Source organism: Panicum hallii, chromosome 3, assembly GCF_002211085.1.
Source record: "Panicum hallii strain FIL2 chromosome 3, PHallii_v3.1, whole genome shotgun sequence".
NCBI classification, from domain to species: Eukaryota; Viridiplantae; Streptophyta; class Magnoliopsida; order Poales; family Poaceae; genus Panicum; species Panicum hallii.
This window is the reverse complement of record NC_038044.1, coordinates 5,941,142-6,057,109: the sequence shown is the minus strand read 5'-3', so window position 1 is coordinate 6,057,109 and position 115,968 is coordinate 5,941,142. Positions and strand designations below refer to the sequence as shown.

Here is a 115,968-nt window from a genome sequence, read left to right as displayed (position 1 = left end):
TTTTTAGGCAGGACTACAGCGACCCAGCTGCGCAAGCAGCTGACTCATGAGTGGTGACTTCGTTTCAAAAAAGAAAAAAAAATGAGTGGTGACTTCTCCAAGTTTCTGGAGGCTAAGGGCATAGAGCCAACACTGATGACTTCCAGAATTGGTCCGGCAAGTGAAATTTGTATAGATATTGTTCTGCAAAAAATAGCTCCATGTAGTAATATGTGAACCAGACGTTGGAATCTTGTAATATCATCATCTGTGATGGGCCGGAATGTCTGTGAGCCCAAAAACCTTGCCGGTAAGATCCGGTAAGCTTGTCCAGCCCAGTCATCAACAGGCACAGTGATCATCGACGGGCGAGCGCATTGACTGGGTCAACGTACAATAGCCTACTACACGGGTCTGGCTAGACGATGGGCTGTCGATGTGGCTGCACGTCAGCTTTCTGGGCTTCTGGCCCATGCTACTAAATTGATGCTTTTGACATTCTGGAGGCTGAACAGCCATGAACGATTCAGCTGTTTAACCATTTCTGAGATCATAGTTTGTATATATGAACTAACCTAATGTAGTTCTTCATTAATCAACACACATATCCCCTTCATCACATTTGTCAAGTGCATAAGGCTGTTTCCAGCAGTTGTCACATTCCGATAGGGAAAGAGCGCAGCAACAGGCCTGGGGCCCGCGTGGTCCGCACTGCTATCGGAGAGGTGCTCCCAGCAGCTTGCGGAGGGTCTCCCGCATGCAGCTTCCCATTGTACCAGATGATATGTCCACCTCCACGTGTCGTTTGATTACAGGTCAGAACAGATGGGATATAGGAAAGAGAAGGTGTGGAAAAGGGAGCAGGAGAGAGAGGATTCCGTGTTTCGGATGCGGGATGCGGTCGCTGCTGGGGGAAGCTACAATGGCCATCCAGCCTCAAATACCGCATGGGGGCCAATTTAGGGGAGCGGCTGGGAACAACCTAAGCAATGTTCAATAACTAGCTATCGCTAACCTTTTTATATTTTATGTCACCTTCTAGTAACATATACAGAAAGTGGCGAGAACAGATTCGAAGATAAAAGGATTCTCATAAGGGGAAGAAATAACCTATAAATTCAGCTTTTGTGCGGATTGCGTTTGACGAAAAATTACATTTAACATCGTACGTGTGCGTGGGCCGTGTTATTCTCGATTTACTTTCATCTGACCTACATGTCTTTCCTAGACATATGATAGATTAATAATTAATTAACACTAAGCAAGCTAGCCTTTGATTTTTATTATATTTTTTTGGAAAACAGCACTACGGATGTACTAGATGCTAGTTCTTGAATACACCAAGATACCTGTGAATGCTTATATGAGACCAGACTGGTAGATTTCAGTCAATTAGTTAATTGGTTATTCGCCGGATCCCTTCCTCTCGATATGATTCGCCCATCTGAGAAAGAAAAGAAAAATGCCAACCGGTTTCCTCCGAGAAAAAAAGAGAGAGGGGATCGGAAAAGGTGATCGAGAATTCGAGAATGGTTGGTCACAACGGGGAACAAGTTTTAACGGATGTGAGGTCATCACGCATCAGGGTTGTGCAGGCTAGCTACTAGCACAACTACTACCTACAAGAGGGCTGGCATGCATGCACTCACGCGCACTGGTAAGGAAAGAGGCAGGTTGTGTGGTGAACAGGCCACTAGAGCGCGCTGGCTGCTAGTGGATGCGAAGATTAATTTTACGATGATAATGCTAGGCTAATCAGGATCAGGGCCAAAAGAAAGAAAAAGGCAAGGCCTGTGTGCGCGCAACCTGCATATCACTAGCTTTATCTGCATTCCACCACAAGTTTAATCTACTGTGTTCATCCAACCTCCTTATCACAAAAGCCACTTGGCCTTTTTAGTTACCTTGGCTTTCATCCAGCTTGCAAGGCCGATAGATCGAGGCCCTACAAATTAAGAGAAGCATGTCGGGCCCCAGAGTTAAATCTTTTCGTTAAGTGAGTCACTGACATATGAATAACTAACCATGCAAGCGTGGAGATTCCAGCTAGCTATTCTGCAACACGAGAGATGATCAAGTGGGTTTGTTTTTGTTGGTTACGTGTAGCATTTTCTCCCGGTACGGTGTCCAAGATACGGCCCCACAGCTGATGTGGCTTATCTCGATCATTCTCAGTTGCTAGTTGCTATATGTGTAATTTTTTTTAAAAAAAACAAAATCCTTGGTGTTAGCTTGCGATGGGGTTGGAATCGGACGCGATTGGAGGAGATGGAAAGGTGGCGGTACACGCAGCTGATGGAAAAACTAAAGTTGGACAGGGACCTGCACCAGCAATGGACTCCTGGCTGCCCCTACTACTCTGCCTCTCTGAATTGCGTGCTGCTGGTATATGTCTTCGAATATACTACAATATGGTAGTAGTATGTATGCATTCTTTTTTGGCAAAGATTTTGTGCTATTTGCATTCAGGATTTTCTTTCTTTGCACAGAGACACTGATAAGAATCGATGTATGCACAACTCACTTATAAACAAGAGAGACCAAAGAGTTAATCACTTGCACGGTTTTTTATTTCTTGTTAGAATCGAAAGGCTAAAAACCTTGCAGTGGAGCTGTATATGGTTGGGTTGTTTGTGAAGCATTTAAAAGTCCTTTCGTTAACTCTGCATTTAAATGAAGGGAAAAACTTTTGTGAAGTTTTAGTGGAACAACATTTGGACCAAGTAATCCTTTTCCTTGCATTGCATCTATTTCTTCAGTGTTATCGGTGTGGCATAGAAGCACTGAACTCGCTTTGGTAACATTGCAGCTTCTTTTAATTTTCTGCTTGTTCTCAGACTGTTCTATCACCAACTCATTCGATCACACGCATCTAAGCAAGAAGAGTAATACACAAGTGAAAAGTCAGCGGCAGATTTCATATCATCCATTATTTAAGCTACACGATTGAGAAATTACAGGCTATAAAAGCACCATGTGAGATGTGATTCTGACAACGCATGCACCATCAATTAATAGTACGTACAGTTCCCTCACCATGATGGCATGATCTACTACCTTGCTCATCACCGCTCTTAATTTTTCTCTTACACAACTCATTACTGATGTGAAAACTCTCGTCGCAGAGCATTCAGACAATCTGTCGTCTCTACCAGCATATACATGAAGGTGTACAAGAAGATGGATGGATATGTGCATGGCCGGATCAGGAGGCGTCGAGCATCTCCCTGTAGTATTCTTCGTCATCGATCCTCCAGAGCGAATAGTCCGAGCTGTACTCCCACACCGGCGACGACGGCATCGCCAGTGCCTCAGCGGCAGCGACATAATAACAATGGCCAGCTCCCCAGCCGTCGAGCGCGTAGCTCGCCGCTGCATCGGCTGCCGCGATCTCGTTCCACAGCTGGTCCATGGCGCAGCAGTACTCCTGCGGCTCCTCGTGCTGGGTCGCCGCGGCGGTGGCCGTTGACGCCTCCTCGAGCTCGGCGTCGTCGCCGCCGCTGCCTTCGCGCAGCGATGAATCGTCGGACGGCGGGGCCGACGAGGACGACGTCGCCGCGCCGCTGTTCGGAGAGCCGGGGCAGCAGGAGGCCGTCGTCACAGAGGACAGAGGCGACGCCGCCGCCGCCTTCTTGTTGCTGCTGCTGCCGCTGTTGTGCCGCCTCTCCTCGAGCGCCTTCTTCCTGGTGCGCGTCCTCCAGAAGTTCTTGATCTCGTTGTCGGTGCGGCCGGGGACGCTCCTGGCGATGCGCGACCACCTGCTGCCCCACTGCGCGTGAAGCTGGACGATGAGGCGCTCCTCGTCGGCGGTGATGCGGCCGCGGCGGAGGTCCGGGTGGAGGTAGTTGACCCACCGGAGGCGGCAGCTCTTGCCGGTGCGCCTCAGACCTGCAGCACGGTGACGGAGGGGAGCCGCATGCAGAGAGACACAGAGGAGGAGAAGAAAGCAAACGGTTAACACCGCACGCCACTGCCCGTGGACCTCGGTCGATCGGCCCCTCACGCATGCGCGGAGCCGCCGGAGCGGCGCATGCGTGGGGACGGATCGATGCACCCGCCACCGCGCAAACCTGACACCTTTGCTAAGAAATCCCATCGGCGTTCGCCGAACAGGCGGACGAACCGTACCAGCTGCGCGTCCTCCTCCTCCGTCCAGGGGCCCTTCCTCATCGCCGGCACCGGCGCCGCCATCGTGCCGCCGCCTCTGCTGATCTGCTCGCCATCCGGCTTCTTGTTCCTGCTGAACATGGACATGGTCGTCGCTTCCGGCTGCCGAGGAGACAGAAAGCAAGGGATCGAGCCTGAATGCTTGATCGATCGAGAGGAAGAAGAACTGAAGAATAGGCAGCTAGCTCCTCGTTTGATTCCTTCCCCTCAGCTGGCCTCCCCTTTATATCAGGTCCACTAGGGGTTAGAGGGAGGAGATTAGAGAGAGAGAGGGAGAGAGCATGAGCATAGTATAATGCATGGTGGATATGGCCAAGAGATGGATCGAGCAGGCAGGTGAGTGCCGAATGGTGCGTGGTGAGGTCAGCGGCTGGATCAATGCCGCCCGCATGATAGAGCTTAGCTCTATATCTTGCCTAATACCTACATTCGCAAACAAGTGTCATTTTGTTCAGTGATATGGTTAACAAGACAACCGCCTGATAGAGCTTATCTCTATATCTTGCCTAATACCTACATTTGCAAACAAGTGTCGTTTATTTTGATCATTGATATGGTTAACAAGACACTACTTTGACCAATTAGTTACAGTATAAAGTGTACACAAAATATGATAAGATTATAATCTTTTTAAATCTAGAGTAAATTTTGAAAATAAGTTTAGCCATATCATTTTTAAAAGTTGAGCCAAAATATTCCAAGAGATATTAATGCTCGTCAAATTTGAAACGTGTCTTGAATCTTGAATGCATTACAGGAAATCTGTTAATTTATGACGAATTTTTCGTGATGCTTTCAGAGAACGACATTGCCGGTGCACCATCTGTATTTTTTTGTCAACCCATTTGCAAATATCAGCAGCCATGTCATCGATCATATCAGCGGACACATCATGGGCCATATCAGCAGACACGTCAACATCGTTATCCACATCATCAACCACGTCATCCTCCGTATCATCTATGTGTGGCGTGGCAATTGGATTCGTGACAATTATTTTCATCATAGATAATAGGCTTGGGCTGGGCTGCGTGGGGCTGATGCTATTTTATAACGATTTTAAAGCATTATAAATTAAGTTAATCTATGACGATTTCGTTAAAAACATCACGCGGTGTAATCTGTGACGCTCAATTCATGACGAAATTTGAGATCATCACAGATACCATCATAAAACGGGTTTTTAGTGATTTATGATGAAATTTGATCGCCATGGATTAACAGATTTCTTGTAGCAGTGATGTACTAATCTTGCTAGAGCTTCATCACTTAACTTTTTACTGGAGTCATCGAGAGAGTATAAACAGCTAGCTGGTGACAATGCGAGATCTATGGCACCTGTTTCCTTTGGAGGGCACAAGAAATTCCTGCACGGAACAATAATAAACAATTCTAGATATGACGCCTCCACAGTCGTAAGCTACCACTGGATTTATTTCAAGCTGATAAGCACTGTTTGGGTTTTCGATCATACAAGTAAAAGACCTAATAAAGCCCACTAAGTTTCTTCGTGCCAATACCTTGACAAGACGTGAAACGAAAAGATCAGACGGTCGCCAATCTTAATCGCTTAACTACTAATGAGTAGGCTCATAATGGCTAGCTCCAGCTTGTCTTTAGGCGTCGATGTGATCCTTAGCTTGTAGACGATTATTTTGCACTGAGTGACGATTGCTACCTTATCATTAAGCATATTCACTGATATGAGTGATGGCAATAGAAACAGGCTATGCTTGTTAATCAGCATGTTGCAATTCGTAAGCATATCCTTGCACCCTTTTTTTTGGGATAAAAGAACGAGGGAATCTGTTCTCCGGCTAATTATTGGGCGATCAACGCGAATTAAAGCTGCAAATCATGCAAGCTGACGCCATGCTTAGCATGCCCAGATATATGATGCCTTTCTCTGGCTCTGTTTCTACTCCCATTTGATGCCTTGAACTATGCATACTTGCAATGGAAAACCAAAAGAGAAGTTGCGCTGCTTGGCACCTCACTAGATTCGACACCAGAAACATTCACAGTGAAAACAGTCTTGTAAGATGCACCACGGGCTATATATAGATGGAGAGCCTTATCAAGAGAAATACTCTGCCACAAGAAAAACTTGGGTGTCACAACGATCCATGAGATTTTCTTTTGACACGGTCAAAAACATACACACAGCATCTCGCGTCTAGCAACGTGATGCACGCTGTCCAGGAGAAATATGTGCGGATATCAAAAGGCCACCACGGTGACACTGAATACATTGCAATGGCACTCTACTCGGGTATGTTCATCGGAGGTTCCAGGCTCTCCACAAGAGTCCGCAGGTCTAAATCCATGCCCTCAAACTTCTTGATGAAAGGGTGATTCTGCAACAACAGGAATGCTAACTCAGCACAACTTACCCAAATGAATGGTGCAAACAGTAATTCCAAATTATCAATCAGAAAACTGTTAAATCGAAGAAAGGCAATGCTGACCAAGAGTTCTGAAGCAGACATCCTCTCTGCTGGGTCCTTCTGTATGCTGCAAAGTAATATAGCAAAATATAAAACTAATGAAGCACCAAATCATAATTCCTTAACACAACTCTTTCACAAAATTTATGATGGCAATAGAGCAGAATTTGAACACGATTAGTGCACATTAAAGAAATTATTGTTCTTTTCAGATAGGTGCAGCCACAAATCACAATCTCAGGATGTTTTATTAATCTAGATGTCCATATTTGGATAGCTCATTCTCTTATCAATTATTATCTTTTGTCATAAAAAATATGGTCAGTGCCATTAAAAGGCATGTATTTCAGATGAAATGGCAATAAGTCAAACTTCACAGTTTAGCTAAAGTAGCACAGTTTGATGTTTCAAGGGCCGAAGGGGTACTTTGAACACAGTTAAGCAAACCTTTTCTTAAAGGTTAAGATAGTGTGCTTATGTAATATATACTATGACATATAAAATGTCAAGACAAAACCAACATGTAACGAATTACGTCCCATAGCACTGAATCCTATGTGTCCTTGACTACAGCTTCAGATTGAAGCCAAGTCTTAAAAAAAATTTATCAACAGCAAGCGAACAAATCTATTGTAAGAGTTTTACCCACTGAGCTATTGGTCAGAAGGTGAACCTTGCAGCGTCTTTGATCAGAATGCAATAGTGAGATAGTTGCAGTGTGTTTCCAGTAGTTACATTTCAAGGTCAACTTTAAGATAAATGAGATTTTGCTTCGAATTAACTGAGTACAATAGCAAGCAGGAAAACATTAACTGGGATTTTTAAATGTGAAATTACAGAAAGGAATGTTTGACATACCAAGAGGAGATAAATGAGCAGAATTCTGGAGAGAACTGATCTGCAGGTGCAGAAGGTGGTGGCTGATCAACAATTGCTTCAAGAAGTTCATAGAAGCTTAACCAACCTTCTCCTTCTGAAGGTATATAAGGGAACCGACCAATGGCACACTCAAGTATCACTAGTCCCAAACTCCATATGTCACTCTTGTAGTCGTAAGAGCTCCCACTAATCCTCTCAGGCTGAATAAGGAAGAAAAGTAAAGAACTGTCACTAGACGTTTTAAGCATTCCAGTCACTAATGAACATAAACTAGCAATCACATAAAACAACTAAGTCAACATACCGCCATATAGTTGTAGGTTCCAACAAATGTATCCCGCTGACCCATTGAACTTGCTAGCACTGCACTGACCCCAAAATCAGTAATCTTTACTTCACCTTTACGGTTGACTAACAAGTTAGACGGCTTTATGTCCCTGTGAATCACATGCCTTTCATGATGAAGATATAATAAACCCTCCAAGACCTGAATTAACCAGAATACTATTCGATATTAGCTGTGTGAAAATGTGGTTTCAAGTTCCAACAAATCTTAATAACACAACTTTCAGCTTATTCGAAGTATATAATTTAAGCAGATTTTGTTTGTACCTGCTTGCAAAGTACTGCAAGGTATGGCTCCAGAATGGTCTTCACTTGTTTAATGATGTCCGCAAGAGATCCACGATCCATGTACTCAAGAACAAGATATATGACACCATTGTGGTAAAAAGATTGATGGCACAGAACTATATGTGGACTCTGTGTTGCTTGATTAATTTTGAGCTCTTGCACTATTTGTTTGCGCACTGACTCCTGAATGTTCATTTGAATACCCTGCAGAAGTAATTGCAATACTGGTTAATGTAACATGTGGCCCATAAATGCCATATGGAGTTCATCTGAAATGTCATATGGGTTCATTACCATTAGTATTCATAAAATAATTAGTGTTCCAGATATTTCATATGTACACATAAGCTAGTACTAGATGTAACTGCTTTACCATTCATTTAGCATTTCCCATCTTAATTACAAGAGTGCATCTTTGTACACTGAAATTAATGCTGCCATGTCAATATGGCGTTACCAAGTTCACTAAACAAAACAAACAAATCATTACATTCATATAATTCTAACTGCCATAACAAAATATAACATGCAGGAAATCTGTTCGAAATTTTTTGATCATACAGATTTCCATATCCCACCTAAAAAATTGATTTCCATGCCAAGAAAGAAGAAACATAAAGCATATAAATATAGTAAATGAGAATATGAAACTAACAATGCAAGTAAAAGAATGCACGCCAACAATGTCAATTTTATATTTAATAATAGAAGGAGATTGGATAGTTTATATTGTGAAGAAATGTGCCTATTTTGCTCTGATTTGAGCAAAGCACATGTCCCATATCAACAGTGAGTCACCACTCAAAATTGACAGTCTATATGGGAGGATGAAACTAATAGTAGACTAGTCAACTAGGCGTGCACAAGAAGAAATTAGTGTGCTAAAAATTACCTTCAAGGCATACAATGTCCCCACCCATTTGTGCCGCACTAGCTGGACAACACCACCACTCCCTTTACCAATGACTTGGATCATCTCAAGATCATCCATTGATAACTGTACATCTTCCACCTTCAGGTTTGTTGATTGCTGAGGAAAGATGCAATCGAAGTTCAGAAACTGAATAATCACTAAACAAATGCTAACACAAATACAAACTAGAGAAATAAGATATCCTTATAGGAGTTCAAGCTAAGTATGATAATCATTCAGGGAAACTGAAAATAAATGATGTTCCCACTGACCGCACAATCTTCTGATATTGGCATTTAATAACCAGGAACAAGTAATAGTGTACATACAAAATATAAACTCTATGCATGCCACATCAATATTTGTTCATCGAGGTAAACCTGAAATGAAAAATCAGCATTGTAAAACACAAAAGGTTCCTCTGCAGTGTGCACCATTGTGCTCCATAAAGCAGCACGAGCATCTGAGTTGCACCAGTACCATGCATTTTATTGAAACGGGCAATTCAGAACATATGCACACGTGCTTCTATGGAAACCAACAATGTTACGACTTACGATAAGAGGTCCATTCTACATGAGTTTTCAGGACTCACATTTTCATCTCCATTTTCCTCGGAGATAAGCCGCAAGCCTCTTTGATTAAGCCGCAGTTCACCATCCTTGAATGTACCACTCGCCGTCCTAAAATAGCACCAGCGACAGCGATCAAAGACATCAATTCAGCTGTTGTGCAATAACTACCGAAAACCAAACATCGAACTCGCAATCAAATCAAAGGGAGCACAAAATGATTCATGATCCAGAACCACATGTGATTTACAAATGTCATCCCCAGCAAATCAAATCATAAAGGCAGTAATTAAAAATGGGAAAAATGAGGGGGAACAGAAAGAGGCTATTTTTAGGCTAAGAAAACAAGGAGACTGACAGGAACTTGTCGACGGGGGTCTCCTGCGCCGGCACGGCGAGCTTTAGCTCCTTCACCGGCTTCTTCCCCCTCATGGCCTCCTCGCCCCTTAGCAGGGAGTCTTAGGGTTTCTTGGTGGGAGATGGGGATGGGACTCGCTGCTCAGGGAGGATCAAGGAGGGAAAAACTAGTTCTTGTTGCTTCCGGGAGTACCGGGAGCGGGTCTGACGCCTGCGGAGAGATGCGGCTGCAGGTGGGGCGGCGGGATCGGGTTGGAGCGGCGGCGGCGGCGACGGGCTCGAGACTCGGAGTCAGAGAGAGGTTTGGTGTTGAGATATTTTTTTTAATGTCTAGGGCATCATCCGTCATCTAATTTCCATCCAACGGCCACTGTTACTGATGTGTACACTGAGTCTCCGACTGTGTGTGTTCTCTCTCACACAAAATTCACTTTACAATCTCACTTTAGGTAATTACCACCTAACTTTATCTAAACCAAAAGCTCATACTACCTCCGGTTTTGGACACCAATTTTGATTAGTTACTTTTTGCGAGCATCATGTCATTGGCTTTATCTTTGTTATGATAGACATTTATCTTTCCATTTAGTTCGTAATTCATTTGAGAAGTTCATTCATGAACTAGATATTCAGTATAGCACTATATCATAGCAAATGCAAAATTATTACTACTGCTCAAAGAGAATTGCATGTCATTGTGCATCCTTGCTGTTTGTTATGGCGGTTACCTTTCTTTTTATTTCCACACCTATATGCTTACTTGGTTCAATTGGCTTGGTCACCAAATATCCTTGTCATTTGGGGCCACGAGATAGCAATGTTAAGGTGTTGGCTGTATGAAATTGCCATCTTACCTTCTCTTGCATATCAAACTCCGGTCATCAAACATCTCCTTATCACCAACTTCAAATAAATGCCATATCTTCTTATAACAATGAATACCTTCTGCGGTTATAAAATTAGAGAGAGAATTTTAAAATTAAAATAGCATTCTTTACTTTCCTCGACAATGAAATTGCTTTCTTTATAAAGAAAGAAATATGTTGATTTGATTAATACTAGAAAAATCAAATGGTTGAGCTATGCTTCACTAATTAGATGATAATCGACTAAAGCAAATTGAGGAGATAGACAGTTTAAACAAATGGAAGACTCAAATTGCATTAGCCCTCGAATCCAATTAACAATGCAGAGAAGCGGACCAGTGCATGCATGATCATTGCAGGGTCCTCCATCGGAAATTACCAAGCTACAGTTCAACCACAAACCACCACCATCTGTTTCACCATCCTCTCTCTCTCTTTCTTCTTTCCATTCTCTTCCCCTTCTACCCATCACCATCGCCCCTGCACCACCGGCCTTCCCCTAGCCCAAATTATGTCGCTCTTGGATACCTCCCCTTCTACAATATTCTAGGGTGCCTCTGTTTTGAAGAAAGTATATGCTTTAGCTTACGAAGAGTCGTATGTCCTAAGCCACTCACTAGAGGGCCGTGGTATCCTAATTGTCAGCAACGATACCAATATCATATCCGAATGACCGAATCACTTAGGTTACAATGGATGAGGGCTACCTGTGGTTTAGTTCCAAGTTATTATTGCCAGGGACAAAGATGATAGATAAATATAGTATAATTCTGAATTGAAAACAATGGTTTCTTTTAAGTGGTAAATATCCGTTGCGATGACTTTTATGGTATAAAACACAACTTGCCTTGTTTGTTTTATATAATTTGTACCAAGGATGATGCTAGATGTCCTAATCATAGATCTTAGTTTTGTGATTCTTATATTTACAAGTGATAGAATCCTAAAAGATAATTATGATGAACAGCAAACTAGTAGTGGGCGTAAAAGAAAGCACAACGATAATGCTAGGTTAATGAGGATTAGGAGTTAGGACCAGAGCAATTTGGAAAGGAAGAAAGAAGAAGTACATGTGGGCAGCGACCTGCCTTCCTATATATCACTAGCTTCCCACCATTGTTTTTTTTCTATATTTAATCACCGCGTCGCAATGCCATGACAAAAGTGTAGGTGAATGCATGGCAAAGCACGAAATCATCTCTCTTTGGAGGGAAGAGCTTTGCCTGTGCGTGTAGCATTTTGCAATAATGCCTTTGTGATCCCATAGGGTATCTAGATCACTCACAAAGGCTAATCACAATGGGGTTTCATGGCGAGTTTCATGACATTAATTACCATGACACATCAGCATTTTTGATGACGTGGCACTGATTTAATGAGGGAAGAGAAGGAACTAGTTTCATCCCCACGACACTCTGCTAACTCGTTTCCAAGACGTTGGAAATAGCGTGAAACGACCACTGTAACCGCCGTTGTTTCATAGGGGATCCCATGCACCACTAGGTCAACTAGCATTTAATTATACTGGTTAGCTTTGGGAACAGTGAAATGAAACTCTCCATTAAGGCATAGTGTTTCATTCATCCCCCAAACTGATGTGGTATTTTTGGAAATAGGGATATGAAACCCCCATTATGATGATTAGCCTAATCGCTCTCGCTTGATGTCAAATGCCACTGTTTGGGATGAGGCTAGGCTACTTCTACTATTGGAGGGATGGAAAGGTGGATATGATGCACAGAAAAGTCGGACAGGGACTTGCACGTATACAAATGACACGCATGGCATTGCCTGATTGGATGCCATGCCGATGTCCCTTGTCCCTTCCGTCATTCCATTTCCATGGCATGGGGTGGTTTAGCGAGCCAGATTCCCATTCCCATGCATGCACTCCGTCAACTTAGTTGAACTGGTATCTTGGAATATAATGTGTAAAATTTTTGGAGATGCAGATTCTACACATTACTTTGGTACCCTCCTCTAGTGCCCTATTATTACATTCATGGTGTCCCAGGATCTAATGGTACTGAAGAATTGCAGAACAGCGCCCTTCAACTACCTCCTCTCATTTAGGCCGATTCGTAGCATAATTAAGATTTCAGGAATCAATTTAATTTATTTTTTTCCTAGGGATGCTTATACTTTTCCAAGTAGTAGACTAGTCTCTGCTTGTTGTGTGATGTTCATGTGTTAAATCTTGTTATTCATCCTTCATTTTAATGAAAAACATGACACGGTTGCTAAAAAAAATCTTGTTATTCGCCGTCTTTGGCTATTCCGAGTATTTTCATTCGTATTGTGCTGTCCGGGCGTTGTGTTGATAGATGTGTTTCTGTGTAAATTCTCTCCTTCAAGAAATATATGTACATGGCATGTTCTCGGAAGACTTGATTCCTTCATGGCTCGGTATAGAAATCACAGGTTTCTTAAATTTGGAAGGTTTTATTTGTGAAATTGCAGTGTATCGATACTGAAGCAGCTGCAGTATTTTCCTTTCATCTTTTATCCTGCTGGCCCCACTACAGTCAGTTGTATGAATCAGGGAAAAGAAGTGGGGATTTGTCTGTCTATACTAGCTGTTGTTGAAAACTAACAACATCATGCTTTCTACTTATCACTTAAATTTGATAATTGCAACATCATGCTTGCTACTTGTTTTCGTAATGATTTCTCATTCAGATCGACAATACACAAGGAAGAATCAGTAGCAGGTCACCATCAAACATCTGTTAAGCTATGCAGAGAGTACAGAGGTTGCAACACACAAGCATCAAGATCGAGATTCAGGACAACACAGTTGTTCAGACAGTACTTATTACTAAATAATGTAACTGCTCTCATATACTCAGTATAATCCCATCATAAATCTTACATGCATGAACACAGAAAGATCCCTACAGATGTTTTCTGATCTGATCTGAATACCTGGTTCAGCATAAGATGGCGAACTCTATGTCTTCTGGATGACGTACATGGCATGCACGCGTCAAGCAAGGTACATGTAATTATACAGTATACATACGCAAATATATATATGTACTAGTATGTAAAAGGACGTACGAACAGATGCGACGAAAGACGAACCTAGCTTTGAAATCGTAGCAAGACAGAAAGTAAAGCTAACTAATCAATATATAAGGCTAAGCTACATGCATGGTGGATTATGATCTGATATATATGCATGGCTCGATCAAGAAGCGTCGAGCATCTTCTTGTAGTACTCCTCGTCGTCGATCCTCCAGAGCGAATAATCCGAGCAGTACTCCCACACCGGCGACGACGGCACCGGCGGCTCGGCGGCGGCGGGGTGGCCCGCGCCTCCCCAGCCGTCGACCATCATGTAGCTCGCCGCCGCGTCGGCCGCCGCGATCTCGTTCCAGAACTGGTCCATGGTGTAGGAAGACTCCTGCTGCTGCTGCTGCTGGTGACGATGCTGGCTTGCCGCGGTGGTGGACGCCTCATCGAGCTCGGCGTCATCCTCGTCGTCGCCGCCGCCGCTTTCTCGTAGCGCCGACTCGTTCACCGCCGACGACGACGCGGCCGTGAGGCGGCCGCTGCCGCTGCTTGGAGAGCCATAGCACGACGCGGTAGTGGTCACGGTCGACGACGAGGACGCCGACGCCGACGCCGACGCCGCCGCCTTCGCCTGGCTCGCCGCCTTCTGCTTCCTGGTGCGCGTCCTCCAGTAGTTCTTGATCTCGTTGTCGGTGCGGCCCGGGAGGCTCCTGGCGATGCGCGACCACTTGCTGCCGTACTGCGTGTGGAGCTCGAGGATGAGGCGCTCCTCGTCGGGGGTGATGCGGCCGCGCCGGAGACCCGGGTGGAGGTAGTTGACCCACCGGAGACGGCAGCTCTTGCCGGTGCGCCTCAGACCTGCAGTACGCCGACACGCATGCATAGAGAAGAAGCAGGAGGGAGGAGAGGAAGCAAATGGTTAACACCGCTCGCCACTGCCCATCTAGATCAATCCCCAAGCACGCATATATATTTTTATATATGCATGCTTGGGGATGCACCCGCCACCGCGCAAACCTGAAACCTTTGCTAAGAAATCCCACCGGCGTTCACCAAACAAGCGCACGAACCATACCAGCTGAGCGTCTTCCTCCTCTGTCCACGGCCCCTTCCTCATCCCCGGCGGCACAGCCGCCGCCGTCTCCTGATTGCCACTACTACTGCTACGCTCACCATCCTTCTTCTGCTTGTTCCTGCTAAACATGGACATGGCTGCTGCCGCCATCGATCGATGATGGTCCATCAGATCACCTCCTCTTCTTTCTCCTCCGGTCCTCCCTGCTGCTGCAGCCGCGGCCAGGCTTGTGGTTTCCTCCTCCTCTCCTTCGAGTTGTCCCCGTCGATGACTTGACCTTAATAGTCTGGTGACCGCCGGACAGGGACAAAGGCCGTCCCAGAGCTTCGATCAATCGAGAGGAAGAAGAAAGAGACTGCAGCTAGATGCCTCCACTTGTGTACGCTCTAGATTCTAGCTAGCTGTATGATGAGTACACTACAAGATCCCCCTGTACTGGCCACACGGATTATATATAGGGAAAAGAGAGTTGGTTGCCATGGCACGGAAGAGGAGCCTAGCTAGTATAATGGCAGATCTGGTGAGCGAGCTGCTCGATCCATGAGTGCAGCGAAGCTAGTGCGCCATGAGATCAGTGATGGGCACCCGCACTCAGGAATGCTCCTATCATGTGTGAGCACTTGGGGGCTTTCTAGAGTCACCTCACCCCTCTTGGTCTTACACTCTTGTCGCTGCGCATTTGCGCCACCAAACTAAGTTTTGCAAGCCAGTCAATCGCAAAGCAGAGTTTTAGTTTACTGGTTTCATTTGTTGCAGACAATGCTTTGACATATATTCACTGCAAATGGTAACAAAAAACGCTGCAACATACCGCAAGTGGCTGTAACGAACACGGCTCACCGCAGCGGTTTTGAAGTCTCCAAAACCCTGGGTTTGGAGGGCACATGAAGTTCTTGCATCGAACAATTAACTCATCATTGATCACCAGTGATCAAGATTTTTGAATAGTGCACCGAAGTTATCTTCATATGTATCATGGTGTTGGGTTGTCCCTAGACTACATACACAGGATGCTCAATGGTATGATCACACAGCAGAGAACAGACTACCAGAATCACTTAGCTTTTGAAGGGATTTTATCTCACCTGCAAAATAATCTTCTGCTGTTAGAGAGGAGCTTCTTCACTAAATTAAAAAGGGTGTCATGATTGTAGATCTGATTCTCTTCAAGCCTTCTAGACGATCGGTGTAGTTTTTCTAGACTTGTATTAAACACCATGTTGCAGTTCTTAAGCATATCCTTTGCTTTGTTTTTCTAAATAAAATAATGAGAGAATTTGTTCTCAAATGACAAGCATAAGTGATCAAAGCACGCTGCATTGCATATGCATGCTTGCATCATATTCAAGATGTCCGGAATGACAAGATTAACTAACTGAAGAAACAAAATATTCAATCTACCACAGTACTATACTCGTCGTGTCCTCTTTCTTTTTTTCGGTCATCGTCTACGTCGTACACTGTTATGACTTTGTTGGATGTGCAATTCTTGCTATCTCATAAAATTTCACCTATATGCATGGTTCATATAGTGATCAATTACCGGAGAGATCGAGTCCTCCAAGATGTAGTGATAGCACTAATCCATGTATTAAGGATGATACTTACATGACTCTTCTGATGAAAATCTAGTAAAATCAAATAAAATGGATAATTCAGGTTGAGCAGGAGTCCGATTTTTTTAAAGAGAGATGTGCAGTGTGAGGTCATACATGCTATTTGCGGAAGTGGCCCACTATTAAACATTGCTACTAGTGGTATCCACCCAATTATCACACAAAAGGTATACTCCACTATCAAGTCTACAAATTCAGTACTCCAGGCCTTTCTCACATTCAAGAAATCTTTTTTTTTTGTCTTTTGTTGCTAGAACAAGTAATTTTTATAGAAATTGCTCGATTTCTGTAATGGATTCTGATTCCCGTTGATGTTTGTCTGTTCCAGAGAGTGTGGTGATCGATATTACTGACAAGAAAAAGAGCAGAATTTTACGAGAACATTGATGTGGTGATCTCATGCTGTGTCCATCTATGTCCTCTGGGCACTGCAGTAGTTCTGAAAACTGCACCAACTCTTTATTTAAGATGATAAGGTTGATGTGCTAAACAACTGCTAACAATACCACGTCAATTTCTTCTTTGTTAGAAAAAAGCCTCAGCTCCTGGGGGTCACTGTTAGTGTTGTGGCTTTCCCATCATTCCCAGGAAAGAAAGGTAAGCTGATAAGTGATAAGATAGGTGATGTGGCAGTGCACCAAACGTCGTGCAACCTACGGCTCAGATTGCAGAACAGTGCACATCACGATGACATAGATATATTTTTAAAAAAGAAATAATTAGCAGGAATTCAACATGTCCATCTTACCCAGCAGTTAGTGACCATCGACTTTTACAATTCCATCAGTAAGCTTGCTGTTACTGAACATTGCTGCACTATATCTCTTTGCATCAGATTGATCTTCAAAGGATGAAAACAACAAATCTGATGAAAAAGGACCAGTTAAGCCAGCTGAGAGTCTGAGATCAGCTCAACAATCGTGTTGATCTGAAGAATGATCAGAAGAAACCGAGGATTTTACTTAGAGAGGAAGCTAAACCAACAAGCATCTGAAGATAGAATTTCTGCTGACATGAAAAAGGAGGGAAAGGTGACACGGACAGCACCATGTTGGATTGGAGGATAACCCCACTTGGAGTATAGTCATCTACCTCCGGCCCCTTTATCCTCCTGCCTGCTCATCACCATACTCTCTTTTTATCAAAATCCATATCTTCTTCTCCTCCTTATCCCGTACAATGCCATTCAATCCGCGTTATTCGCCGTTCCTGGTGCCGAGCCTCGGATTGGTTTTCGCACGAGTGCGAATCCCTTGTCACTTTTCTTGCTAAGATTTGCAAAGCTTGGTAAATGGTCGGCAGGCACGCGTAATCCCAGATAGAAAAGGAGTGGTAAATGGTGGACAAGCATGCGTCGCCCAAAAAGTTGTCTTCAACGACACACTTATCATAGGGGACGGTACGAATTTCACATGAAATGAAACAGAACAACTGGTCAAGAATTTCAACGTGAATTTCAAGCTACAGCAGCACGATTCACCATGAATTCGGCAGGAAACAGAAGCTTTTGTAAAATGGAAGTTCTAGAGAGGTCACGAGCTCAAGGCGTGAGCTTTTGGAGAGTGGACGAGCTGCTGAGATAGTGAGATGGCCGTCCTTCTGGTCCCTGGAAAGCCAGGTCGACCCTGTTTGGTAGCAGAGAGCGGCCTCAGGCACATCCTGCCAAAAACGTGTTGTGCTTTCAAGTAGCACAAGCATTAGCATAGCATATCAACTGGAAAGATAGAGCAAGTTGGCAATAAGCAGTGAACTCAGTGGGCAAAATTCTTTTGCAGGAAAGAACACGGCCACAACTGGGGGCGGTACTAACCATTCTCTACATGCTTCCCCTTATATCTTGCGAAAAGGACCTTATCACACTCTTCTGTCGGTATCGCTAAGTAAACAAAAGAACAACTATGAGCAATGATCTTGCATGACGAACAAACTTCTGAGACAACCAGTCTTCTGTCGGCAACAGTAAAGCAAGCACAAACACAACTAGCAGCAATGATCTTACATTATGAACAAAAATTCTTCCATCGGTAACTGTAACTTGGTAAGTAAATAAAACAAGACTAGCAGCAATGTAACATGATGCACAAAATTATTTGACAAAGGTAATACTTATAACTGATTTGCCTCAACAAAATACTAGTTCTCCAGAAGTGCCACAAGTGTTGGAAAGTATTACAATCAGGATTGTGCATCCAAAGTTGCATCAGAATACAGGAGCGCAGGAACCCACCATGCAAAAAGAAACTGATGCATCCGAATCTAGCCATCCTATAAACCTCCTGAACATTTTTAACCTTATTTAGGAAGAGCAGCACCATGCAGGAGCAGCTTGATATCAGCTCTTTCCGCTGTCCTCCTCTTTCATCTTTTTCTCCCACCTACGTTTCTGGATGGGAAAAAAAGAGGATTGCAGCACAAACAGACAAAGATGAGCCAGTTAGATCTTTTTCAGAGGATGCCTCCGTTCAATCTCTATCACAGCCATCATTACATCTGGCTAAAGCACAAACAAGGCATCTTTGCACACCAAGGTCAATGCAAGCTAAAAAGGTTGGATCACCGACAGCTGATATTTGAGTGTCAGCCAGACCAAACTAGTAGCACAGTTTTAGAAAGTAATTCCCATTAAAGTTATTAGCCTAACAAGATGTAAGCAACCATCTAGAAATTTAGTTGACAGAACTGTAGATCATTATAACACTACCCCATCAACGTTCATAGATCTGCTTGGTATGGTTTATGTTTATTTTATCAGTTGGATTATTGACCTTACGGAAGTCTTCGACCATGTTTCATGTAAACGTCATTTCCTGTAGTCAAATTATGAGATCGCTGAACCAGCCCACAAACTTCTTTTTAAAACAAAGGTTAGGCTTATATCTAGGCTCCAAAAATATACTTGGTGTACAATGCTGGGATTACTGGCTTATGCTTATGCTGATGATAAGCCAAAGACTAAGGGCTTCTGCTGCACAGTTACACCTTACCTGCAGCTTATCACTGGATAGGCTGCATTTCAGCCTATAGGTAGCATCTGAGTGAATTTTTCCGGACACATGCATAGACAAGCTTCTACCTTGGTACTAGGAAGTTAAAACAAACAATACCCAGGTCTTGTGTCTTCTCTATTTTAGTGGGCTTGATTCCAAACATGGTTACATTTTACCGTTGATAAAGCACAAGAACAACTAGTTTACATTTCAACTGAAGATCAACCACCTAGGTTCAACCAAATCTTAACATAAGTTGGTTATTGAACAAGAATATGGCAATATGCCCAAACATGCTCTGATAGATTGTGATATAAGACAAAGAGGGTCTAACAAGCTCTCAAATATAGTGTTATACATTGTGAAACTCTACAGGCTTTTTTTGTCAACTGATATATACCGTGATAGAAGGAAACCAAAGGGAATGGGTTACATCATTTGAAGTTTGAACAAATGTTACTGAGAGCCTAATTTGCTAAGCTAAGTAGTCTTCAGCACATAAAACTCCATGCTAAATAGACGAATTTTACTAGATGCTGAGCAATCGAAAACTACCAGTTAAACAATACATCTGAACTGCCGGTATGGGCTTGAAATTGGCATACACAAAGGATTGCTAACATGAGTGCAGTATGTACGTGCACACTGGATTGCAATTCAAACGTACAAACCTAGTTAGCTGAAGGTAGCTAAGATAAGATAGACGCAAACCTTGTAGTCGAGCAGCATCTGGGGCATCTTCTTCATCAGCTCAACGGTATTCGCGCGCCTGAGAAACGGAATGAAACATCAATCACGCAACCCACTGACCGAATAAGCAAATCGAACACATAAGTGAAGGGAATAGAGGCAGGAAATGCGCGCTTACTTCTCGGCGGAGATGCGGTCGCACTTGTGACCCTTGCGCTTGGTGCGCATCTCGCCGCGAGGCGGGTCGTAGGTCCAGTCCTCGCCGGCGAGGAGAACCTCCTTGCGGAGGCGGGCGCGTTTGCGGGCGCTGATGCCGAGCGGCTTCCACGCGCCAAGCTCCCAGTACCCCCACACCCCCTTCCCGAGCTCCCCCTTATACTTGGCCAGCTTCTCCCTCCACGGGTACCCCTCCGCCCACCTCGCCGCCGTCGCGGCCGCCGACGCCGCAGCCGCCTTCCCGGCCATCGTCTCCGCTTGCGATCGCTCTGGCTTAGTTAGGGTTCCTTCTGTTTCTTCTCGCCGGCGGCGGCTTGGGAGGTGAGTGAGTGGCCGCCTCTGGGCCTGGATTACCGTGTACTCATGTTGTGGGCTTTGCTAGCCAAAGTTGGTGGGTGGGATCAGGCCCAGTTGGACCATATAAGAAACTGGCCCATTAGAGAAAAACCCTTCAGGCTCACTTCGTCCGCCGCCGCGTTCCTCTTCTCCCACGGAAACCTCGCAGCCGCAGCCGCCGAACTCGAAGCAGCAGCCATGGTGCTCGCGCGCAAGAAGCTGAAGCAGAAGCTGCACACGCTTCTCCCGGCTGGTGAAGCCGAGGTGGAGGAGGCTCATGGCGAGGAGGTGCAGGTCGTGAAGGAGCGGCTCGCCTCCTCCAAGCGGCCGCGCCCCAAGCGGCCGCCCAGGAAGAAATCGCTCCCCGAAGTGGTGTTGCAGACGGAGGAGGAGCGGAGGGAGGAAGTGGAGAGGAGGAGAGAGGAGAGGAGGAAGGAGAAGAAGGAGAAAAGGAGGATCAGGAGGTTGATGGAGGCCGAGGCCGCGGCGGAGACGCAGCAGTTGGGAGGGGAGATGGGGGCGGAAGGGGAGGGCAAGGAAGAGGCGTCGGAAGAAGACGATCCTGCTGTTGAGTCTGACCAGCCAGTCGTGGCAGAGAATAGGTGAGTCAGGGCTTGAAAATTGGATTCTTTTTTTGCCAAAAAAAAAAGAATTAGTGAAATCTGAATAGCAATAACATGCTGGTGTAGTGAGCTCAGAACAATATAGCAGTAGCAGTATGATATAATGAGAAAACATGGGCTAATAACTTGCTTTTGTGTATTTTTGATTTGCCATCGATTGAAGCAGTATTACTTTGTAATGCAGGAAAAACTGTGTGCCCGTCCATCTTACTGTACTGTAATCTAATTGTATGTGATTATTATATGATTGTGAAAAAGAAAAGTGGTAACCTTTTTCTGTCAAGCATACTCCATTGAACTTTTGAGTGCGCTGAAGCTATTTTCAGTGGTTGTATAATGTTTATGGTCTTTTGCCATCTTGTTCCTTCCGGAGAGCAAAATATAAACAAGGTAGAAGTGTCCTAACATGCAATTGTGGCCAACAATCCCGTTGTTGCATTGGTAACTTAGGATACAATATATCAGTGCTGTTGTACTTGTAAATACTGTTGGCTGTGGAGGAACCGTAAAAAAGAAAAAGGAGTCTTGGAAGTGGAACTACTTTGCAGTTGTAGCTTGTAGGATGTTGTGGTCTTTTAGGCATTAGTTGTGTAATTTTGTGCATTATTTCACGGAGCAAAATATAAACAAGATGGAGGTGACCAAACCTGAAGTTGGGTCCCACAGTCCCGTCTTTGCTGAGAACAAGTGAGTTAGTGCATGATAGATTGGTTCTTCTTTTGCATTTGTAAAACGTGTAGGTGATAGATTGATTTTTCAGTTGCAGCTTGTAGGGCGTGGTCTGTTGGCTCTGGTTGTATAATGTTTTACATTTGTTTCAGGCTGCAAAATCAAAAGGTGAAATTGGCCGAATCTGGTGTTGGGTCCGACAATCCTGTTGCCGCAGAGCATAGGTGAGTTAAAGCTTGGTGCATTGATGCTTTTGTACTCACCCAGGACCTGGTTGGATGTCGTAGACTACAGCATTTGTTGTATTTTTTAAAAAAAGCATTTGTTACATCCAAACACCTCTTAGTTTCTTAAAACTGAAGTATTTTGTAAAACTGTAGTGTTTTCCAAAATTCCAAAAGAACTTTGTATCCAAACAGATCCCTAGCCCCATTCTTGTTTGATTGGCACTGCGGGACATGGAAATAGGACAAAAATTGTTAAGATGATGTCTTTGTGAAAAGATCAGACACAGTTGTTGAACATGTTGGTACCATGAGTTTGTTGAGATAACATAGGTCATGGACCATCCATGAGTTAAACTTGTATTTGGCTTGTGTTGTCTTTCTTTCATATTAATTGAGATAGTACAATAATATGATAAAAAGTGCAGACCCGATACTAAATGATAAATGCAAAAAATAAATTAATTCACCAACTTATTTGGCTGTAAACTCGTGATCAAGTTGGAAACAACCTGTTATGTCTGACTTGGTGGAATATAACTAAGATTTGGTGATGTTTTCGGAATTGATAAGCAGTCTGGCTTGGTTATTTCCCTTATAGCAGGATGCTGTTCTTTCTTGCATGTTACCTAATGCTTTGTGTCTTTATTTCAGAGAGCAAAGTGTAAAGAAGGTGTATGTTGGTGGCATCCCGTACTATTCATCTGAGGATGACATAAGAAGTTTCTTTGAAGGATGTGGCAGTATCACTGCAATTGACTGCATGACCTTTCCCGAGAGCGGGAAATTCAGGGGTATTGCAATTCTCACATTTAAGGTCAGATTCTAAGCCAGTTTTGCTTCTTTTGGTTTAGTATTCCTGTTCTCTTGGGGAAGTCAAACTCTTACTCCATATACAAAGTTTGTTACTGTATTACATATTTACGTGTGCAAAGTTCTTATTTCATTAATTATGTCCACTCAGACTTGTTAACAGAGCTGAGTAGAAGCTATAGGTTCAACAGACTCTGAATCCTCGTTCAGTCTATCTGTATGACTTTAGATTCAGCAGCCTGGCATCTATATGGTCTTGGCTTCCATTTTAAGTCCACATAATCAAGAAGTCAACTGAAATATCTGCATTGGCTGCTGCTCGAATTTTCACAATTATTTTGTTTGGAAATGTGAATCTGAGTATCTGACTGACTGTTCTTGTTCAGACTGATGCTGCTGCACAGAGGGCATTAGCTATGGATGGTGCAGATATGTAAGTGTGCATAACTCTGTTTGTTATCCCTCTCATTGGTTGTTCATGAGTAATGACATGCTTGATAATAATTTCAGGGGAGGATTCTATCTGAAAATCCAGCCTTACAAACATAACCGTGAGAAGGAAGATTTTGCACCAAAGTTGATAGAGGGATATAATAGGATATATGTTGGGAATCTACCATGGGATATAACAGAAGATGATCTAAAGAAGTTCTTTTCAGACTGCAAAATCTCGTCCATCCGATTTGGAACAGACAAGGAGACAGGTGATTTCAAAGGCTATGCACACGTTGATTTTTCTGATGGTACATCTGTTACTGTTGCACTGAAGCTCGACCAGAGGGTGATTAAGGGACGGCCAGTCAGAATCAGATGCGCGGTTCCCAAAAAGGATAATCAGAAAATCAGTGATAATGGGAACTCAGATCCTTCGAAGAGTAAGATTCGGGCATGCTATGAATGTGGGACCCCTGGGCACCTTTCTTCTTCTTGCCCAAATAAGAAGGATTCTGAAGTACGGAAATGCTATGAATGTGGCACCCCTGGGCACCTATCTTCTGCTTGCCCAAATAAGAAGATTTCTGATGAAAACAAGGCTACTGTTGATTCAGCTATAGCATCGTCAAAGAAGAGGCGAACATGTTATGAATGTGGCATCCCTGGGCATCTCTCTTCTTCTTGCCCAAATAAGGATGCTAAATTTGTTTCTGATGAAAATAAGGCTAACGTTGACTCAGCCACAGCATCATCAAAGAAGAGGCGAACATGTTACGAGTGTGGGACTCCTGGCCATCTCTCATCAGCTTGCCCAAACAAAAGGCCTGCAGACTCTGTTCAGAACAACAGGGAGCCTGTTGATGATGCAAAGGCAGAACCACCTACCATCATATCTGAGGAAATGAAAGTCGGTGATGAATCGAATTCAGTACCTTCAAAGAAGAGGCGGAAGTGCTATGAGTGTGGAATTTCTGGCCATCTCTCGTCAGCTTGCCCAAACAAAAAGGTTGCTGAGGTTGTTGATGATGAAGTGAAATGTGATACTGGCTCAAACACTATGCCTTCAACCATTGTCGAGGAGAAGAAGGCCAGCGATGACGCAAAATCTGCACCTGCAAAGAAAAAGAAGCGGCGGACATGTTATGAGTGTGGCATCGCCGGCCATCTCTCATCGGAGTGCCCAAACAAGGCAGCTGCGTAAGGCAAATGATTGTTGGCATCTTGGGCCATCTCTGCTCAGAGTGCCTGAACACAACTGAGCAAGGCAGTTGCTGAGGCCAAATGATTGTAGCATTTGTTTTTGTTTTAATTCTTCAGGATTTAGTCCCAGTGTAGACCTTGTTTTGAGCAGCAAAGTTGTTATCTCTGAAGGAAGAGGGAAGTTTTGTAGCTGGTAGGCCTTAAAATAAACAACATTATTATCTTTCCATATCAAATTTTCATTGCATGAAAAAGTATGCATGGGATTATCACCCAATTATTGGAAAAGAGTTTGGTGGAATCACAGTAACGTGTGTCAGCAGTCAACTCTTTTGTTCGAAACTGATCATGAACTCGTGAATTGGAAATGTGGGGCCTTCTTGGGTGCGGGGCAGCATTCTGCAGGTAAAAGTAAACTGTAAGAGACTAAGAGCCCCATGGTTAAAGGCAAGGCCTGAATCATTCCATTCAGGCTGAATGGAATGAGTTTGGATCCAAAATCTCCCTCCACCAAATATAGGCCCATAGTGATCCATATCATAATTTATGAAGTATGATTATTGGTGTCAGCAGCTACCTACCAAATGCCTTCTCTCTCAAGCCCTGCCCTGTCCCGTCCCTATCTGATTCAGTCAGCAGTTGGTTTGTGTGTGATGATGTCACTGCACTTGGACGGACCAGATCATCAGTGCCTGCTGAACATTCATGCAGGCGGATACTCCGATCCACAAAAAGATTCAATCAGAAAAATAAAAGGAGTCCGCATCATCACAGTGGAGACCTACGTGGAGACACCGACCAAAACCATTGAAAAACTGGGACGTGCACGGAGACGCAAGCAAAACCAAAGCTGTAGCGTAGCATCCCAACTGGAGCAAGGTTGTGAATGATCTCCAGCGTCAAACGCAGAAACTTGTTGGTGTTCTTCACTCAGCTGACAGCGACTCAACTCCTTCGGAAAAGCAAAACCAGGCTTTTCTTTGGTCACCTGCCTTGTGATTTTGCACGGCTGCTTATGACAGGGAAACAAAATTGGCAGTTCATCATACCACAGTTCATGCACCCTTACCATTTATTCATCGCTTTTGCATGCCGACGGTATTGTTATTGTTAGACTGCACAAAACCATAGGGTAAATTATCCTCATCACATCATTTGGTACTTGCCTAGTCTCTGCTGAAAATGTTTCGTCAGTTCATAGCTTCATCTCCAATACACTTCTCTTGGAGCATTACTGAACAGACAGTTCTGAATGGATAAAGATCTGCAGTTGATGGGGAGCAGCATCACAGCACTATCACCTCCTAGTAGCATAAATTTACACAAGTCGCAGCTGAATTTAAAACCCGCGCTTCTTTACAATCTGTATCCTCCTGGGACCGCACCAGCGCAAGAAGAAGAGAGAAGTGGATAGAACATGGCGACCAAACTGAATTGAAACCGGCATCTTCGGGGCCTAAAGAGAACACTGCAACCGCGTGGTCATTGTTTTGTCATCCTTTTTTACACAACTAATAACTGCTGAGGATCAAACGTCAGTACTGAAGAGTGGCTGCCCTGATTCTTCCTCATTTTCTCAGAAAAATTCAGCATGCTGGCTCTTAAGCAGCATGTATGGGACGCTTAAGTAGTGACGCTTACTAATCTGGCCCCTGAATCCCCAAGGAATATTCTGGCCCTTCGCGACGCGAAACCGCACTTTCAACACCATGACGAAACGCGCATAATATCATATACATTATGCAACCAACCTTTTGAAATCAGCAGTGGCTAACTGAAGTAGTGCTGCTTATTGAAAGATTCTTCTGAACTCGGTGGTCGGCACACTGCATCTGATAAAAATATTCAGAGAAGGAAGATGCAGAAAACAGGAGCAGCAGCTCCTCCGGTTCCGTCAGAAATGGTACTGGTTGACCTAATGGATGCAGTAAGCGTTGCTATTTCTAGTGACCATTAAATTATAGGTGACTAGGCGTTATGTTCAGCAAGTTCCACGAAGTGATAAAAAGAATTGCACAAGAAAAAGCAAGGAACCATATTTGTTCTTTGATACTGCATCACCAAGAGCTCGGGCATAATCAACTCTAGCAAGTAAGTCAACACAAGCAAAATTTGATCATTGGCCCCGAAGGCCGAGCCGGTGCAAATAATTTCTGCATGGGTTTGACAAACATATGGATATTGGGTTTCTGATGCAGCGGTTGCGGAATCATGAAGCAAATCAGGAAGCAAACTTCTAATTTTGATCTCTTATGCGGAGAACGGCAGACGCAGTTCAAGATGCAAGCTCAGACAGATGGGGACAGAAAAGTTACTTATGAGCAGTGTCCATAGCTGGCCTGTCTCCTGTTGCACATTCACCTTATTGGCTGGACCAATAAGGTGGAGTTGCAGGGGCAACTAGAACTCCAAGCGCCAATCATCGGCAACTGCTAAAAGAATACGTCTGCAGCAAACTGCAAATTGACCATTTCTGTCTCTGCCCTGATGAACATCATGCTGCGCTCAATGTGTGCGCATCAAAGTTTTCCAAATCAACTACAGCAACTTGTGGGAAGAGAACAATTATTCCTTTTTATATTGACTTGGGCCAAAAATCGTCGTGAACCAGTGAGGGATTATGTTGCTTCAGCTGCAGAAGGGACCATCTTGCCAGCTGTCCTTTGCAACTTTTTGATCCTTGGATGTGCTGCTACCATGATGAGAACTGTGAGATGCGGCAAATAGGTGTGCATCAGCATGACTTATCTGATAGAGTTTTGATCCAATGATAACTCTCTTCTGCATTGAACTATTGATACAACATTTAGTAGTTTCTGTATTGGTTTGACCTAGAGTTTGATTCAACTGATAAAAAAGTTGATCCAATATCTTCTTTCCGAAATGTGAATAGGAGCAAGATTCCATTTGATCCCCATCAAACACTGCCACTGTGTGGTGCAGTCGGAGACGCCATAAACTCTTAGATCCTAATCCACTGAAAATCAACAGATGCCTCTGCTTAAGCACCATATGGCACCTTTTTACGTTTTCGCGTTTGCAAGTTGCAACAAGCAGAAGTGAACTATATATAAACTAGGCCAAGTTCCTTTCTGCTGACATCAACCAGCAATTATTGATCAGCTCAGTCCAATCAAGCAATGCAACGTCGGCACACAAGCGATCCAAGAACCAATCATCGTCCGGAACCGGTTTGGTTTGGTTCTAGACTCGGATGCCACTACTCAGATGGTTGTTTACGACGGCTGTTCGGCTTGATGAAGTATCAAGGAGGCGCAAATCGGAAGAGGCATTTCTTTCTGATACTTCTGCCGCAGTAGTAGTAGCATTATGAGTCAGTGCAGAAAGGGATAAAGGGGTAGATGCAAGTCACTATTTATTAATGCGCCATTTGGAGCAGCGATGAGACGTTTATGATCTCATCACATATCAAGCTGGATATATGTATGTGTCTTCGTAAGCACGACGATCTATTTGTTGTTTCCTACGGTCCTATTGGTCCAGTTGTCTTAATAAAACCGAACTGACAGAAGGATGTCTGCAGGATTATTGCAAGAAATAATTCGGTGGGACACAGTATATTCACAGAAGAATAATGCTTCCTAGTTGGCATAAAGATTCATGCCATTTTTCAATGATTTGAACTGAGATCAAGCAAGGGCTTTAAGTTCTGCACTCTAGGCATCTAGAAGCCTAGAATGTCTCAACAGGGGCGTAAGCAAACCACCTTCAGAAATAAGAAGAAAACAACCATCTCTGAAATCTGAACTGAAGTTTCCTTGTTGATAGTTTACCCCATTTCAGTGAAGCTTTGTTGTCGACTATCTTATGCACCTTAACAAAGATCGTAACGCTGCTAAAAAAAAGGATTTAAGTTTCTAGAGAACAAGACAGGTTTCCAGAGAAGGAACCGTTGACCAGAATCTACAAGCCCTCATGAACTGCAAAAGTCAACACGCAGGCGAGTGGGTGAATCAATCCTGTTCTGAACGCTGATTCCACAGCCGAAGTTTCCGTCCCTTCAACTCAGCCCAACGCACACATGCATTATCTTTACACTACGCATCAATCGTGCCGCTGCATCCAAACTGCCAAGGAACGGCGTCGACTCGGCGAAACTCGACGCCGTTTGCAGCTGCCCCTGTGCCCAATCATCGCCACTACTGCAGCTGATCTGCTGTCAGCACTGCAAATCAGCAATTCAGCGTAAAAGAACTCTGTGTCAGTAGTAGGCAAAAGCCAACTGTTTCTTCGTCTACTCTGAAGGCCACTTGTGATTTATTATAATCCTTGAGCCTAATAGAACCGATTAACTGCTACCATTGATCAATTTGTTTAAGTCTCGCATTTCTAACCCTGCCTATAAATACACCTGCTCCTTGATGCGCTTCTTCCTCATTCAGATATCTTAGCTTCCGATCGAGATCAAGCAGCTAATTCATCGGCAAGAACTAGCTGACAAGCGTAAGCATTGATGAAGAGGTTTGCGGTCCAGGAGGGCGAGATGGCACGCGTGCTGATGCTCATGTCGCACGGCCAGGAGCCGGCGCTGCCGCTGCTGCCGGTCGCCGGGCGCGGTGACCGCGCACCGGAACGGGTGTTCGTCTGCAAGACGTGCAACCGCACGTTCCCGTCGTTCCAGGCGCTTGGCGGCCACCGCGCCAGCCACAAGAAGCCGCGGCTGGACGGCGACGGCGACCCCTCGCTCGCCAAGCCCAAGCTGCACGGCTGCTCCATCTGCGGCCTCGAGTTCGCCATCGGCCAGGCCCTCGGCGGGCACATGAGGCGCCACCGCGCCATGACGGGCGGCATGCCGCCGGCGACGACGATCGTCGTGGACAAGAAGCCCGACGTCAGCATCATCCACGACGACAGCGTCAAGCGCGGGCTCTGGCTCGACCTCAACCACCCGCCCTGTGACGACGGCTGCGACGCGGAGGCGGAGTGCGGCCACAATGCCACCGCAGGGATCACGTTCCATCAGTTCCTGGACACCGGGACCATGGCCGTGGACTGCCTTGGCTACTAGATACCACCAAGCTCCACGATTCTTCTACTACTTCCCAACTTCTTTTTTTCTTTTTTGGGACCTTCATTTTCTCACTTTCTTTTATGTGGAGAAATCCACATTTTGTAGCACTAGTAGAGGTGCCTAATGCATGCATGGATCATGCATGGAAGGTTTTGGGGGTGTCTTTGAGACGCTGTGCTGCTTTGGTGGTTAATTTGGAGGCCTAATTGCTACCAAAGATAGCTGAGTTACCTTGGGTTTCATGTTATTATGGATAAAAAACCCTTTGGTCAAATGGCTTTGATGTAATTATTTAATCTTAGAAAGATATATATAGAGCTTGTGGCTTTCTTCAGTTGGTAATCCTGACTCAATGTCAAGTTGCCCCTTTTAGTATCTTGGGTGACATAACACATGAGTTGAATCTGCGATACTTACGTCGGAATTAAAGGTCTTCCATTTGCTCTTGCCAGACTAGTATTATTCTCTCTGTATATTCTGTGATTATGACTGTTAAGAAAGTTGACCTATGTTTCCTCTAGAAAATAGGTAGTATGAATATGACGGATATACTAATAACCTGCCCCAGTAACTCAAACTTCTGTATATCATGATCTGGTTCCCCTTATCTTAAGCTAACGTATTTGAGTACATTTATTTCCACTAATAGTTGCATCCTGAATGCTTGTCTTTTACCATAGCAAACTTCAGGATGAACTCCTGAAATTGAAATGCTCTCCATTCACTACATTTGAGCAACCAGGCTAAGAATATACTTAAGACACACATCCAAACTTCTTATAACTATTCTCTTTCACCAATGCAATCAAATAAAAATCAGATACGAATGCCTAACAAGAACCATCACCAACAATGCATACACACATTTTTGTCCAAAAGCATTGCAGACAATAGAAGACTGAATGAAGGTTGTGTGCTTGTGGTGACAACGTACCCGACTGCAATGTAGACAATTTTTTTATAACTATTTGGGTTCCTCAGGTGATCTCACCTGCACTTAGGTCACTTAGCAGCAGCTGTGTGACAAATCTGTAGCTTCTCTAGATTTACCTTATTATTCGTGGTGTCAATACTAGAGCACCTGATGTGGTGACTAGGACCGTAACAGAAGAAACTGCATGGGCCCAACTTGTATTTGGCCCTTGATGCGTTGAGATTCATGGTTCACCCAGCTCGCTGACGCTATTCAGCAATACAATGTCGACATTGTGAATTATGTCTAGTGCTTTTCTTTTCAGATTTTAAATATGTTGTTTTTTCTACTGGGATGGCAATTTTAAAAGTGTTATATCAACTAATAATGCAATCGTAGTGCAATTATATATGATGAAATAATAATCCTATTTTCCACTTAGATACTCATGTACATGATGCATGAAGTATTGATGAGCAGTGAAAGTTGACAGTGCTATTGCTTGTACTCAAAAAAAACTACAGTAGTATTATTAGTTGAACCTTGTTCTGATACTTGTTTTGTTTCATCATCTTCATTTTTATATTAGCTGTGAAATGGTTGAAATATCTATATATGTTATGCCTGGTGGGGTAAGATGAGCACATATGTTAACAAAATGCAAAGTGCCCCTAATAATTTTCTAATGCAAGAACAGTACTGTGAGCTCAGAGCTCAGCTTTTGTCAAACAGATTTACACTAGTTGGAAAAAGGATTCCTCGTGTAGCTCTCTGTGTCATCTCCTATTAGGAGAGTCGAGAGAGCTACTGCGTGCAGCGAATCTTGAGGCCTGGAATATAGTTTAGATGGTGGTTATCATGTGTGCAATCACCTCCTGCTAATTAAAAACAACTGGTTACAGGAAGCAAAATTCCAGTGCAACTCCTGCAAGTGTGTAGAATATGCATGTACAGTAGTGTATGTATGTGGAGAACTGCAGCTGTTTTCTTTGCTTTCCAAGTCAGCAAGCAGTGACACCAGGTGTATTTAATCCGTGCGTGATGTGTTCTTGGCTGCCGAAGCAATCATACCACAAGCACAGAAACAGCAAGTTGCAGTTATGAAAACTTGTTTGCTCGCCTCATCAGGGATCAATTATGCGCGTACAGAAACTGTCTAAAACCACATAGCAGCACACTTCAGAGTTGAGAACTTGGGATGCAATCATCGGCGTAAACCGGTGTTCTTCGCACGTAGAGACAGGTTTGCATCGAGATGAACTATGTTTTGTCTAGGAATTAAGTAGCTTTCCAACTGGTCGTGTATGTGAGCTTTGTCTTCTTGGTTGCTTGAAACAACTGAACAGCTAGCGTGTATAATAAAATGCTCGGACTTCGTGATGAGAAGTTCAGTATTGCACGAGAAGTTTCAAGTGTGCGAAAGTCCCTCCAATCATACGGCGAGCAGCAGAAGGAAACGAATACAGACAGGAATATATGCTGATTTCCGTCGCCGTTCTTTGCTGACGAGATCGAATAGATCATGATGTGGAGCATATATAATCTCTGTTGGCTCACTCCGGAGAAGAAAAGCCACAGCATACATCGTGCGTGTGCGGGATGACCCAACCTTCCATTAAACTGAGCCCTAACCCTAATGGCAACAAAGTTGCCATTAATATCTGCTTGAAGTTGAAGGCAGTGGTGTTTTAGCAGTTAATCACGATGAACGAAGTTCTCTGCTCTGGTGCTGTCAGTTCATGATCCATCAGTACCTGCTCTGGCCATCTGCAGCACCTTCCAGGATTATTCCACTCGTTCACAGATCCAAGAATCTTTTAAATATTCATGAGCTAGCTCACATGTATGTGCAGCGAGTGTTATCTTAATAGACAGAGATTTATTGGGCAGAGTAATTGCTTTGCTTGGCTGGGTCCGATTCAGAGTTTCAGACTGCGAGGAAGACGGCGTTTCTTTTGCTGGATGGCCACTGGCGAGCACCAGCTATCCACTGGCGCCTTCAGCGCTGCCGCTGTCCGTGCAGCGGCGGGTAGGTCTCCGACGCCGGCGTGGAGCCTGTGGGAGCACGGAGGTTCTCGCGCGTCCTTCTTGGCGCGCCGCGCGGAGCTGGGGCAAGAGAAGCCGAGGCATATGGACGCGCGGCGGCTGCTGCGCGTAGGCCGAACAGGCGGTACGAGAGCGCCGGCGGGCTCGCAGTCTGCTGGCTCGAGTCCGGCGCCGGCCGGGGCAGCGCGCCATGGATGGTAGGAATCAGCGAGAGGGGGGGGGGGGGGTGCAGCAAACAAGGAGACAGGCTGCAAAGTGGCCCAGAGCCCACGCCACCACAGAACGCAACGCAAACGGAGGAGGATAGCGGGCCCATAATAGATAAGAGGCCCGAGAAAGAACTGAAGCCCGATCGACCCGACCCATCCTCCACCCCACCCGCGCGGGCGCCCTGCGGGCTGCGGCGCGCGGCCTGGGATGTGGTTCGGGGCCCGCCCGAATCCTAAGCTGTGGAATTTTCTCGGGCTCGGTCTCGGTCGGGGCGGGCGTTACTCCCTAAGGCCCATCTGCCGGCCTCTGTATTTTTTTTTTCTGCCAACAGCATTTCTAGCATTTTGTTGCGATAAAAAGTACAGAAAGCGCCGTGCTTGTTTCTGATTATACCATTCTCATCCGACAATGTTATGTTATGTACAGGTATATAGCATGGAGATGCCAAATCCGGCTTGTTTGGTAGAGAGCGAGCATCTGCAGACTGCAGGGCAAAAGCTGGGCAACGGCAGCTTTACTCATGCTCGCTTCCGCCGACACACCTGTACCGACAAGTGGCAAGTGTCCGAGACCACGCACACGTCGTTGTTCTGCGATGGCACTCGCATCGACGCGACGGCACGAACCGCGAGCCTCCGAGACACATGCACGCACGAGCTGAGGATGGCCAGTGCGCAGGTGGATGCTCCAGATGGGCACGGCAAAGGGATCGAGCTCCCCCAACCAACCCCGATTTCATCCCCGTTGTTTTCCTCCCGGAAAGCCTGCTGCTCCTTCGGATACGTCCTGCTGGGAGCATTCTGTTTCTGAACAGCCTCTGGCTCTGAAACCTGCTGAATTGAAAAGGAGCAAGCTGAAACCAGCAAGAAACAGGAGCAGAGACACGAGGCTCGACGGCGACGGCGAATTCTTTAGCACCGCCCGCGTGCGCCATGCCAAAATCCATCGAGCCAGTTAATCATCCAGCAGCGTCATTGCCCCAGGACCTGCGTGCAGGAACAAGTCGCCATCGCAAAGTTGATTAGCATGTGATGAGGGCGAGACTACCAGTGATTAGCGTATCACGGTCACCGGCTGCCTGCCTATAGCTTAGCTTATGTTAGCTTTGTTGTTACTAGTAGTTAATTCGATCGGCGAATGTAACCACTCTGTTTATTGCTTGGTTTATTTTGTTTAGTTTCCGCTGCTGCTGGTTTCTTGGAAGCCAACCTCCCATCCTGATCCATACACGCACTCGTGCGTCATGGAGGAGTACTCGTCAAAGAGCTCTCTAGCTATGAGTAGCGTGTACTCTCTCCGTTTCTCTGCATTTGAAACTTGCCTACCAGTTATTTGGTGTATTAATTAATTATTCTAATGGCAGATAAAATACTGAAGAGTGTCTGAGTCTATATATTACATCTAAGTAAAGTAGGGATAGAAATACAACATGAATCGAAAAATAAAGCACTCTACGCCAATGATTGCTATATACATTCATCATCTGATGCTCTATCTTACCACCAAAAAGAATCCATGCGCCAAATGTAAGTAATAGAATAGCTACTTCCAAAATTATGAATTGTGAAAAAAAAAAGTAATAACCCCCGCAATTTTGACAGTTCACCTTGCTAGCTACTACTAAGAATTTAAGGAACATTTTTTTTTTGCACCAGATCTCTCGTTAGTGGAGCCTTTAGTTCGTTTTGAGTGGTGGCAGCTAAATGTTTTCCACTTAATTTGCACCAAGCATGTATATGGGTGCTTTGATCAGGCAATGAACAGAGCAGTTCTAATTATGCTCCACAGATTCATGTTTCACTTAACTACTCTGGGACCTTTCTGCGAGCTTTTGTCCGAAAAGTTGCCGCCACTTAATCTACCTGTCATTTCAGTGATGATTAGAGGGGAGCCATCAACACCACTCGGAAAGGCCGCTTGATGTATGCACAGCATGGTGGACTTTGATCATCGATGGTGCCTTTAGTTGCCTCGTTGTGCCATCAGCTGACAACTAATCGCCCATCTGAAAGCAGTTGTTGTACCCTAGCACTAGCAGGTTAAGGCTGTCCTGGCCTCACAAAACATCCCTTTCTCTTATCTTTTTTGCATTCTTGTGGGCCGGGGCTAATGGAACTTGCTGCATGCATGCTGCATTTCAGACAGGTGGTGCCTGCCTCCCCACCACATTAATCCCCTTGCTTGGTGCTACATGTCATTAGCAAGCTAGGGCACATGAATCAGTGATACCAGACAAGTCAAAACAGGAGACTAATTATAAAGCAGGAAATTAACTAAACTAACAAGAAGCTACACTTGTAGTACTGATTTGAAACGCACGCAGTATGGCCGCCGTGCATATGGAGGCTTACACTCCAGTGACCCTTCACCAGCAAACTGCAAGCGATTTGGTGGATGATAGCTAGGGTTCATTAGGGCGATATGCTTGTTAATTGCCCACCTAATCTGCCTGATAAGCACGGCGCTGGCGCGTGTCCCGGCCGAATCGTTTTACTAATCCCTAGCGGATCCCGGCGGCATGGTGGGATCATGAGATCAGGGCAAAAGGGGATTAAAATTATCGCGCTGCTGGTGCTACCGCCAGCTGCAGTTAACATCATGCTGCAGACGCTTTTCATTTGCTCGTCTGTGTTGTTGTTTCATGTGCGATTTGATCGCTTGATTTTACTAGCTACTTTATTATGTTGGCGAAGATGTGAGTTACGTACGTCTGATGATCAACAAAGCGAAGTAGAGACGGTGGACCGATGATGCGTGGTCGGCCCATTGACAGGAACACGCCAAGGAGAGGGAGCAACAACCACGGCGCGCACGGACCGGAGGTTACTGTAGTGTTGATGTGCACATTGCTCACATTTTTCTTGGGCTGAATCGTGGCGAGCTTGAAGCTTCTGTGTGGTTGTGCTTGCATCTACTGACTTCCACTCAAAGATAGCCCGACAGGTAGTGCTCATTTCAGTCGCGCGCTGATTCTTGTAACCTTTTTTATAGTTTAATTTGCAAAGCCTTTACTCGCTGATAAATGACATTTCAAATGTCAGTAGAGTACAACCGTCTATAAATAACTTTGAATAGGCCACTCTCTCTCTTTATATATATATATATATGGTCAAAGTTTGATATCTGTTTTTTTTTCCGTCTTTTATTCCTTGATGAAGTATGAATAAATTGCTCATCTCCTTTTTATTTGTTCCCTCCTAGCTGAAGCTTTTCTGGTGAAACAATATTAATTGGTTCTTGCAACTCACTACTAGATGATCTATTTGTGCAGAGCAGCACGTACATGTGCGCCGCGCGTGCCTTACATGTGAAGAAGCAATGCAGGAAGGCCGGCAGACGACGACGAGGCTGAGAAGAAATTAATAATTAATAAGCAGGCGCACTTCTCTTCACGAACGAAGCGCGCACTAGCTAGAACACATAATACACAGAGATCGACCATGGAATATTCCACGATGATTATATTCTGACGACAGAACGGCCTTAACCACTGGTAGCAGCTAGCTGCTCTTGATGACAACATTATCATCTTTGACACTTCTGCATGCCTGTATTATACTCCCAAGTAACCGTCGAGCATGCTATCTTGAGCGTTAACTAGTGTAAAAATGGCCCGAAAGCCGCAGCAAAACGGCTGCGAAAAGATCTGCGGACTTTTGAGTGCGTGTGGGTGGGCATCGGTGTGCTCGCTCGAAGCTGGCTGCTGCGCCTTTGATTTTACCGAAAGGGAAGAGGCAGCCAATAGCTCCCGATCGGTGGATCGCGCCACGTCGACGTCGCCCGTGTACTATACGGCGGGGCGGTCGTCTAAGCTACGAGGATCAGTTTCATTATTGCTGTTACTCCTAATTGGAGCCGATCGCCCGATGGATATGATCTTCGGTTATCCGCCTAGCTACGTATACTTATATATATAAGTACGTTGTGATCTCACCAGTGATGCTTATGGAGTGATTAGCTGCCAGCGAGTGATTAGTGTCTGTGATTTCCTTATACGGCTGTCAGCTGGGTCCATGACAACAGTAGAGTATGAATAGCTCCCTGAAGTAGTTAGCCGCATTTGATTAAATTGGTAGTTAATTTAGAATCATATATTGGTTTACATTGAGATTTGTAACGGCATATATATGTAAGTAACCTGGAGTCAGCTTTAGGGGCTATTTAGGTTATCTGTCATAATGGCAGTCACAATTTAAATACAAATTTTGTGAGTTATTTTAAGTTAGTCTTTACTTTTGCAGATTTATATCTATAATAACGTATGAAGGCAATTTAGATGAACATTAGCCTATTAGGGGTTACTTTACCTTTTTTCCCCACAAATCAGAGGTGGAAGCAAGGTGGGTAATTCAGATATAGATTTAGGGGTGTTACTTTAGTTATTTTTATAACAGCAGAGGTGGGTAATTGTTTTAGAAGACATAATAGATCCAATAAGCATGATAATAAGAGTCTGCCGGATTGAAGTCCACATGTTTCTAATTTCTGTGAAAATTTCTATGATTTGTTTTTTATTTTTTTAGAAGACATAATATATCCAATGAGCATGATAGTAAGAGTCCGCAGGGCTGAAGCCCACGTGTTTCTAATTTCCGTGAGAATTTCTATGCTTTATTTTTATTTTTACTAGCACGTCTTATGAAGATTAACGTGAAAACTTAAAAAATATCCTATTAGTAATATTAAGATTTGAGTGATACTAAATTACAATTAATATATCTCAACTCATCAATATTTCCATTCATACACTAATAAACATTATTACAATGTGTCTGGACATGCCCCCTCTAATGGGCAATGTTGTTTCTTGCAATTTTGCGGTAGGACTTACGGATGTCCATAGGCAATCTAGTTTCGTGCTGGAAAGTAGGATATGCATGATTAAAGGCGCCAGCAGTGTAGCTGGCCTATGAGCGAGGTTTGACTCCATGCGCCAAGAAGCTATAGGGGTTTATCTTCCTTTTTCACTCCCTCTCCTATTGCTTGATGGAATCCCTGTTTACAATATCTCCACTCGTCGGAGTCGGAGAAGGAACTTACTTTTTAATTAATTATCGATGAAGAAAAAGATAAAGTCGAAGAATGAAAATGTGTGTACGTGTACACAGAGAGGTCAGCCCATATGCCATCATGCATTAGCACTTAAGCTCTCCTCGAAGTATGCATTAGCACGATACTACTATTATTATCATCATCATCGTCGTCGTCATGGTTGTCATATAAGCTAGCCCTTGACTTTTGTTAAACCTTTGATTTTTTCGTTCTGTATGCAAGACTTTTTAGTTAACTCTCTTTTTTCCTCATGCTCTTTCTCCCTCTCTTCCTCCTGCAATTATTATATACATGCTCGCTGCCGGCCATGCATATTCTATATGCGCAACAAATATCACCACTCGCGCCTACAGATGAACTGCCACGGCTGTCATGGCAGATCCAGCTGACGCATGCATCCGTGTAGCTGACCAGTCAACTCGAGCCCCATGCTTACGTGTGCATGCGGACTCCACCATGTACAGCAGCAGGTCAGCTGGCTGGCAGGGTGCTAGCGGAGCAAGCAACGCTGCAGCTGCAGCTGTGTACGTGCCCGCTGACACATGCACGCGATGCAACTGGGGACGACGACGGTCAGATGGGCCAGAAATTAACGAGCTGGTGGCGGCGGCTCCATTGTCGACCTGCCTGCCTCTGCACTCCCTCACTCCCTGAATGTTTGACGTTGTGTTAGTTCAAAAGTTTTCTTATATGTTTTCCGTTTTCTAAGAAAAACATTTGCCCAATCTTTTCTCTTGAAAAAACTGAAGAAGAACAGGTGCCGATCAAAACGAATAGTTCGAAAGAAGAAGAAATAAGTTCAACACACACACACACACACACACACACACACAAAAGTTCGAAACAAACAAGCCATGCATGCCTTTTCCAAAGTCGACCGTGTGGTTGCGGTTATGTGAGGTGGAGGTGACCATCTCGTGCTACCTGTACCTGGTGCATCATCAGCAAGGTGTTATCCTCGGCTCTTCCTTCTTCACTCGAGTGTGATGGTATCTCATTCTGTGAAAAGAAAAGAGAAGCGAGTGGAGAAAATGCTTCTTGTGCACCCCAAGTGAGTGGAGTTTATCTAGAGCCTGAATTTTGGTCAATAGTGAAGAATTTAGATCAATATTGAAGGTTCAAGTCTGCCTAGCGCACCGGTCGATCGGGCTGGTGTTTCACCAAGTCATACAATTTTAAGGTTTCCAAGTCTTTTTTGAATTTTGAATCACATTTTGAAGTATGAGGCTGACCGCCTAACCCGACGATCATAGTAGATGGCAGATTAAAACCCAATCTGTCAGGTACATTGGTCAAGTCGGCTCAGGCAGGGTTTCTTCAAGCGGACCGGGTCGGTCTTGCCAGGCCGGGCTACACATGTTTTCACTGGGTTCGACACAAAGTGCTGCATGTGGGGCCCACCTGCAGGGACAGAGTGGACCGGGAACGTGACTACAACGGCTGCACCTGCGCTCATTTGGCACGCAGGGCACACCTATAAAGGCAGCATCCAGCCCCCCCAGTCCACGCTTGGCTTTTCTCGTCTCCCACCTCCCACGCCTTTCCTCCTCTTGTCTTCAGTTACCACTTCATTGGCAACCGTTCCGGGCTTCCCTCTCGTCTCGCTCCCCTCTTTCCCCCTGGAAAGGACTCCGTTCCCCCCATTTTTCCCGAGAGCTTCTCCCCCCTTCCAGTTTGCTGCATACAGATCGTCAAGGTGAGTGATTCTTTCGAGCTGCGCCTTTCTCCATTCTTTCTGTATGTGCGTGCTCTGTTTCTTTCTCGGCAAACCCAGGCCACGAACCGGCTGTAGGCAGCTCCTGTTACCTCAACTGCAGATACAAATGGTTTCTTTCTTCCTCTCTTGGATGCGCAGTGCTTCCCCCCAAATCCTCGCTGCGTTGCTCTGCGTCACCATTCGCATCTCATGAGTATGTAGATTGGAGTAGAAAGATAAGAAGCTCGCCCTTCCCCGTCTTGGGCTCTTGGCTAATCCACCAGTATCTTTCCTTCCACTTTGATTTCGTTCAGATCCATGATTGATTCCCGAGAAAGCTTCTCTTTTGACTCCCGATCCTTATTGATTTCCCAATGCGAGATGATTTGAATGTTTGTCAGAACAGATTAGATTGTTGGCGCATGTGCACCGTCCGCTCGGCTTTATTTTTCTCCTCTCTCCTGTTGTTGAGCCTAGTTTACTCCTCCGGTTCGGCAGCTCCAGCTGCGCAGCGCACTAGCTCGCAGCTTCCTTGCATTCATTAGTCTAAAATTACTCGAGATTTAGTTGCGCTTTACGACATGCTTTACACCTAAACACGGAAGGAGTAGGAGATCCGCTTGGCCGTGTTAAGCTTCCTTTATGCACGCTATTATATTCTCCTGCCGGGTCTCTGATCACATGAGCTTTTTTTGACAGAAAAGAGAACAGTTCTTCAGGAGGTGAACCATGAGGACAAGGAATCCGACAATGTCAAAGGTTGGTCGGGGGACGAACTTTGATCTAGCGCCATTCCTCCGATTCCTTCTTTGTAAACGTCTTCAGAAGAAAGTTTCTTCTTTGTGGAGAAGGTTGGCTGGATGCGCTTTATTTACCGAAACTTTTTCCTCTCTTCTGTTTCTTACAGTCGTCGTCATGGCCCAAGACGAAGACGGTGGTGAAGAAATTGCTCAACCTCAAGAATTCAGAGTTCCATTCGGACTGCTTCAGTAAGTCCAGCTAAACTTTTCATCTTCGACATTTCAAATCAATCTTTCACTTTCCCGCTCAAATCTTCTGATTTTCTTCCCCAATCATGGCATCCTCTCATCACAAGATTGCGATGTGTTTGACCAGACGAGAGCTTTGGCGGCCAGCAGCAGGAGATGAGGAGGAAGAGCTGCTCCGACAGAGATGGCAGCCTTCTCACCAAGACAGACCTGTCAGGTATTACATTGCAACTTTTTTTCACCAAGCAGAGCTACAGCACCAGTTCCTCCTCTTTTATCTTCAAAAAGCACGGTTACTGTTCTTGCAAGTACAATGGCCTTTACAGACTACAGACAGAGTACAGGCAGAGTAGCTGCGCCGCTCTTACAGTACGTAGTTTCAGTCTTATACTCTTATGATAGAAATAGAAAGAAAGGAAAAAACTAGAGATACATTGTTTTAAAAAACTAGAGGTGTATGTGCTGCTAGTGTGTTTTAAATTACAGAGTTTGGTTTGAATCTTTCCTCATCGTTTTGTTTCGTTTCCTGCCCATGCGCCATGCACGTCGGCTCACCAGGTGGCTGGCTGGTGGAGAGCTCTGAGAACCTGCGGCCGCCTCCTCCTCCCCGGTATGGCTCCCCGGCGCCGACCCCGTCGTGGCGGCCTCCCAAGGAACTCAGGTAAGTGAGCTGGACGCGTCTCAGCACTCGAGCTTACGTCTGGTGATGGAAACGACCGTATTTTTATCTGCATCAGACCAGAGGCGTGCTTCAGAATTCAGAGTATGGAGCAAACGAGAACAAGATGCTCTGTTTGTTTCTGAGGACGTTTTTTTTCCCCATTGAATTCTTGCTGTCATGCCAACTTGCTGCCATGAGTCAATGTGCCCAGCTCATGTTCAGAAGTCAAATTGCGTTGAGTTCATACGATATCGTCGAGCTGGTGGTCGTGTTGTGACTACTGGATAGTGGATAGGAGCGGTGGCTGGGCCTCGGAATACTTTGGGACTGCCGACCTCTAGCTGCTCTTCTTTTTTCGCTTTGAATTTTATCTAGTATAGGGGACAGTGGTTGCAGCAGTACGGTGTAGGCGATTGTCTAATCTCGCTTAGCTGTGGCTAATAATGCTGCTGAGTATATATTTTTTTTAAAAAAAGCTAATCCCTATTCAGTAACTGTAACTGCTTCATGTTCATGTTCTTCAGGATGTTCGTTGGGACATGGAACGTAGGAGGGCGAGCGCCGCACGGAGGGCTGGATCTCTTCGACTGGCTCATCGACGGACCTGCTTCCTCCTCTCCTCACATCTACGTTCTTGGGTACGTATCCGTTCTTGTATACTCGTATATACCAGCGCTATTCATTTCTGAAGACGAGCATGCGTTGGTGTAGAGATTCCTGAATTCTGACAGAGGCAGCCAGAAATGGTTCGTCCAGTTGAGAGCAGCATGATTATTCCTGCTTGACAGGAAGCTCCACTCATGGTAATCATGAAACGCTGTCATAGGAATTGACAGTTTTCGTGTGGATTTCAGTGCGAACCCATGGTGGCTGCAATTATGGCATCATCTGCTTGCTTGAGTGTACATAGGAGTAGGTCGTGGTCATGGATTTCAGTGTTTGCGTTCATTTCTGGAGCTATAATCATGGCCATCACCCTTTCAGAAGCCATGAGGGCCCCAGTGCATAGGAAATGCATGCAGTTCTGTCTGGTCTAGAACAGCATAAACAAACAGTCAAAATTACTACTGTTATATGTTTCCCTTGGCCAATTTTTTACTTTGAACTACTAGTAGTAATTATGTCTGCAAATTTGTGATCCAACTTTTCTTTATCAATACTATACTAGTAGTAATAGGCAGCTCAATTTTTCAGTCAACTGAGCTTGAGCACCCATCCCGCAGCTTCCAGGAAATCGTGCCGCTGAACGCCGGGAACGTGCTCGGCGCCGAGGACAAGGGCCCCGCCTGCCAGTGGCTGGACCTCATCCGGCGAGCGCTGAACCCTTCGTCCTCCTCCCCGGAGAGCAGAGGCAGCCACGTTCTCTTCCCCTTGGACTCGCTCCAGAAGGGCCGGGTGAGCTTCTCGGACCTGCTGGCCGCGGAGGACAGCAGGCTGAGCACGGCGTCGGAGCTGGACGACGACGCCAGCGAGCCGTCCACGTCGAACCCGGAGTCGAGCAGCGAGGAGGAGGCCGGCGACTTCGGCGGCGCGGCGCGGCGGCTGCGCGGGCACGGCTACCGGCTGGCCGCCAGCAAGCAGATGGTCGGCATCTTCCTCTGCGTCTGGGTCCGGGCCGACCTCCTGCCCTGCGTCACCAGCCTCAGGATCTCGTGCGTCGGCAGGGGCATCATGGGCTACATGGGGAACAAGGTGATCATCAAGCCACTTCAGTGGCCGCGGTTGATTGAAATACGTCGGCGCATGAAAAGAAAATTCAGTCTCTGATCTGAATTTTTGATCGATTCAGGGCTCCATCTCGGTGAGCCTGACGCTGCAAGGCGGCGCGTCGCTGTGCTTCGTGTGCACGCACCTGGCGTCCGGCGAGAAGGACGGCGACGAGGTGCGCCGCAACAGCGACGTCGCCGAGATCCTCAAGCGGACGAGGTTCGCGCCGAGTCCACTCCGCTTCTCCAGGCAGGCGGCAGCGGCGGCGCTGTCGCCGGAGACCATCTTGCAGCACGAGTAAGGACCTCCTCGTCCCCATCAGCATCGCGCCAGTCAATCAATACGTAGTGACCCTGAACCGTGGCTGATCGAACGCGTTCGTGACCGATGGGTGGACGTGCAGCAAGGTGATATGGCTCGGCGACCTCAACTACCGCCTGACGAGCGGCGGCGGCGACACGCGGGAGCTGCTGGAGCGGCACGACTGGCAGGCGCTCCTGGAGCGGGACCAGCTGCGGACGGAGCAGCGGGCCGGGCGCGTGTTCTCCGGGTGGGAGGAAGGCCGCATCCGCTTCCCGCCCACGTACAAGTACCTGGCCGAGTCCGACGCCTACGCCATGAGCCTCGGCGCCTCCGGCTCCCGGGAGAAGAAGCGCACGCCGGCATGGTAACGACCACTAATCCCCCGTGCTGATTACTACTGAGTACTGACACGAGATTAATCAGTCTCTCTGGTAGGAATAATTGGAGCCGGTTAGATTGGGACTGAAGAATTAGGGGTCACATGGACACGACGACGCATCGTGTAGGGAGAGTGACAAGATCGTGCACGGTCGATCGATCGCTGGGCGCGCACCATCCCTGCAGACAGATCTATCGTAGCCGCATCACATCACATGCATTGGCAGCACTAGATCATGTGAGCTCTACGAACTAAACGCCTTGCAGGTTTTGACTAAATCCCCATGTCTCTGCCACCATCGTCTCCAGTTCCCCGTCGACGATCACAAACCAACTATCTAGCCATGAATAATTTCTAGCTAGTACGAATATTGGCCTAGAGGCGCCACGTCCGTGGATGATTCGAGGCCGACAGGACGACCATGCATGGAATCTCAAGTTGTTTAGAGTGGGATCTATCAAGACCAGATGCTCTGAATTCAGCTCTCCATCAGTGGTAGTGAACTAGTGATGGACAATCTATCGAAATTAACAAGCTTAGGAGTAGCAGCGTAGGCTCGACGGTGACCAGTCCCTGTCGAGCCCCGGCAGGCTGCGTCGCCTCCTGTCGCAGCATGATGCTGCTGCCTGCTGAGCATAGGGAAGCTACCTGCTGCTTTACGCATGCACGCACGTACACATAGTGAAAGAATCAACTATGACAGCGCCTCATCTTTTACTAATCAATACTACCACGCTTCCTAATGACCTTGTTGGCTCATGCACGTTTGATTTGGTTTGCTGCAGGTGCGACCGCATCCTGTGGCGCGGCGAGGGGATGGACCAGCACTGGTACGCGCGCGGCGAGTCGCGCTTCTCCGACCACCGCCCCGTCAGCTCCCTCTTCTCCGCGCGGCTCACCGACGCCGATGGTAACAAGCCGGCGGCGCTACGGGGGAACTTCGCCCAGCGCACGGCGGCGCGCGGCTTCCGGCGGCGCAGCACCATGCCGCCCAGGGCCGCCGCGGTGGTGGCCGCGCCTCGCTGCGCGGTGGAGGCCGAGGAGATGCTCCTCGTGCCGCTCTCCTCGAGGTTCTGACACGCGCGAGCGAGCGCGCATGCATCGCGGACACTGGCAGCTGAGCTGGGTCGACGATGAGCAGGGATCGAGGCAACGCGGCGGCCCACGGCCATGCATGGAGACTATGAATTGTTGCTCTGTCAACGAGAAAAGATCGCGCGTGCCACCGGTCGCCCCCGGTGAGACGGAGCAGAGCTGCGTGCCCGAGGCCCGGAAAGGGTAGAGCTGAGCAGCCGTGCGCCCTCATGATTGGCCGCGGGGCGCCATGGGGCATGGGCGGCGACAGCGACAGCTTCAAGGCGTGTGCGCGGTGGCGACCGGCAAGGGAGACATTCTCCTCGGGAACGGGCAGGCTTTTCAGGGTGTCTTCTTGGAAAGAATGTGCTTTCTTGCTATACGCAGCTACGCTGCCCGTAGGATGTAGAGGTATAGGAGAGCTCCTTTCTTGTTTTTTCTTTTCCCTCCGGCAACACAATCGAAAAACTTGTGAGCAGACTATCAGCATGGAGCCATGGAGGGCTTCTGTACTCAAGGAGGTAGAGTTTCCTTTAGGTGGTCAACGGGACCGATAAGGCTCCCCTGATTTCATCAGCAGGGTAGCAGATGATGGAATTATAGTTCACTAAAAAAAGAAGTTTGTCAAAATCATATATTCTAAATCGCATGAATGTAGATTCTATTAACAAAAAAATGTAGGACTAAATCGGCGGCGCCAGGTTTCTCATTTGGTTAGGTCAAAAATCTTTGCCAAGAGTTCGGTAGTAAAGGTAAATCTCAAGAGCAATAATTTTATTTTGTTTTTTTTTGAAAAAAAGAAACCATCATCGAGAGGGAAAATGTAAAGGCCTAGCGTTAATAATTGGGGCCTATCAATTAGTTTTGATTTGCTACCAGGGGGAATTGTTTGTTTGAAACGCTTAAGTTTCCTTTCCGTAGAAGTAGAAGAGAGGTCGAGTGTACTATTTGCACTTCGGAAACTGAAAGAAGGAAGGAAATATGAGCTGACCAGCTCCATAAGCTGGTGCTAATTCACGAGACGAATTTATTAAATCTAATAAATTTATCATTAGTACATGTTTATTTAGCACCATATGATCAAATTATGAAGTAATTAGGTTTAATAGATTTATTTCACGAATTAGACTCTATTTATACAATTAGTTTTATAATTCGACTATATTTAATAATATCCGATGTGACGAACCGAAATAGGAGATTTTACTTGATATCAAATGTAAACGTAAGCTGGGTTGTCAAAGTCGGTGACGATGGAGACGCGTGGCACCCACGAATCAACCCACATGGTGATATTATTATGGGTTCCAGTTGCATCCCATTGCTGTTACGTATTACTAATGGCAACCGACTAGTACGTACTCCCGCGCGCGGCGACCTAGGAGGCTTTGGAAGCATCCGCCGTGGAGGAAGACGTCAAACGGAGAGACCTCTTCCCTTTCCCTGTCTGCTTTCTTTCTTTCCTGGAAAAAAGGAGGGAGGCGGATGAGCGGAGGAAGAACGTTGCCGTTTCCACTGGGCTCTCGGTCCGCCACCAGTCTGCTCTGCTCCTTGCACGTCCAGGAGGCCCGCCTTTGCCGTAGCGGGCCGGTCGCCCAATGACAGCCACAGGCCGCCTCCTGTCTGATCAGGCAAACTGTATGCGGCCTACAGCCAGCGGCCAGCCTACTAGCTAGCTGCTTGGAGGGAACCTCTCAAAAAAAAAAAAAAAAGCTGCTCGGAGGAGGTGCGTGCCACGCGAGCACGGGTGGTCGTGCAGCGTGCGTCCCCCCTGCTGGTAGCAGCATCGATGGCGTGCCGTGTTTCAGAATTCAGATGCAGGCTTGCCTGGCATTGACCGGCAGCCCAAGAGGAAGATTCGGTCGGATATTACTGGCATATTCTAACAGCAGTTGCTAGCTAGTGGCATGGCATACTAGTACTAGTACTATAGTGCTATGTTCATACTACTGGTAGTTTAATTTAGACAAGGACCTTATGCTACTGTACTAGGTTGGCGACAGCTCCGAAGAAGGAGCAGGCAAAAAAAAAATAAGGAAAAAAGAAAACGGGGTGCAATCAAGTCGTAGCCGCTGGAGGAGTAGTCTGCACCCTCAAGAAATGAAGAAATATATCTTATAAAAGGAAAAAAGTAATAAATAAACTCATAAAAGTAAGCTGGGCTGTCCCCGGTCCAAGAAGGTGGGGGTGCTGTGTAGCGTAGGCCAGAGGTCAGAGTCCGTGGGTGGCGCGGGATCAGGACGGAGACGCGTGCGTGCCAAATCCGTTCCGTTCCACCACCCAGCATGCCGCCGTACGTAAATGCACCTACTAGACCTCTTGCCGATACGCCTTGGACTGCACACGATAAGTTTGATTTTGACGACGTTATCGACCTAGCACGGAGGTAATTCGGCCTCCGGGCGCGGGCGGCGTAGAACGGAGACCGGACCATTTCCTTGCGTCGCTCGCTCCATGACTGGCTCCACCTGCCGCGTGGAAGGATCGTCGGTCGCCCCACACCCGGCGGCCGCTGCCCTGTCGGAGATCGATCCGCCAGTCAGGCAGCGCCTCCGCCGGGCGGCAACCGCCGCTGGCGAAGAGCCAACAGCTCCGCACCGACGTGCGACCGACACCCTGATGCTGAGCTCCCCCGCGGCGACGGGGCACGGACACCGCTTCCGTTCTAATCGTCGCGTCTTTTTTTTTTCCGTTCTTCTTTTCTCCGACGAGTAACAATATTCAAATGGTTGTGTTGAGCTGGTGCTGTTGCTGTTGCGGCATCTGGTGCGGGTGCAGCCGATGAGGCGTCGCTTCCACGCCAGCCAAGCGCCGAATCGGATTCCTCCTGCGCGGCGGGGGCAGCCGCGCCGGCGCGCCCCCACCGACACCAGCGCGCGCCCTCCGATCGCCCTCACCGACGGCCGCGATCGAGCGGGAGCCCACCGGCCGCCGGGCCCACACCACGACCCGTCACCCGAGCTGGGTGCGCCACGTGGAGGGGGATCGAGAAATGTGCGCATTTCCGCCGGCACGGATGCCCTCTGCTCCAAATCCTCACCAGCACCCCGGATCTTCCTAGGAACCGCGGATCCGTCCTAGCCGGTAGGCACGGGCAGGGGCACGGGTGCGAATACGCGAAACCGCGGGGCTTCCTCCTCTGACAGCCACTGCAAGTGGAAAAAAACCGAAAAAATAAACAGGCAGGGCGAGCCGGCAGCCAACGGGGCGTGGCTTTAAACGCGCAAAAGCGCAGGGCCGAAGAAGCGGGAAGTACACCGCTCCCCCTCTCTCTGTCGGTCTCCTCTCGCCTCCGCTCCGCTCTGCACCGGCCGCCTGCGCCTCCTCCTCCTCTTTAAAAGCGCGGCAGAGCTCCCCTCCCGCTCCCATCCCCTTCCCGTGGCGTGCCTTCTAGGGTTTCCTTCCTCCTCCGCCTCCCCGCGCCGCTCCCTCCCGCCCGCCAGATTTGGATCTGCGCTCCAGCCCCAGGTGAGCATGTGTCTTCCTCCTCCTCCTCCTCCTCCTCCTCCCCCTCTGCACCCCCGAACAGCAGCCTGCTCCTGCTCTAGCACTAGTAGATAGATCCCCATTTCGTTTCGCGTCTGATCCTGTTCCTACGGTTCGTACGTATCTCCGCCTCCAACGCTGATTAGGCGATTACTTCGCCTGCGCCCGCGGTTGCTTGCGTTTCACTTGAAACGCGTATCCTCCTTTTGTTGTTGTACGCTGTTGTTTTTGTTTAATCCCTCTTGAGCTGGCCATGCGCTTGGACAGATTCTCGCCCCAAATGCGCGCGTCTCCTTCTCCCCTCTCCATGCGCATGAAGGGGAAAAAATATACCTGCAAAACTCATTCAGATCGCGTGTGCGTCATTGCTTACTACGGAGTCGTACTTAGTACTCTCCCTGTCCGAATTCCAAGTCAACAATATACTGCGTCTGCAATTCAAATCCTATTAATTGCCGCCACCGATTTTCCTCTGTACATAGACGTATTGTCTTGCTTTGGTGCCACAATGTCCACACCACACGGAGCAAACTCTGTATATTAGTGTACGCAGGACTCTGGCACTTGGCACATATGTGGAATCACGTACTATCCTGCTGGTTCTAGGGTGCCTGCAACTGCCAGGTTGTTTCTTATATACAACTATCACAGCGTGCACGACTCCTCTAGCTAGTCGTTCCAATCCGGAAATCTTGTCCATTGACCATTTACTTCCTTGCATATATAGATTCATACTACAGCTGCCTGTGCAATTGCGGGTGCAATAGTGCTCGTTCACAAGCCAAATTCCAAGATAGCATATCATGAATAGTGCTTTTGTTTCATTCCCTGTATAGCACCTATTGCACGTTCTCTTAGTATTTGGCTGTGCTTTTCGATTTGCTAGCAGTTGGTTTGCTCATTTCATTTGTGATGATACACAATCTGTATGGATACAAGCATGGAGTTATGTGCCCAAAGCGCCTCAGTTCACATGTCCACTCATGGTATCATGTGCATCGCTTTTTTCACCATCACACAAAAAAGTGTAAACATGATGGGTGGTCTGTTTATATCTTTTAGCCTAATTAAACCAGACAGCATAGTTGGTGACATCCATCTGCTTCTTTCCTCAAAAAGATTTCTTTGCTGCATTTAATTTTATCACCCCTAACTTCTTGTTTTTAGCATGTTTAGGAGGCTTGATGCTGTTTTTGGTTCAGATGTTTATGATGATGAAACAGTGAAACCCCAAACCAACGTGGACAATGCTTCCTATTTTAGTCACTGTTGGACAATGTCTTCAGTGTGAACCATGTTACCTAGTGCAGTCGATGTTGGGCTACGTCTTCAGCGTACATTGTTCCTTCCCCAGGAAGACCAATTCAAATCAGTTTACCTGGAAACCTTTTATTCTTGCCAGGTTGTTCCGATGGCTCCCGCTGTAGAAGCTGTGAAGAAGGAGGCAGGCTCATTCCAAAAGGTTCCTGCTCTGAATGAAAGAATACTGTCATCCATGTCCAGGAGATCTGTTGCTGCGCATCCTTGGCATGATCTGGAGATTGGTATTCTACTCATCTTGACAAGCTGTCAATCTTCTCTTGTTTGCTATCAGATACTTATGTTTCTCGATCATGCAGGCCCTGGTGCACCAACCATATTCAACTGTGTAAGGCCATCATTTGATACTTCACTGATTAATTGAACTTTTGTTGCTTAACATTTGTGGATACTTTCACAACATGTTCATTTTGATATCACAATATTTTGTCTGTCTTTTCTTGGGAAAAAACAAAAATAAAGAACTCCCTGACATTTATACCAAGTTTGGTTCTGAACTTTTATGTGTCAGTGGTCACTTTCTGATGCCTGCTCAAATGTTTTAGAAAGACTCATTAAAGGGGTCCTATTTCTTTGCCAGGTCATTGAGATACCCAGGGGCAGCAAGGTGAAGTACGAACTTGACAAGAAAACTGGACTGATAAAGGTAATGCAATGCGGCTTGTTGCACATATTGTTGCGAACATCTATCTTCTCAGTTCTAATATGTCCTGTTTTGCATTCATCTATCTTCTCAGTTCTAATATGTCCTGTTTTGCATTTGAATGTGCAGGTGGATCGTGTGCTGTATTCATCAGTTGTGTATCCTCACAACTATGGATTCATTCCTCGCACACTTTGTGAAGACAGTGACCCTCTGGATGTGCTGGTTATAATGCAGGTGTGTCTTAGTTTTTTGTTCTATGAATTGCAAATTGTTAGATTCATAGTGTTCTGAGCAGTTGTAGCAATAAGTTGAACTAGTTCCAGCGGTGTTCTAGAGCCATCTTGCATTTACAAGTATTGCCATTTCTCATTTCTGCATGTCTCAGAGAAGATGTTTATCAAATGTTACTTTTGTGTGGGTGTGCAGGAGCCAGTTATTCCAGGCTGTTTCCTACGTGCAAAGGCCATCGGCGTTATGCCTATGATTGATCAGGGAGAGGCAGATGACAAGATCATTGCTGTGTGCGCCGATGATCCTGAATACAAGCACTACAATGATATCAAGGAGCTTCCACCTCACCGCTTGGCTGAAATCAGGCGCTTCTTTGAGGACTGTATCCTTTTGTATTCATTCGATCAGTATTTAGTTCTGCTAGCTAAGAATCTACTGTCTTATGCAATTAATGTTTTCATCATAATTGCAAAATTCTCCTAACTTATCTGCAATCTGCTACTTTGCAAATAATCCTAACTTGACATGAACATCAAGGCCTCTTTAACAATAGCAGTGCATTGTTGGCTGTTGTGCATTTCCAAATGTGTTTGCCATTTTTTGAGTGATTAACTAGCAAACCCGTATCATGTGTTAAATTGTTAATTGTCTCAATCTCAAGGCCAAGCTAATATTAGTGTACTTGCCTCTTAATTTGAGTGATTTCTTTAACCGGGATCTACAGACAAGAAGAATGAGAACAAGGAGGTTGCCGTCAATGACTTTCTGCCTGCTAGCGCTGCTTATGAAGCCATACAACACTCCATGTAAGATAATGTCAACACTTGAAAAAAAATCCAGACCATGCTTGGTACTTCGATTCAGGTGAAATGTGTTCTTCACAACCTAACTGGATGGCAATGTATGTTCTTTTACACAGGGATCTGTATGCTACCTACATCGTTGAGGGCCTGAGGAGGTAGGCTGCTGCTGCTGCGTGGTGCACCGACTCCTTGCTTGAGGTTGTCTTTCACCGGTCGGATTTGGAGGATGTTGACGAAAAACTGAGATATACCCCTACCTAATGAAACACAAGTATTGTTATTTTGTTGGTGACTTGTATACCGCTAGTAATGAACCCTGAATCAAATCCCCTGGGGAATCAGTAGTAGTTGAAGCTAGTACCACAAAAGAGTGGGCAAAATATTCTTTCCTGGCCTCAGTGCCTATATATGTTGTACTTCATTGGTATCGTAATATTCATTCCTTTTGTGGTATAATCCAGCGGCTGAGATTGAATTCGTTCTGTTCTGTCACTTCTATAGTTCTATGATAGGAAATGTGCCTCGTGCAAACTTGCAAAGGCTTCAACGTTTTTCCTACTTTGAAAAACAAGGCCTGGCATTGTTGAGATGTATCAAAAGTTTAAAGAGTCTTGGAAATTTGTAGAGAGAGCATGAGGATCGTTGCAAAGCGGACTAACAATGCACCTTGCGGAAAAACAACTGAGTAATGCGCCTTATGAAAGGAAAAAAAACTGAGTCATGCACCTTACGGAAAAAACTCAGTGACGAGCAACAGCTATCTTTTGCAGGTTACCTCAGAATTCATATTGTTCAGTCTGGCGCCGAACTGCCGAAGCCGCGTCTCTCTTGGAGGTGGGTGATGAAGCTTTCACCATTTGCAAATTGGGGACGCACACCAGCCAGAATTTATCTGTCAAAGACAGCTGTATGAAGCGTAGGTCGAAATTCGCATGCCGGCAAACTTGCAACTAATTTACAGCACACGAAAGGAACTGGAACAGTTACAATTACAACTCGCTCCAGTCTGAATCTACCTGGCAAATTTGTCATGAATGGACGCTCACCTCATTGAATCCATTCGCCATTCCAATCACGCTGCTCCACCAACACACCACGCAAATGAAAAGTACAAGGAATTTCACTGGAACCATTAGGATTCACCAGAATGAAAATACTCATACCCGTAATGAAAATGAAAATGTTCAACCTGTCGGAAATGAACCATCCCACAACCAAAATCGAATGGAACCAGCAAGCAGACAAGTACCCGCACCAGGAAGAACCAGCTTCCGAAGCCCAGGGAAAGAAGGGCAAAAACCAGATCCAGCATTCATAAAGGAGAGCAAATCGCCCCCTCTTCTTCTCATTAAATTTTGGTAACATAGATATCCCCATCACCAAAAACTACAGCTAGACTTAGACTTAAGACTTAGACTTAGGACCCGAGCTCGGATGACACGATACATAGAGATGCGGCACTACATACACAGAAAAGCAAGGAACACAGGGGAAACGAGACTGCTAGTCTCGGATCAGATGAGATGAGATCGGCGCTCGCATCAACATGAGCAGCCTACTTCTTGGGGGACTTGGCGGCGGCCTTCTTGGGCGACTTGGCCGCCTTCTCTGCCTTCTCGGCGGTCTTCTTGGGGAGGAGCACCGAGTGGATGTTGGGGAGGACGCCGCCGTGCGCGATGGTGACCCCGGCCAGCAGCTTGCCCAACTCCTCGTCGTTGCGGATGGCGAGGAGGACGTGGCGCGGGATGATGCGGTTCTTCTTGTTGTCGCGCGCCGCGTTGCCAGCCAACTCCAGGACCTCGGCCGCGAGGTACTCGAGGACGGCGGCGAGGTAGACGGGGGCGCCCGTGCCCACGCGCTGCGCGTACCGGCCCTTCTTCAGGTAGCGCCCAATGCGGCCGACGGGGAACTGGAGCCCGGCCTTGACGGAGCGCGACACCGGCTTCTTCTTCGGCCCGCCCAGCTTGCGGCCCGCCGCCGCCTTCTTCTCCTTCGCGGCGCCGCCGTCCATCTCCGAGGGCGGGTGAGTTTGGAGGGAATTCGGTTTTGGGTTTGGGGGGGAAGCGAGGGAGACGGGATTCGATAAATCAATTTTCAGTCGGTACCGGATTCGAACGCTGCGCTGCTTTTTATAGCTGCGAGCGGGGGACGGGGGTGGGGGCCACAGGGGGGAGCGATCCGCGTGATGTGGGGTGAGCGCCGTTGGATCGCGGCGAGGGGGGCGGTGGGGATTTGTTTTGGAAGCGCGATCCGTGGGAGGGAGCAGCGGGCCAATCAGGAGCGAGGGAGCCGGCAGCTGGAGGACTGCTGAGGTGTGTGGGGTTGGTGGCAGGCGTGAGGCCCGTGCGAGTGGTTTGCTGTGGACGCCCGCCAGATAATACATGAAGAAGGTTCTGTGGTCTGGTCACGGCACGAAGCATGAAGCATAAGCAAAAATCTCTATTTCTTTATCCTCATCCAAACATGATACTGAGCAGGAGCAGTAGAAAAATTATGGTCTTACTTTGTAAGTACTAGATCATTAGATTTTTATCGTAACATTACCAGAGCGCACTATCAGAGCGCACTATATAGTTCAGAGTTGGAGAAGATTGGAGCTCCAGAGTTGGAACAGAAGGTGCTTGTTCTACAGAGACGGCTAGGAAACAGGTTGGATGGGGTGTGTCGAGATGGCTGTCGTCTTCGGTCATGAAGGTGATGCATCAAAAGTAGTAGGAGGACATATCAGCCGATGACGATGTTGTCATCGGCCATGGGGAAGTAGGTCTTGCGGTGGTAGTGGGGTATGTGATGATACAGAGTTGGTAAGTGGAAAAAATAGATAAGGCACGGGATGAAATAGAAGAAAAGAAAGGTGTAAAGAAAATATGAAAAAGAAAGATGAAAGAAATGGAACGTCTTCGTTGATCACTGTTGGCTGTTGGTGTTGTTGCCTAACCAAGTATATTCATACAAAAATGGCCACTATCATTAAATCATGACTAATCTTACCACTTAGGCCCTGTGTATCTATCAAAGGATGATCCGTTGTGACCTTGCTAATTATGCTCCTATGAGATTATATTAAACTTTAGGAGGTATTTATATCGTTTCCGATGCTTTTTGGGTCTTTCACTCAATTCATTGACAACCATAACTCATCTTAGGGAGACACAAACCATTTAGCCTTCCCCATAAGAAATCATCTCACTTCTGACAATCTTCTTTGTTTATTTGTGAAGACAAATCCTAGATATCATCGCAGAGAACCCTAAATCCCTAGTTGATCTCACAATTCTAGGTCACATGATATGCTTAGAAAAAATGAGCACGATACCACAATATTGATGCGTATGCCCAGTGTGATGTTAGTAGAGATGAAATACATATTCCATAACGCCGTGAAGATGAAACAAATAATCTAGCAAAACTCGTGGAAGAGGAAGAACACCCTAACAGCTATAGCAAAGAAATCAATGTGGCATTAGATAGAAAAATGTTTGTACCTGTCACATTGAAGCGGAAGTGAATCCTTTTCTCAACAAGCCACATGCCAACATACTTTCCCATGATGCAGTAACATGACCACGGCATCTTGAGAATCAAAAGCTAGGATAATAAGATATTTTTAGAGTCAAGTAAAAAGAAATTTCCAAATGTGTTTGGCCCACCTGCCTATAGTTAAATACATGTGGAAATCAATAAAACTACACCCAGCAAAGTCACAATATTCTCCACCTCGTCGGCTTCTCCATCGCCACCTCCTCTAACCTCTAACATGGCGGCCCTAAATCTGGTCAGAGTATCCGAGTTCACACGGCTCCACCACAAACAATTTCATCCGGTTGGGGCAAGAGAAGATGAACTCAAAGCACTGACAAAAGGCACTTGAATCTACATGGAGGCACTTACCTATCAGGCCACGAGGCGGCCACACTTCATTGCAGAACACAAGTGTTGCTGTTAGTTCAAACTGGACCCACACCGCTGAGGACTCCATGTGGCTAGGATGACATTGGGGGCAAAAGCTCGTTCGCCGCCTTGTGTCATAGCCGTGCCCGCTTCTCATGGAGATCGATCCGTACCCTCATCCTTATCGAGTTGGCAACGCCCTCATCCTCCTCCACCGCGCATGGCAACCGCCTCAGCACAGATCCGGGCACCACGCACCATGGCACGACACTTCTTCTCTGCTGTAGGTGCTGCCATCCCTTGCAGGTTCTAAGTACGCACACTATCAATGGCTTAGACAAGCTTATGTGACACTTCTTCCAAGCTCACGGGAAGAAGTGTGAAGCATGGTGGAGGAGGAGGAGGCGGCGGCGAATGGGGTAAAGGAGAGAGCAGGGAAAAGAGGAGACGGAGAGTGGGGGCAGTGTGTTCGGAAACCCTAAACCACAACTACCTTATACGTGGCTTAGATAAGCTTGGGCTGAGGTAGAGTGAATTGGCCCATTATTGCCTTGTGCCTTGTGGTTGTGGGCCAACTTAAGATCCTTTTTAAGTCATGGGGCAGCCTCTCAATTTGGAGAGATAGATTTTCTCGTTGCCCATGGTGAAGGGTGGATGTCCGAAGAAATATTTGTAAGCAGTGACAAGAGTTAAGAAGTGTGAGTGTGATTAGGGATGTAAACGGATCGGGTACGGACGGATATTATCGATATTGTATTTATTTTCATATTTTCTATCGGATTCGGTTTCAAACACGGATAGCCTCGGATACAAATACGAATACGGATGGCTTCAGTTACCGATATGAATAGATGTGTATCGAATACGGAGAGAGCCGGATCATCCGGATAACGTCGGACACGGATGTTTCTTCGGATACAGAGTAAAGGCAACATTCATATGTATCACACGTGTTATAACCATTTCAACACCCTACAAGTCCAAATTCTAACTAGATTACGCTTAATTACATGACATTTCTAATTTATTATATAGATGAGAGATTTAATTACACGACAATACAACATCCTAACTTGCTATGTAGTTTAGAGTCCTAGACCGAGAGACACTCGATTACACTTACACGACAACGGCATTATAACTTAGTACATAGAGCAGGTCTGTGGTTGCTTCCTTTGCCACCAGCTCAGCAGCAGGTCTCTGTGGATTTGGTGCTGATTGACCTGCTGTAATAGCAGTAATAGCAGGCGATGCTCCTGTGCTTGCACACACGCTCCCACTTGCAGTGTCCATCCTAAAACTCCAACGTTACTATCACGTTTTATAAATTGAAATCCTAGGATGCGTTGGAAGGTAGGGAACCCTTTAGAACAGGCATCTGTACCTGGTTGAGCTGCGTCAGTGAGGTACTGAGGCCCCTGGCAGCAAGGATTTGACGGCCGGCGGCGGGTGGGTTGACGGGCGTTGCGAGATGCTGGGAGGACGATGCGCTGCGCGACCAGCGAGGACCGGAGGATGCGCGGCCGAGGTGGAGGGATGGGTGCCGGAGCGCCGGGGCAGGACGGGCGGCGCGAGCGTCTCGTTCTCGCCGACTCGCGCTCCGGCCGGGCCGGCGGCCTGCGGCGTCTCGCGAGAAGGGGTGAAGAGTCGCGACGATGGAAGAACCGAAGAAGGGGAAAGGTCGCGGAGGGGTGTGCATGCGACCATGCGAGTGGGCCGATGGGGGCGCAGTTGGGCCTGTCGGGGTGTGGGCTGCCTGGGCTGTTCTTTTGTCGGATACACATTCAGATATATCCGGAAAAATACTGAAAAATTGACATCGGAAATGGGCCAGGCCAAATGTCTGAACATGCCACCCAAAACATATAAACAATCTAGAAGAGGTAGAGAATCATATGAACATCCTAGGAGCGTTCCAACCCGACCTACTTGTATATGATCCAGTTCGAGTTCGATCGCTGGTCGGAGAGGTAGAGAATCATACCTGATAACGTGGTGCACGACTAGTGCCCTACTTGTATATGATCAGTTATGCAACAAAAGAGTTCGGTACGACCTCGGAAGCTTATGCTGTTACATAAACATATGTTGTTTGGACATTGGAATAAAAGCATCTAAGCTTATTTTAGCACCTATGATGATATTTTTACCAATTTACCATACTGCCATGATTCGTAATTGTATGATAGGAGAAACCCCTCAGCATGGGCCCATTGTCCAGAAGCTTTTTCCCCTAGTCCAGAACTTTTTACATTTTTACCATTATTATGAACACCACTCATCCGAATATCATTTTTACGGTTATCTTTTATAAAACTGCTACTGAAAAGAGAAGAAATCTCATAAGTTTAGAAAAGCGGTTGTTTTTCGTGCTTATCGTGCTAGGTCATGGTGCTAGCATGGAGACACGTTGCAAAAAGATGATGCTGCCCCTGCCCCGCAGCTCCTCTCACTGCCAGGTGGGCTCCACTTGTCAGCTTCATCTCCCACCTCCCGTACCGGAGAGGCAAGGCCACCCGCGCCGCCGAGGCCGAGATCCACCACGAGCTCGCCCGCGGCCAGTGCCATCCGCGTTGCCAGGGCCGAGCTCGCCTGTAGCCAGGCCACCCGCCAGCTCGGCCACGAGCTGCCCGCGGTGGCGGAGGATGCGTGTGGGCTGTTGCACTGAGCCGGCCTGCTGCAGCTGTCGGGCCGCGCGCGCACCAGCTGGGCCTTTTGCTCCGCGTCGTCTGCGCGTGCGAGCGCTGGCGGCAGCTGGGCGCCGCCGCTCGAGCGCTGTGCTTGCTGCCGCGCGCCGCCGGTGGCCGCTTGCTCCGCCTGGCGATGCGTGCCCGTGTGCATGCCGCACGGACCGGGGCCCTCCTCGCGGTGCTCCTCTCCCCGCCGGCGGCCCCTCCCGGCCCCGTACGCCTCGCGCCGGCGCTGGAGCCGCCGAGCCGGGCGTTCCGCGGCACGCCGAGACCCCTGCGGTTGAGGGCCTCCCTAGCCTCGTGGGATGGGTCTGGACTGGACGCCGGCGTGGCGGCGGGGGAGGACGGCAGGCTGGAAATCGCGAAGCTGGGGATCTCCGGGCGGATCGTGGCCTCGGCGGCGCGGGTGGCCTTGCCTCTCCGGTACTGGAGGTGGGAGACGAAGCTGACGAGTGGGGTCCACCTGGCGGTGAGAGGATATGCGGGATCCAGCGGTCGGAGGGGGAGAGAGCAGCGGGACAGGGGCAGCTTCGTCTTTTCGTAACGTGCCTCCACGTAGCACTGTGATCTGGTAGACCACGCACCTAAAAACGTCTGTTTTTAGTAAAGTTGTAAGATTTGTTCCCTTTCCAGTGATAATTTTATGAAGGCAACTGTACAAGTAATATTCGGCCAAGTGGTGTTCGTAGTAATGGCAAAAATGAAAAGGATCGACGGTCCAAGGTCCAACCAAGGCCCAACGATTCGGAGATAGTTCGGAAAAAGGAATTCGTCTTCCGCGGGGCGAGCGGATTCGTGCCGCCCGTGCCATCACTACACCCGCGCCGCCTCCTGCTCAGATCTGCGGAGCCCCAAGCCCGACCTCGCCGGCGGCCGTGGCGCGGATCCAGGATGCCTTCGCCCGTGCGGGGCTGCTGCTCGTCCCTGCGCCGCCTCCCTCGCGACAACGCGCTCTCCTGCCCCTCCGCCTGCTCCAATCGTCCCAAGCCTTGGTCTTGGCGTGCCCAACCCGTCTCCTCCTCCTAACGCTTGCATCCGCCCCTCGATCTGAATATCTGTCCATCCATCCGTCCGTCCCCCTTTTTCTTCCTCCCAGAGTTCTAGTTCTACCTGCTGCCCTTGGCGCCTGCCATTTCCTCTCGCGCACCGGCTTGTCTGCAGGGTTTGGTGCCGCCTTGTGCTGGATCGGATAGGTTTGGGCCGGTTGCTCGCTTTCTGGATCGGATCTGCGCTGCTGGGAGTTAGGTAACATACAGGATCACCTCCTATAATTATTGTATAACCAAATCCAGACCTAGAAAAAAAAATCCAGACCTATTAGTCTACCGAGCTTCAGTTGTTTCACTTAGAATCTACTGGCTTGTGCAATTAATGTTTTCATCATAATTACGAAATTCTCCTAATTTATCTGCAACATGCTACTTTGCAAAATAATCCTAACTTGCCCTGAACATCAAGGCCTCTTTAACAATAGTAGTGCATCATTGGCTGTTGTCCATTTCCACATAACTTTGCCATTTTTAGAGTGATTTAACTAGCAAACCCTTGTCATGTGTTAAATTGTTAATTGTCTCAATCTCAAGGCCAAGCTAATATTAGTGTACTTGCCTCTTAATTTGAGTGATTTCTTTAACCGGGATCTACAGACAAGAAGAATGAGAACAAGGAGGTTGCCGTCAATGACTTTCTGCCTGCTAGCGCTGCTTATGAAGCCATACAGCACTCCATGTAAGATAATGTCAACACTTGAAAAAAAATCCAGACCATGCTTGGTACTTTGATTCAGGTGAAATGTGTTCTTCACAACCTAACTGGATGGCAATGTATGTTCTTTTACACAGGGATCTGTATGCTACCTACATCGTTGAGGGCCTGAGGAGGTAGGCTGCTGCTGCCGCCGCGTGGTGCACCGACACCTTGCATGAGGTTGTCTTTCACCGGCCGGATTTGGAGGATGTTGAAGAAAAACTGAGATACTGCTACCTAATGAAACACAAGTATTGCTATTTTGTTGGTGACTTGTATACCGCTAGTAACGAACCCTGAATCAAATCCCCTTGGGAATCAGTAGTAATTGAAGCTAGTAACACAAGAGAGGTTTCGTATATGTGTTGTACTTCATTGGTATCGTAATATTCATTCCCTTGGTGATATAATCCAGCGGCTGAGATTGAATTTGGTCTGTTCTGCCACTTCTATGATAGGAAATGTGCCTCGTGCATACTTGCAAAGGCCTCAACGTTGTTCCTTCTTTGAAAAACAAGGCCTGACATTGTTGAGATGTATCAAAAATTTAAACAGTCTTGGAAATTTGTAGAGAGAAAATGAGGATCGTTGCAAAGCGGACTAACAATGCGCCTTGCGAAAAAAAACTGAGTATAATGCGCCTTATGGAAAAAAAAACCCCGAGTAATGCGCCTTACGGGAAAAAAAAAACTGAGTAATGCGCCTTACGAAAAAAAACCTGAGTGACGAGCAACAGCTATCTTTTGCAGGTTACCTCAGAATTCATGTTGTTCAGTCTGGCATCGAACTGCCAAAACCGAGTCTCTCTTGGAGGTGGGTGATGAAATTTTCACCATCTGCAAATTGGGGATGCACCAGCCAGAATTCGCATGCCAGCAAAATTGCACCTATTTTGCAGCACACGAAATGAACTGAAACGGTTACAATTACAGCTGGCTCCAGTCTGAATCTAACTGGCAAATTTGTCATAAATAGACGCTCACCATATGAATCCATTCGCCATTCCAACCACCCTACTCAAACACACCACACAAATCAAAAGTCAAAGGAATTTCATGGGAACCATTAGGATTCACCAGTCTGAATGATGTCGTTCTGACAAAATGAAAATGTTCAAGCTGTCAGAAATGAACTGGATCATGAGAAATTCAACTCTGTTTTGCAATGTACCATCCCACAACCCAAATCGATCAACCCCTATCGAACCAAGAAACAGACCAAGAAACAGACAAGTATCCACACTGGGAGGAACCAGATTATGAAGCCCAGGGAAAGAAGCCCAATAACCAGATCCAGAATTCATAAAGGAAAGCAAATCGCCCCCTCTTCTTCTCATTAAATTTTGATATCACAGATATCCCCATCACCAACCACTACAGCTACTACTAGACCTAGATTTAGGATCCGAAGCTCGGCGGACACGATACATAGAGACGCGGCCCTACATACACACACAAGCAAGGAACACAAGGGGAAATCAGATGAGATGAGACCGGCGCGCGCATCAACATGAGCAGCCTACTTCTTAGGGGATTTCGCGGCGGCCTTCTTGGGCGACTTGGCCGCCTTCTCTGCCTTCTCGGCGGCCTTCTTGGGGAGGAGAACCGAGTGGATGTTGGGGAGGACGCCGCCGTGCGCGATAGTGACCCCGGCCAGCAGCTTGCCCAGCTCCTCGTCGTTGCGGATGGCGAGGAGGACGTGGCGCGGGATGATGCGGTTCTTCTTGTTGTCGCGCGCAGCGTTGCCCGCCAGCTCCAGGACCTCGGCGGCGAGGTACTCGAGGACGGCGGCGAGGTAGACGGGGGCGCCCGTGCCCACGCGCTGCGCGTACCGGCCCTTCTTCAGGTAGCGCCCGATGCGGCCGACGGGGAACTGGAGCCCGGCCTTGACGGAGCGCGACACCGGCTTCTTCTTCGGCCCGCCCAGCTTGCGGCCCGCCGCCGCCTTCTTCACCTTGGTGGCGCCGCCGTCCATTTACGAGGGCGGGTGGATTTGGAGGGAATTCGGTTTTGGGTCTGGGGGGAAGCGAGGGAGACGGGATTCTTAATTTTTTTTAGTGGTTTCGCTATTTCGAACGCTGCCGCTGGTTTTATAGCTGCGAGCGGGGGGAGGGGGATGGGGGACAGGGGGGAGCGATCCGCGTGACGTGGGGTGAGCGCCGTTGGATCGTGGCGAGGGGGGCGGTGGGGATTTGTTTTGGGGGCGCGATCCGTGGGAGGGGGCAGCGGGCCAATCAGAAGCGAGGAAGCCGACAGCTGGAGGACTGCTGAGGTGTGTGGGTTGGTCGCAGGCGTGAGGCCCGTGCGACAGGTTGGTGATGTGGCAGCCAGATTAAGGCCCGCGTGGAATTTCCTGCTAATAGTCAGCTAGCTAAATTTAGCTATTATGGATATAAACGGATCAGCTAATGGATTAGCTAATGATTTTCAGCTAATTGAAATAATATTATCTCATTAGCTGATTGAATCCTGCTAATCCCAGCTTAAAAGTCAAAAGACTATATTATCCTCCACCCTTCTGTTGAATTTCCTAACATATAGGAGTAGTATGGTCTATTCATATCAACAATTAGTAATTAGTTGGTGGATCCAAACACACCTAGCTAATGACTAGTTAGCTGAACTTTAGCTATATAAAGGAGACTATTGTCGATTAGCTAGCTAATCATTAGTTGAAGAGGATCCAACCAGAGTCTAAAATGAAGAAGGTTCCGTGGCCAGGTCATGGCAAGGATCTTTATTCCTTGATCCTCATCCAAATATGATACTGAGCAATAGCAAAAATATGGAGATTATGGTCTTGCTTCGGAAACTGCTAAATCATTAGATTTTGATGTAACATTATTTGAGCACACTATGATTCCTAAATCCCTAGTTGATCTCATAATTTGAGGTCACATGATATACCTAGAAAAGTGAGTTTAACCCCCAAAATGTTGTTGGGTAGCCCAAAATCTGGTGGAGAAGCAACAAATAATCCAGCTAGACTTGTGAAAGAGAAAGAACATCCTAACAGTTATGCCAAACACCCAATTGATCATTGTGGCATTGGATAGGAAGATATTCATACATGTCATATTGAAGAGGAAATGAATCCTCTCCTCAACCAGCCACATGCCAACCTACGCTCCCATGATGCATGGACACGACCACGACATCTTAAGTATGAAAAGGCAAGATAAAAATATATTTTCAGAGGTAGGTAAAATAAAATTTCGAGATATGTTTGGACCACCGCTTGTAGTTACACACATATGGAAATTAATAAAATTATACCCACTGAATTCACAATACCCTCCACCTTGTCATCTTCTCTGTCGTCGCCTCCTCTAGCCTCCACCTCGACGACCCTAAATCTGGTCAAAGGATTCGGCTTCACAGCATGGCTCTACCATAGACGATGCCACCTACTCGGTGTCCAAGAAGATCAACTATTAATAATGACACAAGGTGCTTGAATCTACATGGAGGAACTTACCTGTTAGGTCACGAGAATGCCACACTCCACGGCAGAGCATGCAAGGTATCATTGTTTCAGGCTGGATCCCATGCCATTGAGGACTCCATGTGGCTAGGATTACATCGGGGGCAAAAGCTCATTACTCACCCATGTCACAGCCAGGGACAGAGCTAGGTAATGAGCTCTGGGTGCGACCGCACCTAGAAAAAATTCACGATCCCTTATTACGTCTAGATTTTCACTATGTTAGCTTCAATATCATGCATATACAATAAAGCACCGCACATACCTCTATTTTTTCTAACTCCACCCCCGGTCACAGTCCAGCCCACTTGATCTTGCTCATGCCTAAACAGGTAAATAGGTGGAACTGTAAAATCTAAAAAAATCTTCGCAACAATTAAATCTGTTGGAACTTTCAACACTGGACCGGAATTTTTGATAAAAGAAAAAATTCTTATACGAAATTTAAAATTAAACTTGAAACTGCAGAACCTGGTTGAATTAAAAGTTGCGCAATGATACTAGGAGACTTCTGCAAGTGATCTTTGCAAGCACAATAACTTAAGTATGTAGATCGGCATAAAACAAACTCTAGATTAGCAACAAGTAAATAAATATAATAAACACAAGACGCAATAGATTTATTCCCGAAATTCACTTCCACTAAGGAAGCTACGTCACCGTTGGGGAGCTCACAAAGAGCAGGGTCTTCCACTAATCTTTTACCTCACTCAATCAACCACAAAGAAGGATTACATCACTTACTATGAAATTCAACTAATCCTTTGCCTCACTCAATCAACCACAAAGAAGGATTAGATCACTTACTATAAAATCCACCAAGGATAGGGTAATACAAATTTTTTAAGGCGCACACACATAAAAGGACGCTCCACGGGCAACACCAAACCGTCTAGAAGCAACCTTCAAGAGTAACAAATGCGAGTCGAAGGATGAGGATGCTTCAAGTGCTCTTGAGATGAACTTGGCTGCTCTCTCACTTAAATGGTTGAGTCTCACACCTCAATCTTGCTTTCACCCAAGCCCTAACTGAAATCAACTAAACGATTAGTAAGTGCTCTTGGCGGTGTTTGTCTCGGGTTAGGTCAGCAGCAAATGAAGGAGCGGCTTAGGGGGTATAAATACCCGAGCCCCAAAAACTAGCCATTAGTGCAATTGTTAAGTGATCATCGGGACTTCCAACACAGCTAAAATCAGCTGGCCGAGAACCCCCGTCGGAAGATACAGGGAACTTCCACCACAGGATCGGAACTTCCGACCCACACTGAAACAGTCAGAAAATTAGATGCACAAATGTGTGATTATATCTCTCTCCTTGATGGTTAGCATCTCAAATAAGCACTTTGACACCTTTATACTATTCATTCGCATCCCTCTTAATAGTACGGTGTTTCCTATACTAAAATTCAAAATAGAAAATATTAAAAGATCTTCTTTTAAGCCAACACCATCGTTTAAGCAAGTTTGGCATTTTTTCTTGCTTCTTTTTATTTTATTGAATTTTAAGTTGTTCATGACTCGATAAACTCATTAGCTCCTTAATTCTGTATGCCATCAACATCAAAATCCACTTAGAGGGCTAAATGCACTTTCACCGCTCCTCATGAAGCTCACTGGCTACCATCGTCCTCATCGAGCTGACAGCGCCCCCACGCCTCCTCTACTGCACTTGGCAGCCGCCTCCACGCAGATCTGGGACGTGACGCACCTTGGCACAATGCATCTTCTATGCCGCATGCACCCTTATCCCCGACATATTCTCTATACGCACACTATCAAGCCTACTTGAATAAAGCAAATGAGATTTTGGAAGAAGTGTGAAGCATCATGGAAGCAGTGGCGACGAAAGAGGGTGAGGGAGAGAGCAAGGGAAATATGAGAGGGAGAGTGAGGGCTGGTGCGTTCGGAAACCCTAACACCCTACCTTATAAGTTAGCTTAGACAGGCTTGGGCCAAGGTGAGTGAATTAGTCCATTACTAACTATGTGGTAGCGGGCTAATTTTTAGAGGTGGGCTCCACAAATACTCTTATATGGAAATCAAGATTTTTTAGAAGTCATTGGGTTTATGCATACATCATGTACGGTTATCAAAGGTGGTTTCAAGTCCCAAGGCCCGCTGTCGATTTGCAGAGGCAATTGTCCTTGTTCCCCGCAGTCAAAGGGTGGATGTTCAAAAACCAATTGTGAAGCAGTGATGAGAGGTAAGAAGTGCGACAACGAATGTTGTAAGGGCCTTCTATGTTACAACACTTCAAATGGTTACTGTTTTTCCTTCACACGTGTGCCAAAATTTGGCTCGACGGGTACCAAAATCATTTGAACAATGTAGCTAGCAAGCACAAAAGGTAAACTTTTTCCTGTTTACAGAATTACACCAAAATCTTAACTTTTTTTTTACCAAAGCACCCTAGCCAAAAGGGGTATCCAATTCCAACCCTGAAACATGACATGGGGAATGGCCCGGGCCAAATGCCTGATCAAGCCACCCAAACCATATAAACAACCTATGAATTGTTTGATTTTGGTTGGAGCTTTCCAACCCGACCTACTTGTATACAGTGGCGGAGGAGCCAATGTGGCAAGGTATGGCGGTTGCCATACCTACGCACCGAAAATCCGAAATACCGAATCGGTACAAAAATTTTTGGCCGCCCGTCCGCCCCTGCCCGTCCGCCCAGCTGCCCTGCTCCCCCCGCGCCGCCGCCCTGCTCCCCCCGAGCGTCGCCGCCCGCTGCTCCTGCTCTCGCACCTCCCCCCGCGCGCCGCCCCCCGCTCCTCCCGCGCCGCCCCCTGCTCCTGCTCCCCCAGCGCGCCGCCCCGGCGCCCCCTGCTCATCCCGTGCTGCCGCCTGCTCCTGCAGTCCTGCTCCCCCCGCGCCGCCGCCCTGCTCCCCCCGAGCGCCGGCGCTCGCTGCTCCTGCTCCCGCAGCTCCCCCCGCGGCGCGCGCCGCCCCCCGCTCCTCCCCGCGCCGCCGCCCCCTGCTCCCCCCGCACCGCCGCCCCTTGCTCCTCCCCGCGCCGCCGCCACCCCCTGCTCCTCCCCGCGCCGCTGCCGCCGCCCCCTGCGCGCTGCTGCAGTGCCGCCCCTGCTGAGCGCCTGAGCCTGCTCCCCCTGCCCCCCTCCCCCGAGCCGCCGCCCCCTGCAGCCCTGCTCGGCTGCTCCACAACCACAGGGATATCAAGCTATCAACTAAATGCAGGTATTAGATTATTAATCTGTTATGCAAGCCGTAACTTCTTTGCTTCCCTGAGATTATTTTGATCTCATGGTTGTTGGCAATGAGTTAATTTAATTCTGAGTTAACAACATTATAGTCAAGAACAATACAGTTAGGATGGGATGTAGACATGTAGTACTTGTGTATAATTGATTTTGTATAATTGATTTTACTTTACATATGGCTGCTTGACATCGAATGGAAGTACAAAGCTTGTGATATGCAGTAGTTGCCCGAAAAAAGTTCATTGCCACTTCCATCTATGATTATTGCATTTCAGATTTTGTAACTATATACCTACATGCAGTGCAAATGTGCAATAATAGGGCTGTTGCAGTGTTGGTTACTTGGTTGTGTTGCAATTTTGCAAAGCTTCAAGAACTTAAATTGCTGTTGATATATCTGCTTTAACAGAACTACAGAAGAATTGCAAGTGTGTGTAGGGTTTGCCTATCTAGTGTTAACTAAAACTCTAAAAGCTCATCTAGTATCTATAATCAATGTATATATATTTTTACAGGACGAGAAAGAACTCCAGTAAGAGATGGCTGGTAATGGAAAGGGAAAAGGAAAGATATCTCAAAAAGGTATTCTTGTGATTTGCAAAAATTGATTGATTCATTTCACTTTTACATTGACTGATAATTGATTTTATTTTTACAGGTTTAAAAAGCTATTTTGGCACTGGTTCCAGTGGTTTAAGTAGACAACCAAGTACTCGTGGTAGTGGAATTGCTCAACAAGAGGTTGAAGATGGGCAAGATCATTTTGCGCTTGTAACAACCGGTGTAGAAGATGAATTTGCTCAAGCAACAACTGGTGTAGAAGATGAAGTTGCTCAAGCAGAGCTTCAAGAAGGTATAACCGAGTTCAACCCGGACTATATCATATCGGATCCAGGACTTCGTATTTCAATTGATTGTTTTGCCCCTAATATTAGAGATGAAGTTAGAAGAGCTTTTATAGCTAAAGGTCCTTTTCAACCAATGGATCATAAGTTTCCTACCTCGAATGATAGTAGGAGTTTTCAAAAGAAATGGTTTAAGCAATACAATTGGTTGGAATATAGTGTGGAGAAGAATAAAATTTATTGCTTCTATTGCTATCTTTTTAGACATGATGGAATAGAGGAGAAATTTGGTCATGATGCTTTTACAAAAGTTGGGTTCTCGCAATGGAAGAATGGTTATTTAGCACTTCCAAAATATGTTGGTGGGCCTAGTAGCATTCATAACTTTGCAGCAACATCATATCATGATTTTGATAACCAAATATCAAGTGTAAGAAATAGGGTGTCAACTCATACGAAAGATGCATTGGTCAAATATGAAACCCGAGTGGAAGCTTCCTTGAGTATTGTTGCTGTGAGCCGTTTCGGGGGCATGATGAAACTTCTACTTCATTGAATAAGGGCAACTTTTTGGAAATGCTTGATTGGTACAAGGAAAGGAATGAGGAAGTGAAACATGCTTTTGATGAGTTGTGTTCAAAAAATGCAAAAATAACTTTCGGCATGATTCAAAAAGACCTTGCAAACTCTTGTGCACAAGCAATCATAAAGGCAATAAAGGAAGAAATGGGGGGTTGTCTATTCTCTATTCTTATTGATGAATCACGTGATATATCTATCAAAAAGCAAATGGCCATAGTTGTTAGATTTGTGAAAAAAAAGGGAAGTCATAGAAAGATTTTTGGGTATCAAGCATGTCAAGGATACAACATCGGAATCATTGAAGAAAGCATTACTTGCAGTGTTAAATGATCATGGTTTAGTTATTGCAAATATACGAGGGCAAGGGTATGACGGTGCTTCCAATATGAGAGGAGAATTTAATGGTCTTCAGAAATTGATTAGAGATGAGAACCCTTTTGCTTTCTATATCCATTGTTTTGCTCATCAATTGCAATTGGTAGTTGTTGCTGTCTCAAAATGCACCTCATCTATTGAAGATTTCTTTGAGTATGTGACACTAATTGTGAGCAGCATTTCCACTTTATGTAAAAGAAAGGATTTATTGCTTGATAGACATCGATTGAATCTCTTGTCTAAATTAGAGAGTGGAGAAATATCATCTGGGAGAGGTAAACAACAAGAAACATCATTGGCAAGACCTGGAGATACAAGATGGGGATCTCATTATAAGACTTTACTTCGTATTGAGTCAATGTGGGATTCAGTAATAGAAGTGCTAGAAATTGTGAATCAAGATGAGCGCAATCCATCTAGGGTAGGAGGATTGGTACAAATAATGGAGTCTTTCAGCTTTGTATTTATCATGAAGATGTTGCTGCAAATCCTTCGTATTACAAATGAGCTCTCACTCATCTTGCAAAGGAAGGATCAAAATGTTGTTCAAGCTATGTCTTTGATTATTGATGTGATGACACGTTTGAATAATTTGAGAAGTGAAGGTTGGGAACCATTGTTTGAAGAAACAAAAGCCTTCTGCCTTGCAAAATGTATCCCAATACCAAATATGAGTGATCAAGTACCACGATTTGATCGATCAAGAAAAGGTGGGAGAAACAATATCACTCAAGATCATTATTTTCATGTTGATATCTTCTATGCTGCAATTGATGCTCTTACCACGGAGTTTGATCACCGCTTTAATAAGCGGTCCTCGGAATTGCTTGTTGGATTTTCTTGTCTTGACCCTAGAGATTCATTCTCTAAGTTTGATGTTGAGAAACTTGCTCGTATTGCGGATATCTATTATGATGACTTCTCTTTTGAGGACCGCAAGACCATAAAAGATCAACTTCAAACTTTCATCATTCATGTGCGGAGACTTGAAGAATTCAAAGTTTGTTATGATCTTACAAGCCTTTCAAAAATAATGGTTAGACTTGAGAGACACATTGTTTTTCCATTGGTTTATCGTCTCATTGAGTTGGCATTGATATTACCGGTGGCGACAGCAACAGTTGAAAGGGCATTCTCAGCTATGAAGATTATTAAAACTGAATTGCACAACAAGATGACCGATAGGTGGTTAAATGATTTGATGCTGTGTTACGTCGAAAGAGAAATATTCAAAGGTCTTGATGTTCAACAAATTAAAAAGGCATTTCAAAAAAAGAAAGACAGGAAAATGCAATTTCCTAGATCTCCTAGACGCGTTTAGAGGTACGTGTATTGTTTATTTTACTATTTTGTACTCTTTGAATAAATATATAAAATTATTAACTCATTGTCTTTTATGTTGTCAGGTTTTAGTTGCTATTGTAATAATCGATATTTTTAAAGTATTTATTGTTATTTTATTGAATACTTGTTTTGTCGTCAATTCTTTTTGCTTTCTTCTTCGCCGTACCGTGATTTTGTTGCATCCTCCGCAACTGCTTGTATATGATCCAGTTTGATCGCTGGCCGGACAGGTAGATAATCATACGGTCATACCTGATAACGTGGTGCATGACTAGTGGCCTACTTGTATATGATCTGTTATGCAACGAAAGAGTACGACCATGGAAGCTTGTGTTGTTACATAACCAATTAATCATATCTTGTTTGGACATTGGAATAAAGGCATTTAACCTTATTTTGGCACCTAGAATGATATTTTACCCATTTAACATTTGTTTTGCCTGATAGGAGAGCCCCTTCAGCATGGGCCCATTGTCCAGAAGCTTCTTCCCCCATGGTCCAAGGTCCAACCAAGGCCCAACGATTCGGAGATAGTTCGGTCCCAGCCCAATGATACAGCAAGCCCAACGGGCGCAAAGACAGCCGGTGAAGCGTCATTTCCGGGATCAGCAGATTAAGTAATTTCCTGAAAAAACAAACGCCAAAAAAAGCCCAGACCAATTACACGTGGCACCTTATCCACTCGCCCGACTATAAATACGCCCGCGAACGCCCCTACCCGCTCCGCGTCAAGAAAAACCACAAGGAATCGAGGAGGAGTGGGAGGAGAGGAAAGTCGTCAGAAAAAATAAAAGAATTCCTCTTCCGCGGGGCGAGCGATTCGTCGTCCCCCCACCCTCTCAGTCGCCGCCCGTGCCATCACCACACCAGCGCAGCCTCCTGCTCAGATCTGCGGAGCCCCAAGCCCGACCCTCCCCGGCGGCCGCGGCTGCCGAGGCGCGCGCGGATCCAGGATGCCTTCGCCCGTGCGGGGCTGCTGCTCGCCCCTGCGCCGCCTCCCCCGCGACGACGCGCTCTCCTGCCCCTGCGCCTGCTCCCATCGTCTCAAGCCTTGGTCTTGGCGTGCCCAACCCATCTCCTCCTCCTAACGCTTGCATCCGCCCCTCGATCTGAATATCTGTCCACCCATCCATCCGTCCCCCTCTCTTCCTCCTAGAGTTCTAGTTCTGCCTGCTGCGCTTGGCGCCTGTCATTTCCTCCCGCGCACCGGCTTGTCTGCAGGGTTTGGTGCTGTCTTGTGCTGGATCGGATTGGTTTGGGTCGGTTGCTCGCTCTTTGAACCGGATCTGCGCTGCTGGGAGTAGGTAACAAACAGGATCACCTGCCTCTTAGGATTATTGTATAACCAAATCCATTTCTAGAAATTATTAGTCGACCCAGCTTCAGTTTGGTTTCACTTAGGATCGGATTATGCTATGCTGAGAGTTTAATCTGTAGCCTATAGTGATGCAACTCTGTGACTTAGCAAGTTAGCATCAACATCTAAATCTTGAAGTATGTGTATGTGGGAGGAATAATAGCTAGAGCTGTGGTCTTCTCCTGTTTTGTAGCATCAGTGCAGCGTGGTCGTACGCTTGCAGTTTCGGTGTATCACTCTGCAAGCAGCAAGCCAGTGCCTTGATGGATGGTCGTACCAGCTGTCTCGAGAGAGCGCCAGTAGTGACATCTGGCGACAACTCTCCTACCAGCGCTGCGAACGATGGTCTTCCGCTTCCAATAGAGAAGCGCTGTGGTTCGGTTGATGAAACCTGCAAAGCTGCAGAAGGTGGCAGTGGCTTGGTGGAGGCTCAGATATGTACGGGTTTCTCCGAGTCGATCACTTTGGAGGTGAAGAAAGGCCTCCAGAAGTGTGCGACCTTCCCTCCCCCATCTGGTGAGGCTCAACAGGAGGATCATTCATGCTGCCATGCAGATGATGGGCACACTGGTGCCCCTGCTTATGAGCGCTCGATGTCCTTACCTGTGAGTACCTCATGTTAAATCGTCTTATCATTTGTCCAAAATGATTGTTATTGTATAAGTTCTCCCTAATTTGTACATGCCCCATTGGTACTTGAATGGGACCTTTTCATTGTTACCATTATGAGCGAAGTTTCAGAATCTGACAGCAGACTGGATTCCAACTAGGGTTCTTAGTGTTCTATAGCTGCTTTAAGTAATCATATTTGATTTATATTTGCTTTCCAGTTTGTAGGCAACTAGGCATGATTCATGATGCACTCTGCTCATACAAAATTAGCAACATGTTTTCGAAATACAACAATACTTCGAACTAGTTTACAGATATCCAGATTTTATTCTGTGGTAGCTGAGTGTTTTGGGGCTAAAGCTCCAGTAAATTAGGGCTAGCTGGCCATAGTAGCAAGCAACAACCATGCCATGCCAGCAACCCACATTTGATTATCTATTTTTTGTGTGTAAATTTGTGTACCTGATATTCCTTGTCCAAACATATGCTGCTTATTGCTGTGGCTATAATTAGGAAGCCTGCGTGATAATTGAATGCTCAGGCTATTTTCCTTTGTACCGCTCTTGGAAGAGGAAAGATATGACAAGCTTGGGATTATTATAAATACAGTTGTGAACTGAATTGATCAATCTGCTTTACTGCCTAAAGTGAGTCCATGCCTGTCTGGCTATGCTTCTGTAATTCTGTATTAGGGTAGCCATGCATGCCGGACAATATTTAGCAATTTGGCAGATCAAACAACTAGTAGTGCCTTTTCACGTTCACGTGAAGCAACCAGTTATTGCCCTTGACGTGTTGACCAATCACTATTTGCTCTCTGGAGCCTTGTTTGACAAGACAAACTAATAACGCTTTTGTTGTAATATACCTTGCCTAATGATGACTTATTTACTACCCTTTTCATTTTGTCGGTCACTAGCCAACTATGAAGCTCATCTCTGCTATGAAAGGAGGCCGCAAAAAGAATGGAATGGCATCACCAACTGAAAATCGCCACGTCAAATGGGCCCCTGACGTGTATGATCCCCCTGTGACGTCGGTATGCCATTCAGTGAATAGCAGTTATCAGCGGCGGTCCAAATCCCGCAAGAAGGAGAAGAACAAGCAGAAGAAGAAGCAGAAGCAGAAGGGGAAGTCCAAGAAAAATCACCAGAATTCTATACAGAGTTCATCTGTAATGCAGGTTCCTGATCATGGGTATGAGCATTTTACTGCTATTCTCATCTTTGCAATCCATGGGCATCCAATATTTTTCTGATTTATGCACCTTGAATTCTGTTAGGTTGAAAGGTGTTAGCACTACTGGCGGTCAGTCTTCAGTAGACGATCATGCAACCATGATCATGGATTACAGCATGGGCAATCAGGAAGCCAAATGTGGAAGCAGCTTCCTGCGTGAGTCTGTTGCCAAAATGCATTTCTCGATTGCTGAAGCTTCCTGAGAGGCACTCAAGTTATGCAGATGCACCCTCAATTCTGTAAATATGATGGATGTATATAAATAAATCCAGCATGCTATTGTTGTCGTCGTGGGCGTTGTGTTGGGTTTGATGTGTTTTGAGTTATGGCCTGGTGTGGTACTGGAGAAATAATTCTTGGACAGACTTTGATCTGTATGTTTTGGTGGACACACATCTATCTCCAATCCATGGCTTTGCTGTTGTTGCCTTACATGTGATTTGTTGATTGTAGCGCTGTAGCTAGCTATGGATATTGCATTAGTCCATTAGAAATGACGTTTAACTGGTATCTGTGGTCATTAATGCTGATTTTCAAGAACGCGAATATGATTATAGTGCGCACTACTGTACTGGGTGTATTCTCCCAGCTTCTTCTCTTATCAGTTTACCATCAGGCGTTGTGTTGTACGCTCTTCTGAAAATCTGATGGATGTCCAGAGCTTCTGTGAAAATCTGTAACGCAGACTCCTGATCATGGGCATGAGCATTTTACTGTTCTTGTATACGCAACTCATTTGGCTGATTTATGCACTTTAAATTCCTGACCGTGTGTATCAGCATTTACTGCTCTTCTTGTATACGCAACTCATGGGCATGAGCCATGAGGCATCCAATGTTTTGCTGATTTATGGACCTTGAATGTTGTTAGGTTCAAAGGTTCCGTGAAGTACTGCTGGTGATTCTGATAATCTGGACATCTAAGAGGATTCCACGGAAATGCTCCAGATGTATTAATTGAAAATTTGTTGACAGATGTTTAACCGGAGATAAGCCATGTTTCGATTTCGGTTTCAGATCTTCCAACCAGATTTTGATAGACTCCAAGACAACTGTATCGTAGTAGCACACTGAATATAATTCTACCATCGAAATGTTGCTGATCATGGCAAGCATAACAGCGTACCAAGAAAATTGACGAACAAGCACGCCGAACAGATAGATTTATCGCTGCAATGGATGTAGTTTACATAGTCCCGTAAGTAGCACATGACAAGCAGCCTTTGCCTCAGGGGAGCACTAAGTCCCCGTCTGTTGTTCATACTCAGGAAGATGCAGTTGATCATTGCCCATGCTCAGTTTGCACGGCCTTGGATCACGTCAAGACCAACCTCAGCGGAATCGGTCGCCTGAAGCTCCACCTGGATGCCGTCCAGCTCCCTCTTGAACCTCTCCTTGGAGCTCGCGTAGATCATCTTGCTCCTCACGCGCGCCGTATCAGGAGACCTTCACCATTGCAGCCCATCAATGTCAAGCACATCAGCAGCCAGAACAGAACGGAACAGTTAAAATGCCAAGTGAGAAAGTACATACCACGCGATGAAGAAAATCTTGCTCTTCTGGCAGTTCTCCTCGGTCACAAAGTCGTAGTCGAAGATGGCGTATCTGCACTCATTCGCAGGGAGGGTCGCAGCGAAATCGTCGTAGTTCAGCACAGGCTCACCGACCTTCTCCACCACGACCATCTTCTTCTTCTCGTCAATCTTGTAGATGATGAAGCGGTGGGTCCTCTTGGCCTTTAACTCCAGGAACCGGAGCTTGCACTCGTCGTCCACAGCCATCCCTGACGCTGCATTCGCCTACAAGTAAAGAAAATTCATAGTCAATGAAGATGATTTGCTTGCACTGCAAAACAATCACATGCTAGTTGCTTCAATTGTAAAAGCATTCGCTGTCAGTCAATATGATACTACTGTAAAAGCAGTTCCATATGGAGGATGTAATGTGAGATAAGCTCGTTGTGATCAGGCGATGGTTACAGAACAACTGTAGTTAGCCGTGCCAGTTCCAGAAGAAGATTGGCTGCAGTTGGGTTGCCTGTACCTCTCATCTGAGCTGAACACAATCAATGCAAATGACTGGCACTCTGGCAGGATAATGGCTGCCGAACAATTCGGTGATGTGCTCTACTCGGTGGATCTGAGTCTCAGCTGGCGGAATGTCCACATATCACAATATAATTGATCAGTGTGAGTTCACAACAGGTCCACAGGAAACAATGACAATGACAACGACGACCACAATTGTGAAGACATGAACTAGGGCCACACATCACGGCACAACTGGTTGGAAAATGATGTGATGCCTTCTCTGACATTCCTCTTTGGTACACGCTCTCTTGGGTTCGGTGTCCCAAACTGCCCGACCTTTGGCATTTGAAGATCCACAGGTAGTAAGAAAGTACATCTAAAGCTACTACCACATCTGATCATTAGACATGACAATTGAACTGAAGAGGCGAGCCAAATGAGTCCTCCCATAGGGTTACTACTTTGCCATCTGATGATTTGAGGTTTTTTCTGATCATGTGATGGAAGTCAGCAGTTAGTAAATAAACTACTGAAACAAGCCCTGTTTTACCCAAGTCGGCAGCACCCAAACTGAAGGACAGGCTAAAATGCTTGGTCTGCTAAATGAGGGTCCGAATCCGTCGCTGAACTGAAAGCGAGCAGGAATGTTCTGACTGCTTCGATTGTTCATCTACGCGATCAATCAAAATCGACCCTAAGCTAAACGCAGGTTGAGACATCCTGCCACTGCGTGAGGACAAAACAGACAATGTGGCGGAACTGTAGCTTGTGAAAGAGCAAGAGCATCGCAGATCGAATCTCGCCAACTCTTCCCTCACCCCTCTACTCGACAAAGATCTAGATCGCGTAGGCTGATGAGCAGATTGGAGAGGTACCGTGCACAGACAACAGCGACAATCAGCAGAGCTGAACGGCAGCGAAGACAGATGGGAAGAGGAGACGGTTGCGCTTACCATTTGCGCAGGGCGGAGGCGATCGCGGCGAGGAAGGAAGAACGGGATCGGCGGCGCTTGCTTCTCCTCTCCCCTGCCTGCCCTGCGAGTTGCTTGGTGCTGGTGGGAGGGAGGTGGCGGAGCGGTGGTGGTATTTGTGCGGGGGAGTCGCGTGGAATGGACGCGCGCCTCCCCTCCGCGGCATCTTTTCGGTCGGAAGGCTGCCACCGACCCCCCGGCCCCACCAGTCAGTGCCTTCCCATGGTCCTCCTGCACACACAACGAGAGCCTACTAGGCTACTAGCTAGTCTCTCTAGCCACCCGTGTGCTGGGCCCTGTGAGATGTGGACCCCAGGGATCCATCACGGCGTCACCTCGTGTAATTCAGGGATCAATTTGAAGCAGCCCAAGTGTGGCCCGGGCCCAAGGCAGGTATGCGATCCACTCACTCTCATACACATAGTCCTCTCTTTTTTGAAAGGAAAAAAAACTTCTTTTTGAGAAAGTAAAAAACGCACACATATCTATGGGTTTATTTAGTCATGATTACGTAAACAAACGTAGGAAGTTTAATTCACGTTAGTTAGCATTTTTGGTGATCTGCCATCAGATTTTAAGGTTTCAGGAGAGGGAGAATGACTAGTTTATCCTGATGAAAGTAAATGCTATATGGAACCTACTCCTTCGGCCTTGAAATACAAGATATTATGATTTGTTCTAAATCAAATTATTCTAAATTTAACCATTGTTCTATATATTTGGTTGATTAGTTTAACTTACAACAAACCAAAATATCTTATATTTCAAGACGGTGGAGTATAAACCAACATGGACACATTCACCCGAGGGATAATTTCAAAGACCAATTCATTATATTCTTGCTAATGCGGTGATCTTAGAAACACTAAGGTCAATCCTGGCATGAGGTTTCTTTCTTTTCTTTTTTAATTTTCCAAGAGTACCGTGTCTAAAGTGCTGTTGAGTTGATGAATGAAATAAGTCTCTCCAATTTATGTCATTTTATTGTTTGATGGGCCTGCTACAACATTTAAAGGATGATGCACAAGATTATAGGATGTCCGATTAAGTGATGTTTTTGCCCCTAACGCCAGTATAGAACAATTTCAATTTTTTTGTCATCTAGATGAATTATTTTCCTGGTTTGTGTGGCACCTCATTGAGTGAAACTTCCATTAGGACTTGCCTAATACGAAACTTCTCATTGGGATTAATCTTATCTCTACTCGTGTGCTTCTTTTGCATTTCAATCAAAATCTTCATATTCCAAAGTAAATATAGCTTCATATGTCTGTTTGAAAGCTGAGGGTTTTCAGATCGTGATTCGGAGTTTTGAACATTCTTCATCAGTTGAAGGTTCGTAGAGTTGAAATGATTTCATTGTTCACTGGAAGAAGTTGAAATAATGAAATTGCAAATTGGAAGAAACAAGTGAAACGTGGAATTGCTTACATTATTTAGTGGAGTAATAGGCAAATGTTAAGTGGTTATTAAGCTAAATATACATGATTAATCTTCTACGAACAATATTTTATAAACATTTGTTGCTATTACGTATTAGCCTTTTTGAGGGAAGAGTACGTATATTAGCCGGGTAAAACAAGCATGAGAATACTTCTTTTTTAAACGAACCAGGCAAGAGAATACATTATTTCAGTAGCGTATAATGGTTATCAAAAGGAAGCGAACACTTAACTATAATTACATGCATATCGATTCCAAACTTATTCTATCAGAAAAAACCTTAAAAAAGCAATTAGCAATATTTTTAGCTAGTCGTCGCCATCATCCTACCGGATCAAACCGGCGCTTGATTACTCGATCCAGAACATGCAAGCCCTTACGGCTCGGCCATGGCCGTGTCCTTGGCAAACTCGCCGTCGTGAGCGTGGCCATCGACGACGACAGAGACCGGCACCTCGTCGGCGTTGCTCATGTCGTGCTGCTGCACCACGAGCACCGACGACGTCACCCCGTGGCCCGACGACGCGAGGGCGTCGCCGATGGGCCCGAGCTCCGGGTGCTCCGCCGGGCGCACGGCGAGCTGCGCCACCATCGAGGACGGCAGCCGGCCCTTGCCGACGACCACCAGGCCGTACTCCCTGCTCTTCCCGATCGACACCACCTCCTCGATCACGTTGCCCACCACCACTCGCTCCTCGAACCGCACCAGGGACCCCATCCTCTGCCGGAACTCCGCCACCGCCGCCTCGTCCAGCTCCTGAATGCGCCATCGATCATGCAAGCACAAAAAAAAATTGTCATCTTGTGAATTCGATCCTGAATTTTTACTGGGCTGGAATTGGGCGTCGCTGGTCGCTGCCTTAATTAAGTTACCTTCTCCTTGCGGGTGTCGATGACGGCGGTGGAGAACGTGTAACTCCGGTCGGCGTTCTTGGTGTTGGACGGGCGCAGGGTGACCTCAGACTGCTCCTCGCTGCCGGCCTTGCCGTCGACGAACCGCACGACGGTGACCTCCACACCGGGGTGCTCGGCCATCCTGCCGGCGAGCTCCAGTGCCTCCCTGTCGTCCGGCCCGCCGAAGAACACGACGCAGACGCCGTGCGCGACCTGCTCCGAGCTCACCTGCTCGCCGCCGCCGAAGCCGCGGTCGACGAGGACAGCCACCGAGCATGGCGCCTCCCGCAGGATCCTCCGGTTCACGGCGCGCCACTCGGGCCCGAGGTTCTCGACGTCGTCGCCGTGCCCCGTCTGGCGCTTGTGGAACGGCAGCACGACGAGCGAGACGCGCTTGTCCTCGGCGACGGCGGCGACGTCGTCGTGGATGGTGTGGAGCGCGGACACCGCGGTCATGGGGCGGACGCTGACGTGGCCGAGCTGCGCGTAGGTGTCGAAGGCGACGTCGACCTGGTCGTGAGGCTCCCCGGCGCGGCGCGGGCGCAGGAACGGGAGCCCGTTCCGGCGCGCGGCGCGCACCATGAGGATGGAGGAGGTGCGCTCGGTGAGCTCGACCATGCGGAGGATGTAGAGCTTGACGAGGCGGCGCGGCTGCGTGTGGCCCCGGATGGTCTCGATGAGGTTGATGAGCGCCGGCACGTCCTGGCCGCCGTGGATGCAGGCCAGAACGCGAAGCTCCTTGGCGCCGGCGCCGGCGCCGGCGGGGGCCGACGGGGAGGAGGGCGCCGAGGGGGCCGCGCCCTGGAGCTTGCGGTGGTGGAGGCGGCGGCGGCCGGCGGCGCGCGCGGGCTTGTAGATGGCCATGACGGTGGGCGTGGTGATGAAGGTGGTGACCAGCGCCATGAGCACCAGGATCGCGAACGTCTCCTCGTTCAGGACCTGCAACGCGACAGGAGATGCTAGCAAGTTTGGAAAAGTTGCGCGGAAATTTCCATGTCCTGCAAATTTCGTAGCTATTCTTTGATTCTTTCTCTTGATCTTGGCATCAAATTGAGTGATTTGAGATGCTGGATGCAGGTTGCAGGCAGCATCGTTTGACACGCAGCTCGATGTTGTGATGCCACGTGGAGATAAAATTGTGCATGACTGACAGGTTGACAAAGAATGCAATTTTAGATAGGCCTCAAATCAAGACTGCTTTTATCTGTTTACGGTTGATGCAGAACAGTCATCAGAGACCTTGGAAGCACTAGCACCGCAATGTATCACGTAGTGAGTAAAGCTCCGTTTGATTCTTAAAGGATCAAAATTTAGCTCCATCATATAAAATAATATTACTAGTATTAAATAAAGTGGGTTTATAATTTTTTTAAATGGGTGCTAATTCGCAAGATGAATTTAATAAACTTATCTAATTTATAATTTTACGATTGTGATGCTATAGTAACCATCCGCTAATTATAAATTAATATATTTTATTAGGTTCTCTCGAATTAGTCTAAAAATTTTAAAATTAATTTTATAGTTAAATTTTATTTAATATTTATAAATGATAAAATTCTCAATTTCAGTTAAAATTTAACCCTCCGAAATTAAACAGCATTTGATCGTGGCAGCACATCGTAGCAAGAGATGAAGGTTCATGGTAGCTCTTGCTCGTTCTACAAGGCGCGCTCCACTTTCCAACGCACCGCGCAGGCAGGCGGCCGGCCGGCCTGACATGACATGGTAGGTGTTCCCAAAGCGGAGGAGGAGGAGAAGGTTCATGTAGGTTTGTAGTGTTTCCACCAGTGGCCGACCAGTAGCTCTAGTCCAACCTCTGGTGTTCGCATCTGTGACGTCGCCGATGGCCTAAAGAAACCTAGTCACGAGCAGCTATGGCGTGCAGCACTAGAAAGCTAGCCACGATGACACGGCCATGAATCGCAAGTTCAGGCACCAACGGGAACCAGGTGACCTCTGCTTTTGTCCTCACATCACATGATGAACTCCTCTTTGGCTCCACGCAAGCTCATTCTCTCTCAGTGAAGGACAAGTCCCAAAAAGAAAGAGAAGAAATGATCTTCTTTTTTTGAGGGAAAGAGAGGAGAATGAACTGATGTGTAACAAAAGATTGCATATTAAGAACGAGGCAGATAGATTGGAGGAGAATATTTTGAACGCACGGTCGAAGCATGCCAGCCGCGTACCTTGCGCTCCCTGCCGATGTTGAGCACGATGAGCTCGACGAGCCCCTTGGTGTTCATGACCACGCCCAGCACCACCGCCTCCCGCGCCGACATCCCGCATGCCATGGCCACCCCGAACGTGCCGGCGATCTTCCCCGCGCACGCCGTGCCGATCACCAGCGCCAGCATCGCCCACGCCACGCCGCCCCGGATCGCCGCCACGTCCGTCTTGAGCCCGCTCGACGCGAAGTAGAGCGGCAGCAGCAGCTCCAACACCAGGTCCTCCACCCGCGCCGTCACGCGCCCCGCGAACGCGCCCTCCTTGGGCACCGTCAGCCCGAAGACGAAGGCGCCGAAGATGGCGTGGATCCCGATCAGGTCCGTCGCGAACCCGGACGCCAGCACGCCCGCCAGCGTGGCGGCGACCCAGGCGTCGCCGCCGCCCTCCCCGGCCGCGTCGGCGCGGCGCGCCACCCACGCCATCGCGGGCTTCACCGCGAGCATCCACGCCGCCACGAAGGCGGCGCTGCACAGCAGCACCCACAGGGAGGTGATGGGCCCGCGGTCCCCGCCGCCGGAGATGGCGACGGCCAGCGCGAGCAGCACCCAGGCGGCGACGTCGTTGAACGCGGCGGCGGCCAGGGCCGTCTCCCCGATGGGCGTGGTGAGCAGCTTGAGCTCGGCGAGGATGCGCGCCAGGACCGGGAACGCGGTGATGGAGAGCGCGACGCCCATGAAGACGAGGAACGGCGCGTACCCGGCCTGGTCGGCGCCCGGGATGGCGCGGCGGAGCGCGAAGGCGACGCCGACGCCGCACGCGAAGGGGAGCGAGATGCCCGCGGCGGCGATGGCGAAGGCGCGGCGGCCGCTGCGGCGCACGGAGCGGAGGTCGAGCTCCAGCCCCACGAGGAAGAGGAAGAAGAGGAGGCCGAGGCTGGCGACGGACTCGAGCACGGGCGCGCTCCAGGGCGGGAAGAGCGCGCGGAGGTAGGCCCCGTTGCGACCCAGCGCGGAGGGGCCGAGCAGGATGCCGGCCACCATCTCGGCGATCACCTTGGGCTGGCGCAGCGGGCGGAGGAGGAAGGCGAGCAGGCGGCTGAGGACGAGGATGAGCAGCGTCTGCAGGATGAGCAGCGGGAAGGCGAAGCGGAGCGGGTCGTCGCCCTGCCACACCCCGTTGGAGGACGTCTTCACCGCCGCCATGTCCGCCTCCGACGCCGACGCCGACATGTTGGCGCGCAGGGGAGGCGAGCCGAGCGAGGAGGGGAAGCAATTCAAACGCACGAGGTGGGCTTTGGCTTAGTAGTCGGTCACTGCCGTGCCTGGAACTGCGAGCGGGAGCGGGGGTCCCGTGATCCGGCGACGGCTCGAGGGAGACGGGCGAGAAGACCCTTTTGCATGTGAAGTGTGGTGGTCACGTGTCACTGACGAGTGGGCCATCTGTGCTCTCTCGGTCACAGATTAAAGGGTAGCGGTCGCTGTCCCAAACTTGTTGGGAATGGCCCAATCTGAATGAAAATCACAACCGATTTAATTTTCGTTTGACAACCTAGCTAAGTACAGCTAGGGTCACGATATTCTTCACTCTAAGTATTATCAGAGCATTTTCAGCTAGCCGTGAGATCAGCGTTATTGTCTGCACTAACCTGCTTACCCAACTTCCCTTCGATGACCTTTCGCCACCATATTTCCAGCGTGCTAACTCGGCGGTTTTTCAGCATGTTTTCACTGGTGTCTTCTCTATCATCGTGGATGGTGACCTCCGGATGTCCAGGAAGGCAGTGATAAAGATACTGTTCTAAATTAAATTATTAGTCGTTCTCATTTTTTTTCTCAATTTTCCTTCCTATATATTGTGTGCCCACACCTCCATCATGCTGCACTGCTGTCTGCTAATACCACCTTGTGAGCAAAGTCAACCACAGAGGCCAGGTCGATACATGGGAGCCGAACACGTGTCACGCTCCTGCTTGGCTGCTAGTTTCTGCCGGGCCGGCCTTTGCGCCACCTCGCTGCGTGCGTGCGTGCGTACCAATAGAACTTGTCACCATCGGCCGTGCGGTGCACGATTCTTTCATCTGGAAGAGCTAGCGCAGCACTACTGTAGAGGCATACTTAATAACCTAGCTACATGCAGGAGCTATTCGCAGTAATACAATTGATGCTGTACGGAGCATTACCGAAGCGACAAAAAAGTTGGCCGGAGCTAGGCTTGTCCACGGTGTCAGCTGACATCGATGACTTTTTGCAAAATCTGTGAGAAATCACTGTTTATATAATGAGCTGACAACGTTGTGTTATATAGCTGATATCAGTGGCTTGGTCGGCTAGCTCCGCCTCTGGGTTGGCACATGCAAAGCGAAGATGCCTTGATCCATGATGACGCCAATTTCAGTCAACCCTGCAGTATAATTATGTCCTGGGTTAGTCTCTCTAATTATGCACACGCTAAGTTTCCAACTTTCTTGCGCTAGTGGAATGCCAGCACGAAGCAAGCGCCGACCGTCCATTCTAAAGTCAATAAAGAGGGGGGGGGGGGGGGGGGGGGGGTGGGCGGCGCTGGGGCTACGGCTGCAACCTAGCCAGCTTGATGAGTAAAATGCATTGACGGTTCTTAAATTTATATACTGTGTCATTTAGAACTCTGTACTCTCAAATTGCAGATTTGAATACCTAAATTTAGTCTTGGATGTCATTCAGATCCATGTACTTTTGAAATGCAGATTCTGCTCCCCAAACTTAGCTTCAAATGTCATTTAGGTCCCTATACATTTAAAATGCAGTTTCATCCCAATTAAATTGATAAAACTACTTTTAATAGACATACATCAGCTATAGTCAGATAAAATTAATTTAATTGAAGAATGTATAGGATATTGATAAGTATGAATCCAAAAAATTTGACCATATTTTAATTTGGAATGAATATCTTAATTTGATAGTAAACATGATGGTTGGCCTTTATATTTGAAGATCATCAAAACTTAAATAACATTTAACTGCTCTTGCTGAGTAGCAGCGACTTATTTACTTATGAATACCGTGAAATACCAAACAAAATATTAGGAGAAACTAAAAGGGTACGGAACGAGTTAGAAAATGAGGCAATAAAAATAATTATAGGCTTGAAAGCATAATATTTTATCATATCATGCTTTATTCGTGAGATGACACTGAATTTGAAGAGTATATGCACCCGTATGATACCCGAAGCCAAGTTTAGTGGGTCTTATCTACATTTTGAAAGTATATGAACCCAAATGACACCTGAAGCTAAGCTTAGGAAGTCGGATCTGCAAAATTTGAGAGTACAGGACCTTAGTGACACAGCCGGACAAGTTTAAGGACCGGCCATGCACTTTACTCTTCTTTATTTTCTGATATATGCCTGGTTAACCGCCTTCTACGTATCTCTAGATACGTATCTTTTACTTATATTTTTAGACAAGATCTATATAATTTGGTACGGAGGGAATAATAGAGGGGAGTAATATATACTATTTTCTCCAATGGTTATAATTCGTAAGCAAAATTAAGGATCAATCCAGACGATGAATGAGGGTGTTACATCCTCGGTCTGGTTCAAATGACTCTCGAGCTATCTCCTCCGTCGAGAGATCGACGTCGACCCGCGTGCAAACAAAAGCGTCGGAACTCCTCCATCGTAATAGCCGCGTCGTAGATTGTTGCCACATGATGAAGATGGGTTGAGCTCCGTAATCCGGCTCGCTTAGCTTGAATTTTATCAGCATGCCGGCGCCATCGATTCATAAGTAAGCAAGCAAGACCGGACGCTGGATCGATGGGATTAGAGATTTAGAGGGTCAATGCGCTCCCATCCTATGTCTCCATCGCATGCCGCATGTGATCGATCCGGTGCGAGCATGTCACGGGCCAGGGGAACGAGAAGATGCACAATTTCTTCGCAGTAAAGCAGCGTCGTCGTCCGTGTTCATCTCCACACACGCCACTCCGAGCCCTTTACAAAGTGGCATGAACGACAGGTGGTGGGCTCTGATCGATATGATCCATCGCGTCCAAGTAACGCCGTCGATCAACTCACATGTATCATGCGTGTACCGCGTACACATACGATGTCTGCTTCGATTATTACTCCTACTATAAGGTGACAGTCTCTTTTTTTTTGTTTTTTTTAGATTTACTGGTTGACAGTCTCGCAGGCACGTGAACGGCATGAGCAAGTATCTACAAGGCTGATCGATCGACCTTAAGGCAGCGGCGGTTCGCCGGTTCCTATTGGAGCATCCTGCTGAAACGACGACGGACTTGGGCTATGGGAAGTCAAAGCACCCTCAAAGGTTGATTCGAGAGAGCTGGCCCGTTAACATTATTAGTTGGGCCTCAAGCGCGCTGGACCGGGCCGCATCGCTCTGTCTCTGCTAGGCTCGAGATTTCTAACCATCGTCTGGGTTGTATTTCTTCACAAGGATGAATGGGAGTGGATGTTCTGTACTGTGTGCTTCTCAAAGAAAAAACGAACACCGGGCTGACATTTATTTGGCCAAATCATGTTTTCGTTTGTGTTTTGACGGTTGCGATTGTTTGTACATTTGTGCAAGCGACGGGAAAAATAAATCGCTCAGGTGTGTGCGTGGGCACAACCGAGCGTCGCACAGAATTCTATTTTTCTTAAATCTCTCCCTCTCTCTGCGAAACTCCAGTACTAGCAGGGGCAAGCCGCTACTTATTTGCACTTGCAGACCTTCCCAAACTAAGACGGCGCTTTATTTTTACGCTCATAATTCAAGCTCATGACACTCTAATCATGCTCCTGATATTTTTCTTTGAACGAACCACGCTCCTAATTCGACTTAAACAAGAGCAGCTAGCGACAGATGCATGACCGCAGCACTGCCGCACGTATAGAGTAGTGCCGCCCTAGCTAGCGACCTCCCGATGGAAAGGTACCAGTGGCGCCGATCGATGGATCGATCCTTGGGCGTTGGCTGCTGGCATGGCAATCGATGTCTCTGCAAGTTGGCCAAGTGGTCTTGGGTTCTTGGAGGCACGGAAAGCGACGACGATGGCTACTTCATCCTCCTCCGGACCCGCAGCTTGCCGCCCTGATTCCTGGAAACCGTCGGCAGCCGCACAAGTCGCTGTCCAGGATTTGGATGGATGGGCATCCTCCTCCTTGCAGGCTTGCAGCTTTCCCTCTCTCTGAATATGCCTGATGAATCCAGTCTCTCCCACCCGCCGCCTTTTCAACTTCGGGTGTGTTGGTTTCCTCCTCTAAAGTTTAGACCCCATCACATCAAAGAGAATCTTATCATTTAGAAGTATTAAATAAAATATGTTTATAAAACTTTTTACACAGATGGGTGCTAATTCGCGAGATAAATTTAATGAGCCTAATTAATCCATAATTTGTCACAGTGATGCTACAGTAATCATCCGCTAATTATGGTATAATATAGCTCATTAGATTCGTCTCGCGAATTAGACCTGGGGTTCTGCAATTAGTTTTGTAATTAGACTTTATTTAATACTTCTAAATGATAAGATTCTCTTTGATATGACCCCTCTAAAATTTAGACCCTGTGGAACGAACACACCTTCAGCTCGCAATCACATATACAAATCCATTTCCTGTCGAAACTGATGAGCTTGCCCGTCTCCCTGCCTCTGAAAGCTGGTGCTACTGTAGCAGGTTAGGCACAAGAATGGGTGTCCTATACCATTGATGTGACGAAACCAGGGGCTCTACTGTTTCGGATATGGTTATTCACTGACAGAATGGCCCCATGTGCAATGCAAGGAAGCCTAGTGATTTACACTTATATATACTAGCAGCAAACAGAATAAAAGTACAATGGGACGTGGAGAATGGAAAACCGCAGGGGCAGGGTGTTGTACATGCTCCCACTGATGATGATCAAATGCCAATAATGCAGGTGCTTCTTACAGCATTATTATCTGCTTTCATTTCCTGAAACAAGTGGCTTTCAGAATACTACCTCAGACTAGTCAGGTGCAACAGCAGCATCCATCATCTGCCTACTTTCCGACTTAAATACATATGCCTTTCCGGGTAACCAATTGCACCTGTGCACAATGCCATGTACATTTCTGCATCCTTACAAACAAGTACAAATTGCGCTTACATGAGGAGACATGCTTTACATTACTCTCGATTCTGAAAGTACTAGCAGCAATCATACAAGAAGGTAGGAAGGAGGCAGGAAAACAAGACAAGGTGGTGAAGCAGATGTAGGAGGACAACAACATCTCCACTAAAATAATTTACAACAAACCGGCTCATGCATGTATCTGTGTCAGCATCCAGTAATCCCCTGAATCAAACAAAAGCTCAATCATTGCTCCAGCGACTTGCACCTCCCACCAAACATGCTCCTTTTTCGATCTCATCTTCTCATATCTTTCTTTTTCAACATGTGCACAACACAGCAGAGGCTGGGAGATTAACACCACCTCCAGTTTCTCCATTGCCAGCGACCATATGCTCTACATTGATCAACTCCAGCGAACATCACTTGCCAAAAGTCTTGCATTGATTCTTTACAAATATACTGACGTATCTGAAATTTCGCGAGATAGCAGAGGGTTGAAGGCTTAGATGATCCTTTGGCATGTCCCATCACCATTTACCTCGACAGAGCGGGCAATTGTGGGTAGCTGACAACGGAGCTAGAGATACCAATTTTGGTCAGGAAGTGTATCACTTGGACTGCCACAACATTCTGGATTCGGGAGTGGCCATAGTTTCAGCCTTTCAGGTACATAATTTACTGGATACATTGGAGCTGACTGTATCAGTCGCCTTCAAGCTTTGGATTCTTTGGAGACAGAAACCGATCCTTAGTTGTAACAGCCCATCAGCGTTTTCCTTACCCTATCGACAACACGGTTCCTATTTGTTGGGCTGTTTGCCAAAGGGAATTCTTTGCTGTCGTCCAGGAGGAATCTGTAGACCTCCCATTGACGCTCCGATGCTGCCTGTCTCCCAATTTCAGCCTGAAATGAACAAAAGTAAATACTAATTCACAATGAACTAACTTTCTACCTTTAAGATTAGTCGTTCTAGGATCCTTACAGAGAAAATGCAGATTCCAAGCGCTTTCAGAGCAAGAGTAGCATCATAGAATACGCGCGGTCGTCCCTTCCCGGATAGCTCAACCGGGTTGGCAACAAGGAGTTCTGTGTCAGGTCCACGACTGACGATCATCACTCTAAGAGGATGGAGCATCTCAGACCTCAGGCGTGACCGCAGAGCCTCCTGTTTCTCAGGATCTATAACCTTCTTGCCATCTACTTGTTTGACAAAAAGATCAACCTCTCGACAACCTTTATTAACTGACCCTTTCTTGTCTGATCTGAACCGCCCATAAAATATCTGAGACAGAGTACCAAATCATGTTATAAGAAACTACACAAGTCAATTTAACTGTATACAAGTATGGTCATGCATAGAGCTCCAAGTACCTGAATGTTACAGTCCTTCATAGTTCTCAAGATGTCATAGATGAGCCCCTTCTGATCAGCGCAAATAATCTGGACCAGTGTGTGCGCAGGGCTCAGGGAATTGTCAAAGTTAATGGTGGCCGTCTGAACCCTTTTCAACTCTGCACTGAGTGAACTCGAGCAGATCTCACTGCCAGCTAGTTCCACCCTGAACAGTTCCTCAGCAATTTTCGGAGGAAGAGAAGAGAATCCTTGCTGGAAACCTTCTGCGGATAGAACCTCACAGCTTATGGAATGACCCAAGGTAGCAATAAGTGTCGAGCAAGTCTCTTCTTGCCTTTCTTTGGTGTGCAACAGTTCCCTTCAGACAGAAAGATGAGACTCATGTTTTTGAATTATTGTGTGCGATGCAAATAACCCACACCATTTGGAATAATCAGCGTGTTAAAACTGAGGTTAATATGTTGGCTTACATGCCATCAGTGATAAAGAAGAGATCCACAACTCTTCCATCAGGCGTGGTCGACACCTTCACTCTGTGGATTAAAAGCTCAAGCTCTGATAGTATATGCGTCACATCTGCAAATCACACAGCACAGTCAAGTCAAATTACAATTTCACAGACCTTTTAACATAAGGTGTGGATAGATGGTCATTTACATACCATGTAACAATCCTTTGCGATCAGGTAACAAGAGCTTGAGGAGGTAGAACTTGGGGGGGCCTGGCTGGCTGATGTCAGGGTAGAAAGGGATGGAATATGAGGAAGGGCACATCGACATGAGGCGGTTCTTGAGGCTCGCCCACCGGATTTTGATGGACGAGGAGCGGGGCACGACCCAGAACACCACGAAACACCAGTGTCCGTCGGTGGATACATCTGCTTGAATGGCAAAATACTAGAACTTCAGTCAACAATAAAGGACTGCACATATGCAGAATTATGACCTGCAGGTTGTAAGGCTATGCAAAATTAGGGACAAGGAGATGAGCCGGCCGGAGTGTTCAACAGCTAAACAGGCGCATCTTTATCCCGTGCAAGCAGTTGCAGTTTGAGTAGCTCGTAAGTATGTACGGCACGGTCAACATAGAAGGCACTAATGATTATAACGACACGACATGAACTGTAGCTAGATTGGTGGCAACTTGGCAGTATAAGAAAAGAAAATGAAGCCTTTCCAGAAAGGCAAAGAAGAGCAGACAAATAACGATGGAATGAAAAGAGATAGATATCGCACTACACCCAAATCAAACGAGAAATCTGTAAAGGAGATGAAACTACTCTTAAAAAAAATAATTTTTGCTCCTGAGCCTATCCAAGCTACTCAATTCGCAATCACAGGAAGGCAGCCGAGTGTGAGCAAACCGAATTCGATCCAGTGAGCGAAATCGAGGGAACGAGAAGAGGCCGGGCGCGCGCGTACCGCCGCGGGTGATGCGGAGGCCGAACTCGAGGATGGTGCGGCAGAGGTCGCAGCCGAGGCCGGCCTGGTCGGGGCAGTTGACGGTGATGACGGTCTCCTCTCCCTCGGCGGCGCTGAGCTGCATGACGACGGCGTCATCCCCCCCAACCGCCGCCGCCGCCGCGCCGCCTCCCAGCACCATCCCGCCCACTCCCCCTCCTGGCCGCGCCGCCACCTCCCCCATCGGCATCACCCGGCCCCGCCGGCGAGATTCCGGATCCTTCTTTCCTTCCCCTCCGGCTCCCCCTCCCCCTCTCTCTGCTGTTCCTGTCCTCTCCTTTCGGTGGGAAAAAAGAACCTCGGAGCGCCGAGCTCCCGTCGCGGCGCTTATATACAAATAAATAGTGGAATTTGTGGGGGTAATTCGGAAATAGAAGCGCGAGACGGCAAGAGCACGATGGGTGGTGGTGGTGGCGTGGCCGCAGCAGCTCGGCGGCGGGTTCATATCTAGGCGGTGGGCTGAGTCAGCGATGGCTGGGCCGGGAAAACCGCGCGCACGAGCCAGGAGGGCCCACCTGCCATTGACTGCACGCCGCACGCGCCGTACAGGTGTCTCCCCGCCATAAAAGGCTACGCGTACTACACAGCTGCCGCCACGCGAGGCCCAGCGCAGGTAGCTTGTGCACGGTTGGCCCGTGGGTAGTACGCGAGGTGAAGAGGGGATCCAGCTCCCCGTTCTCGATCTCTAGCATCCAGACGTCATCTCGTCCGTCAAATCAACCATAAAAGTCGTGCGCTCGACTACCAGGATGTTATATATTTGTACCTATAATATTAGGAGGACTTGCAAAATATACATATATTGTATATAATGTTATTATATTCCTCATCGGAGAAGAGCTATTCAAGCCTATTAATCTAAATTTGATAGCCATCTAGTGTAAATTTTATTGTTCTCTCGATAATAATAATTTTTTGTTTCAACTATGGTTCTTTTAGTGCGGACCTATACAAAATCCTTGGCTCCTATAAGTGAGGAAGCTACCGGGCAGTTGTTTAGCTAGATTATTAAAGTTGTAGCACAATATTGAGTCACCGATCATATTCTAATAGGCTAGATAATAAAATTTGCGTGTGTGTTCTTATCAGGAATTTGAGCATATGTTAATATATGCATAAGCTAATCGCATGTATACCCTTATCTAGATAAGGGAGGAAGCACAATAATAGATATAATAAGCGTTACGGATAGTTATATCAACTTCATCTATATATATATATTAGTGGAATAAATAGCACGCCTAGTGTTATTCATACCAAATATGGAAAGCGACATATAAAAGGAAACCTCCTAAATGACACTATAGTAACACAATAATCTTTTATGCGATCATCCCTTTGTCATGAATGGTTCGAGAAATCCTGCGACTTATTTTTCCAACTTTCTGCAAAAACAAAATTTTTAGTTTTCCAACCAGCGTAAAACAATAAAAGGATGATAATAAATCCACATTCTTCGTGTATAAATATAGGAGTACAATATAGGAAAAAGACATATAGGAGTACAATATAGGAAAAAAGATATTCACCCTCAGCTCCAAGCCTAACGACATATAGTAAAGGCCTCCCAACAAGAGGACGGCTAGAACCTTCGAATCTGATCACGAAACCAAAGCGACAAGTAAAAAAACTCGCGTTAGGGCCGGCCGAAGGAGAGAGGTTGGTGGATGTCGCCGTTGGCTTCGATGATCTCGCTGCTGTCACTAGCAGCAGGCAGGCAGCTGCCGTGCGGGGCTAACGTGGCGTGGTGGCTACAGTCCGGGAGCCACACGTTCGGTCGCCGAGAGAGAAGGGGATCGGATCACCTGCTGCTGCCGAGAGAACTCCCAGGCCGGCCAACCAACCAGTGCCTTTCCTTCTGTTTGCTGTGTCTCGTTCCAGAAGCTTAAGAACCAATCTCCTTCGCCGCCTACGTACCCTCCCTCCGGCACTTTCAGAAAACCGTACGTCGCGCATTCTCTCGAATTCCACGACGACGTGTCGATGGTGTGCGTCTCGCATGAATTGATGGGAATGCTTGTAAAACTAAGGAAACGTTGTCAGATCCAAAAGCTTTACTCACTCTATCCCTAGCTCCCATGTTCTTGTATGTGCCCATTCCTGACATGATAGCTGGAGGAGACAAGGTAGGTAAAAACACGCGCCCTTTTCTATTGCCTACGTACGACGAAATACTGTAACAGTTTTGCATGTATTTACACTGAGTGTGTGCGTGATGCATGTTTTCTTTTTCTTTTTTGCCTGCAGCTGATCGAAGATCGTTTCTTTCTTTCGGCCGTCGCGAATAATACGATGCACGCCACGTGCGATAGGCTAGCTACCTGCATTGTATATGTCACGAGAGAGAGGAACAGATCGAGATCGAGAGATTAAACTGACCGAGGCACCGAGCAATCCATGGATCGTAGCTACTCGATCAATCGGTGGCCATCAGGCGGCGTGTGCTAGCTGGAGAGGCATGGACGAATATGTTCACACAAGATTGCAGTAGTCAAACTACTCATGGATTGACCAGCAACTACTTAGGAAATGGACGCTCAAACAACTACAAAACCGTATGCCAATTCGATTTGGATTATTTGAGCTACTCCTATCTAGCTCTTGGACGCCTGAATGAAGGCGCCGCCGCCGGTGGCCCTTGGTCGACGATCCGGCCGGAGCCACGGCACAGGGTACGAGCCGTGTATGGCTGCGTGACACGGCGACCTGCAGGTGACCAGCCTCCACAGCACCAGCACCACCACCTCACAGGCCACGGAAGACTGGACTCAAGAGCTCGAGCTCGACAGCGTCTAATAACTAGCGGAAACGACGCTCTGATGTATATGATCTCTTCTCTCCCGCACTACGCGCGTATCGGACCATCGCTGTCTGATTTGACCTGAGCTCAGCTGATCCGTCGTCGTCTCGTCCAATTGGTGCCCTTTTTCCTCGCGCGGTATGTATCAGATCAGCTACGTACGGCGCGCCTCCTGCTTTAAGATCTTAGGGGACGTTTTTTTCTTACGTATCTTCTTTTTTCATCTGGAGACGATGTCGTCAAACAAAATTGGAGACGCCACAGCGCCTGAGCCCAGAAAATAAGGCCCACGTACGTTTCTCTCCGGCCTATCTGGTACCCATTGAAGCCCACATAGAGGAAGGAAGGTGGAGATCATCGTGACTTCGTCAGGCGGCGGTGCGGCGCAGCCGGAGATGAATGAAGACGGTTCGATCCGCCGGCCTGTGTTCTTCCGGCGGGAGTGGAGCTGAAGACGCAACTGGCCCTTCCTCACCAAGATGACGGCCAACTTCACCGAGGAGGATCTCAATGAATGAAGAACTCCAAGTTCGTCCAGGAGCACAGGAAAGCACTAACGAGCCAGGTCAGACTTGGGCTGCTTCATCTGTCTGAAGTCTCTGTGCGGATGAAAAAAACTCGAGAGTACGATTTGGGGGAAACCAGCCGTAGGTAAAAAGTACATTCATCATATTGCAGAAGTCAGTGAACAATTACCATCTATGCATTCTCTGTTATAAGAAATATTAGTAGGTTGTCAGAACAAGGTCAACACCTTTTGCAATTTGTTCTATCACAGCAAACCTTGGTACCGCCGTTGCAGTTCTAACTTGTTCATCCTTTTTACCAATGTGATGAGGCCTCCGAGGCTCTGACTAGTGTAATGTTTTGTTGCTCCAGTCATTTGGTAGTATAAAAACTCTTGACTCCCTTCACCTGCTGTAGTACCAATGGGGCATTCGGCATTGTCCCCGGCTGGCACCCCCTGGTTCCACCACTGAAAGCCGATGCCTGTTGGATGTTTGTCTTGCTTGCTTGCATGATAAAGCACTACTTCCATATAACCTTTTCTCTTTAACGTGATAGTTTTCATAGATATCGATGTCATGATGATGGTCTTATATTTCTGATTACGCAAAGTAATCTCTCTCTCTTTCTCTTAAATTTAAAACTTGACAGTTGAACTATTGTGTGGTAATCTGTGGAGGTTGAAAATTTTCTTTTCCCTGATATGTGAGTGGCCTAAAAAGTAAAAACCACTAATCACCACCAACCTATATAGTCTCGATCGGTACTTTCTTTCCTTGTCTATTTTTTCCAATTGCCTACGGCATATCTTCATGGTAAATTTGAAATTGCTCTTGATAATCACAGATCAACTAAAGCTTAACATGAAAATTAAATGTGAGATGCTCAAGTGATACATGCCCAAAAGTTTAGACTGACAATAATGATATACTGACTAAAAATTAACTTGAAAGCGGTGATGTTCAAGCTTGAGATGCAAAAAAAAAATATCTGGAGATCTGCAAGACTTGTCCTGATACGAACACTATGGATGCCAAGGGTTTCTTCATCTTATTCTCTTATTACCTTGAGCGTAGACCAAATGAAATATATACCATGTAGTGATCCAATCAAAAAATAGCAAAAGCTATGACCTAGGTTTCCTTGCTTCTAATGTTCTCCGTGATTCTTGGTATGATCCAGGGCAAGATTATGATACATTAACACCTGTAGATCTCAAAGTATTTCTGTGGAGAAAAAAAAAACGACGCAGACGCTCGGCATGTTTTCACCTTGATCTTGCATTGGTTGCTCTCCAATACCGAAAATTCTTCAAATTTCCCAAGCAAGCAAAAAGGTCACCCTCGAAGCTTCTTTTAGGCGCGTTCATGTATTGTGGGGATCATAGAATAAGCTTCCAACGCTATTATTATTTTTCTTTTAATACCAATAATATGGTAATTTTGGAGGAAAAATCATATATATTACAATTCCAATGTATGGGTTATTTTCACTTGTAGTGTGGGGAATAAAAAAGCATAAATATAACCATATATTTGTGTGTTTTCTCCTAAGCTTATTGGCACTTCCAAACAGATAATTTTTTATACTTTAGCCCCCATGGTTTTGTACTTTTCCAATTGATATGATGATTAAAATAAGATAATATGTTATTGGACAATTAAAATTCTTTAGTCCTATACATGCACAGTTTTTAGTGGATGCAACGTTTTCTGTGAACCATTCAGCTATACATTGAGCACAGTTATAAATCAAAAACTACAGAACAGGAAATGTAAAATGTACCTAGCACTATGAGTCAGTGCCATCTTCCGATTTTGGAGACGCAAATGCGGTCTATTATTTCTCAACACATAATTACTTTCGTTTTTCTTTTGTACTGGCCAGTTCTGTGTTAGATAACTAAAACATTTTTTTGTGGACATGCTAGCTAGTATGTAAATATAGAATTAAATTATTTTACTGATCCATCAACTGAATGATACGCCCTCTTTCTCTTTTGTAATGCTATTATACCTGGTCAAACCGTATCTTGCATTTGAAATGAGAGACTAGTAGGTGGAATATATTGGAGAAGCCGCATCCAATTCGAAGCAGGCGAGAGCTGCATTTCTGCAGGACACTGCACATAGTGCTATAGATGTGGCACCAGGCTGACGCATTTTGAGAAACCTGAGCAAAGCAATAGTTTTAGCTGTGGCGACGGTGAGTTGCCAAGGCTTCTGATTAACCAGCGGCAAAAAAAGCTAGTGCATCCACGCCGGCATCGCCAATGCTTCGAGGCATAGCCAAGAGGTGGCGCGAGCTCCATGGCAAGGACTCGTGGAAGGGCCTCCTGGACCCGCTCGACATCGACCTCCGCAGGTCCATCATCTCCTACGGCGAGCTCGCGCAGGCCACCTACGATGGGTTCAACCGGGAGAGGCGCTCGCCGCACGCCGGCGCGTGCCTGTACGGCCACTCCGACCTGCTGGCCGGCTCGGGCGCGTCGGCCGCCGCGGACTACGCCGTCACCAAGTTTGTGTACGCCACGTCGGCGCTGCCCGTGCCGGACGCGTTCCTCCGCCTGCCGCCGCCGGCGCTCAAGGACGCGTGGTGCAGGGAGTCCAACTGGATCGGGTACGCCGCGGCGGCCACCGACGAGGGCGCGGCCAGGCTCGGGCGGCGCGACATCGTCGTGGCGTGGCGCGGGACCCTGAGGAACCTGGAGTGGGTCGACGACTTCGACTTCACGCCGGTGCCCGCCGCGCCGGTGCTGGCTCCGCGGCGGCCTCGCACCCGCTCGCCGTGGCGCACAGGGGCTTCCTGTCGGTGTACAGGTCCAGCAACGCAAGCTCCAAGTTCAACAAGTCCAGCGCCAGAGACCAGGCAAGTCGATACTATCGAACCTAGTCAAGATAAATTTGGTGGGGACGATGGCTAAGATTTATTTTAAACGATGGACTTAATTGTATGTGTCTCCGTCTAATTCGTGCTGGCTAACAACAGGGGGTTTGAGCGTGGATACATTTAGTACAAACCTATCCAGATCGGCATATCATATATATATGAAAGCGGCATCAACACTTAATAATTCGTATGATCTGGTTTCGCTAACTATATATAAGCATTAAACGAGAAACCAGCAGCTTGCCAAAACTAATGGCACCTCTTGGACTCTAGAAGGGGCAACTTTGCTGTAATTTATTAAGAGGCAGACCTAGTACACCTTTGACATTTTCAGCTAATAACTATACCGTTGATTTTTCAAGTGTTCAGCTGTCAACAAATAATGCTCATGAAAGACATACTATACGAACGAAGAGCTCAATGAGAATAACAGCATAGTTATTAGCAACTGAAAGAGCATAATAGCCAAAGAAGAGTAAAATGCACCACCGCGGCCATCGAACTTAGCTCGGGGTGTCATCCCGGTCGCTAAACTTTCAAAATGTATATTTAGATTCTCAAACTTGCTAACCGTGACACGTGAAGTCTAAATTACTATTTTTAAGTTATAAAATGAAAGTGTTCAACTTATATGGAGTATGTGAAGTCCAAATTATTATTTTTAAGTTATAAAGTGAAAGTGTTCAACTTATATGGAGCTTACATGTGGATCCGAATTTTATTTTAAAAATTTTCTGCTCAATTCTTATATATATTTTTGAAAAAATTCAAAATTTTATTTCAAAACTTTATGCCGGATATTTTCTTTGCCAATATTTCCTTCAAAATTTATCCTCTTTTATTTTCTATCTTTTACAAATTGATCATATAAGTTTCTTGTTTTACAATTTCTCTATATAGATCTTTTGTATTTGAATATATTTGTACAAGTAAATTGGTATAACTTACTTTTATGCGTATATAATTTTTTTATTTGAAAAAATTATATAATTTTTTATTTAGCTTAAACAATTATGATTTGGATCTCATGTGATACAATTAGTAAGTTTAAGGATTGGAATCTGCATTTTGAAAATTTAAGGATCCGAATGATACCCGAGCCAGGTCCGAGAGCCGGCTGTGCCTTTTACTCGCCAAAGAAACTACGCAAGTCCACCTAGTCGATCACTAATGTGAGGACAAAGGAACTACAGTGCTGGCAGAATGGTGGGTGACAATGTGACTCGGCACGAGAGCATGGCCAGGAGCGCCGACGGGCGACGGGCATGGACACTCCCGGACTTTATGCAAGTCAATTGCTGTCGCTCTCGTGCACAGTACACCTTCATACGCTTGGTTGTGGTATGTGTGTGGTACACAAATAAGTGGGATGCAAAAAAAAAAAGGGATGCAAGGATGCCTCTATTTTGGGATTAGACAAATTATATCTTCACTACTCGTCCATCAACCCATGTGCCTAACCGGGCTAGCGATTTTAAGAGAAATAAGTATTAGAATTTATAGTTAAATTTAGGGTCCAAAAGAATCAAATTTGAGTATGCTCTCTCGCTCTCTCATTTATTTATTTTCTAACACAGATACGATGTAATCTTTACACTATAGCCATAGGCATAAAAACGTTTCAACCTGAGTTTTCCAAGGTGTTGAATTTCCTCTATCAAAGAACTGTGGTTGTATATTTTTTTAGAAAAAAAATTGGAGTGCATACTAATGTTTCAGTCAAAATGTAATAGATTTATGTAAATAGCAACACACGTAGTTATAATTATTTATCATGGAGTTTCAATATAAATTAACAAGTATTTTTATTATCATTGGTATATAGGAAACATCTTCCATAATTACTGCATGGCTATATGTGCTGTAAATTAATACTTCGAGTTAGTTTTCCATATATTGATAACGAGAGAAGTGGGTAATTTTTTAGCACATGCAAGAGGTATTTTAAGCTATATTTTCCTTAATGGGAGATGTGGGTAATTTATATGTATATTTTGGAGGCTACATTAGATTATGTTTTATAATAGCACACATGGTTATACGTAGATTTAGCGGTTACTATAGGTTACTCTTAATAATGACAAAATGTGGGTAAGTTAGAAGTAAACTAATCCAAAGGCCATAGTTGCCAATGATGATTGGGTCCATAAAATCAATGGTTGGATGTTTTGCTTCTGAATAAGAATTTTTAGGCTTTCTTTCTCTTTCTAGCATGTCACAAGGTTTAGAAAGGGCATCTAGCTAATTAGCAACAATATGTCTTGTTAATATGGCTTTTGCAAACAAAATCCTATTCACCAACCATTGACACTAACTATCACGCGCATGCAGGTTTTTGAGGAGGTGAAGAGGTTGATGGAGCTGTACAAGGACGAGGTAACCAGCATCACCATCACCGGGCACAGCCTCGGGGCCTCCTCGCCACCCTCAACGCCGTCGACATCGTCGCCAACGGCCTGAACGCACCACCTAGCAGCAACTCCTCGCAGCCGCCATGCCCGGTGACGGCCATCGTGTTCGCGAGCCCGCACGTGGGGGACCACTTCTTCAAGGTGGCCTTCCGCTCGTTCCGCGACCTCCGGGCCCTCCACGTGAAGAACACCAACGACGTCGTGCCCGCGTACCCGCCGATCGGCTACGTCGACGTGGCCGTGCCGCTGCCCATCACCACCGGCCGGTCGCCCTACCTGCGCCACCCGGGCACGCTGCTGACGCTCCACAACCTCGAGTGCTACCTGCACGGCGTCGCCGGGGAGCAGGGCCGCGCCGGCGGGTTCAAGCTGGAGGTCGAGCGCGACGTGGCGCTGGCGAACAAGCGCGTCGACGCGCTCAGGGACGAGTACCCGGTGCCGGCGGACTGGTGGGTGGCGAAGAACAAGGGCATGGTCTTGGGCGCCGACGGGCACTGGATGCTCCAGGACTTCCAGCAAGTCTAGTTAAGCTTGCTTTCGCTCGATCTCGTGCAAACCTTCATGCGCCCATATATTATGCAAGAATAAGGATATTCCCAATGGAGGTTTCCGAAGAGCTTTATTCTCATTAAATGAGAAGCCAACCTTTAAGCTTTGAATGTTTCAAGTAATAAAACTTTAATTTGGGTTACAAAATATCTCAACGAATTGGAAGAAAAAGAAATTATTCAAAAACTTTCTCGTCATTTTAAGAAGCTTTTGATGCATGAGAAATTGAGAAGCAAGCTATGTTATTAACTAGATTTCCTTGAAGTCCTTGAGCGTCCAGTGGCCGTCGGCGCCCCTGACCATCCACTTGTTCTCCGGCACCCACCAATTAGCCGGCACCGGGTACTCGTCCTTGAGCGCGTCGGCGCCCTTGTTCACCAGCGCCACGTCGCGGTCCACCTCCAGCCTGAACCCTCCGGCGCTGCCCTGCTCGCCGGCGACGCCGTGCAGGTAGCACTCGAGGTTGTGGAGCGTCTGCGCGGTGCCCGGCGGCCTCAGGTACGGCGACCGGCCCGTGTCGATGGGCAGCACCACGGCGACGTCCACGTACGCGAGCGGCGGGACCACCGGCACGAGGTCGCCGGCGTTCTTCACGTGGAGGGCCCTCAGGTCCCGGAACGAGCGGAAGGCGGCCCTGAAGAAGCGGTCCCCGACGTGGGGGCACCCGAACACGACGGCCGTCACCGGGCAGGGCGGCCGGGAGGAGGAGCCGACGGGGGTGTTCAGGCCGTTGGCCACGATGTCGACGGCGTTCAGGATGGAGAGCGCCGCGCCGAGGCTGTGGCCGGTGATGGTGATGCTGGTCACCTCGTGCTTGTACAGCTCCATCAGCCTCCTCACCTCCTCGAAAACCTGCACGCACGTAGGCGTAAAACTTTTTTTTTGTTAATAAGATTTTTTTTAACCTGTGTTTTCAATCTACAGCTGGGAAGATGACTCGATGGTGAGATTCGTCAATTGAAAAAAAAAAAAGATTTCTGAGGTTAAGAATTTCGTTAAGCCGTCCGTGTGCACGTTCAAGACTTCTTAAGAATTCATGGCTGTAGAGTGTGGACTATGCATAGCTTGATGGCGAATGGCGATCCATCATCAGCATGTACACGAACTGATGAACACCATGCACGTACACGCATACCTATAACCTATTGTATGACGTTCCTATTTTAGAAGCAATGCGTAGAAATTGTACGCGTGCACGTGGCTTGGCATGGTGTTCATCAGTTCATGAGTACATGCTGACTTGCATACGATCGATCGCGGCGCTGTATGCTAGAGATGGAGTGTATTAGCTTGCCTGATCTCTGGCGCTGGCCTTGTTGTACTTTGAGTTCGCGTTGCTGGTCGTGTACACGGAGAGGAAGCCCCGGTGCACGAGGGCCAACGGGTTCGCGGCGGCCGCGGCGCCCAGCACCGGCGCGGCGGACACCGGCGCGAAGGAGAAGTCGTTGGCCCACTCCAGGTCCCTCACGGTCCCGCGCCACGCCACGACGATGTCGCGCCGCCCCAGCTCCGCCGCGCCCTCGTCCGTGGCCACGGCGACGTACCCGATCCAGTTGGACTCCCGGCACCACGCGTCCTTCACCTCCGGCAGCGGCAGGAGGAGGACCGACTCCGGCACGGGGACCGCCGACGTGGCGTAGGTGAACCTGGTGACGGCGTAGCGGCGGCCCGCGGCGGACGCGCCCACGCCAGGCAGCAGGTCGGAGCGCCCGTACAGGCACGCGCCGGCGTGCGGCGAGCGCCTCTCGCGGTTGAAGCCGTCGTAGGTAGCCTGCGCGAGCTCGCCGTAGGCGATGATGGACCTGCGGAGGTCGATGTCGAGCGGGTCCAGGAGGCCGTTCCACGAGCGGTTGCCGTGGAGCTCGCGCCACCGGGCGGCCGCCGTGCTTCTTCCAGGCGTCGCTGGCGACGGCACGGCTGCGCCCAGTGATGGAACCAGCAAGCTCAGAACGAGGGAGGCAACTAGCGGCAACATCTTCGCACCTCACGCTGCTTGATCAACTAATCATTTCATCTTGGCTAGCTACAATGCTGATAGCCTCTTGTCTGCTGATTCATCTCAGATTTCTTCGCTTCAGAGTATTGGTGTGCATTTGTATATATATTAGCACATGGATGCATATGTGCAGGTTGCTTCGGTATGATCAGTGATGCTACATTTGTAATTCTACTAGTCAACCTACAGCTTAAGCGCGTGACCCGTATGCTTCCTTTTCAATTCATTGGTCAAAGAGGCATTCAGGAATCATTGTGGCTTTTTCTGACACCTGGCTTTGGCTAAGGGATACAGGTGGCTCAAAGGAATGGGCATGGATCTCATCAGAACCTCTCAGAGTCAGAAATACTATCGCTCGAGCGCGTATGACGAGTCTCAAGGGGAAAAAATGCGAGTTATCCAGCAGAGATTAATAGTAAACTAAGCTGTGCGTGTGGTGCACCATGATTTTTTTTTGACGAAATCATTGTGGCTTCCATAGCTGTAAGGTGTTGTTGACATGGATATTATGGAGAGTTGAGACCCCGACGGAGGAGCCGAGGGCATGTTCTTTCGTCGTGGCCATAGATTCCAACCACAGCTAGCAAGTGGGAGGAACTGCTCCTTGATTACAGTTTTGACTAAGATGTAGTAGTTATCTAGCATTATTGAGTTGGATACAAACCATATTTAGCACATCCTTCTGCCAAGAGGTGAAGGGTATTTGTTGTTACTGGAAGGAGTTGCTAATAGTGTTTGCAAGTTAATCTTTTCTTTTTTTTTTGAAACACACAGTACAAACGCTGCACTCTTGTATACGTACATGCACACTCGCCTGTGTAGAAATATACAAGGACATTATACCCTATGAATGACACTTGGGATTATTAATGATGTCATCAGATGTGTTTCACTCCTGAGTTACACCCAATCAGTTCAACTTTATTCATACATGTGCTGTGTGGACACAATGTATGTGCTTTTCCCAGCATTTTATTTATCTATTTTTATTTTGAAACGGATCCTTCAAAGATGATGTGATTGCTTTGCGAGTGAGATGAATTTGATCTGAGGGTTTAAAGTTCAGTTGAGTCAGTGGACAGACCAGTTCTGAACCTGGGATTGGGCTTCGGAAAGGTCAATATCTCAATGCTCGATCGCAGGCCCCAGGCCTGCACTACTGGGCTGGTCCGTGTAGACCATTTTGGCCTGTTTTCTACACTCCGGGCTGGTTGACTTCCGGCAACTAAGGGCCCGTTTGGAAGGGCTTCCACAGCGGCTCCGCGCGGCAGCTGCTGCCGGAGCTCTCCCAAACACCCGCGCTTCTGCCAGTAAAGACTTATAATGGGCTGTTTGGAGTGCCGCCCAACTCGCCATGGCGTGCCTAACCTGTGGCGCTCAAAACGGCCGCCACACCTGCAGCGGAAATAGTGTGGCGCGCCGTGGCGGGTGAGGCAGCACTCCAAACAGTAAGTTATCGGTATGCTTGTTGGATACCAAAATTTGCCATATCAAAATTAGAGCAGGCCGTCAAAATTATTTTTCCAAAATCTTGGTAAGAAATTTAAAATTGCATGGCAGACTATTTATATACTCGCTTAAAATTTTCCTAGGCAAATTTTAAAATCCAACCACGCAGAATCAAAAGTTCTGTTTGCTTCTAGAAGAGGAAGCATGCATGCGAGAATAAAAACCATGGTGCCCGCGCTGCTTGTTTTTCTTAACGCTACGGACGGAGGCGGCGACAGGGAGTGGAGTGCCCGGTTCGTCACGCAGCAATAGAGAGGTTAATCGACGTCTCCACGTCCACGTCGCTGGATGATGGGTGGATGTGGGGATCGCGTCGCTTTCGGACTGGGCTCCTACTGCCAACCAGTCTCTCTCCTGCCCGCTCCACGTCGGCACGTCGCGGCCGTTGACCACTGACGCCGCATGCACTGCTTGAGATATCTGAGAGCGAGTGCAAGGTCGACCTAATTAACCTGCAACTTGGTCAGAGCTGGAGTTTATGATCCCGCTCGTCTTTGGCCTGTGTGTCAACCTCGAACCGCACTGCTGCGTGGTGTAGTCCCAGTCAGGTCAACAAAAGCTGCACCGACTCACAAAGTCCATTTGGTTCTAAAATTATACGCCATGTTTTTATGTGTCAGCTTGTGTTTAGATAGAGATCTGCAGTTGATATGGACACAATTCAACATGGCGATGCACGCACAAGGTTGGACATGTAGGGTGATTAAGATAAGCGAGCCTTTCTGACACCTATGGATGTGCACGCATGGTAGCTCATCTAGATCGTACGACTGGTACCACCACGTACTGCTGCCGTATGATCTTCAGTAGAAAGATCAAAAGATTGTACATTGTTAAGCTTGCTTGCCGATGACTAATTCTGGGTGATCGAGTTTTGAGTGTGTCGAGTGCCATGGCACACAGGACGCAGAATAGGTCATCGTCTCCATTCTCTAGTTGTAAGATTAATTCCGTCGAGCGGAGATGATGGATAAACAAATGATCAGCCATGCGCTGTTGGCTGAGAAGGGTTCAAAAACAAAATCTCGGTTGGGATTTGGCAAAGAATCGAACAAAACGTGTTCAGGTAGACGCTGATGAGTCGTCGCTGCCGATGCACGGGCGCCGCCGCCAATGCTGTGTGCTGCCGTCTCCCTTGGCCAGAGAAAGCGTCCATCTAATTAACCGAGCTGCAGGGCAGGCGACTCGTCTTCCTGCTCTAGAAGCTAGCTAGTTGACATTATCAAGAGCTTCCCTGCGTTGCTCGATCTGCACTGCGTCATGTCATGTGCTGTGGTCTGCGCAAAGCCAACAAGCTTCGTCGTCTTCACTGGAATACTGGACCCGTCGCCCATCCATGCCCATTCTGCGCCAACCATATCCAGTCAACTCTGGCTGGCCGCGTATGTCTTGGCGCCAATCGCTCGTCCTGTCTGCATAATTTATCAAAGCTTGCCCGTGATGCCTATATATATGCTTGCAAGCAAACAAGCCGGCTGACAGGAGGAGGAATACGACATCCACAAACAAACCAATGGCGTCCTCGCCGCTGCTTCTGCTGCTGCTCGTCGCCGCCGCCGCCGCTGCTGCTCCGCGGCTGAGCTCGGCCGTGGACCCCGTGGGCACGTACTGCGCCAAGAACTTCACGGGCGCGCAGACGCAGGCGAGCATCGCCCAGGTGCTGGCCTCCCTCGTCCCGCGCGCCTCCGCCGCCTACTACGCCACGGCCACCGCCGGCAGCGGCAGCTCCGCCGTCTGGGGCCTCGCGCAATGCCGCGGCGACATCCCGGCCCCCGACTGCGCGCGCTGCGTCGCCGCGGCGGCCAGGCAAGCGGCGTCCGCGTGCCGGGGCCAGGCGGACGCGCGGGTCTGGTACGACTACTGCTTCCTGCGCTACGACAGCGCCGACTTCCTGGGCCTGCCGGACACCGGGTACGCGCTCATCCTCATCAACACCATGAACGCCACCGACCCCGCCGCGTTTGACCGCGCCCAGCGGAAGCTCATGGCGCGGGTGGCGGCGGAGGCCGGCGACGCGGCCGGCGGCGGGCTGACGAGGGAGACGGTGAGGTTCGGCTCGGCGACGACCATCTACGGGCTCGGGTGGTGCACCAAGGACATCACCGCCGCCGACTGCGGGCTGTGCGTGGCGCAGGCCGTGGCGGAGCTGCCCAGCTACTGCCGCTTCCGGCGGGGGTGCCGCGTGCTCTACAGCAGCTGCATGGCGCGATACGAGACCTACCCGTTCTTCTTCCCCGTCAGCGGCGCCGCGGCCGCCTCCTCCCACGACGGCGAGTACCAGAAAGTCGTCTTGAAGCACACCTAGTTCGACCGATCTCTCAGTTCTACAATACCCATGTTTCGATTCAATAATAATGCGGATGCTTGCATTGCATTCACCAACTACATGGAAACAATTAGTAATTTGAAGATATGGTTTAGTGAACACATGCATCTACGCAAATTATTTTGGAAATAAAATGCATGGCTTCCAGTACTCCAGGAATTGTATCTTCTCATTCTATTCTTATGTGGCCTGAGCCTGACTCTACGTGTGTGTGGAGCGGCTACTGCTGTTGACAATGAGCAACTGAGCTCGGCACACGGTATCAAATGCTAACTTATTGTTGCTGCTCCGTTTGGAATCGCTATACTATACCCCGGACAATTGTTTTTATTTATCCCCTTCTCTTCCCCTTCGTCTCTTGCTCCGGTGAGCTTTTTTAGTGTTGGGGGTTTGAAGGAGCTCAGGAGGTCTCCGGTGGGCTTAGAGGATGCTGTGAGGTAGGTTGACCGGTACGGTGGTAGTGGCGAGAGCTACATGGTGAGGAACGCTGCTCACAGTGGGTGCTGCTGGCAACGGGTTGGCCTAGCTAAGGAAGCGGCCTGAGAGCAAGCACCGACGGGTTAGCGCGAGAGTGGTCATGGGCGGCAGCTGTGGAGACCTGGGGGGCACCCAGCGAGCCAAGCAGTGCGGCTGGCGGTGGCGCTGGGGAAGAAAGAGGGAGGGGTGAGGCTGCTGGAGAGGGGGCAGAGGGGCTCCGTGAATACGAGGGAGACACAGGGCGGTCAGGTGGGTAAGGCAGCATGCGGAAGAAGACGGGGAAGAGATAACGTTGATCTCGGCCATTCCTCCTCATATCTAAAGGCCTAGAAGGCTAGAATTTAGGAGTGGGGAGCAGAAAAAAGAGAGAGATACAGCCATGCCCGTTTTGGTGCACGACGCGACGTGCTGCTGAACACCAAGCTACCTAACCTAGCACAGGCGCAGCAGTTGTTTTCCCATCACCCGTTGTCGCCTAGATATCCATCCAACGCACATGTTATGCAACCAGTACTCCAGTAAGCGTCGTCGCTTTAGAAAGTAGACCGAGTCAAACTAAACGTCCAAAACATTTTGACCACTGGTATCTTACTATTACTGTTTGAAGATTTCTTTTGAAGCCTAAACCTCCACGTGAAGCCATCTAAGATTCTAGGTGGACGCTCTAAAAAATAGAGAAAATTTATAAATTCTCACAAAAATCTGAAACATCTGGCCATCAATCTGGCAACTATATAATCATAATAGTCATTGGATCTATTATCTTTTCTAATAAATTACCCACCTCTTCTATTATGAAAATAAACTAAAGTAAAGCATAACATGTATCTAAATTATCCATCTCTATCATTATAAATAAAATCTAAATTAATCCCTTAATCTTTGTGTAAATTACCCACCTATACCATTATAAAAATGATGCAAATAATCCCCTAAATTTGCATATAAACTATCTAATTATTCTATTATTAAAAGTTAAAGTAACCCCTAAATCTGAATCTAAATTACACAATTATAACAAAATATTAAAGTGCATCAATATAAAATTCTAAATTACTATTTCTATCATTATTAATATATTATTTACGTTATTGTTTATATAAAAATACTACACATGATATGTGTCACCATATATTAATGTATGATGAAAGAAATAAGAATACCAATTCACAAATAAATAGTTCAATTAAATATATATCAGACACACGTGGATATGTGATACAAAATAAAATCTATTACAACTAGATAATGATAAATATGTATTTTAAGTATGTGTTAGAGTATCTAATAGATGAAAAAGGGCTTGAGATAGATAATTATAACTATTAGCTATAAACTTTATTTTTATATTAATTCTAATTAGTCCATGTGGGAGCATATGGGTTGATAGGCTAGCGTGCACATACTGTATCATTATCACAGTATACTTTATCCGAGGGTCCAAACTGAACTGAAATCACACTAATTTCCAGCTGAACATAGACCATATTATAAATGTACTGGATATCTCAAACGCATTTGAGTTGAACTCGTGTCGTATTCGAATGCTTTGCTTCTTGAATGAAAAAAGAAATAGTTGATGAAAGGGATTTTGGCATTCTTGCTCCTATTTTGAACTCAAATGCTGATTTTGCCATTTTTTTAACTGTACGATTTTACCCTCATTTTTTAAAAAATGAAGCCACCATTTACCCCTAGTTTTAACTCTATTAGTTGGATGCCTACTAAAAATATAGAAACAAATAGAAGAAACATTCAGAGCAATGGAAAAAGATCGTATTACCCTTAGTCCCAAAAGCTCTCTCCTTTATCATCTCCTCTCTCATGTCCCGGACCCTCCCCATCCAACCCTAGGGCAGGCGGCGGACCAGGCGGAAGCGCGCGACCTCTCTGGCGCGGGCATGCAGCTGCTGGTCGCCGCCCGAGCGCAGCGCCGCCTCGCAGAGGAGCAGCGCTAGCCGCTGCTGGGCACGTGCCCTGCTGCAGCTGGCTGAGCGCCTGGTGCCGTGTGCTCTGCTCCGTCCGAGCACGCACAACTCCTTGCTTCTGCAGGCGCAGGAACAGAAGAGAGAAGAGGGGAAGACCAAGAAGCAAACTGAAATTTTGAAAAATTTATCAAATTTTGATCATATTTGAAAGCTATAAAATTTTGATTTGAATTTGCTTGAGAAAATTTATTTTAGACCTGTTAAAATATTGTCCAGTTCTTATATTTAAAATAAGGGTAAAATCACAAAGTTCATATAATAGTAGGGACAAATCCGCAAGAGCAAGGTCTTCCTATACCAATTTTAACACAGTTAACTGGTTTTCACGGAATAGGGGCAAACGCTTCCTTCGTTTTCAAAAAAGGAGGTAAATTCGCACAGTCCAAAAAGTAAAGGCAAAATCACCGTTTCACTTCGAAACAGGCGCAAGAACGCCAGAACCCGTGGATGAAATTATTCGAACGCAGCTCTCCACGGGACGGGAGTGCTTGATTAGTCAGGAAACAATATGCATCGAATCGCTGGATGGCAGATAGCTTTCGCGCACCACGCATGTCCAACAAGCGTTGAACAATGATGCTCCTGCATAGCATAGTGCATGCACTAGCTAGTCCACGCATCGTCGTGTGTGCGCTGCACTACTGAACCCAGCTATATATATAAACGCCATGGTACACTTGGGTCGCCTATATATGTGCATACATACAAATATGCGGACAAATTAGCAAAGAAAGAAAGAAGACGACATCCAAGTAGCTAGGCTAGGGGATGGCGTCTCCGGTGCATCTTCTGCTTCTGCTCGCCGCCACGGCTCCGCAGTTGTGCTCGGCCGTGGACCCGGTGAGCACGTACTGCGCCAAGAACTTCACCGGCGCTCAGACGCAGAGCAGCATCAGCCAGGTGCTCGCCGCGCTGGTCCCGCGGGCCTCGGCCGCCTACTACGCCACAGCCACCGCTGGCAGCGGCGGCTCCGCCGTCTGGGGCCTCGCGCAGTGCCGCGGCGACGTCCCGGCCTCCGACTGCGCGCTCTGCGTCGCCGCGGCCGCCGGCCACCTCGCCTCAGCGTGCCGGGGCCAGGCGGACGCGCGAGTCTGGTACGACTACTGCTTCCTGCGCTACGACGGTGCCAACTTCATCGGCCTGCCGGACACCGGGTACACGCTCGTCCTCATCAACACCATGAACGCCAGCGGCGACCCCTACGAGTTCGACCTCGCGGAGGGCAAGCTCATGGCGCGGGTGGCGTCCGCGGCCGGCGGCGCGGCCTCCGGCGGGCTGGCCAGGGAGACGGCGAAGCTCGACTCGGCGACCACCATCTACGGGCTCGGGTGGTGCACCAGGGACATCACCGCCGCCGACTGCGGGCTGTGCGTGGCGCAGGCCGTGGCGGAGCTGCCCAGCTACTGCCGCTTCCGGCGGGGTTGCCGCGTGCTCTACAGCAGCTGCATGGCGCGATACGAGACCTACCCGTTCTTCTTTCCGGTCAGCGGCGCCGCGGCTGCCTCCTCCCACGACGGCGAGTACGAGAAAGTCATCTTGAACCCCTAGTTAAGTTAACCGCAGTAATTAATTCACTATCAAGTGTTGTGCAACGTTTGGATTCAGTAATCAATAACTTGCAAACTTGTACTCCAAATGCGAATTATTGTGGAAAATGCATGAACTTTCCATGGTGTGATGTGCCTTCCAGTAGCGCCCGTAAGTGCTTAGTGTTTGTTTGAAAATTACGCTCCGTTCAATAAAATCGACCAGCAATTTGGACCATTCCTAACTTAGTACTCACTCCGTCGTAAATTATTAGCTTTTAGTACGTAGTTTTTCTTATATATCTAGATATATATTATGTCCAGATATATAGCAAAACCTATGCATGTAGAAAAGCTAAAATGACTAATAATCTGGAATGGATGTAGCATCTGCTGGTGGCCTGATTGTATGTGGCTAAGTGGTTGTTATTGTTTTCCTTTTTTTCGGTTAAGTGGTTACCGTCTTGTTGATCGTGACTGCTCACACTGTAGGCACACAGCGACAAGTATCGTGGCCACTCATCAGTAGACGTAGCTAGGTGGTCGGTTTTGGGTATGCGCTGAATTCCTAGCTAGCTATATATATAGTCCAGCAGGTTCATCATATATCTTACTTTCGTGAGAAATTTCTGGTATAAGATTTCTATATATTGATGCAAGGCATGAGCAATTTTTTTAAAAAAAACATGTCGATATGAGCCTATTATATTCACCCAAATAGAAAGAACAATAATAAGTACACACTTGTTTATTCGTTCGTCAACGCATCAGTAGACGTACGGTAGAAGCCTATGGAAGTAGTGGTCCAGCGTTGTTCGTTGGCCATGACAAGGATGGCCAATGCAAACAAGCACAAGTGCGTTCCAAAACTGCAATCATCAGTAACTTACTCCCCCACCGTTTACGCGGGGTTTGACTCCCAAATGGGGCCCGCACGGTCTCCTCAATTTTTTCTTTTCTTCTTTTTGATTGAGAGGCAGGCCGGTCTACTGAATTGATGATCGATAGAGCGCCTGCTCTCGGGAAGGGCCTAAATTGATTGGGCCGCGATGATAAGCCCACCGCTATTGTGGGCCAGTTTGCAGCTCAAAATGTATCGCTCCTTTTAGCCCAATACAGATGGCACCCACTCCAACTCAAACCAGCGGCAACAGCAGGCGGTACTGGCGTAGCAGAAAATCCAACCGTGCCTCGCCGCCGGCGATCACCACCGGCAAGGAGGTCAGACCCCAGCTCCCTCCCGTAGCGTCCAGATGCGGCGCCGAGACGGTGAAGCCCGCGCTGAGGCGGATTTACATGACCCGGGCGTCGACGTGCGCGGCCGCGATGAAGAGCTTCTTGGGAGACGTACAGGTTCGGAGGGGCTCAAGGATCAGCTGCAGGAGAAGGCTGGTGATGGGGGTGGCGGTGGTCGCCAGCAACCACGGCAGCAGCGCGATGAGGCAACGCAGCCACCGCCGCCGCCTTCGTCGGTCGTCATGATTCCCATGTGTCTGCTGATTTGGCTGAGCATTGGCCTGAATCTGAATGCAAAACCGTACCATCGATGGACCCGACCAAATGTGTGTATGTGTATGTGTCGTGTCAAATTAAAGTTAATTTTATTTAAAGTATAAATATGAGCACGTGATCCATGGACTTGAAAGCACCACCGCGGGCCTTCCTTTTGGACAGTAGGCTATATACTCCACATACTAGCTTAATAAGCTAGCTAATGCCCACTAGCTGGAGTTGCTAACTTAGTTTATCGTCACCTCCTTTTGCTTCACACTCGCACCACATGGACATTACAAAAGCATGAAGGATTTGCACTCTACCTAGAGGCAGGTGGCCATGCATTGACTACACAGATCATCGATGAGCTACATGTACAACAGTGAGCAGATACAGTCGAGCGGTAGAGCCAAGCAAGCAGCAGCAAGTGTGGCCCCCTTTATTTTCCGTTCCTCTAGGGGACCAGAGAAGCAACGCAACGCAACGCAACGCAACGCAAGCAGCAGCCAGCAGCCAGCGGCAGCAGTCTAATCGATGGGTCGATCCATCGAGCATGTCTCTGCTGCTACGGCCTCGCTCGCTCGCGCCAGCAATTCACTGATGATCGGTCGCCACTGCGGCGTTCCTTTCTTTACCTTTGAAGCAAGAGCAATCATTGCCACCTCGCTTTCCAATGATGCACAATCAAACAGGTGTCCTCACCAGTGATTTAAAGACGACGGCGATCCATCTGGACACACCAGCAGGCACACAGACATCGATCGGCAGCAGCATGAATGTCTACATGATGGATCGTCCTATCTGTGCCTGCAGCCTGAATGACTGTTCCCGAGCATGCGCCCTATCAAGAGAGCAGCAGAGCATTATATATATAGTAAGAGAATTGCCATTCTAACCTCTGTTTGGACGGTCAGAGATTCGATGATCACCTGCTAATTCTTCTCTGCAGGATTCGATGTTCTCTGACAGAACAATGGTCTTAACATCCGCAGTTGTGTGGCCACACGCATATGTGAGGGTCTTTTTTGGTCACATATCACTTCAAATATAATGCACTATCCTATATTATCGATCGAAAAAGATTCATCTGATTGCTTAGCTTTTGCGCTTCGAGAGTCAACATGGAGCAGGTCGAGGAAACTGGCAAAGCTTCAAGTCTGCCCATGCGCTGCGTGTATGTGACATCTTGTCATGAATACAGTACAGTCTCGCAGCTACAATGAGGCCCAAGACTATACCGTTATGCATCGAGCCCAACTACATATTACAAGACCACACTGCAGTTTTAATTTGTAGCTGAGCATTGCTTGCTTGCATATATTGTCCCTGTATTTTCCCTATCTTTTTCTTTGGTACAAAAACTTTATCGGCAATTTTCCTGCGCATGCTAGCAATTTAACAGAGATGAACATTTTTTTTTAAAAAAGATGTGACTATTGGAAGTTCGTGAATTAATTCGGGCTCACAACTAACAAAAAGTGCTTATATTTGCTCCTCCTTTTTTTGTTTATTTTCTAACATAATGCCATATAGAAAACTATGTAAAAGTTATCCATATATGCAGAGAATTCATGTATTCAAAGCTATTTGTGATGGTAAAATGAAAGCACCATATGATTTGTGAAACAAATAACTCGAATAAGCCAAGGAGAGATGTATATCTGTGAAAAAAGTACCATATGATTTGCTATGCTCATACATAAAGCTGGATAGGTATGGTGACCCCGGGACTCACTATTAATGTATATATGTATATCATCTTAGAGAGGTTCTAGTACAATGTTGAAAATATATATATAACATAATCATGCCTCTCATGTACTATATTAGCGTATATGAAGGAAAAATAATAAGTTTTTTATTGGAATGTTTTGTAACCAATCACCACATATTCTTAGAGCTTCTCCAAGAGCCTTTCTAAAATATACTCTCTAAGTCTTCACTTAAAGAGTCATTTGAATAAAAATTATTTTCTGTATCTTTGTACTCTCCAACAATTTTTCTATATCTTATGGGTAATCTAGAGAGCAATTCTTGCTCTTAGAGAAAGTTTGATAATTTTTAATCAAAATCTCTATTTCTAAAGATATAAAGAGTGTCTTGAAGATGCTCTTGGATAGAAAAATAAATATCTAAGAATAGGTTTGCTGCATGCATGCATGCATGGCCATATGGATCCCTTCTTGAAAAGCAGCACTCCCAGTACTTTCATATCACCAGAGAGATGCTGCAGCATAGGGTGGCAATTATGAAGTTAGGACTGTGTGTGAATGAAGCTTCTTCCTGACGCTAACCATATTAAGCCGCTATACTTTTTGCTGACCACTGTACTTTTTGACTGCTGCCCGTTGTGGTGCGTGGGGACAGCCCAGTCCAGAGCGAGCATCCTCCCTCAGGTAAAAGCTAGCATCAACAGATTAATTATTAACAACCCCGTAAATGATACCGTTCATCTACCTTTTAATTTTGCACTAGTTAACTAGCATGGGATGTGGCTGATGCGTTTTGAAGAGTCTGCCGTCTGCGCGCCTGCATGATGTGCCACAACTTAATTAGAATGGGGCTAACTTGCCTTCCGTGTTTTTGTTGGGTTATACACATATACAAGTGTAAAAGTAGAAAATGATTTAAAAATCGAGGGAGGCTCATCTCTCCTTCTTGTCACGAGACATCTGTCTGAGATCTTCAGATCCAAATGACCATCGAGCAAGGAGCTCCACCGTACCTACTCAAACACTTCGAGAAACATACAGCTCCAACACTTGTGTGCAACTTTGGTCCAGTTTCAGAATGTACTCTCGACGGCAGTGTCCGATGGCGCATCTTCGGAGGCACGTCAGCCTGTTATTTGGACAGAGTGTGCCATCGCGGGAATGCAAGTGGTGAGGTCCTAAAGTATCAAGTAGCGCTGATGTCTCCCTATCACTCTCGGGGTCAGGCATCCATACCGTAAGGGTGTGTCGACGACGACATCTAGTTTTTTGGCGATTCTCCTTGTCTTGTGCTCTGGAGATCGATCGAACTCGTGGTTTTTTTTCTAGCTACGAGGACCGGAGATGGAACCCTAATAGTGCGGCCAACAATGGTGTTTCCCAGCTATAATTTTCGAGCACACTGATCCTGTAACATGCAGGGATGCCCATCAGGAATTACCCAACAAAACATGTGTTTTATGAAGTAGTGGAAGAAGTGTGATGTTGTTTTCCGAGGATTGACTGAAACGATTGTTCTCTGCACTCCACAAAATGTATGCAACTCTGATGGATCACCAAAGTAGTACCAGTTACAAATATATACGTGAACACAACCAAGATCTCCCACCGATCACAACTTGCAGGTGCCGGTAGCCGTCAGCACCGCCAAGAACGTGCACGGTTCGTATTGTATCCTCCCATCGGGTCGGTCATGAGCACCACAGAAAAGAGGAAAAGCAGCAGCAACACAAAAATAAGGCTACACGGAGACAGAATGGTACAGGCCTACTTTTTCCCGCTTTATTTTTCCCCCCTCCTTGCTTACCCGGGCCCACCCGAGTCCCTCACTGATATCATCCCTGTCTCAGTCTCATCTCCCCTTTTTCTCTCCCTCCTTCTCACACCCCCCTCCTGATTCCCCCATCAGCCTCAGCCCCCTCCACTATCTCCGAGCAGCCAAGAGAGAGAGAGAGAGCTCTGCAAGGGAGGGAGGGAGGGAAAGCCGCCGCGGCACGAGAGAGGCAAACCCTAGCACAAAGACTCACTTTCTCCGGAGCAAGCCAAGCCGCGGATAGCATAGCATCCGCATCGCCGCCGCACCCACCATGATCTTCCCCCCTGCCTTCCTGGATTCCTCGAGCTGGAACGATAACCAGGTAACCCGATTCCGCTAGACAATTTTGTTTGCATCTCCCGCGCCCCGCTCCCTTTGCAGCGCCCGAGCTGGAACGATAACAAGGAGAAAGTTGCTGCGACGATAATATAGTTTGCAGCGCAAAAGAAGAGAATAACGCTCCTCTACATACTAGGGCTTGCTAAATATTCCGATCCAAGCACTATATATCTGCTTGCTTGCTTGGTATATACTAGCAAGGCCGCGGCTTGATTTTCTTGCCGAAATCAAATTCAGAATTGACCCATATGGTTTTTTATTCTCCTCTCTTTGCTGATGCTTTTCTGATCTTTGATTCGATTTTGCAATAGCAGCAGCAGCAGCAGCACCAGCACCAGCAGCAAGCTCACCACCAGGTTGCGGCCAGCGGAGGTGGCGGCGACGGCAATCATGACCTTCTCCAGCCATCAATCATGGGGGGAGCGCTTCCCGAAGGTTGTCCTGGGGGCGGCGGCGCCGGGCAGGTGGGGCCGGCGAAGCCGATGTCCATGGCCGAGCGGGCGCGGCTGGCGAGGATCCCGCTGCCGGAGCCGGGGCTCAAGTGCCCCCGCTGCGAGTCCACCAACACCAAGTTCTGCTACTTCAACAACTACTCGCTCTCGCAGCCGCGCCACTTCTGCCGCGCCTGCCGCCGCTACTGGACGCGCGGCGGCGCGCTCCGCAACGTGCCCGTGGGCGGGGGCTACCGCCGCCACGCCAAGCGCGCCAAGCCCAAGGCGGCGGCCGCGCCGGGCTCGGGGACAGCAGCGTCGGCCGCCACCGCCGCGCTGGCTCCCGCCGGGTCCACGTCGTCAGCCTGCACCACGACCAACGTGCCCGCGCTCCCCGGCCCCGCCATGCTAGGCGGCAACCTGTCCATGCTGCCGCCGCTGCTGCGCCTCGCCGACTTCGACGCCATGAGCCTCGGCTCGAGCTTCTCCGGGATGGGGAAGCCGTCCCTCGACGCCGCGGGAGGCTACTCGGTGGGTGGCGGCAGCGGTCCCGGCGGGCTGGAGCAGTGGAGGGTGCAGCAGATGCAAAGCTTCCCGTTCCTGCATGCGATGGACCAGGGCCCGCTGGGGCCACCTCTGGCGATGACAATGGCGCCCGGGATGTTCCAGCTAGGTCTAGACAGTGGTGATGGTCGTGGTGGCGGTGGCGCCGGCGGAGAAGACGGGTCGGGAGAGCTCCACGTGATGCAAGCTAAGAGGGAAGGCGGCGGCGGCTACGCAGCAAGAGGCATGTATGGCGATCACCACCTCGCCGCTGCCGGCTACGCTTCCTATTCCAACAATGCTGCTACAGGTAACCATCTCTTGTAATGGTCGAGCTTAATTCAGGGCCAGCTACGACGATGATCGTTAAGTTGTTCCTACAACTAGCTAGGGACAGAGTGTGTGATGGTATTGTGATATAGAAGGCTAGCATGCATTTGCAATGTTTTCTTCAAGAACTGGAGAGGGGAGAGGGAGAGATCAGAGACAATGGTGCTCGATTTGGACATGGACGGGCCGTATGCTGGATCATGCACAAGTATTATCTATAGCTGCAAGTTAGCTCGCATGATCACTTGTTTTATGTTTCTTCTTTCTTTCGTTTTTCCTATGATCGGATCCCTTTGGGTTTCACCGTCGAGCATTTGGGGTGAAGAAGTAATGTGTACTGCTGTTGATCATTTTGTTCATGGAAACACCTATCATATGTCAATTATTCCCCCTTTTAACTACATATATATATAGCTCTCTCGGTCTCTCTCCATATATACATGAGCAACTGTTGCTTGCTGCGATGGATCCTGAAACGGGAATACACATGTTTGGTGAATTTGAGCAGTGGTGCAACTAATCAGCCAGTTATTATTATTATACCACAGTTAACCAAGATGCGTCTATATATTTCATCATAGGACAAATAGTACTGGAGATTGGAGAAACATATATATATATATATATATGTATATATATATGCAGAAGAAATGGAATGGAGATTCATTTCTTGCATGCATGAATGTGCAAAGAATAGAATGCATGCATGCATGCATGCTGGCAGTATACATACATAAAGTTTAAATGCATGTTTCCCCAGCATGCAACACTACTATATATATATATATGTATATATATATATATCTCCAATATATAGGAGCAGTTTATTTGGAGCATGTACACATCTCCCATAAATAGGAACTAGCTAGTTATATATTTAGTGGTGCAGCATTGTGTAATTGTAATGTTACTCCTGGAGAAAAAGGGTGCAGTCAAAGAGCGAGCTGAGGCCCATTCAAAAGGGTGTGTCTTTTGCTTGCTTGTTTTAATTTTCACCTTTTACTTTACCATCTTTTTACAGTGATAGAACGTACTAAAGCAAGCGTGATGAAATCCAAGGTCTTTTCTGTTCCATGAAGACCATATTGATCGACCAGCTCGATCCGTAGACGATATGATGCACATATCTAGGTGGAGAGAGAGTGAGCTGAGCTCTATCTTCACCTGATGACTATAGACAGCTAGCAGCTGCACCACCGTGTGCCCAATTGTTTCTTCCTACCACTTGCTAATTATTGTAAGCACGTACTCAAACTACTGACAGTA

The 115,968-nt window shown here is 47.2% G+C and overlaps 18 protein-coding genes, 1 long non-coding RNA gene and 1 pseudogene across 26 annotated transcripts; 9 read left to right on the top strand and 11 right to left on the bottom strand.

The window, feature by feature from the left end:
* Positions 1-2,872: 2,872 nt before the first annotated feature.
* LOC112885007 (transcription factor MYB59-like) lies at positions 2,873-4,527 on the bottom strand. Its single transcript, XM_025950672.1, is given in 2 exon segments — positions 2,873-4,006; positions 4,009-4,527. Coding segments are annotated over 2 exon segments (1,047 nt in total). The 5' UTR covers positions 4,234-4,527; the 3' UTR covers positions 2,873-3,184.
* A 1,654-nt stretch (positions 4,528-6,181) lies between these two features.
* Positions 6,182-10,270, bottom strand: LOC112885006 (mitogen-activated protein kinase kinase 1). The gene is made up of 8 exons (XM_025950671.1): positions 9,949-10,270; positions 9,614-9,701; positions 8,998-9,135; positions 8,085-8,309; positions 7,777-7,959; positions 7,452-7,672; positions 6,615-6,660; positions 6,182-6,503 (listed from the first exon to the last, which is right to left on the bottom strand). Exons 1-8 carry the CDS (start codon positions 10,020-10,022, stop codon positions 6,411-6,413), a joined length of 1,068 nt encoding a protein of 355 aa, XP_025806456.1. The 5' UTR covers positions 10,023-10,270; the 3' UTR covers positions 6,182-6,410.
* Positions 10,271-13,628: 3,358 nt separating this feature from the next.
* On the bottom strand, positions 13,629-14,861 carry LOC112885347 (transcription factor MYB48-like). The gene has a single exon (XM_025950982.1). It carries the CDS (start codon positions 14,709-14,711, stop codon positions 14,004-14,006), a length of 708 nt encoding a protein of 235 aa, XP_025806767.1. The 5' UTR covers positions 14,712-14,861; the 3' UTR covers positions 13,629-14,003.
* Positions 14,862-18,608: 3,747 nt separating this feature from the next.
* Positions 18,609-20,698, bottom strand: LOC112886008. The gene is made up of 3 exons (XM_025951742.1): positions 20,375-20,698; positions 20,218-20,275; positions 18,609-18,902 (listed from the first exon to the last, which is right to left on the bottom strand). The coding sequence occupies exons 1-3, from the start codon at positions 20,659-20,661 to the stop codon at positions 18,852-18,854; spliced, it is 396 nt and encodes a 131-aa protein (XP_025807527.1). The 5' UTR covers positions 20,662-20,698; the 3' UTR covers positions 18,609-18,851.
* A 49-nt stretch (positions 20,699-20,747) lies between these two features.
* LOC112886007 (nucleolar protein 13-like) lies at positions 20,748-25,016 on the top strand. The gene is made up of 5 exons (XM_025951740.1): positions 20,748-21,350; positions 22,193-22,264; positions 22,919-23,081; positions 23,464-23,510; positions 23,588-25,016. The coding sequence occupies exons 1-5, from the start codon at positions 20,776-20,778 to the stop codon at positions 24,711-24,713; spliced, it is 1,983 nt and encodes a 660-aa protein (XP_025807525.1). The 5' UTR covers positions 20,748-20,775; the 3' UTR covers positions 24,714-25,016.
* A 3,776-nt stretch (positions 25,017-28,792) lies between these two features.
* On the top strand, positions 28,793-30,086 carry LOC112887195 (zinc finger protein ZAT12-like). Its single transcript, XM_025953320.1, has one exon. The coding sequence runs from the start codon at positions 29,187-29,189 to the stop codon at positions 29,739-29,741; it is 555 nt and encodes a 184-aa protein (XP_025809105.1). The 5' UTR covers positions 28,793-29,186; the 3' UTR covers positions 29,742-30,086.
* A 9,408-nt stretch (positions 30,087-39,494) lies between these two features.
* LOC112884041 (type I inositol polyphosphate 5-phosphatase 8-like) lies at positions 39,495-45,392 on the top strand. Its single transcript, XM_025949351.1, has 10 exons — positions 39,495-39,661; positions 40,361-40,420; positions 40,569-40,650; positions 40,778-40,867; positions 41,209-41,311; positions 41,836-41,949; positions 42,535-43,003; positions 43,101-43,315; positions 43,422-43,685; positions 44,486-45,392. The coding sequence occupies exons 2-10, from the start codon at positions 40,391-40,393 to the stop codon at positions 44,775-44,777; spliced, it is 1,659 nt and encodes a 552-aa protein (XP_025805136.1). The 5' UTR covers positions 39,495-39,661; positions 40,361-40,390; the 3' UTR covers positions 44,778-45,392.
* A 2,602-nt stretch (positions 45,393-47,994) lies between these two features.
* Positions 47,995-51,737, top strand: LOC112884831 (soluble inorganic pyrophosphatase 4). 2 transcript variants are annotated; one of them, XM_025950431.1, is made up of 8 exons: positions 47,995-48,242; positions 49,663-49,804; positions 49,880-49,908; positions 50,161-50,278; positions 50,318-50,460; positions 50,653-50,839; positions 51,182-51,263; positions 51,377-51,737. In XM_025950431.1, the coding sequence occupies exons 2-8, from the start codon at positions 49,672-49,674 to the stop codon at positions 51,417-51,419; spliced, it is 735 nt and encodes a 244-aa protein (XP_025806216.1). In that variant the 5' UTR covers positions 47,995-48,242; positions 49,663-49,671; the 3' UTR covers positions 51,420-51,737. The 2 variants fall into 2 exon arrangements, with proteins under 2 accessions (XP_025806216.1, XP_025806214.1); XM_025950429.1 differs by having other exon boundaries at positions 48,011-48,242; positions 50,161-50,226; positions 50,353-50,460.
* An 831-nt stretch (positions 51,738-52,568) lies between these two features.
* Positions 52,569-53,350, bottom strand: LOC112884832 (probable histone H2A.6). Its single transcript, XM_025950432.1, has one exon. The coding sequence runs from the start codon at positions 53,269-53,271 to the stop codon at positions 52,816-52,818; it is 456 nt and encodes a 151-aa protein (XP_025806217.1). The 5' UTR covers positions 53,272-53,350; the 3' UTR covers positions 52,569-52,815.
* A 2,721-nt stretch (positions 53,351-56,071) lies between these two features.
* On the bottom strand, positions 56,072-56,820 carry LOC112884834. Its single transcript, XR_003227187.1, has 2 exons — positions 56,536-56,820; positions 56,072-56,445 (listed from the first exon to the last, which is right to left on the bottom strand). It is a non-coding gene; the product is annotated as an uncharacterized LOC112884834 (long non-coding RNA).
* Positions 56,821-58,703: 1,883 nt separating this feature from the next.
* Positions 58,704-73,080, top strand: LOC112884830. 3 transcript variants are annotated; one of them, XM_025950427.1, is made up of 4 exons: positions 58,704-59,086; positions 70,991-71,402; positions 72,329-72,606; positions 72,692-73,054. In XM_025950427.1, the coding sequence occupies exons 2-4, from the start codon at positions 71,061-71,063 to the stop codon at positions 72,849-72,851; spliced, it is 780 nt and encodes a 259-aa protein (XP_025806212.1). In that variant the 5' UTR covers positions 58,704-59,086; positions 70,991-71,060; the 3' UTR covers positions 72,852-73,054. The 3 variants fall into 3 exon arrangements, with proteins under 3 accessions (XP_025806212.1, XP_025806213.1, XP_025806211.1); XM_025950428.1 differs by lacking the exon at positions 58,704-59,086 and adding an exon at positions 70,179-70,742 and having other exon boundaries at positions 70,988-71,402; positions 72,692-73,080; XM_025950426.1 differs by lacking the exon at positions 58,704-59,086 and adding an exon at positions 70,180-70,744.
* On the bottom strand, positions 60,883-61,636 carry LOC112884833 (probable histone H2A.6). The gene has a single exon (XM_025950433.1). It carries the CDS (start codon positions 61,559-61,561, stop codon positions 61,106-61,108), a length of 456 nt encoding a protein of 151 aa, XP_025806218.1. The 5' UTR covers positions 61,562-61,636; the 3' UTR covers positions 60,883-61,105.
* Positions 73,081-73,747: 667 nt separating the features above from the next.
* LOC112883875 (actin-depolymerizing factor 7) lies at positions 73,748-75,776 on the bottom strand. Its single transcript, XM_025949132.1, has 3 exons — positions 75,631-75,776; positions 74,181-74,446; positions 73,748-74,093 (listed from the first exon to the last, which is right to left on the bottom strand). Exons 1-3 carry the CDS (start codon positions 75,631-75,633, stop codon positions 73,943-73,945), a joined length of 420 nt encoding a protein of 139 aa, XP_025804917.1. The 5' UTR covers positions 75,634-75,776; the 3' UTR covers positions 73,748-73,942.
* A 1,446-nt stretch (positions 75,777-77,222) lies between these two features.
* LOC112888078 (cation/H(+) antiporter 20) lies at positions 77,223-81,383 on the bottom strand. Its single transcript, XM_025954429.1, has 3 exons — positions 80,175-81,383; positions 77,965-78,924; positions 77,223-77,848 (listed from the first exon to the last, which is right to left on the bottom strand). Exons 1-3 carry the CDS (start codon positions 81,381-81,383, stop codon positions 77,468-77,470), a joined length of 2,550 nt encoding a protein of 849 aa, XP_025810214.1. The 3' UTR covers positions 77,223-77,467.
* A 4,692-nt stretch (positions 81,384-86,075) lies between these two features.
* On the bottom strand, positions 86,076-89,368 carry LOC112885849 (ACT domain-containing protein ACR9). The gene is made up of 6 exons (XM_025951525.1): positions 89,021-89,368; positions 88,261-88,476; positions 88,070-88,175; positions 87,618-87,957; positions 87,229-87,528; positions 86,076-87,149 (listed from the first exon to the last, which is right to left on the bottom strand). Exons 1-6 carry the CDS (start codon positions 89,247-89,249, stop codon positions 86,994-86,996), a joined length of 1,347 nt encoding a protein of 448 aa, XP_025807310.1. The 5' UTR covers positions 89,250-89,368; the 3' UTR covers positions 86,076-86,993.
* Positions 89,369-94,481: 5,113 nt separating this feature from the next.
* Positions 94,482-98,226, top strand: LOC112886935 (annotated as a pseudogene).
* Positions 98,227-98,272: 46 nt separating this feature from the next.
* LOC112886934 (phospholipase A1-II 7-like) lies at positions 98,273-100,261 on the bottom strand. Its single transcript, XM_025952975.1, has 2 exons — positions 99,510-100,261; positions 98,273-99,067 (listed from the first exon to the last, which is right to left on the bottom strand). Exons 1-2 carry the CDS (start codon positions 100,188-100,190, stop codon positions 98,465-98,467), a joined length of 1,284 nt encoding a protein of 427 aa, XP_025808760.1. The 5' UTR covers positions 100,191-100,261; the 3' UTR covers positions 98,273-98,464.
* A 2,941-nt stretch (positions 100,262-103,202) lies between these two features.
* On the top strand, positions 103,203-104,229 carry LOC112886816 (cysteine-rich repeat secretory protein 55-like). Its single transcript, XM_025952813.1, has one exon. The coding sequence runs from the start codon at positions 103,234-103,236 to the stop codon at positions 104,023-104,025; it is 792 nt and encodes a 263-aa protein (XP_025808598.1). The 5' UTR covers positions 103,203-103,233; the 3' UTR covers positions 104,026-104,229.
* A 2,991-nt stretch (positions 104,230-107,220) lies between these two features.
* On the top strand, positions 107,221-108,147 carry LOC112887361 (cysteine-rich repeat secretory protein 55-like). Its single transcript, XM_025953505.1, has one exon. The coding sequence runs from the start codon at positions 107,280-107,282 to the stop codon at positions 108,057-108,059; it is 780 nt and encodes a 259-aa protein (XP_025809290.1). The 5' UTR covers positions 107,221-107,279; the 3' UTR covers positions 108,060-108,147.
* Positions 108,148-113,157: 5,010 nt separating this feature from the next.
* LOC112886064 (dof zinc finger protein DOF3.6-like) lies at positions 113,158-115,103 on the top strand. 5 transcript variants are annotated; one of them, XM_025951823.1, is made up of 2 exons: positions 113,158-113,381; positions 113,719-115,103. In XM_025951823.1, exons 1-2 carry the CDS (start codon positions 113,331-113,333, stop codon positions 114,697-114,699), a joined length of 1,032 nt encoding a protein of 343 aa, XP_025807608.1. In that variant the 5' UTR covers positions 113,158-113,330; the 3' UTR covers positions 114,700-115,103. The 5 variants fall into 5 exon arrangements, with proteins under 5 accessions (XP_025807608.1, XP_025807612.1, XP_025807611.1 ...); XM_025951827.1 differs by having other exon boundaries at positions 113,716-115,103; XM_025951826.1 differs by having other exon boundaries at positions 113,713-115,103.
* The last annotated feature ends 865 nt before the right edge of the window (positions 115,104-115,968 follow it).

What these genes read in the sequence shown, in the direction of transcription:
- LOC112885006 (XM_025950671.1), bottom strand. Translation starts at nt 10,022, where the DNA reads ATGAGGGGGAAGAAGCCGGTGAAGGAGCTAAAGCTCGCCGTGCCGGCG. An exon ending in GAACCTACAACTATATGGCG is followed by an intron (nt 7,673 to 7,776) that starts GTATGTTGACTT and finishes TTCCTTATTCAG; the next exon opens with CCTGAGAGGATTAGTGGGAG. An exon ending in TGCTCATTTATCTCCTCTTG is followed by an intron (nt 6,661 to 7,451) that starts GTATGTCAAACA and finishes ATTACTTTGCAG; the next exon opens with CATACAGAAGGACCCAGCAG.
- LOC112885347 (XM_025950982.1), bottom strand. Translation starts at nt 14,711, where the DNA reads ATGCATGCGTGTCGGCGTACTGCAGGTCTGAGGCGCACCGGCAAGAGC.
- LOC112886008 (XM_025951742.1), bottom strand. Translation starts at nt 20,661, where the DNA reads ATGGCCGGGAAGGCGGCTGCGGCGTCGGCGGCCGCGACGGCGGCGAGG. An exon ending in GACCGCATCTCCGCCGAGAA is followed by an intron (nt 20,276 to 20,374) that starts GTAAGCGCGCAT and finishes TCCGTTTCTCAG; the next exon opens with GCGCGCGAATACCGTTGAGC. An exon ending in AGATGCTGCTCGACTACAAG is followed by an intron (nt 18,903 to 20,217) that starts GTTTGCGTCTAT and finishes TTTCCCATCCAG; the next exon opens with AAACGTAGGTGGGAGAAAAA.
- LOC112886007 (XM_025951740.1), top strand. Translation starts at nt 20,776, where the DNA reads ATGTTGTGGGCTTTGCTAGCCAAAGTTGGTGGGTGGGATCAGGCCCAG. An exon ending in TTGCAATTCTCACATTTAAG is followed by an intron (nt 23,082 to 23,463) that starts GTCAGATTCTAA and finishes GTTCTTGTTCAG; the next exon opens with ACTGATGCTGCTGCACAGAG. An exon ending in GCTATGGATGGTGCAGATAT is followed by an intron (nt 23,511 to 23,587) that starts GTAAGTGTGCAT and finishes TAATAATTTCAG; the next exon opens with GGGAGGATTCTATCTGAAAA.
- LOC112887195 (XM_025953320.1), top strand. Translation starts at nt 29,187, where the DNA reads ATGAAGAGGTTTGCGGTCCAGGAGGGCGAGATGGCACGCGTGCTGATG.
- LOC112884041 (XM_025949351.1), top strand. Translation starts at nt 40,391, where the DNA reads ATGAGGACAAGGAATCCGACAATGTCAAAG. An exon ending in CACCAAGACAGACCTGTCAG is followed by an intron (nt 40,868 to 41,208) that starts GTATTACATTGC and finishes TCGGCTCACCAG; the next exon opens with GTGGCTGGCTGGTGGAGAGC. An exon ending in CGGCCTCCCAAGGAACTCAG is followed by an intron (nt 41,312 to 41,835) that starts GTAAGTGAGCTG and finishes CATGTTCTTCAG; the next exon opens with GATGTTCGTTGGGACATGGA.
- LOC112884831 (XM_025950431.1), top strand. Translation starts at nt 49,672, where the DNA reads ATGGCTCCCGCTGTAGAAGCTGTGAAGAAGGAGGCAGGCTCATTCCAA. An exon ending in GCGAACATCTATCTTCTCAG is followed by an intron (nt 50,279 to 50,317) that starts TTCTAATATGTC and finishes CTATCTTCTCAG; the next exon opens with TTCTAATATGTCCTGTTTTG. An exon ending in GAAGCCATACAACACTCCAT is followed by an intron (nt 51,264 to 51,376) that starts GTAAGATAATGT and finishes TCTTTTACACAG; the next exon opens with GGATCTGTATGCTACCTACA.
- LOC112884832 (XM_025950432.1), bottom strand. Translation starts at nt 53,271, where the DNA reads ATGGACGGCGGCGCCGCGAAGGAGAAGAAGGCGGCGGCGGGCCGCAAG.
- LOC112884833 (XM_025950433.1), bottom strand. Translation starts at nt 61,561, where the DNA reads ATGGACGGCGGCGCCACCAAGGTGAAGAAGGCGGCGGCGGGCCGCAAG.
- LOC112884830 (XM_025950428.1), top strand. Translation starts at nt 71,061, where the DNA reads ATGGATGGTCGTACCAGCTGTCTCGAGAGAGCGCCAGTAGTGACATCT. An exon ending in AGCGCTCGATGTCCTTACCT is followed by an intron (nt 71,403 to 72,328) that starts GTGAGTACCTCA and finishes GTCGGTCACTAG; the next exon opens with CCAACTATGAAGCTCATCTC. An exon ending in ATGCAGGTTCCTGATCATGG is followed by an intron (nt 72,607 to 72,691) that starts GTATGAGCATTT and finishes GAATTCTGTTAG; the next exon opens with GTTGAAAGGTGTTAGCACTA.
- LOC112883875 (XM_025949132.1), bottom strand. An exon ending in AAGATTTTCTTCATCGCGTG is followed by an intron (nt 74,094 to 74,180) that starts GTATGTACTTTC and finishes GCAATGGTGAAG; the next exon opens with GTCTCCTGATACGGCGCGCG.
- LOC112888078 (XM_025954429.1), bottom strand. Translation starts at nt 81,383, where the DNA reads ATGTCGGCGTCGGCGTCGGAGGCGGACATGGCGGCGGTGAAGACGTCC. An exon ending in ACATCGGCAGGGAGCGCAAG is followed by an intron (nt 78,925 to 80,174) that starts GTACGCGGCTGG and finishes GTCGCGTTGCAG; the next exon opens with GTCCTGAACGAGGAGACGTT. An exon ending in TCGACACCCGCAAGGAGAAG is followed by an intron (nt 77,849 to 77,964) that starts GTAACTTAATTA and finishes TGGCGCATTCAG; the next exon opens with GAGCTGGACGAGGCGGCGGT.
- LOC112885849 (XM_025951525.1), bottom strand. Translation starts at nt 89,249, where the DNA reads ATGCCGATGGGGGAGGTGGCGGCGCGGCCAGGAGGGGGAGTGGGCGGG. An exon ending in CCTCCGCATCACCCGCGGCG is followed by an intron (nt 88,477 to 89,020) that starts GTACGCGCGCGC and finishes CCATTCAAGCAG; the next exon opens with ATGTATCCACCGACGGACAC. An exon ending in TTCTTTATCACTGATGGCAT is followed by an intron (nt 87,958 to 88,069) that starts GTAAGCCAACAT and finishes TTCTGTCTGAAG; the next exon opens with GGAACTGTTGCACACCAAAG.
- LOC112886934 (XM_025952975.1), bottom strand. Translation starts at nt 100,190, where the DNA reads ATGTTGCCGCTAGTTGCCTCCCTCGTTCTGAGCTTGCTGGTTCCATCA. An exon ending in AGGCCAGCGCCAGAGATCAG is followed by an intron (nt 99,068 to 99,509) that starts GCAAGCTAATAC and finishes ACGTGCGTGCAG; the next exon opens with GTTTTCGAGGAGGTGAGGAG.
- LOC112886816 (XM_025952813.1), top strand. Translation starts at nt 103,234, where the DNA reads ATGGCGTCCTCGCCGCTGCTTCTGCTGCTGCTCGTCGCCGCCGCCGCC.
- LOC112887361 (XM_025953505.1), top strand. Translation starts at nt 107,280, where the DNA reads ATGGCGTCTCCGGTGCATCTTCTGCTTCTGCTCGCCGCCACGGCTCCG.
- LOC112886064 (XM_025951825.1), top strand. Translation starts at nt 113,331, where the DNA reads ATGATCTTCCCCCCTGCCTTCCTGGATTCCTCGAGCTGGAACGATAAC. An exon ending in CGAGCTGGAACGATAACCAG is followed by an intron (nt 113,382 to 113,709) that starts GTAACCCGATTC and finishes ATTTTGCAATAG; the next exon opens with CAGCAGCAGCAGCAGCACCA.